The sequence below is a fragment of the Thunnus thynnus genome, chromosome 20, assembly GCF_963924715.1.
Source record: "Thunnus thynnus chromosome 20, fThuThy2.1, whole genome shotgun sequence".
Classification (NCBI taxonomy): Eukaryota; Metazoa; Chordata; class Actinopteri; order Scombriformes; family Scombridae; genus Thunnus; species Thunnus thynnus.
This window is the reverse complement of record NC_089536.1, coordinates 3,100,678-3,228,704: the sequence shown is the minus strand read 5'-3', so window position 1 is coordinate 3,228,704 and position 128,027 is coordinate 3,100,678. Positions and strand designations below refer to the sequence as shown.

Sequence of the window (128,027 nt, the reverse complement as noted above, 5' to 3'; positions counted from 1 at the left end):
CTATTTTATTTATATGATAACAGAAGTTATCTTAGGGCACTTTTCACATAAAGCTGGTCAAGACCTTTATTTTACAGAGACCCAACATTTCCCCTGCATGAGCAAGCACTTGGCGACAGTGGCGAGGAAAAACTCCCCTTTAACGGGAAGAAACCTCAAGCGGAACCGTCTGCTAGGTGGGCGGCCATCTGCCTTAACCGGTTGGGTTGAGAGAGAGAAAGAAGGAGGAAAGAGAGGAGAGAGAAACACAAGAGGGAAGAGAGATAACATGAAGAGACAGAAGCAGCTGTGCAGGTGTACTGAAGAGAACTGCTGCTGTTTTAAAGGCAAAGCTGCAAATTTCATTTATGTTTCTTCTGTTGAATCAAGTTTGTATCAAGTTAACGGATAAATAAAACCTTTGCACAGTACTGTAAAAAAGCATATAAATACAAATATAGGACTGCACATGACACACCTGACATCTGAGACAGTTGTAACACCTTACAAGCAGCTGCAATTGATGAATGAATATGCGATAGATAAATTGTAGCCTTAATTTTGGCACTTTCCCTCTGCCATAGAAATGTCCAGCTTCCTTTTGGCAGCAGAGGAAATGCAAACTTGATCAAACCTGGTGAAGAAAAGAAAAAGACACCAATTCCATCACTATTTGTTGTTCAAAAAACAAGGATCACTATTCATTTCTATGTTCCTAAACACTATTTAATAAACAGGTGAGAATGCTGCCATCTAGTGGATCCATATCCTTCAGTGAGGAGGAGATCTGTAAATGTCCACTTGGTGTTCCTGTTTCCAAATGTTCTCTCCCTCACATATTTCCCTCATTTCAGGCAGTTTTGTCCTGATTTACAGTTGTTGGAAGCCCCCCATTCTTCAGGCCGTTGTCTCATCGGGTGTAGGCTCTCCAAATAAACTCTTCTGAGGCGGTTGTAGGTCATTGTGATTTCTGGATGACGGCTGCGGATGGGAAGTCCCGCAGCAGTCACATCCCACACCTTGAGGAGTTGTGCAAGATGAACATTATCCAGGCCGGGTGTGATTAAGACATTTATCTGAGCTGTTGCACACCAGATTGTGTTCAGTTTCTACATTGTGTTTAGTTTTTGCAGCTTTTACTAAGTTAGTAGGAGGATTTTTGCAGTTTCCTTCATTAATTAATTTTTCTTCAGTGGTTTAACGATGAATCACAATGCACAGAATCACTGCTGAATCACTCCCTGTCAGCTTAAACTGTCAAACATGTTGCATTTTTTTATCCATTTCCCAATAAGTGACCTCAAAGCCTGAACGTTTAGGGTGTAAATCACATGAATGTGGTGGTCTGAGTTCATTCACTGGGTTCGTTGACCTCCTCTGTTCTGATAACCAGGTCAAGTTGTTTTTCCTCCAGTTGAAGATCATCTCTAAAATCAGGTCATTTTCATCTGTTGTTGATCTTCAAAAAATTCTACTTGCTTTTATATATTCTTGGCTTGACTACCTTGTTTTCTAAATAATACAAATGTACATCGTCAGGAATTATAGTTTAAAAGCTGTTCATGATCACATGATTGACAGTAGAGTTGGTTTGTGTGTCTGTAATTTATGAATTTGCCTGCAGTTATACCTGTGTACCACTGTGTGTAGCAGAAGAAGAAATTGATCAATTAGATTCAGAAATGAGCGTACACGCAGTTAAAGCACAAAACTGTCACACGATTTATAGATGAGGCCCCTGGTGAGGAGCAAAATGGGAAAGTTTTGGTCGCGTTAGTTTGTTTGGAAACGGCTCCAAAGACTAATAACAGCGATCATATTTACAGTCTCCGGAGAGTAGTTCTGTGTAAGGCCGACGCTACTGAGCATGTGCAAGAATGCACGTCTGTTTACTTGTTTACTTACTTGCTTGTTGTGCTACATATCACAACCTATTGATATAACACGACATTATACGTTGTAAATAAGTTATGTATTTACAATGTACACTGTTCCAAAAAAGCTGTTTAAAAGAAAAATATAAGTGAGAGAAAGAGTGTCAAATAAAACAATTGATTTAAATGTTATTTATGTTTGTGCATGTGTGTAAGTGTGCCTGCATGCTAGATATAGAAGTTACTTACTGTATGTAAAGCTAAAACTGAATTAAGACGTCATTGTTACAGTAATTTCTCTGCATGTGTGTGTGTAACCAGGATGCATACGTCTAAACACTGCCTTCACCTCCTTACGTAACATCTGTTCTACGCCAGCTGTTACAAAAATGTTTCCAAATCAGGTTCGGTTTACGTTGACTGCTGAGGCCTTGAAGAGAAATCCCCTAAGTGACCCTCTGCGATTTATTTGTGATGGTAACTGACCAAAAATGTAGATAAAGTGACGTCACATCCAGATGTTTCCAGCAGCTACATCAGAGTTTGATATCAGAAAATGTGACATCAGCAGTAAACGTCAGTTCCTCGGGATCAAAGAGTGCTGGCTCCTCTTTAAAGCTGCCATATTGCGCTGAACAATCAAACTGAAGTAAATCTGTTTTAAATTTAATGTAATTCTCCTGAAATTTATTGTTCCTGGAAAAACACAATATTCACTTTTATGTCTAGCAAACATGTAATCTGTTTGTTGGGTCTGTGTGTGTTTGCAGACATAATTTGTTGTAGGATTTGGAAAATTAACAATAACACTTTATTTAACAGATCCTTTCATTTTATACCAATTTCCCAGAAAGTTTCTGTGTAATTTGCCAGTAAGTAATGGTTAATTTTTAGGATATTTTACAGAAAGGAAAAAAAAGGTTTTATGTTGGTTTATTTGATATGTGCTGACTCATTATATTTGGGTTGTTAATTTGCAAAAAAAATCTTAATAAATCAGACTTTTGACAATATTCCTCAACTGTCAGGAAATACTCAGTTTTTAGTGTGTAGTTAAGTTTATGTGTCAAACTAAATATCAGCATATTAGATATAATGAGCACATTTCTCCTTTACTACCAAATTACATAACCTTTTCATGGAAATCAAGAATTTCTGGAAGAAATTTGAGAAATTAAGAACTACATATGAATCCAAAAACAAATTTGTACCAAATTGCACCAAAAAGTTTTGCAATTATCCTGAAAATTGGCCGTTACATACCTCCAAATTATATGGAAATAGTATAAAATTAGGGTACCTGTAAAATAAAACTCCATATTTCCACCTTTCGTTTTGCTGCTGAAATACACAATATCTGCAGTTCAAAATAAGTTGAGTAAATGTAAAAAACACGGTGGAAAGGCAACACCGACATCACATCATCTGACTGACTTCTGCGAATCACTCTTCTGTTTCCACTGTGAGAGCCATATCAACAAATCCTAAGAAAGGAAATGTTTATCTCCCGTTTTATAAGCCAACAGCTGCAGACGAAAGCTCTAAATTTAGCTGAGGACTAACTTTTTCATGCTCTGTAACGATTTAATGCTGTTTTGTGAGGGTGGATGTGACTTTCTCAAATGATGCATAGATGCTTTTAAGACCAAATCTGTTCAAAGGTTAATATGACCGAGGTTCACTTCAGGTCGGCCTCTCCGATCGATCCAAAACCACAGAGCAGCACCGTTAATGGCTCTTTTGGAACAATCAGATGGTTTTTCACCTGTTTCTCCTTTTTAATAAAAGCTCAGAAAGTTTCCCCCCCAAAGATAAAGGTTTTGGATGTGAACTTGTCAGTTTTTGTCAGAGAAAATTTACATGAGCCTGTTTAGCATTTAGATGACTGTGAACACTTACACAGGACGCACGTTATCTGTTGTGATCTTTCATCAGCCAGCAGGACAAGCTGTAAATAAGCTTTTCTTTTATTCTTGGTACATATACATCATTCATTTCTGAACATTTTCTAATTTAACAATAATACGTGTCAAGGTGTTCAGATGTTACAAAAATAAAGGACTACATGAACATAACATGAGCCTATATGGAGCAAACTATAGTTCAAGCTTTTAATAAAGGAACAAGAACAGCATGTCTTTAGCAGAATAAAATGAAGTCAGCTGTGTACTTTTTTTATGTCAATCATTCAGTCAAAACACTGAAACTGCAGTCGCTGCATTTAGTACGTGTGAACTCACAGCCAGACTTCTCACCAGCTGTTATCAGTCATTGTTAAAGGGGACATATGCTTTTTGCGATTTTCCATTATTTTTATACTGTTATGATGTTGGATGTTAAACATAGTCAAAGTTCTGAAACATATGTAAAAGTGCTCAATGAAAAACAAAAGTGAGGGCTTCAACCTGCTCTGAATACTTTGTTTGCAAAGTTACCTCTACTTACTCCTTGTGACGTCATCATGTCATTCTTGCATGCCCATAAACAGCCATCGTTAGCCTTCGTAGCTGAAGTTGTTCCACAAGTTGTTAATGTCCCACTCGCATGATCCAGATCGGATTCGGGCTCTGGGCTCTAAAATGTATAGATGTATTTGAGAAGTTTCCATTTCAAGTAAAGAACGAGAAAAAGAAGAGAAATCCTACAACTACTGTTTGTTTACGTAGCCTCCAGAGCCAGAGGAAGCTTCCTGAAGCTGACCAATCAGAACGGAGTGGGCTCATCAGGAGGCGGGGCCTTAAAGAGACAGGAGCTAAAACGGCCTGTTTCAGACACAAGCTGAACTGAGGGGCTGCATAAAGGACCAGTATAATATAAATAAGGAGTTTTTAACAGGAAATCATACATAGATATTCCAGTAGAGCCCCAGAATATAAATATAGAGCTGGAAAGGTGCAGAATATGTCCACTTTAATGGACTGGTTCGACAGGGAAATCAGCTCTCTTATAGAGAGATAGATGAGAGGATTAATACCACTCTTATATATGCATCTTAATATATGAAGCTATCATCAGCAGCCGGCTAAGTTAGCTTAGCACAAAGACTGGAAACAGCTTACCTGGCTCAGTCCAAAGGAACTACAAGCAACTCTTAAGCTCACTAATTAACATGTTATATCTCATTATGTCATCAAACAGGAATCATTTTTTCTGAACTTCACCTGCAGAACCAGAGGATACATTTAGTCTCTTGGCAGTAGCTCTTAGCTCCCAAAAAAGTTCCCTGCTCTGGGGGTACTACTTCTTTATTTATTTGTTTTCATTGAGATCAAGATCTCTTATACGAGAGAGACCCAAGTACAACAAAGTAAGAAACAAACATAGCCAGACAAACAAACAAAGACAAACCGGAAGACAGCCTAAGAATTGTGATGCAGCTCAAACTAAAGAATTCTGTTTCAGTCAAGACAAATAAAATGTTCATTTATCTACGAGTGACGCTAAACTAAAACACCTTGTCTTGGCAGCACCTGTCTTTCCTTACAGGTTCTATCTCATATGAGTCTTCCAGTCAGGTCGTCCTGAACTCAGTTTTAACCAAACACACTGCTGAAACACAAGAAAGCTACTTTTTCTCCTGTTACATAACCTGCCATCTCCACCCTGTGATTTACATTCAACAGTAGGCTTTATCAGTACTGGACTCAAACGCCTTTCATCAATCTGATGAAGCCACCACCACTCAGTATCTAGCAAGACAAATGGGAGTAAGGAAGGAGCTGGCTCTGAGTTCATATTTTAAATTGGCTCCTGATAATAGACTTCAGAGGAGAGGACCAAGTGTTCCTTTAGAGAGAGAGAGACAGAAACCAACCAGTGCTGCCAGCTGAGGATTTTAAAACGGGCCGTGATGCTGCCAGGAAGAATAACATAAGAACAAAACAAGGGCTCTATTTGCTTTTATCTGCAGTAACAGATCTTCTCAGCGAGAGTTTACTCTGTCTGAAGGATGCAGACCATAGACTTTATATAAAGCTGGATGTAGCGAGGTGTGATGTCACCCGTTGGTTTACATTGGAGCTGGTTTGAAGCCCAGAGTTGCATCTTATGGTTGGCGACATCTTTTCCGTTTGGAGCCAGGACCTTCCAAATAAGGAGTGTGGAGTGTTGCCTTTCACGTTCTGAAAACACGGCCCGCTAAATTATGCTAACACAGCAGGTAGGCCTATTGAAATCAAGTAACATTAAACTTTTTGAAATATTGCATTAAAGACATAATATGTGAGTTTTCTGCATTAAAATGACTAGACCTTTTTTCTATATTTTGTTGAGTTGTGTACTTACATTATGTGAAATGTTTCCATCAACCCAGAGAAATCTGTAATTTTAATCAAAGTAATGGTCCATTTCATTTGGTCGCCTGTCGATGGCGTCATATCCCCTTTACCACCTTTACTGGCTATAACTTTAAGGAAACACAGGAGAGACCAGATGATACATCAGAAAGTGGGGAGGGAACCTGATGAGCTAGCTAACTAGCCAATCTATTGTTTACTGTTGTTTGTATTGCTTACTCATGATTGAGCATAATTATTCATTGCTTCATCGCGAAGCTGTCCCAGTAAAGCAAACATTAGCTAATGTTGCTTGTGGCTATTTCATTAAAGTGAAATGACATAATGTGAATATAACTTTAATAAATTATCTCATCCATGAACATGATTTCGCCTCTCTTCTTTTCTTCTTCTGTCTCAGTCACGCCAGATTGATTTTCATGGACAATTGTGGTTATTTAACAACGAAGACAACAACTCCCATGATCCCACGCTAGTTCACAACATCATAAAAATCTGTCTTTTGTTATTGTTTTGATTGAGAGATCCCTAGCAGCAGAAATTACATATTGTGTGGTCAATAGTCCGACTCAGTGTGTGTCCCGGAGCAGCAGGTGAGCCAACTGTCAATCACAGCTGTCAAACACCCACACGGCAGACATCAAAGCCACCATAGGTCTTCAAATCTTATTAACAGAGCAATAATTTCCAAAATGACCACCAGCACTCATATTAGAGGGCCTGAATTTAGAGATTGAGACCAGAATGACTCGTTGAAAACAATGATTGACTCAGTATTTCTAGAGAGAAGTTGAGGCTTTTTGAGTGGGAGTCAGTTGGAGCATCTAGCGGTCATCAGTGGCACTTCAAGGTACTTCAGCATCAAGACGTGGTAGCTGCTGTTTGTTGCAGGGCTGCTCAAGAGAGAAGCCTGAAAACTTCCTCCACAGAAGGACACCTGGAAAACCTGGAAACGTGTGTACAGCACTGACCTGAATCCGATCGGACCCGAAAACAACTGGACACAAAGCCGAATGAACCCAAAGGTAAAGTGAAGAAAAAGGGGTTAGCACACATTTGACAGCATATGATGTTTGTTTGTAGCTGTGACTATAACTATGCTTTGACTTTTCCAAGACACATCATATGATAAACACACCAACAGCTTTCACAACATTAGGCAAGAGGGATTGGATCAGGAATGTCAATGACCCTGTTGCCCAAAGCAAAGGTGAAATAATGTAGACAGCATATCTTCCTCTTGGGATCCCTCCATGGAATGAAAGAACAAAACTTCATGCTCAATCCTCAATTTTGTTCCCAGATGCTCCACATCTGTCAGATTGGGTCATTTTTGTCTGATATTGTGGATATCAAGAGAAAATTCAATAAACAGCAGTTGCTGCCTCTTGGCCAAAGTTCATTGTTTTGAAAGAAAAATCTGAAAGGCACGACTTCTATTATGATGAGGTCATTAATTAACCAAAATCCCATCTAACATCACAAAACAGGAAAAGACATGAGGGAGATAAAAACTTTCGCTATTTAAAAACAATAACATTCCTCATTTGTTGCTCTCAATTGTTATTCTTAATTTTCAGCAGTTTAATCAGTCAAAAACATGCAACAACCTGACAGAACAGAACCAGCGTTTTTGCTACTGATAACCAACATTTTAGATAAACAGTTTCTTTTGTTAATCGGTTTCAGATTGTAGATCTTATCTTGATTTTATTGTCCAATCTGGAAACATCAGATTCATCATTGTTTGCCTTAATTTTGGCCAACAGGAGGATCAAAGATCTGATGTTGTGATTACTCACTCGCAGCCAATATCTGAATCTACAAACATGATGCAGCGGGAAAATAAATGTTGCCAAGTGACTCTGACATGAGAACTTCACTGGACAGTTTGGACGGATGGGAGGAGGCCTGAGTAATCTGAGAGACAAACACACACATATATACAAACACACTCAGACGTATACACAAGCACACTCAGTACAGGCCTGACAGCTGCACGTTATCATACGCCAACTCTCATTTTGTTGCTTGCCCTCTCTTTTGTCTTTTTAAGCTCTCTCACTCCAACTCACGCATGTGCATAAATCAAATCAATATTGCTGACTGACTCAACATGAGTGGAATTTGATTGATATTTCACACGCATATGCTCTTTGGGTTTCCAGGAAAAGCAGAGCAGAGTGTTTGACTGGGATCCAGCAGTCTTCACATCATAAACAGGAATGATGAGCTGTCCAACTGAGACTGGAGCCGGGGAGAGGCAGGCAGAGGACATATCCACCGGGACTGGAGCTTTTGCTCATTTTTTACATCTTATATCTGTGTAATGTTAATTCTGATGCATTTTACTTGCATGACTCACAATAAACGTTTTGGAAATACCAGATTTAAAGCCAACATTGAAAATCCTTCTGCTAAGAAAGATTGAATGCTTCAGAACAGCTACTACATTGACCTTTACACTGTATGATTATTCTGTCAAATACTGTTTCCAAGGTCAACAATGAACTCAATATCAATTTCAATCCATCAATGTGGATAACACAAGACAGACGTTTACACATTTTGAGACACTGTTTCACAAGAATTTGATTTAAAAATACAAGGACATAAAATGTATTGCAAATGCTGTTAAATAACCGCAAATGATAACATGGGAAACTGGCGAACAAGGCGAAAAGTCATTTTCTTTTTGTTCTATTACTCAGCTCCCTGTGAGACCTGTATAAAAAAACTGATTGTTCTTCACAAATGCTCTTAATTTAGTTAAACAAACTGGAATGGTTTTTGATTCATGCAGCCAGACTTTCTCCAATAAATGTTCTTTACTTTTACACCACAGTACAGTATCATGTGACAGGAAATTAAACATCCAGTGTGTGAGGAGAAGAATCACATCATACTCGTTTCCCCAGTGCATTTATTATTATATAACAGATCTAAATCATGTTTTTTCAGAACATTAGACCACATGCACTCTTGGAAAGGTCTGCACTCGTTAAATTGTTCCTTAAGTTCCGTAAGAGCCTAATTCAGCTCTTCCATGAACACCTCAACACATTTGGTGAACACCTTTTTAGCACTTTGCTCTTGTAGCTTAGGGTATTTCTTATGCACGTGTCTACTTCCTATTATTTCTTACATTAAAAATACAAAATATTTAAAAAAAACCCTTCTGTCTAGCGCTCTCTATCATTGCATTGTACCTGGTCAGTTTGTACCACAGTTCTTTCGGAGTCACTGTCCTCTAACACTTGATTGTCTTGCCTCATTCGTAAGTCGCTTTGGATAAAAGTGTCTTCCAAATGACAAAATGTAAATGTAAATGTTATGTTGCAGGGGATCCCTGGAAACACTTCAGTGATCCATGGGACTCCTTCAAGACCCCTTGAAGTCATTCAAAAGCCAGTCATAGCCCTTCAAGAGTCAGTAGAAGATCTTCAAGGACCCTTGGAACTCCTTAAATGGTCAACTTAACTCCTTCATGGAGTGCTAGAACCCCTTCAAGGACCTCTGTAAAACATTTAAATTACCCATGAAACTCCTCCAAGACCCCTTGAAGTCCTTTTATTACCAGTGAAAGCCCTTCAAGAGACAGTAGATCTTCAAGGAACCCTGCAACTCCTTAAATGGTCAACTGAACTTCTTCAAGGAGTGCTAGAACCCCTTCAAGGACCACTGACCACTGAAAACACTTAAATGATTCATAAAACTCCTCCAGGACCTCTTGAACTCATCAAATTTCAGTCAAAGCCCTTCAAGAGCCAGTAGAACATCTTCAGTGAACCCTAGAACCTCTTATATGGTCATGTGAACTCCTTCAAGGACCACTGAAAACACTTAAATTATCCATAGAACCCCTTCAAGACCTCTTCAGTCACCAGTAACACCCCTTCATGGTCACTGAAATGACCCATTGAGCCCTTTGAGTGTCACTGGACCTCATTCAAGGATCAACAAACTCCTTCAAGAGTCAAGACCATTCAAGAGCCAGTAGGACATCTTCAAGGAAACCACTTGGGATTTACTAGAACACCTTCAAGGGTCTTTGTAACTTCTTCAAAATGCCTTGAACACATGAAAGATCCAATTAAACCCCTTCAGTGAGGATCCATAGAACTTATTCAATGGTGGTGCCCCTTAATAGTCTCCTGGAAGTCCTTCAGTGACCATGAGACCTAATTAAAGATCAGTGGACCTCTCCAAAGACCACTGGAGCCCCTTCAATCCATTTTGAACTGATTCAAAGTTCCTTGGAGCTCATTAAAAGCCCCCCGAAACCCCTTTAAGGTATCCCTTCAAAGGCAACTGAATCATCTTCAAGTATCATTGGAACTATTTCAAGGATCCATGGAGCTCTTTCAAGACCCCTTGAACGCCTTCAAAGACCAGTGGAGCCCCTTCAGGTGCTAACCCCTGCAGGGATCTATGGAAGTACCACTTCCAGGGTGCCTGAAACATCCTGGAAAGTCTTCAGTAAGTAGCAGAACCCCTCAAAGGATCACTTCAACCTCTTCAAAGATCCCTTCAAGACCTCTTCAAGGACCACTGAATCACATTTAAGTCTCATTACGATATTTTCACGGCACTCTATTTGAATCCCTTCAAAGGCCACTTTAAAGAACATTGGAAACTTTTCAAAAACCCTGAGAAGCTACAATGCACATACACATTTTTCCCTTTTTTAGGTCAGCAAGTCCTGAGATCATTGACGCAGTTCGCGCCCCCTCAGATCCTCTCGAGTACATCTCTATGGTGATGGGGGTGGCAAAGGCAAAACACACAAACAGAGAGACAGAAAGATGGATGAAAATCCATTTTGCATCACGTCTTCTCTTGGACTTATGGGATGCAGCGGGGGCCGCTGAGTGGCCCTGAGGGTGCAGTCATCAGATCATCTGACAGTACATTTATAAAACCCGACTGAGGGTCTAAAAGCCTGACAAGTGGCCTCCAGAGGCCAAGCTGCTCCTTACACCAAACTGTACCGAGCAGTACTGACCAGTGTGCTTTAAAGACCAGTGTTCTTTTACTCTATTCTCTTCATTATACTGAAGATAACCAATTTAACCTCCTCCTCACCTGGTAAAGTCAAATTTACAGTTTCATAAGCTGTAAAGTTTATTTGTGGATGGGTGGATTGGAAATGTGAAGATTCTGGCATAAGCATTAAGCTTTAGATGGGGGTTACTCATGTGTTTGACAGTTGTACTGCACTTTATGACATTTTTCTCAATGTCTGTACAATATTTCCTTCGATTTTATTACTTCTGATATATATTTCCATTATTTTCATTTCCTGATTGCTCTCTGTATTGATTCATCCTCTGATATTTTGTATTTTCCTATGTATTCTGACCTTTGGAACTACAGTTATGAACTACATTTCCTATGTGTAGTTGCATGACAAAGCACATGCGAGCTCTACTTTTTTCATTAGAAGCACTGGGATGTCCTGTCATCAAACATTTGTCTTGATGAATATCTTGTGACCGAAACCATTGGAGCATTGGAAATTGTATGATGCGAAAGATAGCATGGCCGTATCCTCATACATCATCACATCACATCAACAAAGTGCATCAAAAGGTTGTTTGATGATCATGTTAAAAAAGTAATTTCTCCCTCTCTCTCTCTCTCTCTCTCAGAGGAAAGCTTTTTCCCCTCAGTAACTTGTAAGTAGTTATAATTTTACTACGATTCATTTCAAATAAGATTCATTAACTGAACTCCTGACACACTGTACAAATTAATTGTGAGTGCCTTTATTATTTTTAATTCTTGTGCTTGATTTTGCTCACTGCTAATGGAAGGAACCACTCAAGTGTCCCATTTCATAAAATCATTGCCTCTGACAAAAAAAAAGTAGAAGAGGCTCTTAAGATGCAAAAGAATTGATTTATTTCATGTCCAAAAAGTGACACAGTAGAAAAATGTGACAAAACATGAACATTTCGTGATGCTGTAAAGTATGCCCAGCCAACTTATCCTGTATAAATAAAGGTTAAATAAATAAAAATGTCTTTACATTGGAAAAGAACACACATATGACAAACATTTTTTGTACTGCAGTAAAAATAGAAACTTTTTAAATGAGTTATAAGTAAATAGTGATGGATTTGACTTTTGTGCAGACACATCAAGTAGTCAAGGTGGCTGATATGTGCAAATCCAGTGAGTGATTATAATAAAACTACTGCTAATCTGGAGCAACAATGCTGGGAAACAGGACGGTGGCATATCTTGACACAGCAATGTAAGAATGCATAAATCTAACGCCACTAGAGTACTTGCATTTTATAGTAACTCTGAAAACCAGTATGTAAAAGCAGAGTAGGGCTTTCTGGCACAGCTTCACCTACTTCCAAAGTGCACTGAGAAGTAATATATAGTATACAGAACAACTTTATTGTAGTATATAGAACAACTTTATTGTCAGAACAACGTGTTTCGGATTGTGGCTTTCATCAGGGTCATCAGAGTTATAGAAATATTCCTCATTCTTTACAAATGAAGAAGTTTTATATCTACATGAGGCAAACTCTTCAATAGTAAGAGTTGTTACAGCCAAGAACTTTACGAGACGTTACCAATTCGGCAAATCTAGTAATGAAATTTAATATATTTTTTCCCCCTTTTCCCAGTTAATAGTTGAGAGATGAGGTGAGAGAGAGCGGTATGAAATGCAACAGAGGCTCCCGGCTGGAATCAAACCAGGGACATTGCGTTATATGGCGCTCATCTTAAGCATTCAGTCATCAGGACAACGTGAAAATTCAGATATTTCTGACACAACATGAACACACAGTCACCTGGAAATTGTCATCTTTAGATGCATGTACAGTAAACACACATGAACACATCCACAGTCATTAAAATTACAACCTCTCTGTTATTGGTTTCAACATTAAAATCCTTCACTTTATCACATTTGCAGGTGAAAATAACGACTTTAACTCTCAGTCTCACTCAGATTTATGTCTCTACTATTTCAGACCCACACTAATGCACACTGGAACACACACACACATCCTTCAGGAATCAGACTGGGTGGTTTTCCTCAGCTTCCTCCTGCATCAATAACCCTTAAAACTCTGCAGCCGTCTGACCCAAACACAACAGCAGCAGATCTGTGGTGAGTCAAGCTGGACGGGAAGGAAATGAGCCCAGCAGAGGCTGAACACATATTACACAGCGAGGAGGAAGAGCTGGTTGTTTGTTAATCGTATGTAAATATTTACCAACAGACTAGAAACAGAGAGCAGAGAAGTCAAGTTTACAGTCAGAGTGAACAGTCTAACAGTGAAGCTGCGTTGCCAAAAGTTTGGAGAACAAAATTTATTAGGAAATAAATGCAAAATTTTATTGAGGACATTAAAAATAACTCTAAATAAATAACCGTTAAAGTGATGAATTGTTTCTAGTTATGACAAATGTGTTTTCCTGTTACAAGATTCTTGTTAAAAAAAAACTAAAAGCTTTTCCACGACAGGGAGACAAATTACTTAAATAATGACAAAATAATCATATGATATCATTAAAATGTGACAAGGGTTCAGAACAATTGATAGTTTCCAAAACAGAGCTTTTGCATCATCCTACTAATGATGTAACTCTGCTTTCCGCTACATTAAGTTTATTGAGGTGACGACTGAGTTTGAGACTCACGGACGATTCGGTCATTTCGAACGATTCACTTCGCTGACGTGAAGTCACTAATTTGCGTGTTTGCGAGTCGTAAACGAGACTGAACATTTAGAGAACTGTGAGCAGAACCAACAATACTTTTTACCTTTTTAATAATCAAAATAATCATTTGATAAAAGGCAAAACGGCTCATTCTGAGGGAAGATAAACGAGATGAATGACGTCTCACCCTGCAGGATGTTTATGCACGTTACATTTCATAAAAAAATTTTCAGCACACAGAGAAAAGATTTGACGGCCACACTTTTTGTGTCACTTTTTGCACGTGAAATAAATTGATTCTTTTGGCATCTTCAGCTTTTTTTTTGTCATATCGCAGGAATCTTTTGACAAGCCCGGATTCAAACTCTGTTAGTTTTGTTTTAACTATTTTAAACTATTCTTTGTTTCATGTTCACAATAACGTGAAAATGAGTTGCATAACTTCCTGGTGTAAGTTTGGTATTCAGATGAAACTGTGAGTTTCATAATGAAATCATGAAATAATTATAGTTAATAAATTTAATTTCAAGATATTGTAGTTGAGTTGAGTTGGTTGAAAACTAGATGGTGCCATCCACTTTAAAGGAAGCAAACAACACAAAGTGAGTTTAACACACACATAAAGAACATAGTCAGTGAACACACTTAAACAATTTATCTTAAGATCTTCTGTTAAAAAAGTTTTTAATTGAAAAACAACTCAGCTTCTACAGACGTGTTCGAAACAGACGAGTCCTAAAAACGAGTTGAACTTTTCGATGACTGTACTGAATTGTTTCTCTCATTGGAAAAATCAATTGTTGTACACCAGCACTGAACGACTGGAGGTCAGCGGGAAAGCACAGCCAGCAGCAGCGCCGAGTATCACGAAACAGTCGGACTGAAGAAGAAACGTGGAAATTACACAGAGAGCCTCGTTAACATCCTAAATGATCAGACCAAACAGAATCAGAAGTAGTAGTGCACCTGAATCTGACCTGTTATTAGGGGTTTTTTTCCAGTGATGAGTCTCCAGTTTGAAGTCAGGTAAAGCGTTCTGAGCTCTGAGGTAGATTTTTCTCATCTTGAAGAAACATAAGGAGCCATAACAACTTTACAGATGTTTTATCAATCTTGTAAATTATCTGAATTAACTAGGTGAAAGAAACAAATGTGACATGGAGAGTAGCCTGGACTCTGACATGTTTCATTTTGAAGTCTCACTGTCGCCTCAAAAATAACGATGTCTGGTGTTTAAATAAGGTATCTCCCTCAATATATGATGTGGTAACAGTTTATATTAAAGATCCTTGTAATAAGCATTAGTTAATAGATAATAAGGCTCTTGTTTACTGTTAATAAGTGTATAATAAAGGATTTATTAACCTTAATAAGTGATTCTTCTCGCTTTAGAACTGCAAAAAAGCATAGTTAACTGTTAATAAATGCATAATAAAGTATGTTTTAATCTTAATAAAGCAACAAAAAAGCTTAGTAAAGGTTTAATAATGACATAATAATGACATAAACTCAATAAATGTGTTTTTAATGCTATTATATACAATTATAAGAAGCTCATAAGGCTTTTATTAAGCAGCATATAAACTGTTTACAGGTAAGTGCTTATAAATGTCTTATAATCTAACAATAAATGTGTTTATAATGCTATTATAAACACGTATATAGTCTTATTAACACATGATTATGTTAATAAACATCTTATACATTAAGTATTAATTAACGCTTATTACAAGGACCTTGATTTAAAGCGTTACCTACAGTATACATATTCATGTTCTCAGAGAAGTTTCATATATGGAAGACAAAAGCGGCAAGATGATAACATTTTAAAACTGATAAATCAGGCTACCTCAAGATTATCTTAGTTATCAAGTCATCTAAACACACCAGTCATGATTATGACTTAAATAGCTCATTATGTTATCATAATATGTTTCTATTCTATCCAATTATAACATCCCAAAACCGAACATATGATGTCAACATGACGAAACTTAAAGAAATTGATCCTAGCAGCTCTTTCAGCTTAGTTAGCCTATAACTTGTTGACACAGATTATACAGCATGTTGTTCTAGTACAAATGTGCAAAAACAACATTTATCTCACTTTTGGTTTTTATTGCTCATTATTTCAACATGTAGGCAACATCTAATGTTGTAGCTTGAGCTAATTTTCACTACTTTTTACTAGTGGATATAATTAATAGACATTGCATCCTGTTTTTAAGTTGATCATATGGTGTCAGAAAAATATCAAATAAGAAAATGTATTTTCTTTTGAAATAAACTTTGACTTTGGAATAAAAGGAACTCAAAACTAGAATAGTCTAAAGGTAAAAGTACCTCAAAATTACATTTAGGTAGCCTACAGTACTTGAGTATTTCCACCAATTCACCATGCACAGTTTTAATCAGTTGCACGCACCTTCACCATCATCCCCTCCTTCCCCGTGACAGACGTCACACACGCCCACCAATCGCCTGTTGTGTTTATCCTGCAGCTTTTATAAACCGGGACAGCCGGAGACAGAAGCTGCAGACTGCATCAGTTTCTCATGCTTTCTCCCACTTTTAAACTTCTGCACTAGAGCATAGTATTTTACTTCAGTTCAACTTAAAGTTCCATCACCCAGTTTCTTCTTGAGTTTCTTTCGCGCTGGTCCATGATGCGTCTCCAGTTCGTCCTGTGCGTAATGAGCCTGCTCGCCTCCTCTTGTCTGGTCACCGAGGCGCGGATAGCTAAACGCTTCGCCATCGGCTGTCCGGAGAAGTGCGACAAGTCTCAGTGCGCGCCGATACCTGCTGACTGCCTGGCCGGTGACGTGCTGGACCGCTGCGACTGCTGCCCGGTGTGCGCGTCCGGCGAGGGCGAGCAGTGCGGCGGCACCGGAGACCGCGAGTGCGCCGAGGGGATGGAGTGCGTGGTGAGCGAAGGCGTGGAGGTGTCCGCAACGGTCAGGCGGAGGGGCAAAGCCGGCGTGTGCGTATGCAAGAGCACCGAGCCAGTGTGCGGCAGCGACGGCGTCTCGTACCGGAACATCTGCGAGCTGAAGCGCGTCAGCAACCGCGCCATGAAGCTGCAGCAGCCGCCGGTGATTTTCATCCAGAGAGGAGCCTGCGGGAAAGGTGAGAGCTGTGTGTATGTGTGTGCGCGTGTGTGCGTGTGTGAAGACAGCAGGACTTTGGGAATAATCTCACACAGCCTGAAGTGTGATAAGACAATAACGCGTGTGCGTGTGTGCGTGCGTGCGTGTATGTGTGTGTGTGTGTGTGTGTGTGTGTCTTTTGGATCTGAACTTAATGACCTCAGCAGCAGTCCACACACACAGACTTAACTTTCTCCTTCTCAAGCCAACTCAAATCTCCCAAAGAATGCATTTTGAAAATATTTTCACATTTTTACATTCATCCAGTAAACCATGAATCTGATTTGTGGTTCTGATCTCTGCAGCGAGCCAAGTAACCAAATCTCCATCCTCATCATCTCGGCATGTAAACCTGTTATTAAATGGTTTGCTAATCAACAGATTCTTTTCCATTGCAGCAGCAACCGACGGTTGGGTTTTGTCACTGATTTGATCGACTAAATGTTGTAGAATAGTATTGAAAAAATGGGCCATATAACTTTAACTGTGTGTTCTTTGGGTTGGCTGCAGTTTGCCCACTTCCAAAGCATTTTATCCGCTTTGCTGGCCACAGAATGTAACACGACCAGCTGCATATTGGAAAAAAAGTTATTTTCACAGTAGGCAAACTGATGTTACAATACAGACTGCTGCAGGAGCTTATTGATGGAGGTGAATTACGAATCACTTCGCTCAATCAAATCGTTTCCGTTGGTTCAACTCAAAGATTCTTTCGCTTTTTTCTAAGCTAAGCGATCACATCAATGTTCAAACGCACTTCAGTTCCTCCATCAGAGATCGAAGGTCTTACCGTTCTTCCTGCCATGTCGTTCAGCTGTCTTCAGTTCGATAGTACAGTTCAGTTTTTTGATAGTTAAAGCTGTTATGTTCAATTCAGTACAAAACTCGACATATACATCAATTTGACAGTGAAGAAGAGGGTCCAAGGCGCCATTAGCCACCCAGTTAACCCTCCTCCCACATTCTTTTTAAGTGGTGAATCAATGTATCCTCACAAATGCCCCAATAGTGCAACACTAGTGCGTTAAAAAGACGTTTTAATCGCTCCCGTCCACTCTAACTTTGGTGGTTGGTGCTCCCAAAGTTCATTTAGGCTGTTGCAAGTTTATTTAGCACTAGTTAGCTGCGTTGTGTTTCCAAACACAACACAGCTAACTAGTGCTTGTGGGATATAAGAGCCCAAAACTGCTACTCAGCTGCACAAGTGTTACTGTCCTTTAAACTCATAGCTTTGGGTAATTGAACAAAAAAAGCTGGTATATCTCACAAGCACTAATTAGCTGCGTTGTGTTTGGAATTATTCCGCCACCCTGTGGTGCAAGCAAGCTATAAATACTCTGCAAAAGTTTAGCGAGTCTCTGCACACACACACACACACACATACACACTTTTTGGCCCCCTCTCGCTTCTGAAATGAATGCGGTGTCCCTGCTCTCAGCCACCAGTGAGGAGCTTCACTGCTGATTCGTTCAGTGACGATGATTCAGTCCAGTTTAAAGCAGCTTTAGTGAAACATGAACCGTCAGAGAATCATCAGTGACTCTGCAGCTCCTCTCGGCTTTACAGAGCTTTACAGGGAGTTTCACCTCATTGTTTATCTGTCCGGCTGCAACTTTACCGTTGTGATTCACTCTCAGAGCTCTCAGAGCTCTCATAGCGTTGTTTTTTGGTCGCAGCAGGCAGCTGTTTCCAGTGAAAAACCTCTAAAAAAGCCACTGTTCACTAGCGGAGCATTTAGCAGCTACAGAGCCAGATATTCCCCCTCAGGAGCTGCTAGAGAGCAAAAACAGAAGTAAAAGAGAGTGAATATTGGATTTATATTCACCAGGTGGACAGAAACATTTATAATTAAATCACTTAATGCAGGTTTAAAGATTCAGGGTTAAAGATTTGTGAACATCTGTAGTTTTGACCAATAAGGAGCCGGTACCAGTTTAAAACCAGCTGGTGGATGATGTCACAGATGATGAAGCTGTGTATTTTTTTTTTTTTTTTTTTTTTACAGTTTATAAGTGTAAATTGCCCTTTGAATAAGTGTAAATTGCAGTTTATGAGGATATTTTAAAGCTTGCACAGTTAAAATGGATTTATATTCATATTATCAGAAGCTTTCTTGTTTCATCTCGACTCATCCTGATGCTCCGTCTTTGTCCGTCTCTCTGGCATCTCTCCATCTGCTGATCAGTCAGATTTGTGTCGGCGCCTTGCACTGCACCAAACTCTAAAAAAGGGGTTGTTTTCCACTCTTACACACACACACACACACACTCTCTCTCTCTCTCTCTCACTCTCACTCTTGCTCTCTCTCTTTATGTTATCTTAACAAGGTCATAATGTCTTGAAATTAAGCCAGGATGTCCTGAGTGCCTGCCCTGTGCTGCAAAAACAAACAGTGTTCCTCTATGAGGGTGTGAGTGTGAGAGAGAGAGTAATGAAAGCATATGAAGGAGCTCACACACACACACACATGCATGCACACACACACACACACACACACGCACACACACACACACACAGTCTGTGAAGCTGCAGCTGTGAACACACCAATCTGCTGAGTGCAGTTTGAGTCAGAAACTTAGTTGAGTTTAACAAGGTCAAAGTCTTTCTTCTTCTTCTACTTCTTTTCTGTGCACCCTTTCGCTCTCCTTTTTCTCATCTCCTCTCATCTTTCTTTACTCTTCCTCCCTAACGCACGGTATATAATCTCTTCATCTCTCCAGGAATGGAATGATGGAGGAAGACGAGTAGAGAGGGAATTTGCGTCTCCTCCGCTCTTATCTTTCCTTATTTTCGTCCCTCATCTCCTCCCATTTTTTTAGTGATTTTCTTGTTTACTCACTCTTTACCTCCTCCTCTTTCCCACGTTCTCCTTCTTCTCCTTCACTCATCTGCTCTTCCTTGCTTCCCCCAGCAGCTTTCTCTTCTCCTCCCATTTCCTTCCCTCCCTTCTTCTCATGCATCCTTTCTCTCCTCCCGTCTATCATCGTTCTCATTCTTCTTGTCTTTGTTCGGCTTCTACTTCTCTCTCTCGATCCTTCCTCTCTCCTCGCCTCTCTTCTTCTTCTCTTCATGTCTTCTCCTCTCTCTCTCTCTCTCTTTCCATCTATTCTTTCTTCCCTCTCTCCACACTTCTGTCACTTTCTATTTCGGTCCATCTTCTCTTCTTTCCCTCCACGTCTTATCCTCCTGCACTTTCCTTCCTAATTTCCTCTCCTCTCCTCCCATCTTTGATCTGCACAACCAACAAGCTTCTCTCAGAGGATTTTTGCTCTTTTTGAGCTGAGGAAAGAAATCTGGAAGATGTCAGTGACCCTCACACACACACACACACACACACACACACACACACACACACACACACACACACACATGCTAAGTCTTTTGTGATGATTCATTTCTTGGAGCTGATTGGCCGATTGTGTAACTTCCTAAACGGACCCAGATCTAGGTCAAACAGTTATTTAACCCCCTTTTTTTGAAGGGATCAAAATGTGTTTTCCTTTTATATATATATATATATATATATATATTTTCTTTTATTTGTTCGGCTTCCTGTACAGACTTGAGAGCTCACTGTGAGATTGACAAGCTTAGATACAGTGTCAACAAAACACAGTTGCACGGTGACTCAACTCTTTCAGGAACCGGAGGAATTTGTCCCAGTTCAGGCTCGTCCAGCTCGGGAGTTCAAATAAAGCGTCACATATTTGATTTTTGAGTTGCATTCAAGAGATGTGTTCAAAAACCCCCAAAATACTTTGCCAAGTTGTAAGTTTGCAACTGATTAAAAAACAGATTTGGTGCAACTACAAATCACGTGTATGTTCCATATAACCATCAGTTTTTTGTTGTTTTCTGTCCTTCCGGGCTTCCGTTGATTCATTGCTGAGAGCTTCAGATTTATAATCACAGTCAACAATTAATCGACTTAACCGTGCACAAATGTATAGTTTCATATTTTAAAAAAAGATCAGTAATTTCCTGATAGCTCGCTGTCGTAGTTTTTAGCAAACATTACTCAAACAGGACGAAATAGTACATTTATTGGGGACTATTTTCAGCGGCGGATTAATCCATGTTTGATGTTTTACTAAGTATTTCTGGGAGCAGTTCTGGGTCAAAATAAACAATATTATATAATATAATGAGATTTTGACGATAAAATAAATATGGACAACTGCCTCATTCATTAAAATTTCATTATCATCTTGTGGTGACGTGAGCAGACAAAACTGTCCTTGTTGGTGCGTTCAAGGACACTCACACATTTATTATTTTAATTCAAATGGACGTTTCGATCCAAGTCGGATCTTTGTCAGGTCAAAAAAAACAAAAAAATCTGACTTGGCTCAAAATGTTTTTTTAATTAAAATTTAACTCGTGGCTTTGGAGAAAGTGTGCGGACGTTACTTTTTTTTTATTGGTGCTGTCTTTTAATAACGCGGCACCTCCAAATTGTGCATATAATTGCACCCCTTCTATGTGCTTAAGGACACTAGCATCTGATTATTTTTTCATACTATTATATTATTTATCATTATTATTTGAAATGTACCTGCTGTCAGTGCAGCATTGCCCTCATTTGACCTCCGTACTTGTGGTGCTGTTACTGACACCTGCAGTGTGTTTGAGGTCAGGATGTTTCTACGTCCGTCTGACTAGCTTCATTCAGCTCACTTCAAAGCTGCAGCAGCTGGCACGCCACTAATCCTTCAGCCAAACACACACCACACACACACATAAACACACACACACACACACACACACACACACACATAAACACACACACACTTAAACACACACACACACACACACATAAACACATCAGTGTCTTCCAGGCAGTCAGCTGCAGTCCAGGCTGAAGTGAACATTCACAACAAACAGCTGCTCAGTCAGAAACTGTACAGCAGTACCGGAGGAGCTCCTCACGAAAAGTCATCACTGTCACATGACCGGAGAATTAGATGACGGCTTAATTTGACAAAATAAAAAGACTCAACTTGACACGAACATTAACAACTGGTGATTTCACTTGGACTTGGAGCCTTATTATTTTAAAAACTGACAGATGACATCCCAAAAATTAAAAAAGCTGCAGTCAGAGTCAGATTACCTCTCTAACATGTTACACTGAATGAGCATCTTGTTTTTGTATTTTTGTCATGGTGGCTGCACTAGGCTCACATTTCATCACGTTTCCTGATCTGACGCCTCTATCAGCTGGACGAGCCAATACATGGGCTTTTGTTTAACAGTACATTAACTTCTCGTCCCATGGGCTGTTTTTTTACGTCACCCTGCTTTAAGAAAACATGTTTTTGACACTAACAGATGGAGGGAAGTGTAACTAACCGGTCCCAGCAGGTCAGAGAGGGAGGGGCCGACTAACAAACGACCAGCAAAATGAGAAAAAAGGATCTGCAGCCGTGACAGATATTGCGGCAAAGTTGGAGTGAAACCAATAGGGGGGGGGGGTTATGTGAGGTGACAGCGACAGTTACGCATTATAATTTTGTAAAAAGACATCTTGACATCTGTCCCCAGCTATCGCTCCGTATCTTTCAAGGCTCTGAGTCATTTCCTTGGTTTTATAAGCATCAGTGGGAGCTGCAGACAGTCTGCAGCTGCTGCTCTCAGACCCTACACTTCATATACCGCAACTCCACATCTGGATTTAGTTTAACACAGCAGCCACAGTTTGGGTCCCATCACACCACCGTGCACCGCTCCCAGTCGTCACACTTCAAATGAAACTGCTTTCATGAGTTAGCAATATTCACACGTTGATGTTTTTGTCCAATCTGGCAACACAAGCCCACAATTTTACACTTCTCTTCTTCAAAGCCTTCCTAAATGCTGCCTGCAGGATCACACATGTGACCTCGTTGGACCTCGTTTTGCCGCCAGCGAGCAAAACCCATCCGATTGTGTGTATGAAGCGGTCAGCCGAGATGGGACTCTTCACTGACACTGTGTTTTCCCTCCTTCAGGTCAGCAGAACCCGAACAGTCTTCGTTACAAGTACAACTTCATCGCCGACGTGGTGGAGAAGATTGCACCTGCTGTCGTTCATATTGAACTGTACCGCAAGTAAGAAAAACTACTTGATCATACACACACATACACACACACACACACATAAGAAACCCTCTTTCTACTTTACTGGGTACAGATGGGAGTCCAGCAGCGCCAAGATCAAAAACTGGCTAACATACCATGTCTGTAAATCTAATACATGCAGGTATGGTGTATGTGTGTTTCCATCCACCTATTTTTATGCACATTTTCAATTTGCACATTAAAAAAACCTGAATGGAAAAAAAGTCACATATAAGTCACAAAAAAGTTTGTGCATCAATCAATTAAGTGCAATGGAAACATGACGTACTTGCAGCGTGTTACTTAAACGACGAAAACATCAGATCTGTGTGGAGCGACGAGGAGACTGTAACTTTCCTCAAATTAATACATGAAACAAACATAAATCCCATATTTCCATCATGGTTTCAATGTGGTTTTCCATCATTTGACTGGTGGTTTTCTAATGACGTCATCTCGTTATGTCCTTTTCTTCTGCAGTGGTTTAATGGCACTGGACTTGTTTTTATCTAGTTCTTACTTCATTTTAATTTATTTTAACCTATTTTTTTTGGTTTTATTACATTTTTTGCATTTGTTCTGTCTCATCATCAGCTTTTCAGTCATCTGTAAAGCGCTTTGAATAACCTGTAGGAACTTTGGAGTATTAGTGTCAACACATGTTTATCTCAGACTCCTACAGTGGATGGAAACACACATTAATTTGCATTTTTCTTTTACCAATTTTATGGAAATTCAGTAAATTTGCACAACATTATAAGTGGAATATGTCAGTAGTTCAATGGCAGCAGACCACTAAGAATCAGCACATGTGACTAAATAAAGAATATAGTTACTTTTTGATCCCTGCGTCATTAATTACAACCCCGACAAGAGGTCACTGTCCCTTTTTTGTCCATGTTTACAACCTTTAAAATTATGACTTGGTACCTCTTAACACACCTGCAGTTAAACCTGGAGCTTAGTGCTGCAACACTGAAGGACTGTTTATTTAGTTTTTTGTTAATGTTAGTTTCTGGGATTGAGTTGGAAGCAGTTAGTGATGTCTTCATATTGTTGTCTTCGTCTTTCTGCTCAGGATGATATTTTCTAAGCGGGAGGTGGCAGTCGCCAGCGGCTCTGGGTTCGTTGTGTCAGAGGACGGACTCATTGTCACCAACGCTCACGTGGTGGCGAATAAGCATCGAGTAAAGGTACGGAAAGCAACACGCGTCATGGGAAACATACTGACAATATCAGTACTTGAATGATGTGTCCAAATCAGGATTTTGTGACTTAAATTGAAAGTGTGATGAATTTCAGAATCAAATGAAACTGCAGTTTATCAGGAGCAAGGATAGCAAGGTAATGTTTTCTCCTCTTCCTCCAGGTGGAGCTGAAGAGCGGAGCCACATTCGACGCCAAGATCAAAGACGTGGACGAGAAGGCCGACATCGCTCTGATCAAGATCGACACACCGGTGAGCAGTGAGAGAGAGAGAGAGAGAGAGAGTGAGAGAGAGAGAGAGAGAGAGATGGTTGTATGAATGAACGGGATCGTTCTTATTTGTGTTTTATCTTCACTTCAAGTTAAAAACCTGCAGAGTAGCATCAGACTTTCGATGTATTGGACTCTGGCTGATCTCTTACCACCCCCCGATGTTTGTTCTTCTTCTTCCAAGTCTGCAGATGTTTTTGTAGTTGCGAATGTGGAGTGTTTGTAGAGAAACAATCAGGTGTTGACTGGGAGTGATTCATGTCCTTGCTTCATCCCAGAATTGGTTTGTTTTTTTGTGATTTGATTTTGTGAAAACGTATCACCAATCTCACCTGCGTACAACATGATTTATTTGCTCATTCATGTGTCGGCCAAAAAATCAGAGAAAACGCTGATTTGATTTTGGCAAAACTTGAGGAAGTGATGCATCTCAATCAAGAGAAAAATGGAGCATAAAACAAGGCAATATTTGTGTTTTTAATCAATTAGCAAGAAACCTGATCTCGCTTTGTGTTTTATCATTTCATACATTCTTTCTTTCTGTTTCTCCATTTCATGTCTGTAAACTGTCTGGTTATATTTTAGGATGCAGCTCACTAGAGACTTCTTTTAAATTCTCCTTCTCTTCTTCCAAAACAAAACTGAAGTATTTATCCCTTTTAGATAATTTACTTGTCCTCAAGGAGGAAATTCTTTTCCACAATACATAACACATAACACAAACAAGCAAGACACACAGATTATACAGAGTTATACAAAATACAGGATTCACAGGGACATTTGATTACAGGGGTCACACAACATAAACAGACATGGATTGACACTCTACACACCACAGACTGGATTTCATGTAACTTAAGAGGAGGTTACTTATTTAAGGCTCGTATGGCTGTACAGTAGGAACAAAGCTCTTGCTAAAACAGGCCTTTCTGCACGTGGGTAGTCTATACTGTCAAGGGAGCAGTAGGAGATAGACCCAATTGTAGGACGCAGGAAGTATGAACTGAGGAATATCTTTATTTAGGCTCCAGTGCAGGCAGAGAAAAAGAGCAGACTGAACGAAGGAACCACCAACACTGAACTGAAAACCAGGACTAAAATACTAACTGAACTAACGGGAAGATGAGGTGCAAGTGGGGAGATGGGTTGTTAGGGGAATGAGGAGATGAAATAGGAGAATGGAAAAGAAGCTTTAGGCTCGGGAAAACACTGGGAAAAGGGCAGGTGTGGAGGGAAAAACAGTCTGGGGACACATGACTAAAAACACACAGCAAACAGAAAACCGAAAACCCAGAAACACCATGAATACAGTCTAACTAATAAAGGCAAATTAAATGTTATCATGCCAGAAGTCTTTAAAGATACATTCAGTCCAGTCCAAAGAAAAAGTCTGAGGGCCTCTGGAGGACCGGTGGAGAATGGCAGCTAGGGACACAGAGAAGAAGAGAAGGGGGGTAAAGTGCTGGAGGATCAGGTGATTGTGAGTGCTTTGTGGATCAGGGATGAGGAGACGCAATTGCAAAAGTTTGGGATGGGAATACCAATGAGTTCGCTGGCTAAATGAGTTATCTTTAAGAGTTTATTCTTATCAGTGACTGTCAGTGTATGGACAAAACAGATGGCACCATAGAGAAGAATTGGCCCAATAATGCTACGGTACCATAGAAGAAGAAGATGGGGTTGGACAGACAGGTGGTTTCGTTTACAGATGGTTGTGAGTCTCTGTTGACAATGCTTGTAAATGTCCATGTTATGCTGATTGAAGCTGAGGTTATTGTCCGATGTGATGCCAATATATCTGAAAGACTCCCACACCTCTACATTCTCTCTTTTAATGGTGAGACTGGGGGGTTGGACCAGTGTTTTGGGAGGGATAAAGAGCAGTTCTTTAGTTTTTGAGATGTTAGGGTATGTGCACCATGTGCTAAAATGGGATATGGAGTGTTGCTAGGCAGAGAGAGACGTAGGGGGTTAATGGTGGATGTAGAAGGTGTAGAGAACTGGACCCTAGTATTGAGAATAATGGTGGGTGACCTTACTGCTTGACGTATTGCCAGTTATGGTGGATTCACGGTGATGGAACTTGTAGGTACTGTAGTTCCTAGATTTACCCGATGGCGCTGGATTGTGCTAAAGGCGGAGCTAAAAAGTTTCGGGGGGGGGGGCAAGCGTTGCAGCAGACGGTGCAGCAGACCGGCCACTGCATCATCTGTTCCTTTCCTTTGCTTGTATGAAAATTGGAGGACATCCAAGAATGGTAAAACCTATGGAGGGATGATGTTTTGGACCAGTTTCTCGAAGCATTTCATTGAGGCCTGTAATGGTTTAACTCTGAAGGGTCTGTTTCTTTAGGAGCAGAGATGGCAAATTTATGTCTTTCATATAACGGGCATCATTGAAGCACAGAGCGGTCTGAGGAAGAGCGAGTGAAGGATGGGTGTTAGTTCAGGAGCCTTATTTGGTTTGCACTTAAAAAGTTGGAGGTAGACATCTTGCCTGGCTAGGAGGGGATTCATAATCCAACTCATGGAAGGGCAAAGAGTTCAAGAGGCTCTCACAGTCTGCTGAGGAATCAAAGGTATCAAATCGGGCGTAGAAATTGTTGAGATTATTGGCAAAGTTGATAGAGTCTGGTGCACAGGTGGTATGCTTGGTAGCTTGTCCAGTGAGAGTCTCGACTCACTGAAAGGCTTGTTCGGTGTTCATGTTTGCACATTCCTGTTCCACTTTATTTTTATAGCTCTTTTTGGCCTGGAGAATTTCATTTTTAAGCCTAAAGGCATGCTTTTTCTTGTTGAGAATATGTTTTATTTGTGGGGGTGATCCAGGGTTTTGAGTTTGGGTATGTTCTGATAGTCCTTACTGGTATCAAAGTACCCAGACGGAGTTCGATATAGTCAGTGAAGACCAGGATCTGGGTTAGGAAAATATGCCATTGGTGAACATTCCCTGTATGAAAAGCCTGGTTTTAATTTTAGCTCACTGGGACCTTTTAAGCCAAATAATATCATGACTCATGAAAGTGGATAGCTATGGAGCAGGTCAAGAGACGCTGGGAAAATTTTCATGTGGGTCAGCACTTTTTACTTTGTTTTGGTCCAGGGATGACTGGACAGCCGAGTTCAGTTGAGTTCAGTAAGGTTTTCCACAAATTTGGCGTAATGGAAAAACACTTTCAACATAAGAAGGTTGGTGTGTCTCTTTTTTTTATATATATACAGACACCCCTGCACGAGGTCAGACAAATAAAGCCGAATGTCCCATTTTCATGAGTAAAATTCATGGAGAAATTTTGATGCCAGCTTCAGTCACCAGAACAAACAGCTCCAATCCAACTGAAGTGTATTTAAATGTGCTTTAAAAGGTTTGAGATCTCATATTCCCCCCAGTTAAACAACCAAAATAAAGAACCAAAGTATTCAAAAGAAGTCTGTTTGTAACTAAACGTACCTTAGAACAGGTTATAAAACGTAGCTACGGAAAATAGGCAGAATAAGGGGAAATGAAGCCCGTCTGCTACTTATGAAAGCAGACAGGATGCATTACACAACTGTGATCTGGACTCTGTTTTTAACGATATTGAAAATACAAGATTTGAGAAGCTTTAATGAGATGTTTTCACACCTTAAAATGTAGATATAGATTCCATCCTCAAGAAATGATTGCCTATTAAAACACTCAATAAACAAGATATAAAAGACGTATACAACAGGGTGTCAATCTAAAGTAAGACAAGTACATTTTATCTCACTTTAAGATTTGTGGAAGGTTTTTCTTTGCCCTCTCCGGTCTGTCAGGAGGGCAGGTTCAGACCTGTTAATGCCATCTACACACAAACATCCTTCCTGCCATCTTGAAATGCCATCAGCATAAAACAAGTTTTTTGGGGTCATGAGGGATAAGACGCTTCCAGACACACAGGCATGATTGTGGTAACTGTGTAATTAGACCATCAGAAACTCTTCACTAAGCAGTTCTCTACTTACAGTGAGTAATTACTGTGGCCGTTTCAAAAATGTCACTTATTGGTGTAACGAGTGCGGTAATGCAAGGTTAGGGTTTTAATTTTGATCCAGGCAGACCTGAATTGTCAGAAACTGGAAGGATAAAGAAATGTCATCTGTTGAAAAGTAACAGCTCTGTTTTTTTGCTGCAAAACTGTACATTTGCCAAATAACAAGCTCTAGTTCAGTTCATATACAGTATATACAGTAAGTGTGTATAATGAGTTTCCCATTAGATCACACATAACTCCACTACTTTACAGATTTGACAGACGCTCAGCGAAGGTTTGTACATTTTCTCCAAACAAACAAGCTTCTGTTGTTGTTGTTTTCAGCAGTTGAGTTTAATTAAACTCAGGTGTGTCTCAGATTTAGAAATTACATTTGTTGTGCAGACTGAGAACAGCCCCAGAAAAATACGTATGGAATAAACCCACTGACACACACACACACTGCAGGATGTGAGTTCATGTTTGTGGCCAGACAGAGATGATCATGGTTTTCTCGGCATGTTTGGGCGGGGCAGCGAGGCATAACTGGAGCTTCAGGAGATTAATTTCTGCAGAAATCCACAAACTGCTCAGCATTTGCGGTTGTGGTTTACATGCACACAAAAACCACGACTTCTGCTCTAATGACTAATAGCTCTCCACCCTCCCACACACCCATCCTGACACAAACACCCATCATAACACACAATCACACACACTATGAAAATCTGTCTGAAAGTTTGTCTCAGCTCTTTGATTTCTGTTCTGCTTGTCTGCTCTGATGAGGTGTCATGAAATAAGCACCTGAAACATGATGTAGTTTCATATTAAAATACTTTTGTATTATCAATCATCATCTGTCACTTTATTCATCATAAATACAACTAGGAAACTTTTCTGAATATGTCCGATGAATCCAACTTGGCACTTCATAAAGTACTTGAAAATGTAGCGAACATGGACGCCTCACATCAGCCACAGTCTATCCTTCATGGTGATTAAACTCTAATTTGAAGGAGGATTTTCTGCATATTTCCAGGTCTTTATTTAAATTCTGGGGCTCTACTGGATTATCTTTGCATGATTTACAGCGAAGAACTCCTTATTTATCTTGTACTGGCCCTTTATGCAGCCCCTCAGTTCAGCCTCTGAAACAGGCCGTTTTAGCTCCTGTCTCTTTCTGTCTCTGGCTCCGGAGGCTACGTAAACAAACTATAGTAGCAGGATTTCACTTCTTTTTCTCCTTCTTTACTCCAAATATAAACTTGTTCAATACATCCATACATGTTGGAGCTGGTTCAGATATGAAATATGCGAGTGGGCAACACATGCAAACACCTTAGCAACCCTTTATGGGCATGCATGAACAATGTGATGTCATCACGAGGAGGAAGTAGAGGTACTTTTTTAAATTTATTTATTTATCTGCATTGTAAAGCACCTTGTAACTCTGGTTTTGAAAGGCCCTTTATAAATAAAGTTTACTTTCTTACTTTGCAGAGCAGACTGAAGCCCTGACTTTTGACTCTCAGGGTGCATTTTTATATATGTTCACCTCAAGTAACATCTGACATCATAACAGTATAAAAATAACAGAAAATCTCAAAAAGCAAAAAGCAGGATATGTCCCCAATATTTTTAACCATCACTCAACCAACCTTTGAGTTGTCTGATGAGTGCTCGCAAGACATAAACATTTTTACCATCAGTCCTAATATGACATGAACGCAGCATAATTTCATAGTTTTGGGCATCATTTCTATCAGTTGGGACGACATTTTACTCAATTACTTAATTGCCGCTAATTGCTGCAGAGAAAAAGTGCACAAGTGTGTGCAAAATTGCAAAGTGCAGATGTTCAATGATGCAGAAAATAATCAAATGCAAATTTGCAAACTAATGGACATTTACTGCATACATATATAGTTGCAGAAAAGTTTTTACATTATCTTTGTTTGGTAAAAGGAAATATTAGTCATTTTTTAAGATGATCTTAGTCTTTATTAGGGATTTATTTCTTTAATGATGGAGACAGTAAGCTACTCATCCATGAATCACCCTGGAATCATCGCCTGAAAGCAGTTTCGAGACGTGTGCGCACAGAGCAGGTCAGTGTTTAACAGCTTTTAGTGTCATTTCAGCAGTTAAGTGTTTGCAGACGGAGCGGTCGGACATGTAGCTGCGTGTTAAGGACAGATAAGCTTCTGCCTCAAAACTATCAGAGGAGGTTTTAGTGAAAGTGGGGCAGAGAAACAGAAAGAGAGGTTTTGTTCACACCACAGCTTTCATGTTGACTTCTGATTATCCACTCAACATTTAGCCCAGTTCTCGTCTGTTTACTTTGAAAAATGATTGTAATCTAACATGACCCAAACTGCCTTCTTGTGATTTTTGGAATAGAAAAAAAAAAAAAAAAAAGAGTCTGACACAGAAAAGTCTCAGTATGTAGGACAGTAGCTTTATATAAATAAGCACTCTTCTCTGCTGACGTAACTGGCAGCGATTGATTGATTTTTTTAAAAAACCAAAAAACTTTATCAAATCAAATGTTTATTGCTATATGCACAGATCTACGGGGGCCAAAGAGGGAAAAAAAGAGCACAAATTACTAAATTGAGAGCACAAATTTCTTATTTTTTCAATTTTAGTTATTACAGTCAGGTGCACTCTACAATTAAATTCTTACTTTGTGCTCCCTTTTGGTGGCCAAAGATAACCAAACAGAGTTGAGAAATATAAAACTATAAAAATTTAAACTATAATCAGAGTATATACAAACTTTACAAGATAGAAAATACAACTACTGGGAGACGGATCAGAGTTACAAACAAGAATATCAAAACCAGAACGTGATTTATTACTGACAGGCAGCTAGAATTATTCTTTGCCGCTGGAATTTACTGACCCGGTTAATCTGACGATTCATAATGCCTCCTTTGAATTGATGATAGCTGGGTTAAATGATATCAAAGGAAAGTTTTACCAGGTCTGGAACCATTTTTTTGAATTATATAAAAGATGGAAATAAGTGCTTATAACATGTAAGAGGAGGAGGATTATTATTTTATTTAACACCCTTCATAGTTGAGGATTTGGATTCTGCACATATTAAAACCAGCTGACAAGATGATTCAGAGCTCTGATACCACTTGGCATCTTTTTTTTTTTTTGCTGTTTTACAATGATCGGAAAAATATCAGAGTGAGATGATGGAGACAACAGAAACTGGAAAATTCCAGCAGCTCTGTGTGGTGAACAGTAAGAGAGAGACAAGAATTTGTATTCTGGCTAAAGCATCTGATTGATGTAACATCTTTTTTTTTTATATCATAACTTGTTATAAAAGGCATCCTCTGAGCATGTGCAGACAGGAGCCGGTAGGTTTTGTTTTGAGTATTGACTCATCCAGCAAAGCCTTTTGGCGATATTCCACCTCGATCCAGGATTGATTATTTTCCATGACACGTGTCTATGAGCAGCTTATGAAATCTGCTCTCAGCTGATCTGATCAGCTCAGAGGACTTAACAGAGCACACAGGGCACAAAATTAGCACCAGCCAACAGCCAAATGCTGGTAAAATATACAAGTAGGTTTGCTTCACTCACCAGCCAGAAAACAATGATTTGAACATTCACTAGCGATTTAGCTGGTGCACAAAAAATTTTGTACCCTGAGGGCCCGTCTGAAGGCCAACAGCAGCATCTGAATCATACAGCTGGTAGCACTGCTGCAGACACTTTCAACTCAGTAATTAAAGTGAATCAAATGATACAGTTATGGCCTTCCAAAGAGTGAGAAAGATCATTTTAGGGGTTCAAATATAGAGATTTGGAGGAAATACATATCTGGTAATTAACACTGCTTGCACAGAGAGTGAATATTCTGGACTTATTTTTCACTTCACAGGTTTTATCCCCTCTGTGAATTCCTCAGAGAGTTGGCAAATCTTCCTGTTTGTGTAACCAGGCGGCTGAAGGCTTTGGTTTCTATGAGAGAGGGAGAAGCAGGAAAGAGAGGAGAATGAGGGAGTCAAAAAAAAGAAAGATCAGGAAAATACAGCATTTCATTTCCTTTGCACATTTTTTGTGTTAAATCAAGAGTCAGAGTGCAGATACTTTGCACCAGGGAGCGAAGTATCTGCAGTATCTCTGATGTTTGATTAACTCAGAATGAACATTTAAAAAAGCACAAGAAGGCATGCAGAAAGACAATAAGTTGCCAAAAATTTAAAAAAAAAAAAAAAAACTAAACAAACTACATACAATGAAAAACAGGCATACTTTAAATAGGAAAAACTTAAACAGTGACACATTATCACCTTGATAAGATCTTGTAAGAGTCGTGTTTCTGGCCACTAGGCAAAAACTAGGCAATTTTGGTATTTTCCTGACCTTAAATTTTGAATTTTTCTTTGCTCATTGGTGTTGTATTCTTCTACACACGGTGCACAGGTGGTAGATTCGCTGAAATGAGGCAGTGCAAAGCTAGTTGTTGCTGTTTTGGTGGAAACGGAGTGTTTTACGTAGTTCTGAAGATCGACGTCTCAGCACCATGTCTGTTTCTGGCGCATCGATAGGAAGTATATAAAGATGGACTTAGTGAGGTGTGACATCACCCGTTGGTTTCATTGGAGCCAGTTTGAAGCCCAGAGTTGCAGCTTCTGGTCGGCACCATCTTTTCTGTTTGGAGACCTTCCAGATCAGGGTCAGTGTTAGGGTTAGGGTCAGTGTTAGGGTTAGGGTCAAGGTTAGGGTTAGTGTTAAGGTTAGTGTTAGGGTTAGGGTTAGGGTCAGGGTTAGGGGTAGGGTTAGGGTTATGGTCAGTGTTAGGGTTAGGGTTAAGGTTAGGGTTAGGGTCAGGGTTAGGGTTAGGGTCAGGGTTAAGGTTAGGGTTAGGGTTAGGGGTAGGGTTAGGGTTATGGTCAGTGTTAGGGTTCGGGTTAAGGTTAGGGTCAGGGTTAGGGTTAGGGGTAGGGTTAGAGTATGGGGTGTTGTCTTTCAGGCTCTGGTAACACGCCTTGCTACCTTGGACCAAAGCTAAAGCTAGCTTACTGGGAACACTGAGTGCTGCACACTTGGGCTAATGTTAGCTACTTTAGCTAAATTGTGCTAACAGGGCAGGTATCGTAATCAAGTCACATTAAACTTAGTGAAATATTGCAACGATTGTCCGACTCAGTGTGAGTCCCGGAGCCGGGGAGAGCAGCAGGTGAGCCAACTGTCAATCACAGCTGTCAATCAACACCCACACGGCAGACGTCAAAGCTACAATAAGTCCTCAAACCTTATTAACAGAGCAATAATTTCCAAAATGAACACCAGCACACTTAGTAGAGGGCCTGAATTTAGAGATTGAGACCATAACAACTTGTTGGAAAACAATGATTGACTCAGTATTTCTAGAGAGAAGTTTTTGAAGCTAAGAGATAATTATATCTGAAATGCTGTTGGAGTGAACCAATCAAAAAATTGGCATCAACAAACTATTTTTCAAAGTTATTTACTTATATCATCATTGTGTAAACTGACTGTAAGACAGAAACAAAAACACAATCTGCTTTTTGGCAGCAGATTTGTGGCTCAAACTGAGAATGAACGTCATGGGAAGTTTGCAAATGTAATTTTTCAGACCTTCAAATGTACCTCCATTGTGCTGTGGTGGCATCAAAACAAGGTCACATAAAAGCAGATCTATCTGCATGGTTACTGACCCTGTAACACGCTGACTGTACTTGAGATTTTCTGCATGATGGGACCCACAGCAGCAACCTCCAGTTCCTGAATTGATTTCATCGTAAAAAAACAAAACAAAACCCTCAAAAACATCTTTTTTTAACTGCGTTCAAGAAATGACAGGCAGGAGGAAGCTGAGAGAGAGAGATAATGAGAAGGAGGCAGAGATGAGAGAGGAAGACAAGAGGCCTCACTGTTATGTTTCTTGTTGTGGTCTTTGTGTTCGGTCGCTTTGTTGCGCTCCGCTGCGTCGCCGTCTCTTAAATTACTACTGACCTCGGCCCCTCTGCTTTGTAATCTCACTCCGGACAAAGTGCTGTCATCCTGGAAACCACCGAGCGGGAAACGTGGTCATTTTCCCGGTGGGTGTGTTCGGCTGGCTTCAGATGGTTGGAGTTCTGTTTGTGGCTCAGAACAGGCGAACAGAGGAGCGTTATGTTTAACTAATGGAGTAAAGCTTTGATTAGAACAGCTGAATGAATCCATTCATAACACGGCTCACGTTGTTTATGTCTGTGTACTGTAAGCTTGATGGTGATTTAGGAGGGAGTTAGCTTGTTTGTGTGTGTGTGTGTGTGCGTGTGTGTTTGTACGGGATGCTGCTGATGCGGGCATTGACCTCACTAACATAAATTAAGTCATTTCCCACCAAATTAAAACTTTGTTTTCTTGTTTCTTGCTTTGTAGGCGAGAAAGTGGTTTATATTTAAATTTATTTTAGTACAAACTGACTGTTTGTACTAAAATAAATCATAATCTTTATTGTATAGTAACCAAAAAAAAAAGGATCTATTGGTCAAAAATAAGTTACTTTTGTGTTTTGTAAGGCTGGGAAACTGAAAAAAAACACAACATCAGTAAGAATATTTATACCAATATCAATATATATCAATGGAAAATCACATGAACAATAATCAAACTGATGTTCAATACAATGAACTGAATTTTGAATAATTTTCCAGACTAAAGTCTTGATGTATGCAAAATAGCAATGTCAATGTTTTTATTATTTTGTTGCTTCTTAATTATGATTGGCTTAGAAACATTGATTTTTACAACATGATGTCATTTATCAATAACATGATATGATCATATCGTCACAGTGGGCGGTTGTGTGTTGGCTGATAGTCCAGCGTAGTTCATACTTTACCTTAGTCATGAGCTTTTTTATCACTAGTGCTACAGACGAGCTGCAAAGATAAGTAATTGATTAGTTGCCAACTATTAAATTAGTCGCCAAATTTTTTGATAATGGATTAACCATTTTGATTTCAAAATTTTTGTCCAAATTCTCTGATTACTGAATATTTTCTGCTTTTTTTCCCGTCCTCTATGACAGTAAACTGAATATCTTTGGGTTGTGGACTGTTGGTCGGATTATCTCGGGCTTTTTGGGAAACACTGATTGACATTTTTCACCGTTTTCTGACATTTGTTCGTATCTTGTACAAACTTCTACAACAACAGTTGGTAGAAATCACGTGCAAAGAAATGTATCAATGTGCCAACAAATGCTGCGGTAGAAGAAGACTGCCAGCTAGTGAATATGAATGTAAACAATGCAGAATTTAAAATACTTCAAAAATAGTTTTTTTCTTATGTTTTACGAGGAAAGAAATGCATTTAACATGTTTGTTTGGGGGACACACACTTTACTTTGGTACCTGAGACACTGAATACAAACATAAATGTATTCAAGAAACAAACTCCACAAAACCTCGTTATTGGTTAGTCTCTAATTAATACACTAAGAGCCCTCGGATATTAATGAATTCATATCATTTTTATGTTTCAAGGGGCTTTAGAACAAAGCAGTATTTCATCAAATTAATGAGCAATTTATGAAAAGTTCTTTTACATGACGTCAAGCAGCATTTATGTGTATATTTCTGCTTTTTGTGCAAACGTGTAAATTATATTTTATTTAGAAACTTTTAATGATCGTCTGAGGGGAAATTATTCATCGGGGCTGCGTTTTACAAACATGATTTTACTTTACTGGTTTGGATGTAGGTGGTGTTCAAACATATGAGAGAGGTACAGTGAAGCTACATATGAACGCAAACTCACCGTCCGCTTGGCTTCTGTTTTAGGACACACACGTAGACCAGGCTGTTGATCGTGTACAGGTGTGCTCAGCATACCTGTGGTTTCAGACCTGCGTGTGAATCAGAAAAGAAACAAATAAACATGAGGGAGAGAAAGGGAAGTGGAGGGAAGTGCATTTTTCCGTGATTGTTGTCTTTATTGGTTGTCTAGAAACGTCTTCATCATTTCACAGATGCCTTAAGATATAAAACAACTGCCTGTTTTTCTCTGTTATCTAAATTTATCTCTTTCTTTGCTTCATCTCATCAACCCTTTATTCCTTGTCCCTCTCCTTCTCCTTCCTTCTCTTTCCTCATGGATAAATACTGTACATATACATACATATATACTGTTTCCACCTCTCCTTCTCTCTCTCCAAAACTTTCAAAACTGGGTCAGAGTCTTCAGGATTGTTACTTAACAGAGGAAATGGGCAACACATGTGTCTGTCATCAGCAGGGAAACAAGATGCACACACGTACACACACACACGCTCGCGCTGACAGACAAACGGACGCTTGTTACGCCTGCTGGAGAGTGGCTTTGATGAAAGCTGAGTGCTAACATCACAGCTGCTTTATGTCTCAGTTTTTCTGCTCTGTGTCACATCTGTGGCTGAAGTAGGTTAGTAGGACAACACGCGGAAAGCCAGCGCACAGTTCACAGAAGGTCAGCCAATCAGAAAACAGCTGTGTTTGATCGCTGGAGTTCCTGAAGATCATAGACATATTGAAAGAATTGATACGGCACCGTGAATCATCCGTTCTGCCAGTTTGGTCCCCCTGCGGACCAGAAAGCATTTTGATGTCTGTACAGCTGTCGGCCACATCCAGCGCTGGGTATCCTTTAGCTGCCTGAAGTAATGGACAGTTGCAGCGTGTCCTCTTGAGGAGAAGATGACATGACCTCGAAGAAGTCCTTGGCCTCGTGAACACAGTGCAGCTGTCCACCCTGAAGTTTCCTCCATGATTTATGAGGTACTTTATCATGTTACTCATATTCCCAGTTGCACTTTATGTATTTTTATCTGACGCCTGTAGTGTAGCCATACTTTCAAACATTTTGGTGCTATCTCGGCACGCTGAACTGTCAACTCTGTCTAATATACCGCGATCGACTTCACCACTACAGACTGTGTGGGTTGTAGTTGCTGCGGTAGTGGGCCAATCACACGTCGCATTAAATCAGAAGGTTTGCGGTGATTGGCTGCGAGCAAAATCATACCAGTAATAATTTTTCCTAGATCTACAAACAAAAAGGATCAAACGCAGGTATCATACTGGGTTATTTCAGTTGATACCTTAAAGGTAGCAAGTACTGATACCAGCACTAGCCACACTAAATCACACTCTTAGTACATCTGCAACTGTTTTTTCAAGAAATGAGAAATTAGTAAGTAAGTGTTCAGTGTCGAGGTTTAGTCTGAAAAGTTGTCTCCAGTGTCTTGACTTCAACGGGGGAGTCCATTCGACCACTATGGACCAGCACGGCCAATCGCTCAGAAGGTTGCACTGGACTGTTGGGTTTGACGTGGCTCGGACATATGAAGAAGCAGTTGCCTTGTTGGATTATTTATCCTGTGACTAGCTGAATAATTATTAGAGCCAAAAAAATAAAATCTTGATTTTTTTCAAGCTTGGGGTTGATTTACATCATCTGTTTGCAAGACCGAAACATCAAAGTGTTTTTTGGACAGTTGTGCAAGAATAATGAAAGAGCTGAACCACCTGCAGGGATGTCATCATTACACATAAATTACAGGTTTTCACACTGTCAGTACCAGATGCTTCAACTAGAGCACAGGCAGTGTAATAATATTATATATAGTAGTACAGAAACATCCGCTCACTAATGGATCTGCTGCTGTTTGTGTTTTTGGAAAAGACTACTGCTAGCTAGTGTTAGCCGCCCTGCAGGTAGAGACAAACTGGTAGAATCTGTTCAGTCGACTCTGGGTGCTTCAACTCTCGTAACAGGGAGCACAGATCAGTGTCAGAGTCATTTTCAGTCTGTATTTCTTGTAGATGCGACCATTAAATTCACTACCAGATAATCAGAGACAGTTTTCCACTAGGAGTCACCACAGTACTGCAACCTACAGCAGGTGAACATGTAGTGAAACTAATCACATCACAGTTTACGGGGTTAGGGTTAGGGTTAGTGAAACACTAGTTCCTTAGCCTTAGCATGTATGACGGTATAAAAATGCACTAATCATCTAGTTGTAATTAGTTATCAATGGTACAAAGATGAACATTAATAGCCACAAAGATATCTTAAGTACAGAGGAGAAAACTTCTGCACAGGCAACAGACGTCATAATGAATCAATTAAGGGCTTAATTAAGGGCCCGACATGCCTTCACTGCCTTCATCACCACAGTATTGTAACTGGTGACGGTTGTGAGGTTGACTGTGTGCACCAAACTCTGAGGAGCTCTTGCCTTATTTTATTTTGTAAAATCAAGGTAAATACAAAAGAAATGTTTAATTTGCAGCATTATTTCTGGCGTGTGTGTGTGTGTGTGTGTGTGTGTGTGTGTGTGTGTGTCTGCTGGCTGAAGGTAATTAGCAGTAGCAGAGAAAAACAGCAGTCTGCAGGCTCAGTGTTTAATGGCTTTAATAAAGTGTACAGAGAGTGAGAGAATGTAAAACATTGGTACAGAAGTACACAGTGCGAGATGGAGAGTAGTAAAATACTATTTAAGTCTATTTTAACAGATTATTACTTATAAAAGTCTTAACTGGGCTGTTCACGTTCAGTGGCAACATAAACTTGTGTGTGTGTGTGTGTGTTTGCACTAGCGGTAAGTCATATTCAGCTTTTATATGGCAGCATTGGAAAGTGCGATGGCAGGGATGGAAAAGCGAATATTTACAAGCCAGTTAGTCAAAGATGCAGACGGAGCTGCGACCTGCAGCTACACAAACTCCAGCAGGAATAGAAATCTGTTGGATTTTCACAAACGTATCCAGCTGGACTTGTTCTGCACTTCTCTTCCCGTCTTAGCAACTTTTAGTTTGGACCACGAAATCACAATCACACTCATGCTGTAATGACACGTGGGTGCGATTATTTCCTTTGGCAACGTGTTTTAACTCCAGTTTTGTAGATTTCACATGTAGACAGAGGGGCACGGAGGGAGCAGGAAAGTGCTGAAGAAACCGCCAAGGCAGCATTAAACTGGAGAGAACTGCCAACTGACCACATGTTGGTGAGAATCGATCGATATCAAGGGGAAAAAATGAAAAAAATTACAGTTGGGGTAGAAGATGGATAGCATCCTTCTGTTATTATAAGATCTTACTCATAAGATGTGCATTTGATCCTATTTTTACCCTATTTTTGATACTAACGGCCTGCATTTTTCAACAATAGCCATTCCATTTATTTGTAGCCTCTCTGTATTATAGATTATATTGTTACTGGCAGAGATACAAAGCTTTTATTAGACAGATTTCACTGGTTTTCAGTTACTAAACCTAGAAGAAGTTTTAGTGGGTGACTGGAGGTGTAAACCTTTAAAATTTAACATCCTATTAATGGCTCACATGAGTATAACGAGTGTTTTTGTGAAAATACTTGTAATGAACTGAGTGAACCAGTGTGTGTGAGTGTGATTTTGGATGAGGACACACACACACACACTCACACTGATGAACTGAGTGGCAGGTTGGACTCATCTCACAGAATAAAAACTTGATGCGAAACAGAATTAGACAAAAAAAAAAGATGAATTCAGTAGAGTTTTTGAGTCCAACAAACACAGAGCAGCAAGCCTGACTGACACGTTGGTGAGTCGTCGCGGGAACAACGCTGCGGGGCTGAAATGAGCCGTCGTCGATGGTGATTTACAGTTTACAGTTCGGTAACTGGGTTGTGAATGAAGAGAGGCTTCGTCCAGACTGCGAGCTGACTCAGCGCTACACAGGAAATCCACGTCTGTCTCCCAAAGCTTAAAGAGAATAAACTGCTGTTTACCTCTGCGTGGTTCAGAGTGTGTGTGTGTGTGTTTCCTGTCAACCGCGCAACGTTTGTACACCTTTGAGTCCATCTAATTCAGATTAAAAACACTTTCATTTTCAACATTTTTATATTGATTATTAAAGTCCACCTCCGGACGTTCTTCTCCTCTCTGTGCAGGATGATGTACGATGTTTAAACTGTGCAGGATTTGTGACATCACAACTAGTTTGGAGCCAATCGTGGTCCAGTATTCAATTTACACAAGTGTGATGTGGAGACTTGAAGCCTCCAGTGCACAAACACTGAGAATGAACTTAGATTCAGGATTTTTTTTAAATGAGGCAGAAGATGTAATTTTAAAAATTACAAGGTAATTTATACTTTTTTTGTGGAAAAATTCAAGTTATTATTTAAAGCATTTAGAGTATTTACTATGTGTCTTAAAACATGTTGGGAGGGGAACTTTAACTATTTAATGTAAAACCATTAATATGCTGCCTTAATTACAACACTAGCAATAATTAACAATCAAATGTCACTATTTGATAATTATCACAGTATTCCACCTTTTTACTCTATTTAAAATAATAAAAACTGGACCAGTGCAAATACAGTATATATTTAATTTATTTATTTTTATTTTTGATAAAACATAAAATGTTTTTAATTATGATTTTTTTTAAATTAATCTATTTTGTTTTTTCCCCTAATTTTATTTGTGTTGTTTGCTTCATTTTAGAAATTACGCAACGCAGAGACATTTTGTTTACACACCCGCTCTTCATAGCTGAAACATCTGTGCATTTTTTCCCATGTGCTCATGTTTGACAGATTAAACTAAATCAAAGGAACAATTAAACTGATTTGGATGTTTTCACTATGACTTTGGCTGCACAAACCTCGGTCCCCCTTTTTGTTTGTGGTGGAGCACAATGTTCTTTAATTTCGACTTTATAGAGTAAAAAGCTTGACAGCTAAAAGTTACAAGTAACAAAGAACAATTGAAACTCTGTCGATAAAATGTCCAATAATAACAGATAATACAGTCTATTAACTTTTTATCGTCAGCTGCGCTTGAAGACAAACTAAACAAAATGTTCCGCACTTTGTGGTGAATGTGTTTTAAACTGCATCCTGTCTTTAACCATATGTGTCTCTCTGTCTCCCTTCTCTGTGTGTTTGGAGCAGATGAAGCTGCCGGTGCTGCTGCTCGGCCGGTCGGCGGACCTGCGGCCCGGCGAGTTCGTGGTCGCCATCGGCAGCCCGTTCTCCCTGCAGAACACCGTCACCACCGGCATCGTCAGCACCACCCAGAGAGGAGGCAAAGAGCTGGGTCTCCGAAACTCCGACATGGACTACATCCAGACTGACGCTATCATCAACGTGAGTGAAGAGATAGAAAAATACCGTGGGAAGAACAAAAAAACACTATGTGGCTTTTCGTGAGGTTCAGCAAAAAGTCTCCAAATTCTGCAAAACTGAGCATGACATGACCCAAATTGTTTGCATGGTTATGTTATGATAACCATGTGTGTGTTTGACTTTGTATAAATGGATGTTTGATGCCTGTTTCTTGAGCCAATTCAGTGTTGATTCCAGTGTTCCTTAATCAGCCAAAGATCCTCTGCATTGATCTGTTGATTGGCTGGATATTGAAAATGACAGAGAGAGAATCTGAAACAGAAATAGTTTATCAAATGTGTCTCGCTCCAGGAATCTGTCTAAATCAAACTAACTGTGATGAAGATTTTTCTTTGTTTTTACATTCTGTGTGTTTTCTTGCAGTACGGCAACTCAGGAGGACCACTAGTCAATCTGGTAAGTGAAGGAAACCCTGCAGGAGGAGAAACGATCCTCATATTCTCACATTCTTTCCATACTATACTAAATATATAACATATTAAACACTCTTTAAACTGCTTTAATCTTGCATTTCTACATAACATTTATTTATTTTACTGGCTACTAGCTTTACTTTTCTATTTAACTTTATCCTATTTTTCTTTTTACTGTCATTTTACTATCTGCTTCTCTAAATTTTTATTTATTACAGTTACAATTGTAATTATACAATTACAATTATTAAATTTGAATGATTTATTACATCTTTTAGCATGTTAAGCACTCAGATTTTAGTAAATTACCTTGTTAGACACCACGTGTAATAATGCTTACTAACATGTTCTACTGTTTTGGCATAAACAACATGTTAAGTATAAAAGGGGATTGATAATAAAAGATTATTTTTATGTATTTTTCCTTCTTTCTTGGGGAGCTGAAATTTAATGTTTTTGGGGAAAATCAATGTAATATACTGTTTGTCTCACCCTGATATTAAAGTTAATTTAGTTGTTACTTTATATGTCTATCTGCGGAACAAAAATAGAAACAGAACTTCTTATTACTGGGAGGGATCCAGGTTGTGAAACAGAGATATACGTAACCTCATATAAACAAACACCAAGGCCAGTAAAGTCCTTATTAGGAAAGGTAAATAAAGAGTTAAGGTAATGCTTGGCAAACAGTCCCAGCTCACAGCTGACTCTGATTACTTTGTTTTCAGCCGTGATGCCAAACGATGAACAATGTGGCGTCAGAAATGCTGTTTAACAAGCTTCGTGTGGAAATTTGACTTTTACTGTGGGACATTTTAGGAATGATGGGAAATGAATGTGTGTTTTGTGTTATTGCGTGCAGGATGGGGAAGTGATCGGCATCAACACCCTGAAGGTCACAGCAGGAATCTCCTTCGCCATCCCCTCAGACAAGATCAGACAGTTCCTGGCAGAGTCACATGACAGACAAGCCAAAGGTTCGCAACAGTTTCACACTTTAGTTTCTGCAGTTTTTTCACTTATCAGTTCATATCAGAGACTGGACCAACAGGACAGGAGAACAACATACTGATGAAGGTCTTGAATGACATTAACCACAATTTATAACATTCGTAAACAGATTGAACTTTATGTTTTACCTCAACAGTCTAATACAGGTTTGTTTTCTATTGTTCTTTATTAAGAGAACTAAAATACTTTGTTTATTAGGATAAAAACTTTTTATATAATATATGTTTTGGAGTATTTTTGCCTTTATTGGACATTTGTGTTGTTTTTGAAGATACTGACAACTTGTTGTAAGTAGAAAAACTGAAAATGTAAAGGACCAAGAACAGAACCCTGAGGAACCCCACAACTAATTATTGATACAATCAGTGGGATGATCATGTAGCTCTGTGTGTCTGTTGATATACAGTTCTTCTGCCCTCTAGTGGAGAAAGAAAATGTCACTGCCATCAATGCTGTAAATACTCACCAGAGCACCACATGTGGATTGATCCACCACTGAAAATGGTTCCCAACAAATGCACTACTTCCTCCTGTTTGTTTCCAAAAAAACTACTACAAAAAAACACTTTAGGAAATTACTGAGCCTTTTTTAAACATGAAACTATATATTTGTGAAGTGTGAAGTAGGAAGCATGGGTGATGCACAAAGACTGAGATGGCTTTTCTTATATGAAATATTTAAGTTAGCCAGTTAGCCTGTAGAAAGCCTTGGAGATGAGGAATGAGCCCTTAAATGTACCATTTATTTCCTTTCTCCTGCTATTTGATGTGCAGCCTGTTTCAAGTTTTAGAAATTAACATTATAAGATGTTTTATTAACAGTATGTCTGATGTTTGATATTAGACCTGAGACTAAGGAGTATTTCAATTATCGATTAAACTAACGATTATTTTCTCAATTAATCGATTTTGTCTATAAAATGTCTGAAAGAAGTGAAAAATTCCTGTTACGACCAAAAAATATATCAATTTACTATCATGTATAGCAAAGGAAACCATCAAATCTTCACATTTGAGGAACTAGAACCAAACAAAGCTTTTTTGCTCAAACAATTATCAAAATACTTCCTGATTCATTTTCTGCTGACGAACTAATTGATTCTTTGCTCTTCCTGACATACAGCGGTGTCTTGTAAACCCCATATGGGATGGACCAAATAATCAGCATGATGCAGAAATAGGAAATAACCAATGTTAAAGTTAACAGTAAGACAGAGACGTGTTACTGAAGCAGTGAACTGTTGCCTGCTTCAGCAGCCTGTAAAAAGGTCCATTTATAACCAGAGTATTAAATCAAATGTCATCTACTTAGCCAACATTATATTAAAAACATGTGTGTTTTATTGATGTCTATTTCCTCTCAACCATTACACACAGTCTAGAGGTTTCTACCTGTAAGCTCTTGTGTATGTCACTGTCTCAATCTCAAAGCAGTTTCCGAATATTACAAATATTGTCTTGTTTTCAGGAGGAAGAATGTCTCAAGTTGTGTTTTGTAACGTTTTTCAGCACTTTACCAAAGACTCGTGTTTGTCTGGTTTATAAAAATATAAGTACAGTAAAAGACGAAGAAGATAAACATTACATGAACATACCAGGTAACGATTTTCAAAGTCAACTATTTGTGTTTCCTTTTGTTTTCCAGGTAAAGCATACTCGAAGAAGAAGTACATCGGCGTCAGAATGATGACTCTCACTCCAACGTAAGTTCTTGTCTCTGACGACGTCATACTTCAGACGTTAAATTTACACGTTCACACAAGTGAAAATGGACAGTGAAAATTTATTGAATTACAATGAAACTGCTGCAACACTAGTTTTCCTCAGTTTTTTGGGGTTGAGTTTAGCGATTTTGGGTAATATTTTAGAAAAACAGGCTTGTATATGTCTAGCATGGTGTTGGTCAGGTTTCAGTTATTTTACTGTAATAAAACACTGACTAAACCCAAACGCTCCTCATTTTATATGCATGTTGTGATAATAAAATGGAATAAATACTAGAATTTCTGTGAGAAAATACTGTTCTGAGGTGTAAAAAATGCCAATTAAATCTGAGAACTTCTGCAGTGACAGGAGGCAGACTGATGTTTTTCAATCTTGATCATCACATGTAACAAGGGCGGTGATCTTAACGAAAAATGTGACCTCAGCTTTAGATGCGTGCTGCCAAATGATGCCTTTAAACAGGAATGTCAGTCAGCTCAATCCACGCCCACCGCCTACGGGTCAGAATGACGCCCAGTCTGCCTCTCCAGAGTGGGTCACAGTAGGAAACGCTCCAAAACATCAAAACAAGCTTAATTTTATAGAAGCTCATAAACTTGAACCATTGCAGCCCATTAATGCCCATATATTACATTACTAATGACTATTTTTCCAAATCATACCATCCATTTCAGTCAATTTACTGCTGCATTTAAGGACTTTCCGACACTTAAGAACGAGCTGCTGAACAGCAACCTTTTTAATTTTAAAAAAGCCAAATTTTACTTGATTTCTACATTTGCTTGTATTTGTTTGTCTTCAGGATTTCATTTTTTGACACCTTAGCTCTTGAATGCAGCGCTTCTTGCCCGCTGACTCTCAATTTTTTGATGTCAAAGGCTCCTTTAATGCAGCAACAAGGAGGCTTTTTATGAGTCAAGTCAGTTTTTATTTGTCTTCTGGATTTGACTGACAACAAAACTCAGCAATGTAACGCTTTCTCGCATCTAAATCTCAAAGTTTGGGGTGTTAGAGCTTCCTTAAACATACCAACAAAGATTGAAAGACGATAAAAAGACAACATCACATAAAAGCATGTCTGTAGAAATGAGTTTTTAAGAACTGCTCTAAAAGAAGTTACTGATTCTGCGAGCCTGATCTCCTCAGGCAGGTCGTTCCAGAAGCATGTAACTAAACCTACCTAGCTGATTTTCATAGTAAATTGAAATAGACTGAAACCAAAGTTTGCCTGGAAGGTGGAAATTCAATTCAAAAACTGTTATTGTGCTTTTAAAAACGGCCAGAAATAATGTAACACAAGAGATGTTAAACACAGGCTGATCTACAGGTTGGATGTGGTCAGTAGTTTTAGAAAATGCATCATATTGTCTAATTTCAGCTTCCTGTGTGCATGATGAGGATGTCAGCCAGTGTTGAGAAGAATCTGATTAAATAAGTAAATACAGTGATTGAACACTGCAGAAGCCTGATGCATGACAATCAGATCTGTGTTGTTGAAGTTGCAGCTTTTCAAAGTTTGAAATCTGCAGTTTTTTTCCAGAGCAAAGTGTTGGAATTCAAAATGAGTCACGATTTATCATCCCTTCATGTTTAATTAAATTCAGACTGGTGTGTCGGGTACAGTTAGTACGAATGTTGATGTTTTGGCTGTTTTCCCTTCTTTTCCCACCTCAGGCTGGCTAAGGAGCTAAAGGAGAGGCAGTCAGACTTCCCAGATGTCACTTCGGGGGCGTACGTCATCGAGGTCATCAACCGGACTCCAGCTGAGTCGTGAGTTTCTCTCTCAGTGTTACTTTTTATTCCCACAGTTATCTGGTGTTCACTGCCCAATGTGTCAAATCAACAAGTCGTATTTTCACGAGCAGGTAAAAAGATTTTCGGATATGTAATTATGCGTTAATTTTCTGTAGCGAGTTTTACTTTCATATGTTAAAATAGATTAAAAAAAAAAAAAAAGCGTATGCTGATTTGTTCCAGACGCACTCCTGCAGAATATATTTTGTCTCTGGAAAGTTTTTTTTTTTTGCATCCACATGAAAAGCTTGTTAAAAGCAAACCGCGGCGTCTCACCTGAGAAAATAGCAGGTAGAGTTTGTTTTCTTGTTGTCTGGTGGGTTTATGTGGAACACAGACAGGAGTCAGGATGAGGATCTGATCTTGCTGAAAGGACATTCATAAGAGTTGAACTCTCTGTGCATGAAGACTGCAGGATATAGAGAGTTCACCTCTGGTTTTTTAAAGCTGCTGTTTTGTTTTTGGAAGCAGGCTGAAAGCTGGCAACGAAGGCAGAATCATGAATGTTTCCCACCCAGACTGTCCAACTACCGCTGGCAGGGAGGACAAACTGTTTCAGTTATAGCTCAACAGATTCAGATTTCTCTTTGGCATCGTTTCCATCAGTTCTGGAAGTGGATCCTCAAGATTTAAAGGGGACATAACATGCTTTCTGTGATTTTCTGTCAGTTTTATACAGTTGTAATGTTGGATGTCTATGTTAAACATGGTCAAAGTTCCAAAACGTGAGGTGAACTTACGTAAAAAGGGCTCCTTCAAAGACTTAAAGTCAGGGCTTCAGCCTGCTCTGAACGCTCTGTTTGCAAAGTTACCTCTACTTCCTCCTTGTGATGACGACCATCGTGTAGAATTTGTTGCTAAGGTTGTTCCACGGGTTGTTTGTGTTGTCCACTCTCATATTTCAAATCTGATTTTGGCTCAAAAATGCACAGATATATTTGAGAAGTTTACATTTCAAGTAAAGAAAAAGAAGCCAAATCCATCTGCTATAGTTTGTTACAGTAGCCTCCGGAACTGGCAGAAGTCTGCCGAGGGGCAGCTTGAGAAAACAGGTTTTAAGGACCTTTAATGTCAAAGTTGAACAAAGTGCTGAACATATTTTCAAGGAAAGGATATAAAATCTGAAAAGCTTATAAAATCAGAGATATAACTTCATATCTTGTTAACTAACAGGCAAAACTGGACATAAAAATAATTGATGAAGGTGATATTATGTCACAATATCAGTTTCTTGATCCACTTACTATAAAGTGGTTTTAAGAATAAATCACCTTCTTTGAACTTGCTGGATTCTGCAGCAAAATTGGGAAGTGTACCTTTAAGTTACAATAAAGTGTTTCTATAATTCATAACCTTTATCTACACCTCGTGGCAACGAGTAATAAAACTGATTTTCGACAAACATCTGACATGTCACCCCTCCACCCATCTCCAACTACCATTGTCAGCAGTAATCAATAACCTTATCAACCTACCAAACTACCATATATTAAGGTAACTTTAAAAAAATTAAACTTAGCCTCCCTTTAATGCAACGTCATGGAAATCTACTACAAAATGCCAACAACTAATATGTTTTTTGTACGTTCGCTCTCCTTTCTTCATGACAGAGCTGGCCTGAAGGAGAGCGATGTCATCATCAGCATCAACGGAGAGCGAGTTACCTCAGCCAGCGACGTCAGCTCCGCCATCAAGCGGGACGAGACGTTGCGAACGGTGGTGAGGCGAGGCAACGAGGACGTCATCATCACCATCACCCCGGAGGAGATTGACCCTTGACCTCTCGGCTGACTGAGCAAACTGTCAACTCAACAACATAACCAGTCAACCAATCCCGAGCTGGCTCTCAAGTGTTTTTCAACCAATCATGAACGCTTTTGAAAAACCAAGCAACCAATAGGGGTGCGTGTGTGTCTGGGGCCACACCTACTGCGTTTAAGAACTTGTAATTATTAGTACTACTTCTACTCTTCCATGATATTATGCTCACACACACCTTCAAAGTCCAACTTCTTTACCCTGGGAACCGAAGCTTCAACCCTGTCATCACACTTCTAGTAGTTTTAGTTTTTCTTCTAGTCCCCATTAACTTTCCATCATCACAGATGTTTTATATTCTACTAACTCCATCTGTCCCTACAAAGCGGTTACTTAAGGTTACCATAGTTCTGTTTCATTGTTTATGTCCTTGATGGAATATTTTTTTAATTGTATTTTTGTCTCTATGAGTTTGATGACAATTTTTCAAAAAAGGGAATAAAATTATTTTTAAAAGTGTTGTTTTTATTTAACGTGTTGATGTAATAACTGGCGGTTTGAGCTCAAACAGCCAAAAGGAACTAACAATAAGCACACGGTTGTACTAGTTGTACTGTTACACAAGGTAAAGTAATAGTGATACTGCTGGAAAATGGGTAAAATTCTCTACAGCAAAGACAAAAACAGTAAAGTTTGTTAAACAACCAGCTGTATTTCTTAATTCTTTCAGCTCTGTTTAGTTTGGATCGATCAGATTGGAGCAAAATGTACAAATGTTTTCAATGATGAAAAACAAACTAAACACTTGTAGCATCTCCCTCCAAAATATGACATTCGTTATGAATATTCATGCAAAGAAGACATCAAATGTATCAGATTTTGAAAACCACATTTTAAGATCCTTTCAGTATTACTTTACAATTCATGTATCATAGTTATACTAACAGAATTTTCCGTTAAATCCTTTAATGTGTGGATCTGTTGTCCAGCAAAGAAATATCAGATATTAAAGAGGACAAACAAAAAAAATACAACAAATGTCATTTTTAACAAACATTGGCAAACATTGGATAGTGTGGACTATAAGATAATGTATTGGCTAGCGCATTGTCATTAGCTCAGTAGCAGAAGTGCTAGCTCGGCTACCCATATCAGTCATGTGATCTTCTCCTTGCAGGTCATTGTTGTCTGTCAAGAGTTTCCCACAAGTGCTAGCTTAAAATATTTGACACAACTATTCTTTTCCATTTCCATAGTAACATTTTTTGGTGAGCCAATATTTAAGAAAATTGCTTATTTGTTATCTTGCTGGAAGTTAGAAGAAGATGGATACCAGGTTCATGTCTGTGCAGAGTACAGAGATGGTTAGCCTAGCTTAGCATCAAATTTGGAGCAGGGTAAAACAGCTCGCTGACTCTCCAAAGTAAAAAAAAAAAAATCACCTACTACACCTTGTATCTCATTTTTTGTAATCCCATTTGTTTTTAACACAAGGAAACTGTGAATCTCTCGTTGAGGTTGGGTTCAGCTAAGATACGTATCTGCTTTCCTCTCCAAAGTTCATCTTTCAACCAACAGCTAATGTTTTCAGTGGTGCACTTAGGCTTCGCTCCCTGTCAACGACAACAGGCAAGCCAATGAACAACCCAAAACAGACTTTTTTTTACAGCTGGTGCTGTACGTGAAACTGAAATTAAAGCACCACAAGGTCTAACTTGAATGTATCACACAAACTTCCTCAGTGGGTGGAGTTGCCCACTTGTCATGGAATTGTAGAAGTTAGAATATCCATTTTTCTGAGCACTACAAATTTTCAGTTGACAATAGTTACACATATCCCCTATTTTTACATTAATTTGTTGAATTACCGTTAGTTTTCCGTCTACTTAGATGGAGAACTTGTTTCCATACAGCCAATTAAATCACTTTATTTTAAATCATATATTCTATCATAGGCAGAGCAGACGGTCACACTGAGCCTGATAGCATCCTGCTACACAACGCAAGAGCCACACAACCCACATTAGCTTTCCTGCTAAAGTGTCCTTCTTATGTAACTTACAAACATGAACACATGTCTTGTCCTGCAAATTAGCTTGTTGAACGAGCCACTGAACAAACATTCACTGGGGAAAAGTGCACCGCTAACATCAACTTGCAGCTTGATTAGCTGGTAAGCTGCAGCACATTAAACAGCATGTAAATTTACCTGCAAATATCACTTCAGTCAGTTTAAATGCTGGTGTGGTTCTTACTTTTCAGTCACACTGCTGACAACACAATGTCTGCCTGTGGCCTGTAAGATACAGCGCAGATTTATTTACTAATTCTTCCAGGTCAACCTGACACCTGTATGTCTCTCCTGTCACTGAGAGAAAAAGAAGCATTCATGACATTTATTTAGACCTTCTTTTTCTTCCTTTTAATAATAAAAAACAACTGATAATAAGAAAAAAAAAAAAGATATAACTTTGAACTGCAAAAAGTTATTATTATTACTCCTGGGGGGGGGGGGGGGGGGGGGGCATGAATGTTTGAGCCATATTTAATGATTACACATCCAACAGTTGTTCAAATATTTCACTCAAAACCTTAAATGTCAACCTCATGGTGGAGCTTGAGGATGCATGGTGTGGGAACCATAAATGTCTGTACAGAATTGTGTCCGATATTTGTTGAGATTTGAGATATTTCAGTCTGGAAACCATTGTAGTGGACCATCCCTAAAAATGTCACCACAGACAAATAACCTTCATGAAAGATTTGTGATCACATACAGTATGTGTATGAAAATAAATAGAGAGGAAATTTAACTCCAGCACAACCCCGGCAGCCAAACTCTGTTCACAAGGAGACCGAGAAAACAAGTTGAGAAAGAACTCCCATCATCATCCCTCAAACATCTTGTTCTCTGCTCTGTAACTATGGCGTGTCCTCCCTCTGTGCCATGTTCCACAGCAACATATGCAACACACATACAACATGACAAGCATGACACAATTTGCTGGACTCTATGTGTGTGTGTGTTTGTGTGTGTGGGCCAAGAGGAGTGAGGGCGTTATGCAACACTTGACACAGTTAACACAGTAAAATTAGTGATGCGTGCTCGGCGCAGGTTCATTCAGGAGGTCAGATGATGTAAGCCAAAGTCATGAGATAAATGTGTTTCTATTACTGCACTGGGTATTAAGATTTCAGCATGTCAAAGATAAAACAGCTATCAATTTTTTTTAGCATTCAAAAATGACAGTTCCAGAGTGTTTTACAGTGTGCTGGTTGACTCAGGGGAAATGTAGTTGAACACTAACAAAGTTTTTCTTGGTGACAAATGACAACTTGCCCTGAACGTATTTCTAGTTCAGCAGTTGTGTGTCCATATTCCAAGCTAAATGTTATTTCTGCTGTTGGTATGCATTAAATGATAGCTGGAGATTTTCTGTATTTTTCTTCTTGCCAAGAAACCAAACCAGCAGTAAAGTGAGTATTGTGTGTGTATCCGGAGCCCGATAGATCTTATTCCTCTGTGCTGTAGACCTGCATTGTTGTCCAAAAACTATTAAAAAGACATCAGTCACACAGCTGCTCTGGGTGACAAGTTACTTTGTTATGAAGAATTTGGTCACGTTAGTTTGTTTAGAAACAGCTGCAAAGACTTCAGTTCTCCAGAGAGTAGTTCTGTGTAAGCAGAAGACCATGTGTGGTTCTGTTGACAGCTTCGCTAGCTTGTTGTGCTACATATCACAATCTCTTGAGTTTGTGCTAAAGTTCTTTGAGAAATTTACAATGTAGTACAAGTCAAGAGGTCGTGATATGCAGCACAACAAGCTAGCGAGGCTGTAAATGCAACCGCATTCACGCACATGCTCACACAGAACTACTCTCCTGAGACTGAAAACATGGTCGCTGTTATTGGTCTTTGGAGCCGTTTCTAAACAAACTAACATGACAGAGCTCTTCATAATGAGGAACATGTCACCCAGTGCAGTAGCGTGGCTCACTGATGTGTTTTTAATAGGAATAAGATATATCAGGCTTTGTATAAACACACGATACTTGTTAGTAGATCAGTTCATTGTCGGTTTGGCTCCAAACAACAATGCAGTCCAAAACAACATCGCCATTTCCCATAGCAGGCCCTCAAATGACTCATTTTTACACTCGGTTCAGTAACTCGCACAGTCTGACTGACTCAAATCAATTATTTTCATTTTATTTGTAGATTGTTTTGTCAACTGCAAGAAAGAACTTCCAGTGTCAACTTTTACACCAGCATGGTCGAAAAGTCCTTGGCCAACTCCCATCTGCTGAGGAAGATCGGGTGATACAACTGAAAGCTCCAGAACAGACAGTGAGTGGACGTTCTAGTGGGATTAACAATTATTTTTACCCTTGAATTAATCTGTTCCCTTAAATCATTGTGTCCCCAAGATTTAGATTTAGAAGGTCGAGTTGGTTCATTATTTAAACATGAATTGCAGCTTTACATCACTAAATACCTCCCTGAATGCAGACAGATTGACCAGCAGAGAGTTTTCCTTTCATTTCGACTCCAGTGGGACCAGTTGTGAAAGGAAGCAGTGAGTTTGTCCTGATTATTGGAGCAGATTTTCTCCCAGAACTCTCCTCTGCTGACTCAGTGTCTGTCCACCACATGCCTAACAAAACATCCGCACATCGTTTTATAATTTGGTGTCCTCCCTGCATAGCCTCTGACCCATTTCATTTCTGATGACTCGGCTCACAGCTGTTAGTTGGTTCGGCGTTCAGCGCATTGGCATCCGCTGTCCCCTCTGCTTCATTGTATGTCTTTAGGAAATAGGCCATTGATACAGCAGGATTCACTTTACATGTCTCCTGTACTGGACGAACTGCCGAGGTTGATTTTCGGTGACCTTGATGGTCCATTTCTGACCCATTTATGAGTCAGTGTTACTGGAAGACCTGGCAGGAAACATTGTCCAAGTTGATTGTACCTTTCGGGAAAATTTTGAGCAACATTTTCCTCTAACTGCCGTTTTTGTCCACATTAAGTATCCATAAATCAGCATTGTCAGCTCTTAAAAGTATTTTCTGACTCATATGTTTTGACTGCAGAGCCTGAGCCCAACCAAAGATACCAACCCCAACGCCAAACCGTTCTGCTCACGACAGATGCCAAATTTGCTCACAGTATTTCCGTTAAATGCTTTTAAAACATTGAAAAAGACTTTTTGCATAACATTTGTGTTTTTCTTTGCAATCCCACATCGTCCATTTGTCTGTCCCTCAACCTCTAATGCGCCTCGCTGTCCAACAGCTTCCTAATTTGGGAATTGAGCCTCCGATTCTTCCACTTAGTGCCTTACTCAACATAGAGCTCATACAATGGTTCATTAACCCTCTAACCTCCTCCCATCTCCCCCCCAAAAAAGGAAAACATTCATCTGTATAAATATATTTTAATTTCTGTCATTACAGTTATTAAAACCATCAACATCACAGGCCAAAACAAGTCATTTTAACAGTTTACATTGGCAGATAAGCTTTATGTTACAGACATGTACATTATTTAAACATTACAGTGCCATATTAAAAACACATTTTCAATCAGTTTCTCCTTGTATTTCACACTCCTGGAACACAAGTGAGTGTGTTCATTCTGACATTTTGAGCCACACAGTTGAGGCCCGATTAACCGAAACACCAGATCAGTGCAGTTACAGAACTTAGTGTGAATAAAACTAACTGTTAGTCAAGATACAACTGCAGGATCATCTGGATGTGGAGACCCGGGAGTGTTTTACAGTTTCTATGTAATGTGGAATACATGAGTGTTCTTCTGGTGTTGCATTTAATGATTATTATTATTATTATTATTATTATTAAGTTAAAACATGCTAATAACCAGGATAAGATCACATAACAATAATCATTTAAAGCTCTTTTTTTATATGTTTCTCAGTGCCTCGGCTGTAATTGAGTGCTCCTGTTAAACCTGTTTTTAAAAACAGTGCGGTTTTAAATGGCCTTTTTCCTGTTTCTGGGTACTTTTAATGTGGCCCATCTTTTTCTCAGAATGCAGTTCAGCCACAGGACATGTTGTCTTTTTATATAAGAGAAATAAAAAAAAAATCTGATTTGTGGTCTTGGATTTCTCTCATAGTTTCTTTCGGTGAAACTATTACAGCGTGTTCTCGAGTTGACGATACAGAGGCCCTACATCCATGTGACGTTCGCTTCAGCTGTCACAACAAATGCCACATTCGCTCGCTGTTTTCCCAGAGATAAAAAAAAAACAGAAACCGTTAACAGAGGCTGAATCTTTGACAGATGGGAGAACTCAGCGTTGGTGATGGTTTGAGACACTTATAAATTTAAAACTATTTAATGTTTTAGCAGATGTCCACATCTCCCGTATTTTTTCCCCTTTCCTTGTGTTTCTGTTAGTGTCTGCGTCCTGTTCAGCATCCACCCCGACACTGAGGTCTAGTTTGAGGAGGATCAGGAGCAGTAAAGCCTTCAGGTTACATTAATGGTTTAGAGGTTCTGCTGAACTCAGTGCGTAGCCGGCGTCGTCGCGGCCTGCTCCGCCAGCCCGGTGGGTGCAGATCCTCCTGCTGAGCTGCTCACGGCTCCCTGGTTGAGGGCGACCAGCGGCAGGGCGCTCAGCAGGGCCTTCTCCAACTTCTGCTCCAGAGCGTCCAGGCGACGGTCTACGTGCTCCTTCAGCCTCTTCTCCATCTCCTCCAGACGGCGTTCCATGGCTGCGTCCAACTCCCTGAAAGAGTAAAGCGGAGGATAATAATCGTTTTGAAGAGTGACTGACTTTTCTGTCTAAAAAACAGCCACACGGAGAAAAAAAGACTTTCTATTCAGTCTTTTCTCTGCGTGCATGACCTCAGTGGGAACTTAACCCCCAAATCCCTGCAGTGTTAGCTCTTTGTTTTGCCAGCTGAGGTAAAAGTACAAAGTCAGACATCAAAGATCTTTCTAGAAAGCTTCTGTAAAAGGACGGGCCGACTCTCTCACTCTCTCACCTTTATGTAATGATATATTACAGTTTCAAATATCAAAACGGCAGAAATCACAAATTCAAATACATAGAAATCAGGTTGAAATAAACATTAAAAAAGTGTGAGAAAAAAGCTTTCTTATCCCCGCTTTTTTTTTTTTTTTATTATCATTTCATGTGAAGACTGACTGTGTTTTTATCACAGTTGGCCTTCTCACAGGTACTGGGATTAAAGATTTTTCCTTTTGTAACACCAGCAGCTACAAAGCATTTATAGTGTTTCCCTCTTGGACATTAAATTTAAAGACTCAACCTGTCATCGCTGTTTCTTCCTCTTAAGCATCACCAGCACACTAACATTACAGCCGCTAATAAAAAAAAATGACCCGATCAAGCGAAAACCTTTACATGATCTACATGAATCAGTTTGATACTCGCAGTAAAACTGAACTGGAATATTTGTTGCTGCGTGTCGTGAGCAGGACGTGTTGATACTAGTTGAGACTTAAATGTAATAATAAGAGTATTATGTGAACTGAAAGGCCTATTTAGATCTTAGGGAAGAAGGATGAAAGCAAGCTGTGACTCGATTCTTGAACATGAAGCCACATCAGACGACAAAAACCTCAAAAATAAACACCGACACTAAATCTAAACAGAGTCAGAGTCCACCATCGTCTTCTTCCCGACCTCAAAATCCCGCTGCGTCCATCTGACTCAAACACACATTTCCTTCTGTGTGAAACTTTTGGTTCGTTTCATCCGAACCACATGTAGGAAAATTACAAAACCGAGATACTTTACACAACATTTCCTCTTTTTTTTCCAGCTGTGTCTCTGAATTTCGGGGGTTTTTTTCTCAGCAGATTCCAACAGCGTTAATGTTTACCCTCAAGGATCTTGAAGCATCTTCAAACCACCTTTTCTGTTGTTTCTCCCCGAGCCGATCCTACTGAGCTGGCAACTCCGGTAAAAGCATAAAAGTGGAAATCACCCTGTTATTAAAACAGCAGTTGGCGTTCTACCTTGGATGTCTTTTTTTTTTTCTATTTTGTTGTTATGCAACTTGTCAGGATTTGGTAAAATGTCAGATTTTTAGTATCAGAGCCTCATGAAAAGTTCAGGAGAAATCTATTGTAGAAACACACATGCACAGGAGCAGAATATCACAATGCAGTGCAGCTGCCCTAATACCCCAGAATGCAATGCATGTACAATAGATATAAACATAGGGACCGCAGTGGGCGCTGCTAGTTGTTGTATCCATGTGTCAACATGGCCGCCATATTGGAACGGACAGTACCAGTATGTTCTGGGAGGAGGTCTGTCGGCTCTTACAGCTGTCATAACTCACTGAATTATCAATCAATTTTTCAGCAGTTTGGGTTCATAAAATGCTAAACATTGATTAAAAATGATGGTTTTCATACAAAAATACTTACATTTAATACAAAGTAGCTAAGTTGATATCACTGCAATAAATCAAAGTTCCTTTTTTTTTCCATTTTCTTATTGCATCATCATACAACTACTATTTAACATACAGATTAAAGAGACTCAATATGGTTTTTTTGTTTTTTTTTTAAAAATTGTATATTTGACAGTCCTCTTTTTTATATTCATATTTTCACACACTCACACTCTCTACTGACGTTCCTCTCACTCTTTACAAAGCTGATGTGTAAAGTGTAAAATGAAGATGATGCATGTTTGTGTGAGAGACAGATGAAGAGCTTTCTCTGCATTTCTCTCGGTAGCAAATCAAAACATTAAAGTCTGACATTTTCTACTGTGCGAAGCGGACAGATCCCCGCTCCAACATGGCGGCATATTGTACAGCATTCGAAAAGCATTCTGGGAGTTGTAGGATACGAGACGGTAAAAAGAGGTAGGTTGCAGTTCACAAGAAAAAACAACTAAAAAGTATAACTCTAAACATAAAACACTCCAGTAACAACTCTTTAACACCAGTTTAAAGATACTTTTTCTCTGTTTTCTAGAATGTAATTCAGAGTTTTTCACTTTAAAGTTAAATATTTTATCTTGTGGTAAAAGAAGTGACGTGTGGTGGTGCAGACGTACCGCTGAGCTGCCGTCCTCTCCTCGATGTGGAGTCAGACTCAGCTGACGTTCCCTCTGTGCATCTCTCCTCTTGACAAAGAGCCTCATTTATAGAAACGGCGGTTTTGGCGCCGACTCACAAAGACATTTTTCAATCGCGGAGAGAGACAAATGTCAGCTGCAGATTAAGTCAGCTGATACCGTCTCTCTGCATCGGTGTCGGCCGGAAGATTAAATTTATCAAAATGATCGCTTTTGGTGGAGTTTGCCAACGTTTTAATGATTCACACAAGTGAACAGCGATGTTGATGAATGAACTCTCTTGTCTCCGTTCCAGCCTCCTCGCTGGACTGTTAACAACCAAAACCCCATAATCCTTCTATAGCTGAGTGAATACTGTACCATGAAGCAGTAGGAAGTGTTTGGGGCGTCCGCAGACTTTCAGTAGAAATGTCTCTTGCTGCAACATCAGACAACCACAACTATTGTTCTATCAAATCAATGAGTCTCTGTTTCATCCACGCGCTCTGTTCCTCAACAATGTGACCCTGAGACAATAATGTGGCAGCAAAAACAATGTTTAAAAATGCTCACTGTTTCTACTGCAGTGCTTTATATTTAATTAGGACTTAACGAGCCCAAATATTCAGTTTAACCATGTATGCAGGGACATTAAATCTACACAGTAAGTATTTTTTTTGAAGGAAAGACATCAGACAGTGTTTATCAGGAGAGTTTGTTGCTCTTGCATCAAGTTCATTCAGTACTAGTATTAATTAAATATACTTTAGCATAGAAGTAATAGTATTTGTATACATGATTTAAATCTTCCATGTTTCAGTTTAGAGTTTGTCTGCAGTAGCGTCTTTCTGACACAAGGTGGAGCCACTGATAACAAATAAACAGCATGAAGCTACTTGTTGATGTAGAGTCAGATGTTAAACACGCATACGAGCGGTCGGAGTGATTTCATCCACCAGAAGAATCGACTGAATCCGGGTTATAATTTCTCCGAGCAGCTGGTGGCGAGTCGTTATCGAAAAAAAAAAAACCTTCATCACTAACACACACTGAACTCCACTCACCATGAGCCATTTCTCAGCGTTTTCTCCTTCTCTGCTGCCGCTGCGGCGTCATCCAGCCTCAGCTGCGTCACCTGACCGCAGACGCTCTGGAGCATGGGCAGAAGCTCGGGGCCGTGTGTGCTCAACGCCTGGCCGTGTCCCTGCCCGTTAAGGAAGTGTGACATCATCTCCGCCAGCTGGGCGTGGCTCACCGGGCCTCCGCTCTCACCGCCCGCTAAAGATGGGAGACATTTGGTATTATTCTGGTTATTTGTTACCCTGGAGGACAACGAAGATTTGAACTTTCTATGGTGCATGACTCATCTTTTTATTCTAATGGCGAAATATCAGATTTATAAATGCCAGTTTTGGAAAAGTAAGCGAGTGTAACTGGTCAGCAGATGAGATTTGTGAATATCAAAAGTTTAAAAAGTAGTCTCCTCAAATGACCTTCATATGACAGCGAGATGGATAATAACAGTCTGCAGGAGACACTTGTGGTTCAGATAAAATCTGTTTTCAAAATTCAGGTCAGTCACAAAAAATTTAGACTCAGAGTTGCCTAAAAAAAGACAACTTGGACATTTTTTTCTGATTAAATATCCGAAATACTGACACACGATTATCACAAATTGCAAGTTCTCTTATTACATAATGTTAAAGACATTTCTTCTCCGTGTTGGGATTTTTAATGCGTCAGCGCAAATTCCTGGTTAAGTATTTTTTCCTGAATCTGCACCAATTTCTATTCACATTTGAGAGAGATTACGATCCTTACTTGTGTTCCTGGCGTTGACGCTGGACATAGACATGTCTGAGGGGGAGGAAGACGAGGTAGAGCCGTTGGACGTCGCTCCGTTTTGAGCCGGTGAAACTGGAGGCTGCTGACACAGAAACACAAATCTCTCAAACGTTGTTGGCCTTTGTCAGTCTGCTTAATTGCTGTTAACTTTTATCATGTTAAAGGTAAAATGATCTGTCAGTGATTGTAACTGTGGATTGAAAGCATTTTTCGGTCCATAGGATTCACAGTAAACCCTCAGAACCTACTGGTAAAATCAAAAGTGGATGATGCTAAAGTAAAAAAACAGCCCAGATAATACTGCTACCCTGGAGTCTGCAGGCTGGGGCTCGTTCCTGAGAGCTGCTGGGGAGACGTTGGCTCCTCGAGCCAGGGCGGAAAAAGCTCCACTGCCCATCAGGAGAGGCAGGAGGCCGTCCAGAGAGCCCGTCTGGTTCTGAATAAGAAAGAGAAACACACGCCGATAGATGACATTTCTTATGCAGCTTCCTGTTAAGGTTCATCTCTGTTGTCGAGGTCAAACAACAAGAATTTTTTCTAATAACATCAAGATTAGATTTGAAGATTCAATTTTAAAATTCATTTTGTTTTCATATTCCAGGATACTCCAGATGCCAAAAATCATGACATTTGTTATAAAAATGATGATTACACTGTGTATGAGTGTTATTATTTTATCTAGATTGTGATGAATTGTTCCTGTCTTGTACTGCAACATCAGCAGATTCATCAGCGGAGGTTAAAGGAAGTTCAGCAGTATATTTGTAAAGAGGAAGATGTAGAAATTAAAATTCGTTGGAGACGGGATGAGACATGTCATCATTTTGTATTTCAGGATACTCTAGATGCCAAAAAACATTAATGAAGACAAACACTGAGTAAACATGCTCATGGTTGTTCCTCTTATCCTAAAAGGTTGCTGTTCAGCAGGCAGCTCCCACATCTCAAATGTATGCATGAATATTTTAAGACAGTTTTAAAACAGTCCGTGTTTCAAGTACTGAGAGTTAATTTTCAAAATGAACTGAAATGCCTAAAGATGGATGAGCAATCTAAAACTTGATGGCACACTTTGGAAAACTAATCAAATACAAGGAAGTAGCAGTTTGTGGCATGTCATTGTTGTTGTAGATACCCCCCATCACCTGCAGGGGGTGATAAAGCTCATAATGTGCAGCTCCTTTACTCCCTACCTTCTGCTGGAAGTGCACCATCTCCATGAGGTTCTGGGCTCCGGGTGAGAGGCTCGTCCCCATCTCATCGACCAGACTCTGCACCTGCTGCATGTTGATGCCGGGGCAGCGTGCCGCGCAGGGCTGCAGCGGCTGAAGGCCCGCGAGTATTCGACACACCAAAACACTGCTTCTACCGGCCAGGGAGAGCAGCTGGGAGACGGAAGACAGAAGCAGCTGATTAAACTAAATGTAACTCTGATAGATGTCAAAAGCTAAGATATATGACAACAATACAACAGCTTTGTGCGAGGACTGAACCTGAATGCAGCTCACCTTCACTTCACAGGCTGAGGATGGATCCTCGAGGATCAGCTGTTTCCTGTAGAAAGGTCCTCTGTCTGCACTGTGAGCAAAAAAGATATGATATGAGAACAAAGATCCACGTCTTTATTCAAACTCAGGATGTTGCCAAACTCTACCCCTGGTTTGAGGTTTATACTCTCTTCTGGGGGCGGCGTGGTGGTGCGGTTTCTATGTGGAGTTTGCATGTTGACCCGCTGCCTGCAGTGGGTTTCCTCCCACAGATCAAAAACAAGCAGGTTAGGTTAACCGGTGACTCTAAAATGTGTGTGAATGTGAGTGTGACTGGTCTTTATATGTCAGCCTTATGATTGACTGGCAACCCGATGTCAGCTGGGATTGGCTCCAGCTAGTGGGCGGACGCTCTTTTGTTCAGTAGATACTTGAAATTTTCAAAAAGCTGCATTATCAGCTCCTTTCCTGTCCCCATGAACGCCACAGTAGCTTCTTTTTGCGGTATTTTCTTCTGTTAATTGTTTGAAATGTGTAATCATTGCACATATGTCAACCTGTATAATCCTAACTGGAGACGTCACAAGCTAATTTAGTGAAACCAGTCTAAGCTTAAGTGCCAAGTCGTGTCTAAAAAAGCAAGAATGCCATCACTAAGTCCTGCTAAACTTCACAAAACAAATGAAGTAAAAGCTTGCAGAACATGCAGCCCAAGTGACGATGAGTGTTTGTGCGTATGTACCTGTCTGGCTGGATGCTGTTGTCCTTCTCCCCTCGTACCGTTCCACAGTATTCTCCGGTCTGGTTGTACACTTCCATGGTTCGAGCCTCGCTGACGACCAGCAGGCGGCGGATGGCTGCGGGGGAGCCGGGTCTGCAGTGGAGCATCAGGACACAGGGAGACCCTTCCTCCGTCTGCTCCAACAGCACTGGGTCTCCTCTGAGAGAGAGAGAGAGAGAGAGATTAGTGTTAAAGGTGTCGGTCACTAAGAGTAGATCTGTGATCAGCGCTTCCATGTAAAGCTTTACAAAAACTATCAACATACAGATTTGTCTCGTCTCCCTCTGGCTGACTGAGTTCCTCTTCATCATCGTCTTTGTTGCTGATGTTAACAGGGAGCAGAACGTCAGCCAGGTGACGTCCCGGAGAGTGACAGACCCAAGCAGCTCCGCTTTTCACAGAAATGTCCACCATGATGCTGCTGAGGGACTGTAACCTACAAGTTAGGACACAAGGTAGGAAACTATTTAGGAGAATGAATGAGAACAAGTTAGAAGAGAGATGAGGGCAGAAGACCAGGCTGAATGAAGATAAACAAAAGATAAGTTGAGGAAAATCCTACTACAGTAAAAGTACATAAGTATTATGAGCTTGATGTAGTTAAAGTATTGCAGTAAAAGTACATAAGTATTATGAGCTTGATGTAGTGAAAGTATTGCAGTAAAAGTAGTGGTTTGGTCCCTCTGACTGATATATTATATATATGACATCATTAAATTATTAATAGTGAAGCATCAGTGTTAGAGCAGCATGTTACTGTTGTAGCTGCTGGAGGTGGAGCTAGTTTACACTACTTTATATACAGTTAGCTAGTTTAGTCCAGTGGTTCCCAACCTAGGGGTCGGGCCCCTCCAAAGGGTCAGCAGATAAATCTGAGGGGTGGTGAGATGATTAATGGGAGAGGAAAGAAGAAAAAACAAAGTTCTGATACACAAATCTGTTTTCAGTTTTTGGACTTTTTCTCTAATCTTTGATTTTTGCTGAAATATTGGATCATTTGAACATTTATTGAAATGAAAGCATGTGAGAAGTTTAGAGGGAAAAATCACTATTTGGTGGAGCTGTTAACAACTCATAGACATGTGAAATGTGACCCCGACTACACACTGCTTTTTGTAAGACGTCAAAAGACAAAAAGGTTGGAAACCACTGGTTTCATAGAAAGTACAATATTTCCCTCTGAAATGTAGTGGAGTGGAAGTATAAAGTAGCATCAAATGGAAGTACTCAAGTAAAGCACAAGTACCTCAAAACTGTAACGTTACTTAATTACTTTCCAACACTCATGTATAGTGAATGAAGGAAAGCATTTGACAGCTGTGTGACATGGGGATGTTTTGACTAGTATTTCTTTATTTAGAGATGGATGAAGAATATTATATTTATCGTTAGACGTAAAACAACATGTATTTGCTACAACAGCAGTAACTGCAGCTTGCTAACATAACGCTGCTGTTCAGATTTAAATTACCTTCAAATCCCTTCGGCTGAAACCGTTATTTAGCTCGTCTTCCTCGGGTTTCTGAATTTCCGTCTTCGCATTTCTTCGGGCGTGTTTAATAAAACGATGTCTGAACTTGATTCGCGGCTATAAATGAAAATAAAACTGAATTTCTGACTCGATTTAGCCGCAGCATCGAACTAGAGCTGCCATGACGTCATCAACGGCAGCAGCACGCGACACGGGTGTTTGTGGTGGTTTGACGTCAATAAACAGCGCCTGTTAAGACTTGACACCATTTGGGTAAATAAGCATTTTATTTGAGTTAAACAACAAAAAAGCAGACTTTTTTTAAAATAATAATTGTATTCCGTATTACGTAAAAGTACTTGACATTTTCTACATCACGGTGTGACTTGCTACGTCGTCCGTGAGCAGCGTTAGTTATGTTTTGATGTTTCTGTTAATCAGTCAACATACAAAATACAGTTAAAAGACTTCACACCATGACCACCTTGGATGTTTATTCACTGAACATTGGTCTGTATGTTGCAGCTTTGTTGGACTCTGCATAACAAATAACATCAAAACCAGTTTAAACTAAAGCAGACTGTTCAACGTTGAAGACAGTTGACTGGAGATCTCTTTAAACGCAGCTCAGTGTTAGTGTCTCCTAGATTTATATTTTGAAAATTCATGAATCTTTCCTAATGAAATTGATTTCTGGAGTACAAGAACGTTGAAGTGTGTGTTATCTGCTGGGTGTTAGCCGTTAGATTCATTTATAAAAGGACAGAGAAATTTGGAAACACGCACAGAACATAACGACAGTTATACTGGGTTCCTGTAAGTTAGCCACACTTCAGGGGTTGATGGCTAATGTTGACAGGAGACAGGAGCCTGGTCCTCCGTGCTGTGGTCATTCTGTCTCTGTTTGACCAGTTTAAAGTGCCTTCCTACTGCTAATGAAGGCAGAAGCACAGCTCTGTGTTCACTGTGTCCCTTGAAAACTGTGTATAAACCTCTACAACTTGGTAGACAAATACTGGCATAATTCAAGGCTCTAACTCTTTTTTTTCTGCAGGAGGAAATGGACTTTACAGAGTGCTACGGGGACACTGTCTCCAGTGTTGCTGCCGCAGCTCGTTCAGGCTGTAGGAAGAGGGTGAGGAGGCTGATGAAGAGAGGCTTCAGTGCAGACTGTCGAGACAACCGCGGCTGGAACGCCCTGCATGAGGCGGCAGCCGCTGGCAGTCAGGGTTGTGTGCAGGAAATTCTCTCAGCTGTAGGTAAGAAAGTGTCTCATACAACTCAGAGTTGTAGTTTGGCTTGTTTACTCTTTATAAATGAAAAAAATGAAAATAAATTTATGAATGATTATATTCTTGATTCTTTCCAAAGCTCAAGGTGACGTATTCAAGTGTTTTGTTTCGTCCCAACAGTCCACAACCCAAAGATATTCAGTTTACAATCATAGAAGACTAAAGAAACCAGAAAATATTCACATTTGAGAAGCTGGAATCAGAGAACTTTGACTTTTTTTTTCTTTAAAAACAACTCAAAACGATTAATTCATTTTCAAAATAGTTGCTAATATCTAATAAATATCTAATAGTAGATTAATATTCTGTTGATTGACTAATCGATAAATTGACTAATCATTGCATTGATCTCAGAGTCTTAAGTTTATCACAGGGGTGCAACAAATAATTGTTTTCATTACCATCTAATGTGATTGTTTGATTATTTTTTAATTGATTATTTAGTCTTTAAGGTGTCAGATAATAGTGACAAAGTCCAAGCTGACATCTTCAAAATTAATGGTTGTTTCTTTATTGATTAATCTTTCAGTATATAAAATGAAAAGACAGAAGTGATAAATCCTCACATTCTCCTACAGGAAATGATGACTTATTAAATTGCTTGTGTTGTCCGACCAACTGTACAAAACCCAAATATATTCAATTAAAAAATTATGTATTTGTATTTTCCGAAATACATAAAAACATAAACAATTAATTGTCTGCCAATCAACTAATTTATTCATTAACTAGATTCAGCTCTAGATTGGACCAACAGTCCAAAATACATCCAAACATTTACAATTTTTCTTGATGAATGATTTTAAAAAATGATAAAATAGTTGCTGATTAGTTTCCTAATGATCGACTAATCAGTTAATCAACTAATCATTTCATCAGTAGAAGTTAACCAAGTTTTCTTTTCCATCAAATATGAGATTCAGCTATTCTAAACATAACCATTACTGTTCTTTTATCATCCTGACTGTTAGCAGCAGGTTCCTCCTCTGGCTGCCGAGCGTATGTGAACTCTTTGACACATGAGGGGGAGTCTGCCTGTTACCTGGCAGCACAGCGTGGAAACCTGGCAGTAGTCCGTCTCCTCCTGAAAGCACATGCCAACATCAACCAGCTAACCAACGATCTGTCCTGTCCTCTCTATGCAGGTATAACACACACACACACACACACAAAACACAACACTCAACAGTTCTGTCTGCAATATTTATCAGCTACTTATTGTTTTCCAACAGCTGTAGACGGCGGGCACAAAGAGGTTGTAGAGCTGCTGGTCAGTAAAGGTGCAGAGGTCAACGGAACACACACTGCATCCTGCTGGACCTGCCTTCATCAAGCTGCTTATAAGGTCATCATTGAAACTCACAAACACACACACACATACACTAGGGGTGCGCCTGAATACAAATACATTATTCGGCAAAGCACAGTATTTGTTTCATACATATATTTCAAAAATGATTTGTTTTCAGGAAGAAAAATAAAACATGTCAAATGCAGGTCGGTTACATCACTATCTCAGTGTCTCTCCTCTGCTCCGCTGTGACGTCTATCAGCAGGTCTCATTGAGGGGAGTCACATCCACCTGCTACATGACGCACATTTCCTAATTTGGACGTCACTCCCGGAGTTGGGAGTGTTCCCCAGAGATAAAGCTGAACTACTGACACACGCTTCATTATTGTAACACTTTAATTTTCTAAAATTAAAAGTGTAATAAAAACAAAAACAGGATTTTTAAACCTCTGTCCACTTTTATTCGAATACAAATGATTTTGCTGCCTCAACAAATACAGATACAAATACAAATACTGGGCCCATCCCTAACATACACGACTCTGTGAGCTGTATCCAAACCAGTAACGAACACAGTCTTTTACTCCCTAAGGGTCACAGTGAAATCGTGCGTACGCTGGTTAATGTGTGCAACCTGGAGGCAGTTGACGACCACAAGATCTCCCCTCTGTTTGTGGCTTCACAGTATGGACAGCAGGAATGTCTGGAGATCCTTGTTCATGCTGGTAAATAGCTTTTTTTTTTTTTACCCGTCTCGGTTGATATCCCATACATTGATCACACACCTCTCTTAAACCACTAATCAAGTCACACAACGAGCGTAATGAGATGTTTTTGACTTTAGGAGCCGACGTGAACACTCAGGCAGCTGACCTGGCCACACCGCTGCTGATTGCGTCTCAGGAAGGCCACCAGGCTTGTGTGGATTTTCTGTTGGATCATGGCGCAGATCCCAACATAGCCTGTAGCCACGACTGGCCCCAGCTGCCCATCCATGCAGCTGCTGAGTTCGGCCATAGCGGGTACTGACTCCTAACTCGTCTTTATTGATGTATTTGTAAAGGCTGTTACTCTTAAAGAAGAGGAAATATCTACTTGTAGAGCTGCAACAATTCAATTGTTGCAGTTCTAATCATTTTTCAAGCAAAAACGGCTAATATGTTCTGGTTTCGGCCTCTCAAACGTGATGATTTGCTGTTTTTCTTTATTATAATTGATAGTGAATTGAATATCTGAAGCAAACTGAAGAAATCACCTTCTCCTCTAAGAAATTGTAAATACAGTATTTTCACTATTTGTTGAACATTTCATAGACTAAACGATTCATCAAGACAATAATCGTTAGTCGCAGACTTGTCTACTTACGACCCTTCATCACACGTTGCAGTGATTCATGAACTGTTGAGAAGAGTGTTTGTACTTTCTCAGATTGTTAAATTGAAGTAATTGAAGACATAAAATACCATCTCCAGGAACAAGAAAAAGAAAGATTAGAGGTACAGTCGTCTGACAAAATATACAATTCTGTATATAAAATGTTTTTTGTCTTTTCTTTCTCATTTTTCTTTTCTAATCTAAAAGAAAGATGTTCAAAACAGAGAAAATAAGCAAATCCTCACATCAGAGAAGCTACAGAATGTTTTGCATCTAAATGACTGAAATGAATCGATTACAAGAACTGTCCATTCATTTTCTCTTTATCCACTAATCCATTAATCATCATAATCTGATTACAAATACATTGTACCATTATTTTACCTTCACCCTCTGTGATCGTGTCAACCCAGTGTCCTGAGGAGGCTGATAGCCGTTACAGATCGTGTGTGTGACCGCGGTGACGGCAGGGTGAGTCCGCTATACGTCGCCGTCCACGGCCATCAGAGCGACAGCGTGGAGCTGCTCTTAAAGGAAGGTTTCAGCCCGGACGCCCAGGATTGCACACACATCTTGGGCCTCCGATCACCGCTCTCCTTCGCCTTGTGCCGTTCATCCAACAAACCGTACTGGTATGTAAGAAAGCTGATTTAAGCACCTCACGCGCTCCGAGATCACACACAAAATAAAACAGAAATGTTTGTTTCTAAATATGATTAAAATCTCTTCTAGCGAATCAGCGAGGTTGCTGATAGCTGCGGGAGCGAGTTTGATGGAGGAGGACTGGATTCACGCCTTGGCCATTGACAAAACAGACCTGCTGCAGCTGATACTCGAGCACAGATGGGTCCCTCGACAGGAGCGTTTAATCGGGGACTCTTCTCTACCGAGTCATGAAGGGAAAACGGCTTTAAAGCTGCAGGAACTGAGAGAGCTGCTCAGTGTGGCACTAAACCAGGCGCATTTTGCCGCCTGCTGGCTTCCTCTGCTGCTAAAGGCCGGACTGGAACCATCTTTACTGCTTCAGCCCATCATGTACGTCGCTTCTCTCACTTTTTCACGCTTTAGTCAAAGATCAGATGACTTTAGTGTGACGGTTTGACTTCCTGGGTTTTAAAAAGATTTTGCTAGGGGTGCCGGCCAGGTGTCTCCCCTCGAATTTAAGATTTTGTCTGTCAGGTTTTTGGGGGGTTTTTTGTATATTTTAAATGGTTCAGTCAACCCTCACAAAGGATGCAAGATAAGCAACACTACTTAAAAGTAAAACCCTACACACTGATTGAACACACGAACCCAGCAAGAACAACACAAACACAAAATCTTAGTGCTAATATATTAGCATATAATTGAACATGTTTTCACAACCCCCCAAAATCCCACAGTCCACAAAACCAAGAAATACTCCAGTTCAATTACTTTTTCCTAAATAAAAAAAAAAATTAAGTTCAGTTCAAATCGTAAAGGTTAATAAAAGTTCAGTTCAGTTCGTTTTCAGAAAAAGGCTTTCAAATAACAATAAATTGATCCATTTCTTTCTGTTCTCGATGCTTTCTAGGTTGGAACAAGCAGACAGTGAAGTGTTGAATTATCTGCTGGAGTTCGTAAACTGGGCGACTCTTTCTGCCCCTTTGAAACAAATTCTGTGTCGTAGACGGGCGGAGAAAACCTGGAAACCATGTCCGCATTTTGGTAAAACGACACAAACTATACACTTTAGATACGATTCTATTTATCTGCAGTAAACTTTGAATAATGATTGTTTTTCTTTCCCCCCCTCTAGACTCCGTTCCAAGTCTGTCCCACATCTGTCGGCTGCAGGTCAGGACAGTGTTGGGACCAGATCTAATGACGAGGACGGATGTGGTCCAGCAGCTCCCTGTGCCCTCACCACTTCATGGCTTCATCCAATTCAGAGACATCCAGGAAGTTTCCTTCACACACTCGCTGCCATCACCGCGTTTGAGATGAATACAGGAATAAAACACAGACATGTTGTATGACTCCTCAACATCCAGTTTTCCCCTTTATGTTGCTTATGTGCTTAAAATCATCTTGAATCACACAGTTTCACATATTTATTCTGTATCAGCTTGTTTCAGCACCTCGGGAAGTTTTATGATGTTTACATTGAGTTTATGACTGCACCATTCCATCAAATGGGAATATATTTTTACTTTTTTTTTTTACAGATCTCATCAAAATTCTGCATATTTTGTACCATTGAAAACTTTTGGATCACTAGAATTTAAAATGAGGTTCAAAAAGATTAACAGGCACTTTAAAAAACGACCAAACGACACTCCACCCTTTTGCTTTCCAAATATCATTTCCCTTATTTATATGTTGTAATAAACTCCTGCTGCAAGTATTCACATTTGTCACTGGGCTGTTTTCTTCTTGTTACTTCAGTTGGATGTTAGAGCGTCACCGTGCATACGTCATGATGTATGTGAAGAGTTTAATAATAAAAAAAAATAACAATACGTTTAATTTGTGCTGCAGTTTTCATTCATAGTGAAACTCAGAGTGCTACAATATTAATAACATAGAGCACAGAACATAAAGAAAACAGTCACAAGAGTTAAGATGAAAAGCTTTACTGAATAAAGGCCTTTTTTTAAGAGAGACCAGGGTCTGTGCTGCCCTCAGATGGTTATAAAGGCTGTTCTATAAGTGTGCTGCAGCAGAGCAGAAGGCTCGATCCCCCGTGGTGCGGAGCTTAGTACTGGAGGAGCAAACTGTTGGCAGATCTGAGGGTGTGGGTGGAGGTTTGTGGTGTGTAGGTAGGGAGACGCATGTCAGTTGATTGATTTGTATGTGAGAAGCACAACTTTGTAGTCGAACCTGAAGGAGACAAGAAGCCAGTGCGATGAAAACAGAACCGGTGTTATATGTTGGTGTTTTCGCAGTCTCAGCAGGATCCTGGCAGCGCTGATATGAATGTACTGGAGCTTCTGGATGCTCTTGCCAGGGATCCCTGTGAAGAGCGCATTGCAGTAGAACAGTCTTGAGGAGATAAAGGCACGGAGGAGTTTCTCTGCATCTGACAGTGTTACAGAGAGGCAGAGTTTAGAGATGTTTTTGAGAGGTTTTGCATAGATGTTTTATATGGTCATCAAAACTCAGCTGAGAGTCAAACCTAACACCCAGATTTGTGCCTGAGGACGAAAAGGGGGAGGTCCTGGCTGTCAAAGGTGAGATGAGGTATGGAAGATGACTGGATCTCTTGTGGAGAGCCAATACGAAGAGTTTCAGTTTTGCTGCTGTTTAACTGGAGGAAATTTGTGCTCATCCAGGCTTTTATCTCCTAAAGACAGGTGCTGAGGCCTGACTGGTTGCAGAAGGGTTTGGGGTGGTTTTGAAAGGTATCATCAGCTTAGCAATGAAAAGATATCTCACGTCTGCTGATGACAAGTTCAAGGGGGAGCGTTTAGAAGGTAAACAGGATGGGGCCGAGAACGGATCCTTGCGAAACACCACAGGTGACAGGGAGCAATCTAGACCCGCATCCTCCCAGTGAAAGATATTCAGTCCTACTGGAAAGGTAGAACTGAGACTAGAAGACTGTTTTCACATTCATCTGCTGAAGGAGGAAAGTTTCTCTGAGCTCACTTTAAATCTGAGTGTAAGGAGCAGGATTTGTGACATAAATTGGAAGCTGATCCTGGTCCAGTATGTAACTTACACAAGTGTGACGTGGAAACTTGAAGCCTCCATTGCACAAACACTGAATGGACTTTTCAGTGAAAGAGGAGGCACCTTGTGTCCGGCAGCTGAACTTTTGAAAATGCAAATATTTACATATTCATAGATTCTGGATTTTTAATGAGTTTGACGGAGTATATGCAATTTTAAGAATTTCTAATTAGGTACTAGTTTGTGGAGAAAAAACATCAGACACAAATTATTATTCAAAGCAGCGTATTTTAATGTGTCTTAAAACATGTCTGGAGGGGATCTTTAAATTTAATTTTATAATTTAAGTTAAATCATCCAGAAAGTGGCGTGTGTTCAGTTTATGCTGCATGTTGATATTCTCTGTTTGTAATAGGTCAATAAAAGCTATTCGGGGGCTCTCTGATTGGTTCAAACCGTTGTCATTAACACGTGGGCCAGATCTGATTGGTCGACGTCACATTTTTGTGGGACATGCATTTGACAGGAGGAAGTAGCGACGTTCTAGGAAACAAGGGAGCTCCTTTCTCGGGAGGTTTACTGACATAAAATAACATCTGTAATGTAAGGCCGCTAATTCACAATTTGTGGAAAGATATGCCTTAATGTATTTCATACGTGAGTATGTTAAAGGAATGCTTTTTTCAATGCATGTGTGTTTTTTCCCTCAGAGATATCGGCTGTGTTGCTGCAGCTTGCTAGCTTGACTCGCACTGGCGGTTAGCGTCTTATTTCAGGCGGATACACTTTCCAGTCTCCTCTTTTTTATATGTAAATAGCTACATTTTTCTCTAATTTCCAGTAAGTGTCAGACTACGCTTTTCGCATTAAAACCAACAATTTTGTTAATCTTGCCAACATACCAGGTTCGCGTTATTACGGAGGCTAAGGTCAGCTAGCTGTTTGATAACTGGTTAAATGCTGATGTGACAGGTAGGTTTTTGTTTGTGGTACATTTGACTAAAAGCCGCTTTACGGTTATGGTGATAATGCAGCCAGGTGTCAACACTGCAGCCGGTGAAGCGCAGCCTCGCTCCGGTGTGAGCTGCTCTGAAGCAGCCGATGACTCACTGAGAAGATGAGAAAAACCAAACCATGCTGCCTCTCTAACTGAGGTAGTTTTAAATCATCATTTTCCACCTTGTTAGACATGCATAGAAACGAAAGACCTTATAAGTTAAGTGCAAGTGGTGGAAGAAGTATTCAGCTCCTTTATTTAAGTAAAAATACCAATACAGCAGTGTAAAAATACGTGAAAGACCTGCATGAAAAATCCCACTACAGTAAAAGTACATAAGTATTATGAGCTTGATGTAGTTAAAGTATTGCAGTAAAAGTAGTGGTTTGATCCCTCTGACTGATATATTATTATATATGACATCATTAGATTATTAATAGTGAAGCATCAGTGTTAGAGCAGCATGTTACTGTTGTAGCTGCTGGAGGTGGAGCTAGTTTACACTACTTTATATACAGTTAGCTAGTTTACTTTATATTATATATGATAGAGTAATTTGTCACTCCGTCTATGATTCATGATCACATTTCTGTTGAAATTTCTATCAAAATAAGGGTAATACTATTTTAATTTGTTGCTTATTTTCTTGATTAGTCGTTTAGTCTGTGAAATGTCAGACATGTCAACAGTCCACGACCCAAAGACATTCAGTTTATTATCACAGAAGACCAAAGAAACCAGAAAATATTCACATTTAAGAAGCTGGAACCAGAGAATTTTAGTATTTATTTACTTTAATAAATGACTAAACGATTACTCAGTTATAGAAATGGTTTTTCTGACAATCTGTTAATAATCGCAGCTTCACTAAGTAATGTCCAGGTTGGAAGTGTCTTATCTCCTCTGGCTTGTCTTTGACCTGCAGCTGAGGCCAGCATAAGGGAGACGACTTCTCGTCCGTACATCATCCAGATGAGGCATGCTGGAAGTATGCAGCCCGTGTACAGAAGAGATGCTGGAGTCTGGCACCAAACAAGAAGTCTTCTTTACAAGAATCTGCTGATCAAATGGAGGACCAAGCAACAGAGTTTGCAGGTGATTAACTTTCAGCAGTGAATCTCTTCAGGGTGCAAGATAGTTGTACTGTGTTTGACAATTTGTCCTTTCAATTCCTCAAATTATCATGCAGCCAAGTCAATAATTAGTTTGAAATATGGAACAATAACACACCTTTTGCACAGTGCAAGTGTGCAACTTAATGTAGATAATTTATAGATGATGAGTTAAACATCTGCACACTCTACTGGTTATATTTCAACAACTGACAACTGAATCAGTGTCTATTTATAAAGTTTTATTTTGCACACATGCATATTTCTTCTCAAGACCGTCATGGTCTATGCTCTGTGTGTTTCTGAGAGCGTTCTCTGTGGTTGCTGCAGAGTTTCAGCTGCAGTGAATAAGTCTTCTAATGTGGTCGTGTTGTCACGCCTGTGTGCTGTGAGTCAGTAAACCTGAAGCTGCTCCGGTGCAACCAAAAAAAACAAACAACACCAAACCTTTTGTCCTTGGCGAAGTAATCTTTAATTCACATGCGGCGTAAAAAATTTGATTTTTTAGGGATTAAACAAACAAGATAGCTCGCACCGTGTCCCCCTTTTCCATTTCTTCTTTGTCGGACCATGCATTTTTTATTTGGCTTTAAGTTGCACCGATGCATTTTTAATGGCTCTGTGTATCAACTTTTCGTCGGAAGGGTAGCTCTGGGGGACTTCCTGCAGCTTTCTTACCAGCAGTAAGGAAAGTTCAGGGTTTCCCTGAGCTGCAGTGTGAATAATACAGCTTGTTTACTTCATACCAGAGATGCCAACTGGTTGCTTAAGCCCAGGATAACCATTCCCCCCCATTTACTAGGAATCAAATGAATCCTTTTATTCAGTGTGCTGGAGGACCTGGAAAGAATACCATTTTAATGAAAACCAAATCATTTGTTTGAGCGACAAATTAGATTTTAGTTCTGTTGTTAAGGCAGATCATCTAAATCTCTGTAGGCGTAGATCTAGTCCCTGATCAAGTTTTCCTGGTGCAACTGTGTCAAACACAAGTCCTGACATATTTCTTGCTCTGAAGCTGTTTTTAAAGACAGATCGGCTCTGAGATTAGCTCCTGACATGGCATTGGCTCCCAATTTATGGTTTCAATTTACCGTGTTGCTCAAGGTCAAGCTCAGTAACATGTTTATAGGAGCGAAGGGAGAAGGAATGGTTGCTGTGGTTTGTCCTGAGGTTTGACGGTACTGAAAGTTTATCAGTAGGAAGGAAAATAAGAGATGATTCATGATCTGCCACAAGCTTAGATTAGATACCAAAAGTATCCAAACAGGATTAAGCGAATGGAAAAAGATGAATGGAAAAGTAGCAGTAATAGTTTTTATTAACTGTGTTTTGTGGGAATAACCTAGAGTAAGATTTGAGCTGTGGTAGATCATGTTTGTTTGTGTTTTCTTACAAGCTTTTCCTTCTATTTGTTTGTGTGTGTGTACAGGAACTGATCTTACCTCTGCTGCTGCTGGGTCTCCTGATACTCATCAGCACCCTGAACCCTCACGTTTATTATGGAGGCATCAGCACCATGGAGCTGGAGCGGGACGACCACTTCTTCAAGGGCCTGGGATACACACCAATCACTAACATCACCAACCACATCATGGAGGAGGTGGCCCAAGAGATGCGTAAGTGTAAATTCACACCTACAGCACAAGACATCCCTGTTGTTGATCTGTGAGAAATGGTTATTTATAGCACTTTTATCCTCCTCCTCATGTTTTCAGACATGCAGGATCATCTGGAGATGTTTGCCAGCGAGGAGGACCTGGAGAACGCCAGCCTGTACGAGCCGTCCAGCTACGTCGGCGTTGTGTTCATGGACAGCTCCGCCACGTCTTATAGACTGCGCTTCCCGTACAACCAGCTGCCCCTTCCCAGCGATTACACAGAGTCCATCGGTGATTTATTTAATTTATGGATACTAATATTTTCCATATTTTTTAAGATTAAATGGTTTTGGGGGTTTTTTGCTACCAGCGAAACCACATGTGCTACATACTTCCTTTTTGAAAGTAGTTTAGTGCTAGATTGAAAATAGTCTGTAAAAACACAGTTAAGACATTTCACACGCATTTAATGATGGATTCATGAATCACTGTTTCTACCAAATCAGGAAGTCCAGTTAGTCTTTGTTATTGTGGAAAAGAAAAAGGTTTATAATCGCTGAGACTGGAGCCGGCCTTCCGTATTGTCCTCAGTAAGCAGTCGACAAGAGCCTTTTTCACGTAGACCACCAGGATCTATAAATAAAGATAAAGCCTTCTGTGCACAATGCTATCAGACCTTTTGATAGAGAGGTTAGTAATCGCTCCTGACGAAGTAGGTACACAACCATGACAATGCTGGAGAGGCTCCAAGACAAGTCTGTTAATGTTCTTAAGTAGCTAATCTAAAAAACTGGACTGGAAACTCGTTGTTCCTGTAAATTTGTGGAATCATATGATATCCCGGAGGTTGCATTTTATTCATGCTGATATTTCTTAAGAGGATCTTCTAAGGAATAAATCAGTCTGAATCAGGTGTTAGTGAGTTTGGGTTAAGTTGTACCGTACTTTTATTTTAGATGTAAATGGATTCACCGACTAGAGCTGACATGTGAAGTGTTTCTCATCTTGTCGTCGTGCTGCTTGTTCTCTTCCAGCCAACTGCTTCGCCAGCTCGGTGAACTGCAGAGCGGCTAATTACTGGTACTCCGGCTTCATCCGCCTCCAGTCTCTGATCGATGCCGCCATCATCCAGGTGAGAAAAGCCAGAGATGTGAAGGGTTTTCGACACGATGTACTGAGTGTGTTGTTCAGGATCACTTATTATATAAGTGTTAAGTGTTATAAAAAATGGCTGATAAATGAATCTGATGGTCCATCCGTCGCGTGCAGATGCAGACGAAGCGCTCGGTGTGGAGCGAGATGGACCTGAAGGTGGTGATGATGGGTCAGCCGGGCTCCGTGGAGGTGCAGAAATTCCCGCACGCCCTCATCTCCATCTACCTGGTTCTGGCTTTCACACCCTTCGTCACCTTCCTCATCGTCAACGTGGCGGCTGAGAAGGAACACCGCCTCAAAGACACCATGACCATGATGGGGCTCTACGACACCTCCTTCTGGTGAGGAAGGATTCAAAGATGACAGTTTCAGACACTTGTTAATGTTTCGTTTGTATGAAAATAAGCTGTGAAATTCTGCTTTCTGTGTTTTATCCAACAGGTTGTCGTGGGGCCTCCTGTATGCCGCTCTGGTGACCACCATGTCCATCCTGATGTCCATCATTGCTACGTACACGGCTCTGTTCCCTAACAGCGACTTCTTTGTCATCTTTTTCCTCATCTTCCTCTATGGAATATCATCTGTGAGTAGATCTGCTGCAGAGGGGAAATAAACAGTCGTATGTAGTCATGCAGATATCGATACAACGGAGACGAATATGATTTTGTTTGTGACGCTCAAAATGACTATTTTATAATTTCAACATCAACATGTATTTCCAGAAACAATATATCTGTTATTCTGGATAATCCTCAGACCTCACTGTGAACAGTGTTTTTTCATTTAAGCTGCTTTCTACTGAATAAACGTTTGTGTTCTCGTAAGGCGATTTTAAAAAGCAGGAAAAGCTTTGCTCTACGCTGCATCATTCATAATTCCTGTGCCACATGGGAATACATTAGCTTCCTGGTGATTGCCATGGAAACAGCAAAAAAAAAAAGACCAGTTGCAAAATAATAGGGCAGCAGTTGTTGGTGATTTCTTCCCCGATACAATCTTTAAACTAGTGATATTTTAACACCATTGTTGAGTCAAAATCCTGTCTTTCTCTCTGCCTTCTTTCCATCTTTGCTTCCCAGATCTTTTTCTCCTTCATGCTGACTCCGTTATTTAAGAAGCCCAAGTTTGCCAGCACGGTGGGCTCCATGCTGACGGTGGTGTTCGGCTGCCTGTCGCTGTTCACCGTGCTGATGAAGGACTTCCCGCAGCCACTGGTCTGGCTCCTCTGTCTCCTCTCCCCCAGCGCCTTCTCAATCGGGATTGCGCAGGTAACAAACACACAAATACATTTTTTTTTTTTTTTTATATTAACAAAGAATCAAATGACTACATGTACGTGAAAGGGGTCTAGTCGGTTTTATTTATATAGCGCCAAATCACAACAACAGTTATCTCATGACACTTATCATGTAGAGCAGGTCAAGACCATAATCCTTAATTATAGAGACCCAGCGTTCCCCCCCCATGAGCAAGCATATGGTGACGGCGGCAAGGAAAAACTCCCCCCATTAACGGGAAGAAAGCTTGAGCAGAACCGGGCTCTAGGTGGGCGGCCATCTGCCTGGACCGGTTGGGGGGGGGGGAAGGAGTGAGAGAGAAAGACGGAGAGAAAGAGAGAAGCCAAGTTAGTAACATGTATTAATGGGACTTGAATGTGTACAGATGGAGAGGGAGAGGAGGACCAGCATAACTAGGGGGCTGGTCCAAGGCAAGCCTGAGCTGGCCCCTAACTATAAGCTTTACCCAAAAGCAAAGCTTAAAGCCTACTATTAAAATGGAAGATGGTTCCCACAGGAGAGGAGCCTGATAGCTAAAGGTTCTACTTTAGGGAACTCTAGAAACCTGAAGTAAGCCTGCCTTCTGGGAGTGCAGTGTTTTAGTGGGATAATACGGTACTATGAGCTCTTTAAGATATGATGGTGCCTGACCATTAAGGGCTTTGTAGGTGAGGAGAAGGATTTTAAATTCTATTCTGGATTTTACAGGAAGCCAGTTCAGAGAAGCAAAAATGAGTTTTTCTTAGTACAAGTGCAGCTTTATTCTGGACCAGCTGGAGAGTCTTTAGAGACTTGTCAGGGCAGCCTGATAATAAGGAATTGCAATAATCCATCCTAGAAGAAACAAATGCGTGAACTAGGTTTTCTGCATCTTTTAGGGACAGGATGTGCCTGATTTTTGCAATATTAAGTAAGTGAATAAAGGCAGTCCTTGAGATTTGTTTTATGTGTGAGTTAAAGGACATATCCTGATCAAAGATAACTCCCAGATGCCTTATGGTGGAGCTGGAGGCCAGGGTGATGCCATCCAGAGTAGATATATCATTAGATAATGTGTTTCTAAGGTGTTTAGGGCCAAACACAATAACTTCAGTTTTGTCTGAGTTTAGTAGCAGTAAATTGCAGGTTATCCAGGTCTTTATGTCCTTCAGGCATGCTTGGAGTTTAGTTAATTGATTGGCTTCATTGATTAAATATAATTGGGTATCGTCTGCATAGCAATGAAAATTGGAACTCTGTGTCTAACTTTTGCCTTCATGGAGGATTCATCATTAACGTGTACAAACTGAGATCGATCTAGTAAATAGGATTGAAACCAGCTTAATGCACTTCCTTTAATGCTAATTAAATGTTCCGGTCTCTGTAAAAGGATGTGGTGTCTAACGAGACGAGCACAGAGAGAGAAGTCCTCCGGGAGGCAGACGCGGTTTCCATGTGGTTTTAGGTGGATAACTGCTCTGATGGAAGTGAAGAGAAGTGCGTAGGTGTGCAGCTCTGCCTCCTGGCCGTCATGATTTTGGTTTAATAAACTCAGCCATATATTCCTAGATGTGAGAGCTGCATCATCCAACTAATCCACCGAACAGGTTTTCCCCAGAAAGTCGACAAAGCCCAAGTCTGGGTCTTTGCTGGGTCGTCGTTCCTTTTTTTATTTATTAATTTATAAAGACACCGCAATGAACATTTCTGTAAATGTGCCAGCTGGCTTTCAGCTGCAGTCCTTTAGCTAGATGTTGTGAAAACCAATGAAGTTAAAAATTCATGTCACTGTTTTGTTTTTTTTTGTTTTTTTTTTTTACGGCCCACTAGTGTACTCTTTTGGTTTCAGTCTCACTGCTTTCATACTAGTTTCCTGATGCAGCAGGCAGCTGTTTTCTGCTCTAATAAACTCACTGTACATCACCTGCCCAGCAGCTGACAGGCAGAATTAGCCACCAGCTGGTGAAGAAACATCAAGCTGCTTTTTCCTTCACATGTTTGTGAAGACCGGAGCTACAACTCCAAATTAATCCTAATGTTGCTCTCCGTCTATATGTGTGTAAATAAACAACGAACACGTTACATCAGCTTTATAAGGTGATGGGAAATAAATAACTGCAGGTTTAAAAATAATAAGCTAATATTGATCTATTAGGAGCCATGCAGTTACCAGATAATAACAGAGAGAGTGGAGGTTTATAACCGCGGCTGTAAATGTGTGTTCATACATATTTCAGGTGGTTTACCTGGAGGCTCAGGGAGACGGTGCTGTGTTCTCCTCTCTGGCCAACGGCCCTCATCCTCTCTATGTGCCTCTGCTCATGCTGGTTGTGGACTGCATCCTCTACCTTCTGTTGGCTGTCTACCTGGACCAGGTGCTGCCAGGTATGTACACACACACACACACACACACACACACACAGTATAGCTGAATATAATTGAAAGCTGCGATGATTTGTCAATTAATCAATCAGTCGGTTGACAGGAAATTAATTTGCAAGTATTTTTATTTGTTTTGAGTAATTTTATTAAGAAAAAATGTCTATTTTATAAACCAAATGACAAAATAATCAACAGATTAATCGATCATTTCTGCAGCAGTTTCCCTTTAATTTTAACTTATTATTATTATTATCATTACTATTATTATGCCTAATGCCGATTCCATTTTGTCTGACCTGCAGGTGAGTTTGGAATGAGGAGGTCCTTGTTGTACTTCCTGAAGCCGTCCTATTGGTCCAAACGCAGAAAGCGCTACGTTGAAGTGAGCTCGGTGTACGACACGGAGGTGAACGGCACGCCCGGCGGGGACGAGTCCGTCGAGCCCGTCTCACCCGAGTTCAGAGGGAAAGAGGCCATCCGGTAAAAGTCTGAGCATCACTCAGGGTGTTCAATTCACATTTTAATGCAGTTTTAGCTTAAATGATCTAAATCTAACATATGCATTCAGAGGACGAGCCCTTTGATTGAGGAAATCAGTGTCAGACTCGGTTAGAAACGTAGCCTGGATCCAGTCCTGGTTTGCTGCCGAACACCGCTGGCTGATTGGTCGAGGCGAGCCTTTGGGATCAGGCTATAACCTGAGAGCTGCTTCTGTGTTTACACCTCTCTCATTTCTGTTTTTTATTTATCCATCTCTGGCAGCATCAACAACATCTGCAAAGTGTACAAAGAGAAGGACAACGTGGTGGAGGCTCTGAGAGGTGAGTCATCAAACACTTGATCATTTCAGGTCAGAGGTGTCTCTAAAAGCTGTGATGTGTTCAAGTTGTCACAGTGTCAACCTGCTGCTCTTCAGTGTGTCCAGTGACTGAAGTAGAGCTGAAAAAATAACACTTCACACAAGTTCTGCTTTAATAACATCAGTTCACATGTGCAGCTTTTAACATCTGTTGCTCCGTTTATTCAGGCAAAGAAACATAATACAAATGTAATATAATCAGACTGCAGCATGTTAGTTATAAGAGAAAATAGACTGTTCATTAAACATTTAAATGGTTTCTATAGAAACCTATGGCAGGTGGTAATTTGCACATGTCTACATTAGCATGTCATTGCTGAAACAATATGTTCTTCAGGCCGACTGTGTCTGTTTTCTAATGTTAATCCTCATTTTCTGAGTAACAGATAAATAATCTGTGTGAGGTATCATGATACATAGAGCTGCAGCAACTATTTTGATCATCGTTTTGAGTCATTTGTTAAGAAAAAACGCTCAACTCCAGCTCAACTGGTTCCAGCTTCTTAAAAAACATCTTAATTAATCGGAAACTATTTTGTTTATTGTTTAATCTTTTTTCAAGTAAAAATGCCAAATATCTGATGGTTCCAGGTCCTCAATCTGTGAAGATTTGCTTGTTATTCCTTTTCATGTATTTAATATTTTAACATTTTAGACTGTTAGTCAGTCAAAACGTTGCAATTTTCATTATTTTTTTTAACATTTCATAGTCATTTGTCATAGCTGTAGTACATTTTCGGTTGCATCTTGGGTTTTAGGAAACAGCGTTCGACATTTTTCACTATTTTCTGGCATTTTATATTATTATTTTATATTACAGATTAATCAATAATGGAAATAATTGTCAGTTGAAGCCAGAATGATCTGCACTGTAACGCTGTGATCCTCAGATTTGCTCTTCATGATGTTGTCCCTCATCTGTCTCTACCTCCCCTCTTCCAGGTTTGACGTTTGACATCTACGAGGGTCAGATCACGGCTCTGCTGGGACACAGCGGGGCGGGAAAGTCCACTCTCATGAACATCCTGTGCGGCATCTGCCCGCCCACCAACGGCTCGGCCACCATCTACGGCTCCCCCGTGGCAGAGATCGCAGACGGGTCGGAGATGAAACAGCTGGTGGGAATTTGCCCCCAGTTCAACATCATCTTTGATGTGCTCACCGTGGAGGAGCACCTGAAGATATTTGCCGCCATCAAAGGGATCCCGCCGGCAGACATCGATGCTGAGGTAATGTGACGGCGGCGCTGCTCTAAACGCCTGCAAAAGAGCGTCTGGTGGGATTCGTCCGGGAGGATTTGTGTCTAATATGAAGTTTTTTTTTTTTCACTTTCACATAATGTTAGAAACATTCAGTGTGTTTACATGCACTTATGTAACCAGGTTACTCAGGGAAACCGGGTTATGTGGGTGATGGGGGAACGTGTTTACATGCACTTATGTAACCAGGGGCCTCATTTGAAACTGTTGCTATGCACAAAACAAGGTTTGAAAGATATATACATCAGGTCACGCCTGTACCGAAGCTCTGACCCGTGCGTATGAACCTTTGGGGGACAGGAAAATGGCGACGCAGACGGTGAGGTGGTGAATTGAAGCCAGATTGTATAAAAATCCTCTCACACATTTAATTTCACTTAATTTCAAACATTAATTATAGATCCACTTTATCATAAACATTCAAGTCAGCAGTTTTACGTGTGCTTGAGTTTGTAGTGAACCTTTTCAATTTTAAAAAGATATAAGCCGACTCACATCTTAACTTATTACATCTGTGATGTATAATTGAACAATTAATTAAATATTGAGTGCAATGCACCGTCACATCCCCCCCAACTCCCGGAGCGTAGAGTAGAGGACCGGGCTGTGTGGTCCTCACATGGTCTCATGATCGGTTGTGGAGCAGCACAGTGATGCTGAAATGACAGGATGAGGTCAAAATGATGTCAGGATGATGTCAGGATGATGTCAGGATGATGTCAGGATGATGTCAGGATGGTGTCAGGATGATGTCAGGATGATGTCAGGATGCGGCAGATGGAGGGATTCTGTAAAGTCTGGCTCGTCTTTCCCCAATTTTCCGTGTGAATACACTGATTCCTTTTCACCTGAACCACGTTAACTAACTGATGAAATGATCAGTTGTAGAAATCCACGATGACATCAGATAACTGATGAATTGCAGAACAGAGCGCTAACATATTTTAATTGTGCACGTGTGTAGCGACGCGTTTCTTGGCATCTTTCTCCATGTGTCATTGTTTCATTTGTTACACCGACTGCATCAACAGCTGCTGCAGCTGTGAGCCTCTCAGACGCTGCTGTTCTCCACAGGAACGACATGTATGACATCAGTATTGATGAGGCCTTTTTTATTGATCATTTAAGGTTAACTGTGGGAGCGTAGGAGGTGGGATATGAGGTTCGTCCATGTTTACACATTTTCAAGTTGCTTGTGATTTATAAAGTGAAAAATCCATGCATGCATGTGTTATTAGATTATCTCCTGGTGACACTATTTTTGGCTTTTTGTTCACACATATACTTTCAGTTTGGATCCTACACACGGTTTTATAAATGAGGCCCTTTGATACTGTAAATCTGCGTATACATGCAGCAGATCAGTAACCAGATGTCTCTCCTACCGCCATCTTTATTTTGTAAGTGTGCCAACTGATTTTAACTGTATTAGTTACAGAGCAGAGCATGAAAGTGTGTGAATTAAACAAATAGTCAATGTTCACTGGTGGAAGCAGATTTGTTTAAACTTCTAGATGCTGCTTTGTGTGTAGTTTTGGTTTCAGTCGAACTTTCAGAGGATTTATTTATCATCCAGCTGCTCTGCTGTGCTTTCTCAGTCTGCAGTCGACTGTTATGCACCTGTGCACTCATAAAAAACCAATTAGAAACCCGGTTACACGTATACATGGCAGAGAAATCTACCTGATCCTCTAACCCGATTACGGAAACCAGGTTTCTCGTTGACTTTCTGGAGAAATGGATGTAAAAGCAACTGGTTAATTACAAGTTCAAAGCAGTGAATACAACTTTATATGATCAGATAAGGTGTCTTCTTGAGTCGTCAGTCTGACATTTGACTCTCTGATAGGTTTCCAAAGTGCTGAAGGATCTGGACTTGGAGAAGATCATGACTGCTCAGGCCAAGAATCTGAGCGGAGGCCAGAAGAGGAAGCTGTCCGTGGGCATCGCCATTCTAGGAGACCCCAAGGTACCTGCAGCTTCTGACAGACCAGTTCTCATATAGTTTGTGTGGGTATACCGGGTCACATGTTGGTGGTTGTTGTGTTAGATCCTGCTCTTGGACGAGCCCACGGCAGGCATGGACCCCTGCTCCAGACATCAGGTCTGGTCGCTGCTGAAGAACCGCAGAGCCGGCAGGGTCACCGTGCTCAGCACACACTACATGGACGAAGCCGACATCCTCGCTGGTACCAACTCTTCCTCTTACATAACACGCACAGACCCACAGGCACCAAAACCATTAGACACATATCATCCCAGTTTGGAAATTAAGAGTCAAATTTAGCTTTTAGTCTCTCACTTTTAATCCCTTTTTTAAAAGACAGAATTAATTAAACTTAAATTAGACGTAAATATTTTAAAAAACAAGTCTCAGAGATGCAAGTTTCACTAAAGTCCTCAACTTTTATATTCTGCTGTTTGCCGCATGTGAGCATCTGAGGAAGATTTGACTTTTGACGACTTATAGTGTCACCATGAAGATTTATTTTTAGCTGCAGTTAGAGATTCTGTGCTGGATCTGTTGTTCCGGTTAAACACAGATAAAGTCGTATTTTATCTCCTTATCTCCAGATCGCAAAGCTGTGATCTCTCAAGGACAGCTGAAATGTGTCGGCTCCTCCTTGTATCTCAAGATCAAGTGTGGCGTCGGATACCATCTCAGGCCAGTAGATTCTGCTTTTCTGCTGCATTTTATTGCTGCAACCTTCGTGGCCCCCTAGTGGATCGTTTTTTTATAGATATAGATAGTCTGATGTATGATAGCTGCCTGCATCCTCACAACCTGTGTCTTAACCACATAAAGCTCTTAATTTAATTGATGTTAGATTGTTTTATTTCCTCCCTCACAGAATGTCTATCAATGAGGAATGTGAAGCTGAGCAGATCACGTCACTGGTTGAGAGGCACGTTCCCAAAGCGAAGTTGGCTCGGCAACACGAGGCAGAGTTGACCTTCACTCTGCCCTTTGAGAGCATGGACACTTTTTCAGGTCAGATCACAGAGAATATTTCCCGTCTCATTTTTGCTTTTATTGTTCTACACAGACAACTGCCCAGGAAAAAAAGATTCATTTGCATAGTTTCCTCTGATTTCCGTCCTTGTTACCGTCTGTATCGTCCCCACATAGTGAAGCAAATCCAGACAAATGCTAAAATAATTACTGCAAGTCATTTCTGACTCAGCTTTGGCTGCAACAGCAGTGGAACAGCAGCAGGTAATGACTAATTTTCCTTTCCTAGGCTTGTTCTCTGAGCTCGACTGTCAACCTAATCTGGGAATTATCAACTATGGGGTTTCCATGACGACACTGGAGGATGTTTTCCTCCGTTTGGAAGCAGAAGCTGAAGTGGACCAAGCTGGTGAGAGCAGCAATTAATGCTAATTGTTACATTTCTTTCATTGCATTCGTCTAAACGAGTATTGTCTGTGTTCGTCTCATGTCTGCAGACTACAGCGTGTTCAATCGGGAGCAGGCGGAGGACGAATCCGACAACTTCTCTCTGGACGACACGGACCAGCGGCTGCTGACGTTCTCGGACAGCAAGTCGGATGTGGTGTCGGGTCACGCTCTGTGGCGACAGCAGTTCAGCGCCGTGGCCTGGCTGCACATGCTCAACATGCGCAGGGAGAGGAAGGCCTTCATTTATACGTGAGTGTTCAGAGGAGGGGAAAAAAAAAAGAGGCAGTCCCCGCTACGGTTCATCCTCTACACCAACGATTGCAGGAGTCAGTACAAGGACAGATGACGCAGTTGTTGTCAGCCTGCCTCATAGAAATGAGTCATCACATCGGCCTGATGATGTCTTTCTCAGATTGAACATTCCCAAAAACCAACGTTAGGTCACTGATTCCTGGAAAACAGCATTTCCACCTCCCCAAACTACTGTTAGAGGACAAGACGTAGAGATTGTAGAGAGCAAGAGTATCTCGGCACTTACATTGATAAGAGAATAGCTTTCATGTAAACAGTGAGGCGATATGCAAGACTGGAAAACAAAGGCTATGTCTTTAATGTGGACAAATCCCTGATTCAGTCTCTCACTGATCTGTTAGTGCGGGAATTGAAATGTATGAAACAAGAATCAATTAGGAAACATTGTCAGCAGCCTTCAACGTCACACATTTATAACAGACAAATCATACAGAAAGCTAAATCCATCCTGTCAAATCCAGAACATCCTCTCTTTAAGGAATTTGACATCCCGTCCTCTGCTGAGAGATCCGGGTTTAGGCTGCGTTCACACCAAATCAGGCGGCGTTCAGCAGCAGGGTCGAGCGGAGGTGTGGTGGGGCGGGGTGTGGGCGTGTTTATTTGTGCTCTACAATGTAACCGCTGTGAAACAATCAGAAAATAATGTTTTATTGATCTGATTCACCGGTTTTCTCGCTCCCTCTCTTCATTCACTCTCTAGCTCGCTCGACCACAGCTGCTCTCTCTCTCTTTTTCTCTCGTCTTTTTTTAAAATGAGTCGGGAAGCCGACAGCAAAGTCTAACTTTACCAACGTTATCAAACGAAGAGAAACGTCCTCCCCTCGTCCTGGTGTAACGTCTTTGTCCTCCCTCACGGCGGAGTTTACGACTCTTGTCAGTCTGATCTCCCGCTGTGATTGGCCGCCACAGTGACGTCAGGTTGCGTTTCTCCAAAAGTTGACTCTGGCTCAACTTTACGGCCGCAGCCGAGCTGCACTACCCCCCATTCAAATGAAGGGGGATGACTGGCGTTTTCACCGCATCGTCTGATTTGGTGTGAATGCAGCTTTGCTTTTAACACACATCCTTATTACTTTTAATGTCTTTTATTGTCTTGCTGTGTTTCTATTATGTTCACGGTTTTGTTTTTTTAAATAATTTCCTCTTGTGGGACGATAAAGATCTGAACTGAACATCCCATCACCTTCTCTCGCAGTCTGGCCTTGTTCCTGGTGTTTGTCGCCGCCGTGCTCGTCCTGTCTCTGGCAACGGGAAACATCCAGATTCACTCTCCGGACCGTCAGTTCCTGCCAATTTACCTCCTCAAAAGGAACCAGGCACCCCGGAGATACGCCACCAGCCTCCTGGTCCAGAACTCGTCAGGTGAGTCCACGGGAGATTTTCTAAAGTGTACGATTTCATGACTGGGGGAGGAAACGAGCTGATATTTTACATCCGGATGTTGGCAGCAAAACAGAAACATAGACGTTGTATTAAATGATGTAGCAGGTTGTTCTCTCGGCGAGACCTCAGATTACCTCTCCGTCAGGAAGTGCTGCATGCTGCAAATATTGTGACTGCTGCACAACTTGTAAATTACAACAAAGTGTCCCACGGGTGAAACTCTAACCCTCCTCCTCTTCCTCAATGATTTATCCTCTGAATGTTCTCCTTTCTCCCGACAGGCTCTGATATTTCTGACTTCATCCACAACCTGGAGTCTCAGGACATCAAGGTGGAAATGATGAAACACGGCGACTACATGGCCGCAGCTCCTCACAGCGCCGCCATCAACGTAACGGGATCCAGCAAGGTCATTTTTCATATCGGGACAGATTGAATTTTAACTTTTTTTGATATCAGGTATTTTGATGATGAGCATCAGATGTGGGCATCACCTCCTCCTACTGTTGCAGATGAAGAGCTCTTTGTTTGAGGGCTGCTGAGTCCTCTTAACTGAGAGCTTTTTTTTTTTTTTTTTTAATTTCGATGGAGTGGAGTTCATCTTTCTGTCTCGTTAACAGGGTTTCAGATACAGCGTTGCGTTCAACAGCACCACAGTCCACTCTTTACCCATGGCTGTCAACATACTAAGCAACGCTCTTCTAAGAGGTCTGAACGGTTCCGGACACATCCGAACGTGGACCAAACCCTTTGATTATGTGAGTGTTTGACAGAGTTAGAAGTCACAGATCTTATTTATCCCGTTTCCTTCCTGCCATTTAAAGATATTAAACGTCTCCACTGTGATAATCCCTCAGCAAATCCCGGACGCTACGTCGTACGCGCTGGTCTACATAGAGGCCATCATACTGGGGATGCTGGCAGCTGGGATGCCGGCCTATTTCGCCATGGACCACACCCGGGACAGAGAGGTAACCACTTCTGATTATGATTTGAGTGATTATTTCATCTGTCCAGCAAAGCATTTATCTCACTAATAGAAGTAAAATTACAGGATGGACACAAACAGTCATAAATATGTAAGTAAAGGAGAGAGATTTGATTGTAAATTCAATGGAAATAAGTGTAATTTAAAATATGAAAAACTAGGAGTGATATTGCTGTTTGTGTTCACTATTTCTGGGATTTTTTAAACTGAATATTTCATTCATTGGTTGTTTGGTTGTGATCCAGTGTCCTGATGGTGTCAGTAGTTGTAATTCTAATAATAGATGTCAGATATATGTTGACTTGTATTTTTGCCTGTTTTTGTTTTTCTTTCTCTCTTCAGATCAAGTGTCGCTCTACGCTGCGTATCTCTGGTCTGGTACCGTCGGCGTACTGGTGCGGCCAGGCGGCGGTGGACATCCCCTTTTACTACCTCATCCTGTCCTGTATGAACATCATCCTCTTCTCCTTCCACACCGGAAACCTGCTCAACTCCAGTAACCTCACTGCTGTGGTCCGTACCGCTGCTTTATTATATTTAATGCTTTACAAACACACACAAAGGTAGATAGAACTGAAATAAGACAAAGAATATAGCCGTCATATATTGGACATTAAAGCTTTTAAAACTTTACACAACATACATGCAACAGACACGATATTATAAAGTCTAGCCTAGGTATTCCTATACTGTGATTTCCTTCTCACAGCATTAATGAATTCACCGTTAACTATTAACCTGAACAGTTTATGATGTTGCACATGGTTTCATTGTAATCCTTGGCCATCAAAACATAGGGGTAGGCATCACTTTTTCTGTGTTATCATGTTTGGTTCAGGAGATATGATATACAATATACATAATTAGGTTATGGCGGAAAGTAAATTGGTCGCCATGGCCACCACGAGGCGTTTTTGCGACGGGCTCCATTTCTGAAAATGTTCACAAAGCGTGCCAAGTTTCATGCTTTTATGAAAAAGTGAAGATAGTTTTCACACATCACCTGGACTATAACGCATTGTAAACCTCTTCCTCTCTCAGGTGCTGTGTACTGTTGGTTTCGGTCCAGCTATGATCCTCTTCACTTACGTGTTCTCTTTCGGCTTCGCTCGAGTCCAGAGCAACAGGGATTTCTTCTCTGTCATCTCCATGATGGTGAGACAGGACGCTATGATCACGATATCTAAAAGAAAATACATTTTTTAACTGTAATTATATGTATCTAATGTTATACGTGTGCACATGTGATCCTGAAAGAGCTCCAGCTGCTCGTTATCAGAGCCTCATTAAATGGTTTTGACTCATATCTCAGGTGTGTGTGGTGTCGGCGTCGGTGGTCCAGCTGTCGTTTGTGAACGACAACCCCGGACTGACCAGAAACCTGCACAACGCCTTGTGTTTCTTCAACCCTCTGTATCCTCTCATGGGCTGCCTCAACTGCATCACCAAGGTAGGAGCTCAACCGGGGGGGGGGGGTTCACCTTTTCATCCTTAAACCTGCAGGATAGACGCTCTGCAGGACGGGTACAGTACAGATTAGAATGAAGCTGTGAAATATTGAAATATTTCTGAGTAAAATGATGCTTAAATTCCACATCTGTGGTGTTTTTTGTATGAATTTATCTTCAGCTAAAAAGTATTTAAACTTTAGTTAAGTGTATATAATCTGGAACCAGAAAATATTTGGTGTTTTTGCTTAAAAAATGACTAAAATGATTATTTGATTATCAAAATAGTTGACGTGGTTCTCCGGTCCAGCCTCGTTACTCAAAGGTCACTACTCATTTTAATGATTTTTCCTTCACTTTAAAGCTGCAACTAACATTTTTATTTACATTTTAATTGTCTGAACAACAATACAAACCTAAAATATCCTTCTCACTATGTCATAAGGAAAATAATTATTGCAGTTGAGAAGCAGGAAACGGGGAGTTTTCTGTATTTTTATTTTTAACCCCAAATTTCTACCAGATCAGTTGTTATTTCATGTGCAGTTTGAGGTCTCAGACAATCAGCTCTGTTTCTGGCATGATGTTTTCTTTGGACTCTTCAGGTAAATTTTGGAAGACAAGAAGTAGGAATAACCTCACTTTTCTATTTGTTCTTTGTTCCAGGCGACGTTTCTCCCGTCTCTGTACGAGGAGAACTTCTTGTGGAAGAACCTGCTCATTGCAGTCGTAGCTGTATGTATCTGATTTTAAAATAAAGTGTCTAAAACATTGAAACTTACAGAATACAGAGACCTGTAGAAGTGTGTGTTCAGTTCTAATATATATATATATATATATATATGTATGTGTGTGTTTCTGTGCTCAGCCTTATCTCCAGTGCATCGTGCTGCTCTTCCTGCTCCGCTGGCTGGAGATCCGTTACGGAGGGAGGACGATGAAAAACGATCAGTTCTGCAGGTGATAAGGTTTATTGCTTGTGTTTCACATGAACAGTGCAGCTTCTGAGTTCTTAACTGACAGGAAACAGAGTGTTCTAGTTAATGGCAGTATGTCAGATCCACTGGCTTCAAACATAGGTTCAACCCAGGGTTGCGTTCTGTCACCTCCTTCTCTTCATCCTGTACGCAGATAGCTGCAGGTCTCATAGAGAAGGAAGCTATCTGGTGAAAGGCTCAGAGTCTGACCGCGGTGGTAGTGCCCTCCCTCACTTTGTCAGCTGGTGCAATGAAAAGACCTTAATGTGTTGAAAACAAAAGAATGTTACCACTGAGAGTATTGTGAAGCGAGGCCAACAGAGGATTCACCTTCTTAAGAAGTTAAATTCTTTTAATGTTTGTAAGGGCATCTTATGTATTTTCTATCAGTCTTTTATTGAAAGTATCTTAATCTCTCTGTCAAAGACAAGAACTGCCTCTACAGTATTGTGAAGGTCTGTTCTAAGATAATTGGTATCCGGCAAAGAGACTTGTGTTCTCTGTGGGAGAGGCAGGTGGTCAAGTTTCCCAACCCGACCACATCCCGTCCTCCGACTTCATTTTAACGCCCTCAGGCCGTCGTTTTACGGCGCCGCTTTCATTCCTTCTGCCGTCCTGCTGTTAAACCTTGATATCAGTATGTGGAATGAATAATATTTCCATACTCGTGGAGTTTTATTGTTTTAACTAATCATTCTGGGGCTTGTTATTGCTGGGACTAGGAGAAGTTATAATTGCTGACAAACACTTAAAATGTCCTCATATCAGCTTATAACTACATTATAGTGTGTTATAAACATTTATCAGTCATTTAAACTGCTTATAAATGTGAAATAAGGAGACTAAAAGTCAAATGTTACAGATGGGAGCCAACCTCGATGTTTTCTTTTTAAACCTTCACAGGATCTCATCCAAGTCGAAGCCTAAAGTGGAGAGGAACCCAGAGGAAGGACTGAACGAGGATGAGGATGTACAGATGGAGAAGGCCAGAGTGAAGGAGGCTCTCAGCTGCCAGTCCTGTGAGGAGGTCAGTGATGTTTCAGCGGAGGACTCCGTCTGTGATCCACATATGAGGCGATTTACCACTGAAAACTGTTTTATTTAAAGTGTTGATGTTTTTATATCTTCTTCATGTTACTTGTTCTTTTAGAAGCCGATGGTGGTCGTGAGTAACCTGAGGAAACAGTACAAAGGCAGAAGAGAAGGTTTTTCTCTCAACAAGACGAGGAAAGTGGCCACAAAGAACATCTCTTTCTGTGTTCGCAAAGGTTTGTTTTTGTTTTTTGGTCAAGTAATTCTCATTAAATGATAATTAATTAATGATAATGTTAAATATGTTTGAACTGAGAACTCAATAGTTTTTAGTAAAAACTCAGCTGTTGTTTCTTCAGGTGAGGTTCTCGGACTGTTGGGGCCCAACGGAGCAGGAAAGAGCACCATCATGCACATGCTGTCAGGTGACACCGACCCCACTGCAGGACAGGTACAGTACTGATCAGAATGAAGCTGTGAAATATTGATCCTCTATCAGCACTTTCACTCATTTAACTTTGAGGATGAATTTATCTTCAGCTAAAAAGTATTTAAACTTTAGTTAAGTGTTTATATTTTATTACTTATTACACTGATATTTCAGGTTTTACTAGCAGAGAGAATCAACTGAAAGATCAATGATTCTGCTTTGAACTGATGTAATAGAGAAACCAGATGCCTTATTATATCCTATATATTTATATAGAGGTGCAACTAACGATCATTTCATAATAGATTAATCTCTGAATCGTAAAATATAAAATGTGAGAAAATAGTGAAAAATGCTGCTATAAAATGTTATAATTTCAGTCTTCAGATTTCTTGTTTTGGTCCAAAACCTTCAGATATTCAATTCACTGTCATATATGATGAAGAAAAACAGCAGATCGTCATATTTGAGAAGCTGGAACCAGAAAATATTTCCCGTTTTTGCTTAAAAAATGACTAAAATGATTATTTTATTATCAAAACAGTTGGCAGTTTTTCTGTTTGACTAATCGTTGCAGCTTTATATTTAGGATTATTCTCTGGTCCAGCCTCGTTACTCAAAGGTCACTACTTATTTTAATGATTTTTCCTTCACTTTAAAGCTGCAACTAACAATTTTATTTACATTTTAATTGTCTGAACAACAATACAAACCTAAAATATCCTTCTCACTATGTCATAAGGAAAATAATTATTGCAGTTGAGAAGCTGAAAAAGTTTTTGGTATTTTTGTGAGAAAAAACACTTGATAAAAGTCCTGTCTCCTGTTTTTGATCGTTAACTGTAAAAGTCAAAGTTCAACCTATTATCTATACATTGTAGAAATAACCAGTAACATTGATGAATGGGGAACATAACTTTGTCATCACTGTAGTTGACTGATCAGCTGTTTTTCTCTGTCCAGGTGCTGATGGGAGATTACAGCACAGAGTTTCGATCGACAGACAACCCGCTGGAGCATGTTGGTTACTGTCCGCAGGTGAACCCTCTGTGGCCCCGGATCACTCTGCAGGAACACCTGGAGATCTACGCCGCCATCAAGGGCCTGAGAGGACAGGACGTACCGGGTATCATCAAACGGTACGTCTGAGTCACACACCGTTCACCCGTCAGACGAGCCAGATTACTGGAGAGTCACAGTTTCTTCACATATATGAAGTAAAATGTGACGTCCAGTGGAGGTAAAATATTCAGCGTGTGATTGGATGAAAGCAGGAACGTGAACAGACGTGAAAGTTGTTAAAACTCAATAACAGTAACTTAATTCACAGTATTTTATTGTTTGTGTTGTTGAAGGTGTCATGTGACAAATTATTATATTATATTTAGGGCTGAACAATTAATCGAAATTTTATTGAAATCACAATATGGCCTGATGTAATATTTGTCGAAGGTGAAATGTGTTAAAATACCTTTTTAAAATGAAATATTGTCTCTTCTACAGATTCCTGCACAAATTACAGCAGAGTCATTTTAACGTTTTTCAATAAAAATGAGAATAATGTAAAAATATCACAAATCATGTCACAATTGCAATGTCAGTCAAATTAATCACAATTAGATATTTTTCCAGAATCATTCAGTCCTAATTATGTTTTACCTTCATACAACCTCTTTAAAATATAACAGGATATCTTTCCTAAAGATGGAGGACTTACAAGAATACTTTTTATATAAACAGTTATTTTTTTTAATGATTATTTATTAGAGTAAAATGCTTCATGTAACAGCTGCTGACATGTTTTTATCATCAGTGTGGTGAACGCTCTGGAGCTGAAGGATCATCTGAACAAACAAGCAAAGAGTCTGTCAGCAGGACTGAAGAGGAAGGTGAGAACATGTTTACTCTTTTTTTTAATTGTATGTAAACCTTTTATTCACTCACACATCTGCTGTATATGTCTAAAAAGTCAGAATTTTCGTTTATAACTCTCCAATTTTAAGTGCAGTAGACTTCTGTAGTAAAACAGAACCCCAACGGACCAAATATCCTGATATATCCGCCCACTAACAACGGCCTAATTGGAGTGCAGTTTTGGACAATATGATGTAAAGCAGTGGTCCCCCCAACCCCCGGGCCGCAGACCGGTACAGAAAGAATAAATAACTTACATTATTTCCATTTTATTTATTATCTAAATCTGAACAATGTTTTATTTTGAAAAATGACCGGATGGATTAAAGTCACAACAGCACTGAAAACCCTGTTGCCATTTCCAACATCCTATCTGTGTGAAGCCGGGTTTTCTGCAGTGACGGCAACCAAAACAAAATTACGGAGTAGACAGGACATAAGCAACACACTTCGGGTGTCATTGTCTCCCGTTACCCCTCGATGGGGACCGTCTCGTTGCCGAGAAACAAGCTCAGGGCTCCCGCTGGTTCAGTGTTATGTCGAGTTGTATAGTTCATGCACTTTATATTTGTTTTTGTGGTGTATCTTATTTTGAAGGCGTGTTTAAACGTTACCATAGTGACCAGAGAGTGTTAGGGGGGCAGAGAGGATGTTACTCATGTTATGTTGTTGGCACAATGTTACGAGGACGCTGCTAATAAAGTTGCATACGAGTACACAGTGGATTCAGGTTTATTATTATATATTAAACCTGAATATTATTAAAATACCACAGTTTTTATGCCGGTCGTATCATTTTAGTTTGTTGTATTTATCCGCCGCACCTCAAAGGTCGGTCCGTGAAAATATTGTCTGACATTAAACCGGTCCGTGGCCGTGAGACCTCTGCTGTAAAGGATAAAGCCTCAGATTCTTAAACATGTCTACATGGAGTCTTTTCAGATGACTTTGTTGAAATAAAACAAAAAGTTGAATCTGATCTCAAGTTTTTTCCCATGAAAACACATTTAAATCCTCTTTTGTCTGTTGTTCCATGATTCTTTCTACCTTGTTATATGTTTTTATATATGGTTATATATGGTTTGACATCACTGTTGTTGTTGTTGTTGTTGTTGTTTCTTTACAGTTGTGTTTTGCGTTGAGTATGATCGGGAATCCTCAGATCGTTCTACTGGATGAGCCGTCATCAGGGATGGACCCCAAATCTAAACAACGCATGTGGTGAGATTAAATTTATATGACACCTTTTTATATTTTTAGATTCTAATGTGTTTTAACGTGTGAATTAAACTGTTATGCTCAAACAAAAGCTTTGTGTTTTTTTCCTTCTAACCACATTCATCAAACAATTAAGATAAAATGTCGTTATTGTTCTGAAATGGATAATAAACTTTATTTCATCAGCTCTTTCTCTCCTTCTCTCCTCTGCAGGAGAGCCATACGCGCCGCCTTCAAGAACCGTCAGCGGGGCGCCGTCCTCACCACGCACTACATGGAGGAGGCCGAGGCCGTGTGCGACCGCGTCGCTATCATGGTGTCCGGCCAGCTGAGGTTTGTGCTCACAGCTGTGAGCTTTTATTCTGAAAGAACAGACGTCTGTTAATAGCGTTAATCATCCGTCTGTTTCCTCCGTCAGATGTATCGGATCCATCCAGCATTTAAAAGGGAAATACGGTCGAGGTTACAGTTTGGAGGTGAAGCTCAGGGAGGAGTTGACGGGGCTCCAGCAGGTGGCGCTGCTGCATAAAGAGATCCTCCGAATCTTCCCTCACGCCGCCCGACAGGAGAGGTGAGACAGTATCACACCGCCTGACACTGTTGCAGCTGTTTTACAGCATCAGGATGACTTCTCTTGTTAGTAAGAGTTGTTGTAACTTCCAGGCAAACGTCCAGAAGGAAAATAGGAAGAAAGAGATGATAAAACAAACTCTAACATTACAAAAAGATTAATGAATTTCTCTTAATATAAACAAGAAATATGTTCCTTCTGAAAAATATTACAAGAAAACTCTTGAATAAGCATTCAGGCTGTCAACCAGTTAAAAAACCAACTAATTAATCACACAGTTTGCTGTGATTCATTGCGATGAATTATTATTATTATTGTTATTATTCATTGCATCTAATTCTGTTTTCTGTTCACTTTCTGTGCAGTTTTGCTACTCTGATGGTTTATAAGATTCCCATGGAGGATGTCAAATCACTGGCCAAGTCTTTCTCCCAGTTAGAAAGTGGTGAGTCACACACACACACTTATATACACATCTGGAACATATTTACTGAGTCATTCAATAAATTCTTCTTGCAATTTATCTTCTTTTGTTTATTTTCAGCCAAGCAAACCTTCAACTTTGAGGAGTACAACTTCTCCCAGTCGACGTTAGAGCAGGTATGACGGTTAGAAGACGCTCCACACGTTCAAACAGATGTTATTCTCATTATAATTAAGTAAAGTTAACAAGTACTGAAGTAAAATGTAGTTAAAATTAGTGTTGAAACTATCAAGTTAATGAAAAAATGTAAATAATCATTTCTAAGCAAAAACACAATGATCCAGTGATCCAGTGCAAACAGGAGCTGCTAATCGCTGACTCAGCATACTTTTAATGGCGCCAGTTTGCCAAAATGTGAACAAATATAAGTATATAGTACTTTAATAGTATATATAAGTATATAGTATATATAAATATAAAGTGAAGGTAGATAAAATAAATAAATAAATAAATAATAAAAAGTAAATGTAAAGTGGTTAAATTCAACCTTTTTTTTCTCCTGGACTTCATTAAAAACAGGTCATTTAAAAATGATCAATAATTATCACTATAGACTGAATGAAACATTTTATTGTGATAAGTTTTTCTGTTGCCCAGCTCTATTTATCACTATTTTAAATAAACTTCAAGCTTGTCAGACTTTGAAACGAGTCATTGATTAATTGGAAAATCAATCTGCAGAATGAATAATATCGTAAATTTTACTTTTTGTTCCTTTAACTGATTTTTTTTTTTTTTTTTTTGATTAAAGGCCTTTACACACTGGACGTGATTTGATTCGCAGGTCAATATATTTTTTCGAACAGTTTGTGTCATGAGAACTGTCACACAGAACACAAATATTACGAAGCAAAAAAGCGACGTGATTTTTTTTTCACACAGCGAATAAAAGCATCAACCAATCACAAAGCTAATCTGCACAGACAGCTGTTTCTTGCGACGGCCCACGTGGGGTGTTGAGTATCCTGCTGTGTGTGTTTTGAACTTATTGACCGTATCTATATTGATTGATCAGCTCCAGGTCTGTCTGTGAGCGCTGCAGGCAGACAGGTAGGTTCACTCGCTACAGTGGGCGGAGAAATAAAGCCGATGAATCAATACATTGATTTATCATCATGTATCATACGCATCATCGCATCATCACCATGTATTTATAAATACAAACACTGTGGATTTCTTCCCGTGGAGCCGACATGCAAACTGTTTAGGTTCAGTAACTTCCTGCTGTCAGTCGGCCAGGTGAAGGCAGTTTGTCCTCTCAGGAGCTGCAGCTGACAGGCGGCTGAACACAGGTCGGAGATCATCATCATCATCATCACTGGAGGATGATGTCAACATCCTCCAGTGATGATGATGATCTTGTTCTTCTCCTCACTGGACAAAAGAAGAGGAGAGCGTTATATCCGCTCAATCCACAACGGCTCCGTCCTGCGTTCAGTGTCTCTGTCCACAGAAGCAGCTGCAGGACAAACTGTCCTCACCAGGCTGACTGACGGCAGGACGAGCTGTCGCAGATTCATAACGCTGTCGGTGTGAATAGTTTTGATGCAAACTATTCACAGGCGATTATTTCGCAATTTCGTGTCGTTCATTCGCGTCGCCCCCGGTGTGTAAAGGCCTGAAGATGATGCAGCATTTGAACCTTTTTTAAATATAATGATGTTATATAAACGTCCATCATCTCCTCCTCCTCTGCGTCTTCATCCTCCAGGTGTTCATGGAGTTTGCGAAGGAGCAGGAGAACGAGGAGGACGAGCTGGGCTCCCTCAGCACGACGTTCCAGTGGCAGCGGCTGCGTCAGGACGGCGGCGCCGTTTCAGTCAACCACACAGACAGCATCGTGCACCAGCTTTAAGTTTCCCACCTGAGAAGGGAGCAGGCCTTTGGGGGGGGGGGGCGGGGACTGACCAGGACTTGACCAATCCCCCCGCCCTGCCTGCCTGCCGGACCTCGGCGCCTGAGGGGCTCACACCAAGCACTCGCCCCCTGCTCCACGCCAACAACGCCCGCCACCTTTAAATGAACGGGACAGACCCGAGTGGGGTGGGGGGGGGCCTCCACATACACTGGGATTGTGTGTGTGTGTTTGTGTGTGTGTGTGTGTGTGTTTAGGCTCCGTGGGGGGTGGGGGGCTGTTTACGTCCCCTCCCTGTGGCTCCGAGGCGTGCATGTGTGTGTGTGTGACCCTCGTCCACTGGTGCTCCGTGTTTTTCTGAATCGCACTGACCGAGGGGGCCTGCAGTCTTTTTGTTTTTCTCCTCTCGACACACTGACGCGACACCTTCTCCTCTTTCTAACGGTGTTTTTTTTTTTTTAATCTTCACAGAGAGTCAGAAAATACACAAAAAAAAATCTATATAATATATAATATTTATGCTTTGTAAACCTTTCCATCTGTCCTCCTCTGTGAGAGGCGTTACTGTAAGCGTGTTTGCTCGTCTCTCCAGATGTTGTGTTTGTGGAAGTGTGTTTTTTTTTTTTTAAACACTACCAGAACTGGGATCCATCCACGATCGTACCAAAGCAGCACATCTCTGAACCACACACACACCTCCTCACACATCGACACTGACAAGTACTTCTTTTTTTTTTTTTTTTTTAAAGTGTCAGTAGCATGTGCATAAATAGTTTGCATAATAGTTCTATTATTGATGTGGGTCAATGGAATAAGGTCATAACGCCTACTTTACTAACACTGGAGAAGAGAGATGCTACACAAGATGCTACAAGCCTCCTACTTACTTTTTTTATTTTCTGCGAGGTTGAAGAAGAGGAAGAAGAGGAAGAGTCCCCTTCTCCTCGTTTTACACCAGCACACGCATGCACATCTTCTAACATCCAGACCCCACGTTTATAACTCTTCCATGGACTGAGTGTTTTTCAGCATGCACGCTCACGAAGAGGCTTTGTTTTATTTTGAAATGTGGCGCGCGGATGTTCGGGATGAGGGTTTTTTTTTTTTTTTTTTTTCCAGATCTTTTTCCCCTGTGGCCTTCCTCTCTACAGGTTAAGCTTTTGAACTAGAGCCCATAGCTTTGGGAATGTAGTGTAGAATATGCACACCAGTACATGTAGCACACCGCCCTCGTCACACGTCATTAACCGGAGGATGAGGAGGAGGGAGGATGAGGATGAGGAGGAGGCGACAACCTCAAAACACAGGAAAGAGGTGTTTAAAAGCTTGAGGTTGCGTTCAGCGTTCTCTCAGCTGAGGTTTCATGGAGATTTTTTTTTTTTTTGATATTTTTCTGAATGTACCTCCAGTGAGAGGAGGGCTCGTAAACGGCTCCTGTCGTCACTTTTTTTTCACTTTGGTGCCACTTTTACACACAAACCGTGTCTCTGTTAACACTATCTAGCCTGTTTGGGTTTTTTTGGTGTGTGTGTGTTGTTTGTTTGTTTTTGTGGTGTTGTGTAAAATGTGTGTAGCTGCATAATCTAGTATTTGTACAAGCAGGTATGTCGCTGGTGCAGATACACGTCAGCGAATCGATAAATTGTAATTTTTTTCATGACATTCAGGTGAGAAGACGACCTGGTTAAAGGGAATTTTAAGACACTTTGTTGAACAGACTTGAGGAAAAAAAAAAAAGTGATTTGTCGGGTTTTTTTATATTGTTGCTGATGATAAATAGACGTGGGAGGGAGATGTTTACCTACAGACTGAGCAGCTTCCTTTACTTTCAAGAATGAGCCTCAGGGCTGCCGGCTTGAGGGGGGGGTGGACAGAATAATAGGAACAGTCTGATGTGACTCAGTGCAACCGCAACATGAACTCTGGCCTCAAAACTCATCATAAGCTTCATAGAGGAAGTGAATCATGCTGTCAGGTGTGTTTGTTTTATCCACCTCCGTAGGACAGAATGAACTTGGGGAGTTTTCATCTAGAAGCTTGAAAGTCCCCATTTTTAAAGACAACCAAGTAAAGGTTTTTTTTGATATGAACGATGAAGATTTGAATAAAAAAATATCCATCCTGAAAACATTTTCTGTCCCCACGAACTCCGTCATGTGTCCGACTGACAGATTCAGACGTCTCACACAAGGTGTCTGTTACTTTCATGTGTTCACGCAGAAGCTTCATTTCATCTTTAACAGAGTTTATTTGCTGAATCATGTTTTGAAAGATTATAAAGATATAAAACTGCAAACATTCGTCTATTTTACAGAAACTTAAAGCTTCAAATGACTTGAGGAAGTGAGTGAGAGTTCATGCTATGTTGTGTCATATGAAAACTATTTAAACCTTGTCTGCATTTTTTTTTTTTTTTTTTTTTTTTTTTTTTTTTGCACACATGTAGCCTTGTTTCCTCTCAGATCGGGGGACAAATGAAAAACACTGGCTCTGCGTTAAGGTGAACATGTGTGAAAAGCATGGATGGGTTTCTTGATGTCATATATATATATATATATAAATATATATAAATCTATATTTCTTTTTATATTTGTTTTCCCAAGTGCAATGAAGGGTTTGTGTTCACAAAAACAAACTTACACCAACGTTCATGTGTTCAGCCGTCAGTTTCGGTAACATGTAGCTCAAATAACATCAGCTTTTTTTGGGGTTTTTTTTTGCACTTCTCTTTACTCCTGCTTCCAAAACACAAAACGTCACATCCAGTTTGAATTATTTCACATAAAGAAAACCAAAATATTGGAATTCTCTGTGGAAAGAAAAGCATTTAATTGTTATTAACAGCGGAGCAGGTTTTTGTTTAGTTGGGGTTTTTTTTGTTCCTGGTGGTGGTAAAATTGCACTATTTCTGGGAAGTTTTATAACATTTCTTTATATTATGCAATCTTTGTAAGATTATCTGTGCACTGATTTTACTTTTTAAAGACTGTGGTTTAGCTGTGTGATGTATTTCCTCCTGTATCGCCTCCTCATGTCTGGATGGACACTTTGTGGTCTCTACACCACCTTTTCATGAATAAATGTTAATACAAATTATTCATTTGCCATTTTTTTTTACTTTAAATAGTTTGAATTACATTTCTGATTAACAGACCAGAGAACAGAAACTGATCCTGTTCAGTTTTTACATCCTGATCCTGAAACAACAATATTTCATGTCACTATTTTAGACATTTAAAAACAAATGTTGACCAAAGTGTTTTACAGAAGTGATCACAGTCAAGGTTTGACACACAAGCAGAGTAGTTTTACTAGAGGCCTGGTTAAAAATTTCAAAATAAAACTGTTACAAAGGAGAATATTTATAGATGCTCAGTGTTAATTCATAAATACTAAAACTGATTCTGATGAGCACTCTGAAAACAATAAATTGAAATAGATGTAGTTACACATTGTGACCACTGGAGGGCACAGGAAGCTTATTTATTTGTTTATTTGTAAATTTTAAAAAAAATATTTGAGATTTAAAGATTTGATACTTGAAAAACATTGTAATATAGACAGAAAACACACTTTAACCTGCATATACTCAGCTATAAGGAGACAGGAAGCTAAAAGCTTCTACAAAAAACCCCTAAAAACTTTAAAGATTTATATTTTTATCACAAGTATTTATCACCCATCACTTATGTGCAGTATAATGTATATTTGTATATATTTGTCTCTCTTATTTTCCTCTTCTCCTTTTTGAAACATTTTTTTATATAATTGTAAATATTTTAATTTATACTCTAATTGATTTCACTGCCTTCAGTGTTACTGTCTGATGTGTTGCTGTGTGCAAGTGACAATAAAACCTTTTGAAATGTCTTGAAAATCTTGAAAACAAGATAAACAAAATAACATTAAATTAAAAAATCATGATGGACACGAGCATGAAAGACGATATACTTCTGGTGAAGGCCTTTAAAATAAAAATGTCACATAATGCAGCAGAGTAAATATGAAAATAAGAACATTATGCTCGGAGCAAACGTAACAAGGCGTTATGGGCTCATAATTGAATACTAAATAAATAATATAATAATAATAAAAACGTGAAAGGCCCTCTCTCTAGATCCAGTGGTTTGTCCATTCTGGGCTACTGTAGAAACATGGCGGTGCAACATGGCGGCCTCCGTGGAAGAGGACCTGCTTATTCTAAGGTAACGAAAACACAATGATTCTTATTTTCAGGTGATTATATAAATATTATATTCTATTCCTGTCCAGTCCGTTCTGCTCGATGCCGCTAAATTCCACAAACTGCACCTTTAATGTTGGACGTCAGTCGGCTGAGTCAGTGATTTCTTTTAAAGTCTCTTGTTATAAAATGCTTTTTATCAGAGAGCGTTTCCCGATTTTACTTGAGTTTTTATTTTCTTTGGTCTGTCTTTTATTTCTGTTTTTATTAATTTTAAAATTTCTCTTGTTTTAAACATTAAATTGTTTTTTTATGTTGTTTCTTTTTAAACCTAATGATTTAATGATTTGTCTGTTTTATTTGTGAAGCACCTTGTGACGTGGATTTTGAAACGTGATCTATAATAAAGATTATTATTATTATTATTATTATTTAATGTGATCTCGTTCCTGCAGTTTTTGGGTCGTGTTTATATGGTAAGGTTAAGGTCTAGTTATGTTTAGTCACAAAAAACACTTTAGAGTTGGGGAAAGATCATGTTTTGGGTTAAAATCTCTCACTCTCGCGAGATTTTCCGCAAATCTAGGGTTATCATTCGGACCTTTTTGTCCGTAACCGCTCTCCGTCCTTCCTGCTTGTGGGTGTGGACACAAATAATGGAGGAGAAGCTCCACTAGGCTGTTGCTTACAAGTTAGAAAACCAGTTTAAAATCGGATTCCAGTCCCACACTCAGACCCGTTCCTGGTTGCGGACTGTAGCTGGGATGCTTTGTCAGGATGGGAAATATTTTTGGAAAGAAGAAACAGACGCGAGTGACAGAACAAGACAAAGCGATTTTGGTGAGAGTCACGGCGAGCTAACGTTAGCTTCGTCACGCCAGACCGCTTGAAAAAATGTCTTAATTTAACAACAGCGCGTGTCAGTGATAATAATAACCTTATTAATACAATATAATGTTAATAGATTAGTTATCTGTAGGAGAAACTCTTCAATTCGGCTTTAATGTATCTAAAAATATATAAACTTTAAGATGTTTGTGTGTTGATTAACTTCAGCTGCCTTTAAAATGCACGTAGCAAATACCATAAATCACATTTTAAAAGGTCAGAATTTAACTAATTTTACAAAGTGGTTCTTTAACTACATGTATGCAGAAGTGTTCCGAGGAGCCTAACGTAGGTTTTGCCTTACTGGTGTACTACTGGTGTATTACTGGTGTGTTACTGGGTGTGTGTTTGACTGTAAATATTCAGATTATAGCTGCTGTTTTTTAACAGAGCAGCAAACTCTGCTGGTGATGATAATAATAACATCATAATAATAAACTTTATTTATATGGCACTTCTCAAAACACAAAGTGCTTTTTACAAGTAAAAACAGAAACACATTATGAGACACAAAGAGATTAAAATGGTTAAAATACTATAAACCAGTGGTTCTCTAAGTGAGGTCCGGGGACCCCCAGGGGTCGTTGATGGGGCTCCAGTGGGTCCCCAGTAACAAGGGGTGTAATTAGGGCTGGGTATCGTTTTAAAAAATGACAACACCAGTACCAATACCAGTAACCGTAAAGTGATACTTCAAAAATCTCATCAGATGGGGGTCCGTGGTCTAAACTGTGTCACTTTAGGCGTCCTTTATGTGAAAAAAGTTTGAGAACCACTGTCATAAAATACTGTTAAAACACAAAGAGATTAAAACAAACTAAAATGATATAAAATATAAATGAATTCACCTAAATGTAAGCAGCTGTATGTTATTAAAGAAGCAGTTTGAAGTGTAATGAGTGTATCTTCTCACTTAGAATATATTTTACATGTTTTTTTTATTGTAAATTTCATTTTTTATACTATTTACAGTTACATAATCCTGTGCATATTTTGACTGTTTTGAACCACAACATTAAAGCTAATTCCTCGTACGTGCTGCTTAAACCTGCTTGTGTTTCCGTCACCGCAGCAACTGAAACAGCAAAGAGATAAACTGCGACAGTATCAGAAGAGGATCAACCTGCAGCTGGAGAAGGAGAGACTTTTAGCCAAACAGCTGCTGAAAGATGGCAAAAAAGAGTGAGAATGAAAAATATTCCAACGATAAAAAACATCCTTTCAGCTTCTTATTCATACTAGAAATGTTTTGTAAATATCCAGATTATATATTTAGTACAAAATATGTTTATTTTAAACTTTTTCTTTGAGAATTTCAGCAGCAGAACAAGAAGAGGATTTTTTTTTAATAAAACTTTATTATTAGATTGTTTTGATGGGAGATTGTAGGTTGATTTATTTTTTCTTGGGAATGTTTTATCCAGAAATCTTTTTTTTTTTTTATTGTATTTTAATAGTTCTTTCATGCAGAGAGATTTTAACTGAACTCTTGTTTGGATTCAAACAGGAAAGCTCTCCTCTTGCTGAAGAAGAAGCGCTACCAGGACCAACTTCTAGACAAGACGGAGAACCAGATCAGCAACCTGGAGCGCATGGTGAGTGATGGCAGTGATGGGAGTGATGGTGAGTGATGGTGAGTGATGGGAGTGATGGGAGTGATGGTGAGTGATGGTGAGTGATGGGAGTGATGGGAGTGATGGGAGTGATGGGAGTGATGGGAGGACTGGACTGACGCTCAGCAGCAGCTAAAGTGAAACTGACAGTTCATCTATTTCCTGCTCGTTTCAGGTTCAAGACCTGGAGTTTGTCCAGATTGAGAGGAAAGTCATCGAAGGGTTGAAAGTCGGAAACGATTGTCTGAAGAAAATGCACGAGGTAAACGGCGTGAAGCGTCCCGGAAACGTCCTTCAGAAACGATGTCGTCTCGTGTCTGATGATTCTTTACTCTCTTTTCACGCTGCAGGTGATGTCTATTGAAGAAGTGGAACGGATTATGGATGAAACTCAAGACGCCATCGAGTACCAGAGAGTAAGTCTCCTATTAATGTCAGAAATACAGAACGACGAAGCTCTAAACCCTCCGTTTATTCTCCGGCAGGCAAACTTTTCCTTCTTATAGACGACGTGACATCTTTTTATATGACTCTTCATAAATCTGCAGTAAATCCCCCAAAATATGGTGTTATAACATCTTATAAACTCACAATATGCTCAACATAAAGATGCAACATGGACCAACTGACCAGAACATGTTTGCTGTTTGTTGAGTGTCAACTACGTCTCTAGTCTGGTAAAAAGAAGTTCCTGTTTATGTTTATGTAGTAAACATGAGCTGCTGTCAGCCTTCACTAACTAATGTGAGTTATTATCTGCAGATAAAACCCTGAAACTGCTTAATAAACCAAATTTATTCTTGAATGAATTAAAAGAACAAACCTGCTTCTGTCAGTCGTCAGTCAGCTGGTCCTGATGTAGATCTGATCCCAACATTCAATTAACGTTTGACTCTCAGTAGATTGAATTGACGGTTGTTATTTAAATTATTATAACACCTTTGCTTACGTAGTTGTTCATGTTTGGTAAATACTGACAGATGAATTTCAATAAGGAAGCGAGTGTTTCTGCATATTTGAAGTTTATGCTGGTTTTTAATCTCTGATCTTCAAAATAAAACATATAAAAATATTTTTAAACATAGACCAATAATCCGTTTAGCTCGGCTTTAAAAAGTCACTTTAACTGTTTTATTGTAATCTATTTATTTTGTGTAGTGTTTTATAATTTTATACTTTTATTTTGATAGTCTTCTATTACTCTGTAACCGTTCTCTCATCATTTACTTCTTTTATTGTCGTCAATTCATTCTTTTAAAGTAGCTTTTATTAAATCCTTTTCTTTCTAATCTATTGTTATGTATTATTATTTATTTTAATTTTAATATTTTTCTTGTATCTTGTTGTGCATTAATCTCTCGATCTGTATTTACCTTCCTGTGTGTTCATCAGTCACATGTGCAGCAGTTTGGATTCCACTTCGTCTGAAAGGTTTTTTGTCTGAAGAAAGTTTGATTGAATAGAAATCTGACAGTTTTGTGTTTCTGGCAGCAAATCGACGACATGTTGGCCGGATCTTTATCACAGGAAGATGAAGACGCTGTTCTGGCTGAGCTGGAGGCCATAACTCAGGTTAGTTCCATCACTGTCACTGTGTTTATGTTTAAAACTCAGATCTGATCAGATCACACATCCGTAATAATCCATAACCCGAAGCAACGCTCGTATCTTTCTGCTGACGGCGTGTCGTCTCTGATCTGTAATAAACTGTCTCAGGGAGACGTCGAGCTTCCTGAAGTTCCCTCAGACGAGCTGCCAGACGTCCCCGAAGCCACAGAGGAGAAGAAGCCGGGTTTGTTTCTCTCTTTATCTTTTTTCCCTTCATGCGTCCTGAACTTTGTCCTTCTTTATAATATGTGATGTCACTGATCTGTAACGTCTGGAGCAGCTCAGACGGGACCGCTCTAGTTTCATGTATTAATCCTGGTTGTTGTGAAACGATGATTCTGAGAAGAGAAAAGATTAGCCGCCATAAACATTTGTAGTAAATTAGATAAAAACGCTGCGGTCTGGAGGAGTTACGTAACAGTAGTTCAGCAGGTCACAAACGTGTGAATCAGTCAGAAGAAGAGCTGCAGAAACATGGTTTATCTCAGCAGCTCACAGCTGTTTGTCAAGTCTGTACAAAATCTATACGAAAGGCAAGACAAGTGTTTTATAACAGCTCATAACATAAACAAGCAAGTCAAAGAAAAACAACATAAAAACATTCAAATGCCAATTAAAATGATAGAGAACTGATTTCTGAATAGATATGAAAAGTTTTCCCACATGCAACACAGGAAATAAAGTGAAGAAGAGACATCAATTAATGAAGTACTAATGAAGTCCTGCAGCTCCAAGCGTGTGTGTGTTTCATGTCGTCTGTCAGGTCGTGTGTTCCAGTTACAGCCTTGTATGAACTTTAAGAATGAAGCTGATGTGTGAAAGTGTCGTAGAGATTTTATATTTGTGTGAAGGAAGCAGCGGTGGTCGACGTCTGATAAACCTGTTTTTGTTTCAGAGAGGGAACGTCCGAGGAAGAAGGCAGAGCCGGAGCTGCTGGCCGCGTAGGAACACTGACTTGACCTCTTGACCTCCTTCAGCTGACCTGCAGGCTGCTGGACTTTTTTTTTTCTCCACCACAAACACACACACACACACACACACACATTCACACACACATTTTGCTGCAGAACTCTTCTGTCCTTCAGAGGCCTGTGACGACAGCAGCAGCAGCAGCAGACGCTCTCAGTCAGATTCTGGGCTTCCTTCATCACATCCGGCTGCTGTTTTCGTCGTGGAGGACCGGTTCACCGCAGCGGAAAGAATAAAAAAAAAAATGCTGATTTGAACCATGAAGACCTGTGAGATCAGATAACTGTGCCTAACATTTGTTTCATTAGTGTTATTTCTCTACTGTGTTCACTACTAAATCATTTTTAATTAAACTGAAATGCACGTATGTATTTACTCAACGTAACATCTTCTTCTCCTGATGGATATGATTTCTATCTTCAAGTTTTTAAAGGGTCATTTTTACTCAAATCACAGAAAGATATATTTAACCTCTTACATCTAGTTTTATCTTGTTGCTTAGTCAACTGACAGAAAACTGTCGACTATTTTGACGACTGATGAATCATTTTGAGTCTTTTTGTTTTTTTAAGAGAAAATGCTAAAATTGTAGCTTAAAGTTGAACATTTCCTGGTTTATTTGGTGTTTATGACAGGAAACTGAACATCTTTGGGTTGTAAACTGTAAGTCGGGACAAAACAAGACATTACAGGTTGTAACTTTGGCTTCTAGATAGAAGGATTACAACTATTCACCGTTTTCTGACATTTAATAGATCGAACGACTAACCGACTAATCGAGGAAATAATTGACAGATTGTTGCATCTTTATCTGAGACTTCTGCCTCCACGTCAGTTACATTTATAAAACTCTGATTCATCCGCAGACCTCGTTATCAACAGTTTTCATCGGGAATACTGAAGAAATATTCCCTCTGAAAACAGTAAGAGATCCAAAATAAGTATCGCTGCCACCGTGAAAAAAACAAATCAAAGATTGGCTCAGTTTCTTGTTTTAACGATCCTTAGAAGATGTTAGGTGTTACTATCCCGCTTTATCTCGTTATATGGCAGAACTTATCTCGTTAAAACAAGGTGTTGAGCTGTTAAACTCGTTAAAAGGAGAAACGGATCCAGTCACTGGAGCTACATCGGTAATTTGCTGCTGTAGCAGAAAGCAAAAAGATTGAATGTTTTTCTTGTATTTTGGGTGCACTGACCCTTTAAGGCGTGTGTGTGTGTGTGTGTGTTATAATCTGCTCACAGTGCGGGCCTTGTCTGCGAGTTATTTGACCCGCCCTGGAACTTTTCTCTAAAGCGCGAAAAACATTTGCATAAGAGTCCGTTTCACACACACACACACCATATTCTCTCAGTCTGACCTCTTTCCAAGCAGCTTAACTAATCTAATTCTCTGGTCTCCTTGTGGATTAGTTCAGTGTCATTGGAGAAAGGGCTAATCATATCGTCAGAGGCCCCTCCCACCTCCTCCCTCCCTCCCTTCACCCCCCTCGGACAACAGTTGTTAATCTCTTCAAGCTAATAATAACCTGACAGAAGTTGGATCTTTACCCGCTGAGTGATATCCTGTTAATTATTTTACTGTTCATATCACGTTCAGGTTCACTCGTGTAGAAACGACGGCCTGCGCTCGTCGAGCTTTAAGCTGGCGTATCTGTTGAAGATCCATCTGACTGTAATCAGTTCATCTGGCAGACATGAAAACACTTGATGACCGATAGCGTCAGCAGGCTGCTCCTTTCATCGAACGCGTCGTCTTGAAATTGATTTGGAAGTTGTTCCTCTCTGTGTACATTCTTTTTACAATAAAAAGTGTTTTTTTTATTGTCATATCTCTTCTGTTGTCTTCCTTTTATGTTTACAGTTTATTGAGGTTATTTTTCCATGATTGAACACAAGGTGGCAGCAAGAGACAAACTTCTGTCTTCTGTTTTTCATGGTTTGGAGTCTTCTTAGCTGCTATGAAGGGGGAATATTAAAGGTGCAATATGTAAGAATTTTAGTTTAAAACATTCAGAAATGAACTACATTTATCAACAGATTATGAAGAGATAATGTTTTTCATGTGATGTCAGAGACGTTTTATGTTTAGAGTCCAACACGAGAGGATGAAGAGGTTGCATTTCTTCTTCTAGGTTAGATTTATTCAAGCAAATGTTAGCTTAGCATTAGCACTGGATTGATGTTGCTATCATACTTAAGTAAACTCCTACAGACACCTCAACTTCCTGGTGAAGTGCTGCCCCCAACTGGTCTGGAGTGTAGAACAGTTCTTACATAGTCCACCTTTAAAGCTTTTGCAGCTGCACAAAAAAATAACACGTCAATTAATTAATCAATCTCAAACTTTATTTATAAAGCACTTTTCACACTAGTCAAGTGCAAATTAAAAGTGCTTAACGAGCGATCGACAAACAAACAGAATAGTAAATATGGATCAGGAGATTAATGCAAAAAATAACAAATAGTAAAATTAATAGATTACAAGAAGAATTAAAACAAAACAGGAGACAGACGGTTAAAGATGCTGCAGAGTTGGTGTGAATGGGAGGAAATCTCTGCTGCCCAGTTCCAACACCAGTAGGTGAAACCAGTAGAGTAGATGCTGTTAAACCAGCAGATTAATAACTATGGTTTAATTAATTAATAGTGTATATGTTATGTATAGATTTAATCTGCAAATGAAGATACTGGAAGGTTGAAACACACAATCTCTTTACTATATTATATATTATTTAAGAAATAATACAAATCTACATTTCTACAGACATTAAACAGCTGTTTTATGTTATTTATATATTTTGTGTTATTTTATTTGTCATTTTGTGTTTGACTGTCTTCTGTACTTTCTTTTATTTGTCCTTGCTGGTGAAGCACTTTGTTGTTTGTGCTATATGGTGCTATATAAATAAAGTTATTATCATTATATTGTTATTAAATGTTCCAGTGTACACTGTGGCCTTGGACTAACCTCTTCAAACAAAGCCTTTATATGGATGATTCATCGCTTGGGTATACTGCGAGCCTGAAATAGCTTCAATTTGACATTGTTGACTTACAGAAATCCACTTCACAGCGATGTTCTCTTCTTGAATGAACTGGAGCTGCAGCAGCGCATTACAGGTGCTGTGTGTGTGTGTGTGTGTGTGTGTGTGTGTGTGTGTGTGGGAGTGGGAGTAGGCGACGCACAGACAAGAAACCTGAATGTCAGAGCGCTGATGAATCACAGACGTGGATCTGAAGCCTGAGAGGACGATGGTGAGTGGGACGGACGTGAAGAGGAGCTGCTGAATGGACGCTTCAGGTGTAGGTGTGTGTGTGTGTGTGTGTGTGTGTGTGTGTGTGTGTGTGTGTGTGCTGCCCACCTGAGTTCTGCCTACCTGACTACACCTCCACTGCTGTCATGTTTAAAGTTCCCTCAAGACAACACATTTTAAGATGTACATACAGAACTTTACTTTGAATAATAATTTGTGTTTGATATGTTTTTTTTTCAACCCCAAAAAGTTCAATTATCTTGTTAAAAATCCTTAAAATGACATCTACTCCCTCTCCCTCATTAAAAATCCTGAATCTGTGTAAATACAGCTCATTTCAGAAGTTGAACCGCTGTGTCAAGACGTCTCCTGCTTCACTGTAAAGTCTGTTTTCAGTGATTGTGAACTGGAGGCTTCAAATTTCCAATACTGGATCGGGATTTTCTTCCAAACCAGTTGTGATGTCACAAAATCTTTTCTAGCTTTTGTCTCTTTTGTCTCATTCGAGAGGACGTACGTCTCAGATTCTAATTCATTTCTGTGAAGAAAACAACCAAATCAATCATGTAATAAGGATAAAGGACGCAGGGTAGATGTGATGATGTATTTACGGAGCCTTAAATAGAGGCTCATCTTAAAGGATAAGTTCCTCCTGTTCATACTGGATATTAAAAGATCCTTCAAATGTGCTTTCAATGGAAGTGATGGAGGCCAAAATCCACAGTGTGTCCACACAGTCATTTACAAGTAGATGTGAAGCTTATATGAGGCTTCAGCAGTCTGAGTTAGTCATATCAAGTGGATATCTGACACATTTAGCATCAAATTCCCTCGGACAGTGTTTCCCTGTTGAGCTGCGGTGGAAGTATAGTAACAAAAAGAGGAACTTTGTCACTAAAAAGACTGTAACGTTGAAAGATATCTACTTGATTTGACTCTTTTGAAGCTTCTTATTAGCTTCAGATAAACTTTTAAGTACATTTTTTTTTTCACAGAAGGAGGATTTTGTGGATTTTGTCCCTCATCACTTCCATTGTAAGTGCATTATGAAGGGTCAGTCTCAAGTCTTCATCAGTAAATTGCAGTTCATTTGACAGTCTGACACGTCTCTGACTGCTGAAAATGACACAGCGTTTCATCTTTTTTTAAAAATTTTAAACTGTATTTAATTGTGTATTTTTTTTTACATTACTGAGACATTTCATCACAAAGACCTAATAGCTACATACAGTATTCATTGTGTGTATAATTAGGCTATAAGATGGATTTGAATTCAACAGACATAATGGAAGCCTGCATTCAATTATAGGCAATAATAGCAGGGACTGAATAGTCTCAGAGGAGTAAATCAATAGCCCGCTGACACTGTGAATGTTAGTGTTTGCTCCAGCAAAGATCAAACATGCCTGATTGATTTTCATTAAATGTCAGCAGTTTGGAGTCTTGGGGACGTGCTTTAATCAGATGTGACAATCAACACAGCTTATTTTCCACTTTATTATCCGATCTGCCAGCAGCCATGAAATATCCTGTCTATTTTATCCACTGGTGGAAAGTAACTGAGTACATTTACTCTGTACTTAAGTACAATTTTGAGGTACTTGTACTTTACTTGAGTATTTCCATGTGATGCTACTTTATACTTTCTACTCCACTACATTTATTTGACAGCTTTAGTTACTTTTCAGATGAAGATTTGACACAATGGATAATATAACAAGCTTTTAAAATACAACACATTGTTAAAGATGAAACCAAAAGTCCAAAAACTGAAAACAGATTTGTGTATCAGAACTTTGTTTTTTCTTCTTTCCTCTCCCATTAATCATCTCACCACCCCTCAGATTTATCTGCTGACCCTTTGGAGGGGCCCGACCCCTAGGTTAGGAACCACCGGACTAAACTAGCTAACTGTATATAAAGCTGCATTGCTGTATTATTACTTTTACTTAAATAAAGGATCTGAGTACGTCTTCCACCTCTGATTTAATCTCTCTCTCTCTGTTTCTTTCTTCTGCTCGCTTCGTCTCTTTCTCATAAATTCTCATTCAGAGGCCTTCAGATCGTGACGTGCAGAAATGTGTAGGATTCCCCAACCCACCTTACAAGGCTTAGAAATCCAAGAAAATGTGGCTGCATCCCACTCAGAAACACCAGAGCCCACTCAGCCAAAAGGAGTGGAGCCACACAAATATAGAGCAGAGTAAACAGATTTTCTCCGGTTTATTGAATGATGCATCGTCGAAAAACCAAAAAAACACTTCAATAGGGGTTTAAAATGTCAGATACAGTATCATATTATGTAAAAAAAAATAAAAATTATAGGATACAACAGAGACATTGTATAAGAGCTTATATGAATATTATGGGAATATCATACAAATATTAAAGTGTTATTATATATATATATATAAGTGTGTTGTATAAATGGGTTGAAACTGGCCCAGTTTCTGTATGGAGATGCTCAGTCAGGTCTTCTCAATGGGTGTAGCAGAGGCGGCGCGCGGCGGCGTGGGCAGCGCGTGACACAGCGGAGGAGGCGTGGCTTGTTTAAATGCTATGCTGCATTCATAGACTCACTGTGAAGCTCGTAGATACCAGTGTCACACCTGCTTTTGGTTAAAACTAAAAACTAGTGAAGCAGTGGACCAGAGGGGGAAAAAAAATCAGAAACCAAAAAGGAGAAATTGATATTTTATATTATTTTATTTCTTGATTGTGCGCCCTAGTATTAGAATATTCTGATTAAAGGAGATATATCATACACATTTAGAGGTCTATATTTTCAATCTGGGGCTCCACTGGAATATCTTTGCATGATTTCCAGTTAAAAACTCTTTATTTATCTTATACTGGCTCTTTATGTAGCCCCTCAGTTCAACCTCTGTCAACAAACCATTAAAACAAACTATAGTAGTTCGATTTCACTACTTTTTCTTGTTCTTTATTTTAAATGTCACCTTCTGAAATACATCCATACATGTTCGAACCGAAATCTGATCTGAAACATGAAAGGACAACGTGGACAACCCAAGCAACAACCTTAGCAACAAAAGCTATGGAACTGACGGCCATTTAGCCAACAAGCCAACGTCAAGTGATAACATGTCGTTCTATCATAAGCAGAGCAGATGGTCACACTGAGCCTGATTGCATCCTGCAACACGACACAAGAGCCACAGACTCTGAACAACAACGCATATTAGTTTTCCTGCTAAAGTCTCCTTCTCATCTAACTTACAAACATGAACACACGTCTTGTCCTGCAGCTTAGCTTATTAAACGTGCCACCAAACAAACATTCGTGGGGAAAAGTGCACCGCTAACGTCAACTTCTCAGCTGTAGCACATTTAACAGCATGTAAACATACCTGCAAATGTCACTTCGGACCTGTTAGATGCTGACTTGTACACTTGAGTATGTGACAGGTGTGTCAGAGAGCACAGCTTGAATAAAAATAAAGAAAAAAATATCCAAGACACTGTTTTACTGCTGATATATATGTTTATTTACCAGGTTTCAGTCAGATACCATGTGAAGGTGGAGCAGAACTAAACATCGTAAATAACCTAAATAAATATCCATGTAGTGAGTTGTTTCAAAATTTGATCAAGTAAAAATGTCCAATTAAAATTTCTATTATTTATCTAAAGTTCGTATTATCAATGTTTTACCACGTTAGGGGTGTCAAATCACTTGTCATGGAAAGTGAAGAGTCTGCAGGTCTTCCTATCAATCAAAGACTTTTCCTTGAAGGGATGTACCCGTCAATGATTTCACCTGCTGAGGTGATCAGTTGGAAACAGAGAGACGTTTGGGTTTCTGTGGTCAAGGCTATTTACTGTAAGTAAAGCACCCCAGATATCCAGCCTCACCAAGCTCCAGTCCTACTGTATGTCAACATGTTTGTGCTAATTTAATTGAGAAGTTGTTTGGAAATATGCACCACTAAAGCACAATATCAACTGACATAACAGGGACCTTATATTGCATTCTTCTTCACCTGATCTTGAAGAGGATCTCTGTGTCAAATTCCATATTTCAACATCAAGATATACTTTACTTTTCTTTTACTTGCAGTTCTGTTTGATTTTTGATATTATCATAACCAGTTTGGAAGCCAATCCTGGTCCAATATTCAATTGATATTCAATATCAAGTGTGACGTGGAAACTTGAAGCATCCATTGCACAAACACTGAGAATCGACTATATATATATGTTATAATATAAGGTAATGCAGGACTTTCACTTGTAATTGAGTACTTCTTGCTTTATTATTGCAACTTCTACTTAAGTAAAAGATTGCAATATTGAGTAATACTAGAATATTCAATAGGCCTACAGAGGATGAATTGCACATTATTGAAAAGCAACAGAGAAATTAAATGTTTTAAGACCATCATTTGTAATAGAAATGAGAGCCTGAGAGGCATCTATGAAAAAGCCATGTTCACTGTATAAAACATTTAAAATTTCTAGCATCATGTTCTGCGGTTTAGTTTCCCACCGCCCCTGAATGCAGCACCGCCCCTCTTGGAGTGAGTCCGCCTCTGCGCTCCAACCGAGAGGCACCGACGGCCTGACTGGCTGCGTGGGGAGCCGGTGTGGGCGCAGCGGAGGACTTTCCTATAAAAGCAGGGATCCCACCGCCAGACGAGCTCGTCTACCGGCAGACAGGAGCCACGATTCCCCGCGAACAGCTGCGATTTATTTTTTCTCGCAACACACAGTTCGGAAAGGAAAATCATCTCAACCTCATCCAAAAGGAAATCTTAGTCTATGGTTATTACTGACGTGCCAACAAGGATGTCCCGGACCGACGAGGTGCACCGTATAACGGAGAATGTCTACAAGGTAAGACAGGCAGCTGTTTGGTAGTTTTTTTTTCTGTTTCTCCGCCGCTGACCGCGCGTCCTGCTGCCGCTGACCGCGCGTCCTGCTGCCGCTGACCGCGCGTCCTGCTGCCGCTGACCGCGCGTCCTGCTGCCGCTGACCGCGCGTCTTGATGCCGCGGAGAGACACCTGCTGCACCGGGGGACGGCTGGTAGATTAAAGGACGGTGATAGAGGACAGATCTCCAAGGTGTCTCATGTCTGCCAACTTTGGTAACACACCTGCCTGTTTCTTTATGAGGTCATTTAATGATTAAAAAAAAAAAAAAAAGAAATGATCTCCAGTCACCTCCAGACATCGGGAATGCGTTTATTCGCGTTTTTTATCCTCGAAAAAATGCTGGATAACTTATGATTGTAGTCAAATGCAGCTGATTATTTTCTCTAAAGGCAAAACTATTGATCATCTTAGTCTTTAAAATATCAAAAAATGATTAAAAAAAAACAAAACGTGTCACAAGTTGTCAAATATCCATCAAACCATCACATTACATCTCTAAGAAATGGAGAAGTAGCGCATGTGATGAATTAACTGAGCTATAATAAGGTCGATTGGTTGTTTATGCACCAACTGATCACCTCCATCACCTGCTTACAATCTTGTATTGACAATAACGATGTGAGTCAGTCACTCCATGTTGACAGTTTGGCTTCAGGGGCTTCAGTTCAGCTCAAGCTGCTCAACACACACTGCAAAGGAGAAACTGACACCATCAGAAGGGGAAATCCTGCTGGAAGCAGATTTTATAGGAGGTTGTGTCCCAAAATGTGCTAAAATTGGACCCAGCAACCTTCATTTAGGGTCTTTTTTTTTTTAGCTGTCTGTGTTGATTTATTGATACCTTGAGCAGGAAATGAACAACTTCTAATCTAAATAGTTTAGAGCTGCAACCATTAGTCAGTTAGTTGCCAACTACTGCCAACAATTTAGATAATTGATTAATTGTTTGGAGTCTCTTTTTTTTTAAGGAAAAAAAATTCTGTTTCCAGCTTCTCAAATGTGAATATTTTCTGGTTTCTATGACGGTAAGCTGAATATTTTCTGAGTTGTGGACCAAACAAGACATTTGAGGACGTCACCTGGGGCTTTTGGAAACAGTGATCGACATGTTGAACCATTTTCTGACATTTTATAGACCAAACAAATGGATTGCTGCCGACACCGATCTGAGATACAGTCGCAGGCGGATACAGCAGGAGCTCAGGTGAGGGGCAGGTATTCTAGGGAAGTCTCGATTGCACTCGTTGAAACATGAGCAGCAAAAAGGTGACAAACGCCAGGGTCCTCCATTGTTATTCTCATAACAAAGCTCCTCTTCAGGGCCGGGGGGGGGGGGGGGGGGACGATGGTGGTGGTGGTGGAGTTTCACTGCACTCAGGATAGATTTCAGCAGCAGAGACACGACAAGGGTTTTCCTTTTTATGTGAGGAGACTTGTCACAGTTCCACACGCCTCCGCTGAAACACTCAGAGAAAGAAAGAGAGAGAGAGAGAGAGAGAGCCTAAAAGCGAACAGGGGAGGTGCTGGTGGGTGCAGGTGTTGGAGGAGAAGCGTTTGTTTGGCAGGATGGTGTGTAACACGTCATGAGAGTTAAGGGTTAACAAGGACACGACGTGGTTTCCTGCTGACCTGAAGCTACATGAAAAAAAAAAAAACCAACGCTCCCTCGCTCCCTGCAGAGTCTCTAATGAGGGATCAATGGTGCACCGGCAGCAGGCGCCTGATGTTGTGGGAGGTTTCTGGGGATGGTTAATAGATTCCACTAAGGAGGAGGAGGAGGAGGAGGCGGAGGAGAGGAAGATGACATGGATAATGGATAAGGAGGCAGTTTTGTAGTGATTAGTTGATTGACAGTATTGATTTTCCAGCCTCTCAAATGTGAAGATGTGCTGCTTTTCTCAGTTTTATATCTTTATAAATGGAATATCTTTGTATTTTTGGGCTGTTCATGGATGGATTTTTCATCATTTTCTGATATATTATAGACTGAACAGTTGATAAAATTATTCTTTAGTTGCAGCCCTAGGTTGATCATTTGGTCAATAAAACATCTGTCAAGGGTGAAAAAATGCCCCTCACATCATCCTGGCGCCCACGGTGATGCCTGAAAGTGTCTTATTTTGTCCCACTGACGGCCTGAAACCCCAAAATATTACATTTACAGTAATACAAAACCAAGAGAAGCAACAAATCCTCACATCTGAGAGCCATGAAGGAGCGAATGTTCTGCATTTTTACTCAAAATGTGTCAGAATAGTCGCTAAATCATTTTCTGTCGACTAATCATTGCCGCTCTCCACTTTCCTGACATTTCATAGACTCTAAACTCTCCCTGTTAAGAGGGGTGAAGGCGAGCGGTTGAGAAGGTGTCGGTCGTGCTAAAGGGTCGAGAATGAAAAGGCCGTCGTGCAGAAAAGCAGCAGCAGCAGCGGCGGCGGCGCTGGTGGGGGGGTTTCTTCCTCTCATCAGCAAGGCTGCATCATCACAGAGTCAGCAGGAGGGAGGAGAAGCAGAGCGCCGCTGCCAGTTTGACCCGCCGCTGGGTGCTGATTGTAGGAGACTTGACGCTGGCTGGTGTGGCTGCAGCTGTGGGGCCCGGAGGTGTTTTGAGGACCAGTGAGAGTGTAGAGCTTTGTGTTGGGATGTGTTTAGAGAAACTAAACAAGTCTTTATTAATTCATTAAAGGTGTGGAAGATGAAGAGGCCCAGAGGTGCCAGCTTCCATTACATAACACCTCAGGTCTGTTTCTGCACTGAGGACGCAAAGGTAGAGACGGGAAATGTCAGTGATTTAAAAACATGCAGCGAGATGAAGATCAGGAAGCTCAGAGACAGAATATAATATCACTGTCAAAGAGCTCAGACCTCCACCAAGTCTGCTCAGTCCTTTAATTTTGATATTTTTTATGCTAGAAAAAGATTCTACTTTTATGCTCTAATGCATTAAATGTTGTAATCTGCATCTATTGTAGGTCAAAAAATCTAAATGAAGGCTGCAGCTAATTGTCTTGATTAATTGATTAGTAGTTTGGTTCATAAAATGTCAGAAAATGATGAAACATATCAATCATATCAAATGTTTTGACCAACAGTTCATAACCCAAAGATGTTCAGTTTATTGTCATAAAAGACTAAAAAAACCCAGAAAATATTCACATTTGAGGAGCTGGAAGCTGGAACTAATTGATTAACTGACTAATCGTTGCAGCTCTAAATCTTTCATGATTCATTTCATAATTGCAGGATCAGAACTGTTGTGTGGATGTGTCGTATCACTTTGGTCGAAATTTCAAAATAGATTTAAGAGTAATGACAGTAAAATATGTGTCACACCCAGATGAACATGGCCACCGATTATTGAAAAGTGGTGATCTATCAAAAAAAAAAAAAAAGCAAATTAACATTTTTTTTGGGCTCCTTGAATTATCTTATGTATTAAATCTGGTAAAAAAAAATTTGATTTGAAATTTGTTTTTGAAAAGCTGAAAGCAGCCGGTTTAACCTTCAACACGTCTCTGTGGGACGTCGTCATAAATGTGCTTTGTTGTACCTGTAACCACGCCCAGCAGTGATGTCACAGCGTCCTGGAGTTCATAATTGGCCGCATGGTGGCGCGTTTCTCAGCTCTTCCTGGGAGCGTTTTCAGACAAACAAACAGGACATATAACTGTGCTACAACTGCAACTAACGATTCTTTTATAATTATCAACGTCTATAAAATGTTTCACAAAAAAAAAAAAATCAAAAGAAATTCATATCACACACAGAAAACCTTTAAAATTCTCACATTCGAGAAGCTGCGACCTGCAAATTTTTTTTGCTTTTTTTACTTAAACAAATAATTTATCAGAATAGTCGGCGATTAATTTTCCTCCGTCGATCGACTAATCGTCGTGCCGCCAGTGGAGACGGCGAGTCTGCAGCGTTTACAGGTTGTGATTGACATGGAGGTTGAATAAGCGTCTTTCTCGAGCAGCTGCTATGAATAAACGTGGTTCTAACTATACAAACTGAACACGATGACCCCTTTCCCTGGATAAACAGTCTCTGGCTTGTTTTCCAGCAGCTCCGTATGCTGTTTGTTTTTCTTTTGTTTGTTAGACGATTCGCTGCCAGAAAATAAAATGACTCAACCAGTGAAGGACCGAAGCCTTCACCTCACCGCTCTGCTGCTGAAACCAGAGATGCTGAACGTGATGTTGTGTATGACTCATAGTGTGTGTGTGTGTGTGTGTGGGCAGTGTTTCACGACTGTATGTGTGTGTGTACTGTACTGTAGAATGGCTGGCACTGTATCTGCCTCTGTAGTGATATGAAATCTCACATCATAAAATGCAAATTAAGGCGGGAAAGAAGGTCAGAGGTGGACAGAAACATGAAGTTAAGTTAGTTTTTTTGTTTTTTTTTGAGGGTTGAGATGCTGCTCGGAGTTGTTGTTGTTTGTTTGTTTGTTACCCTCCAATGACAATGTAGGCAAACTGTGTTTCCTCAGGTTGTTGTGGTTGTTGAGCAAACACCATCTGTATGTTTGTTCAGGAGTGGATTCAGCCAGGCGTCGTAATCCCCGCAGCGCTGCCGGCGTGTGTGTGGAGTGAAGCTGGAGTGGTGTAGAGGCGAAGCTGGTTGGAGATTGTTTGATATGTTTGGATGGCAGCAGTGGATTATAGAGAGATCAGCTTGTCAATTGATTGACTTTTTTTTGTCTTTCTTTGTACTGTGTATGTTGTTGTGTGTTTGTGTACACACACACATAAACACACGCGTGCACACTTTCAGCCATTTTATGCCGCTCATGTATCCAAGTCTTCTCCTCAGTCGAGTCCTCCAGCTCCTCATGGAGGATCTCGAGATGCTCCGAGGTCTGATGGGAACAGGTGTGGGTCATATTAATGAAACTGTCTATCAATATATGTCACAATAGCGTTACATATATATATATATATATATATATATATATATATATATATATATAGTACATTTTCTGAAAATTCAATTGTGAAACTACAAATAAAATCACCAGAGGGGGATTGTGTGTTTTTGGTTAATTGAGTGAATTAAATACTGGAAACACAGACAGGTGGCATCAAATCACTGCAAAAATCCATATAAATATAAATCCAACATTGTCATCAAACAGTCCCTCTCATTGATGTGCAACGTTGACTTTTAATATGATTGGTCTAGAGCTGCAATGATTGATCGATTAGTCAGCAACTATTGTGAAAAGATTCACTGGTTCCAACTTCTGAAATGTGAATATTTTCTGGTTTTCATCCTCCTCTATGATGATAAACCAATTATCTTTGGGTTTTGGATCGTGGTTGGACCCGAGAACGTGGAATGGACATTTTTCACACTTAACTTTTCATTGATAATAAATCGTTCGGTCCATCAGCAGAAATTGGAAGAAGTGTTGGTATTTGTTGGTTACAGCGTCTCAAATGTGATTTTTTTCTGTTGTTCTCGGTTGAACATCTTTGGGTTTCAGATTGTTGGTTGAAGAAAACAAGAAATGTGAGCAGGTCACCTTGGTAGACTAAAGAATCAGTGAGTAACTGAAGAAAACAGTTGTTAGTTACAGCCCTACATACAATCAATATAAACATTTCCTCTTTATGTTATGCTTTATGTTAAATAAAACATTTAACAATGCAGATTAGGTTAATTTTGAGGAGACGTGGTTGGAAGGTAGACTCTGCTGGTTCTCTGGATGGAAGTTATTCTGTGTTCCTGATGGACATTCAGTCGGTGAAAGAAACTAATCCGTCAATCTGTCGACTGTTTTCTTGATTAATTGATCAGTCATCCGGTCTGTAAAATGTCAAGATATGAAAAACGTCCATCACTGTTTCCCAAAATGTCTTGTTTTGTCTGACCTGAAGGTCCAAAAACCCAAAGATACTCAGTTTACTACCACAGAAGACTAGAAGTAGCCAGAACAAGAGAATTTAGTCATTTTTCTTGACCCTAAATGATTAATCAATCGAAATATTTGCAGATATCTGTTGATATACTAATCAGTTATTAGTCCTAATCATTGCAGCTCTAATAGAAACCATCTGAATCACTTCCCCTTGTTGTTGGGAGACTTATAGACTGAAGCTGTTACTCTAAGTGTCTCTGCAGCTTTATTAAAGGTGTATCAATCCCGTCTTAACAGGACAGCAGTGCTGTGTTTAGTATTTGTGTTGCCTGACTGTCACCAGAGAGTCCTCTAATGATCGGACCCGCCGCTAATCCCTCCGCAAATAAATATTGTCATATTTTCAAGTCCAAACTCTGCAAGCTACGCGGACGGCATCGCTCTCATGAAGCCAAAACTATTTGTTGTCGAGGGAGAGATTCTAGTCTAACGTGTGTGTGTGTGTGTGTGTGTGTGTGTGTGTGTGTGTGTGTGTGTGTGCTACCGAACACTTTATCCCCACACAGTCGCACGAGTACAATCTGTTCACCCTCTAGAGCCTTTTCATTTCTTAGCTCAGTGGACAAAAAAAACCCTGTGACTGTCTGTCAGCAGGAGTAGTTTTCCAGCTGTTTCCTCAAACATACCACAACAGTATTTAACCGGTGACTGGTTTATGTAGCTTGAACCACGGCTACAGCTAGTTGTTTCATTAGATTTCATTAAACTGTGATCTGTCTTTTGTGCCTGTTGGTTGAGCTCTCTCCACACAGCTGTTGCTGCAGGCAGAGCACCGCAGGTGAGAGGCAGGGCGTCTGCTGGGAGGAGATAAAGTGCAGCAGTGGATGGACTGAGGATGAGAGTTTTTTTTTTTAAGCACCGTCAGTATATTTTCCTTCCTCCTCCTCCTCCTCCTCCTCCTCCTCCTGAAACGATGCCTCGGTGTCACGTCCGACCTCGGTACCCATCAGGCAGATTGAGCCGCTCCGCTTCGCTCTCCTTTGTTCATGTTCGAGGTCGTTTGAGGTGAAACCGAGCCTCCAGCCTCTGTGCTCATGTGGAAAGAAACATATTGAATCCAAATGCTCCACTAAGTCCAGATTCCTCCACAGTGTGATTGTTTCAAACCAGTGATTTTCTTCTTCTCTGATTAGGCTCAGCCGCTCTCACACCAATCACCACAGTTGTCGTCTCTGTTCGGAGCGTCTTCATCGCCGGCTTTGTGCTTCGGTCCCAGCAGAATACCGCTCCTCCTCCTCGTCCTCGTCCTCCTTCCAGCTGCAGGCCTCGTTCTAGCTTTGTGTCTCGTTACTGATCTTTGGGCGGCAGCAGTGTTTGTGATGATTATGATTGTTATATAAGAGGGGCACAGTTACAGCTGCAACCGTTAGTCGACTATTAAATGAATCGGCTACTATTCCAGCTTCTCAAATTTGAATATTTTCTGGTTTCTTTAGTCCTTTATGGCAGGAAACTGAATGTCTTTGGGAACTTGTGGACCAAACCAGACATTTGAGGACGTCATCTTGGGTTTTTAGACACAGTGATCGACATTTTTCACCATTTTCCTTCCATTAGTTGCAGCCCTTGGTATTGTAACGTAGCTAAACCTGCAATAAGTATTCTCTGCAGTCATATATGACAAAGAAAACCAGCAAATCATCACATTTGAGAAGCTGGAAACAGTAAATGTTTGGCATTTTATCAATTTTATCATATTAATTGCAGATTACTTTTCTCTTGATACATACTAACTGATTAACCTACTAAAAAACAGGCTCAAATAAGCCGACTGTACGCTACGTCCGCATGAAACGACGGCGTGACAAAGTTGGTTTTGGTGCCATTAAACCGTTTCAGGAGCGAGCGGCAACGGTGGAAAAATAAACGTAGAAAACACGACATTTCTGTGTGTTTCGTGTATTAATTTCAGGAACGTTAGTCTCCTCGTCGCTCACAAGCTTCATGTACGTCATCATTTAATCATTAAATCTGTTCCGTCGCACATTTTTTATCAATACACAAATCTCTCCAACTCAACCGAGTTGATGCAAATAAAAACAGGTGGATGGAAACGCACCAGCTGTTGTTTAGGCCCTTTTCTTAAACACTCACCAGACTCCAAACTGCATCATAGAAATACATCTGCGTCTAGAGTTATCATCCTCTATAGTTTCCCTCTTTACATATGAAATGAATATTTGTCTTTGAGCGCAGACATCTGGACCCGAGATCAGCATCCGAGGAGGCATCAGCTCGGTGCAGGTGCAGGAAGTGTGTACGCAGCTTTTCTTTCTTTTTTTTTTTTTTTTTTAGGATTTACCAACTGCTCTGTTACAACTCAACTCTCATAGCTGTCATACAACATAACCGTTGACATCTGCTGCGTGTGTGCGTGTGTGTGTGTGTGTGTGTGTGTGTGTGTGCAGCACGTCAGCAGACTTTAGCACATCGGTAAGTTATCTAACCGGAGCTGGAGGGAGATCGAGGAGAGGAGAGAGGAGAGGAGGAGGAGGAGGCTGCCAGGGAGCAAAAGGAGGTTGGCAGAGGATGAAAGGAAAGTTACTGGGACGGATCTCTAAAGAGAGAGAGAGAGAGAGATAGAAGGGGAATAAATGGAAGAGTGTGGATCCACTGTTGTTTTCCGAGTCTAATTAGACTGAAATAAAGACAAATAAGCCAGAAAAAAAAGCAGGAATTTTATTGCTGCTGTTCAACTGGAGACTCCAGAGTGTCTTTTAATCTGTAATCTGAAGGGGAGGAAGGTGAAAAGGAGGGATGACGAAGGTGTGTGTTCAGCTGAAACACAGTTATCTCCTTTCTGTACACACACACACACACACACACGCGCAGATGCTCCTTCGTACACGGCGCCATCACACAGGAAATGTTAAATTAATCTCTTTCCGTCATTTTCATTTTAAAAATCTGCCTGTGATATTTGTGAAAACGCTTGTGAACATTTTTGTAGGAGTGTATGGTATGTTCACTCACGTGTAAGTGTGTAAAAAAAATGGGTTGTGTGTGTGTGTGTGTGTGTGTGTGTGTGTGTGGATCGAATCTGATGCGTCACTGTGAGACGATGACGATCCCTCCATCCTTCCTCCCCGTCACCTCCTCGCTCTAAACACCCCTTCAGCGTTCCTGTGGTATGAGCCGAACGTGAGGTGAATAAAGATGGGTTGTCCTGTTACGGGGGGGAATTCCAGCACTTCCATACATGGTAGCGGAAGTGCTTCCTCTTCCTCCTCCTCCTCCTCCTCCCTCCTCCTTCTCCTTCTTCTTCTTCTTCTTTTTTTAAAAAAAAGCTGCAGCTGTGGAATAGGGGGCGCTGACTCTGTCTCTGCTCGCCCGTACGCAGATAAGAGCTCATCTGAAAGGGAAATTGGCTGAGTTCACACACACACACACACACACACACACACACACACACACACACACATATAGACACTCGCACAAAGAGAGAGACGGCAGATAGACGCTGAATTTCCATCTCCTGAGGGCGGTGAAGCAGTGCAGCTTTAGCGCGGTGATTGTCACACTGGCTGAGCAGAGGCAAATAAAGTCCATTTTTTTTCCGGGAAACAGAATAATGAGCGACAGCAGCAAAGCACTAATGGACATAATGTATACACACCGGCTTATCAATCCCACATACAGAATATAATGCAGCGTGGATCTGTAATGGCCTCCTTCACATTAGCATTAGCTGCTTATTTTAATGCAGAATGCAGCTATGCATGTGTGTGTGTGTGTGTGTGTGTGTCTTCTGGTCCATTTGTCTTAAGGAACATACTGTTGTGGAAAATACTACTTATGTTCTGGTTCTAGCCTGTAAAACGTTGGGATTTGACCGTTAGCTTGAGCTCTCTGAACATTTGATGGGTGATTTTTCTTTAAAGGTATAATATGTGATTATTCCACAATAAAATGTCTAAAAACAACTAGACCTATGTTATATATGTTGTTGAGTTGTGTACTTACATTATCCCAAATGTTTCCAACAATTTTCATCATCAAAGTAACGGACCGTTTCATTTGGTCGCCTGTCGATGGCGTCATACCTCCTCTACCAAAGAGAAAACACGCACCAGATGCATACGGCGGCGCTGTGTTTGTCCGCTACAATGGCGTCTACCAAAGAGTAACTTACACACATACAAGATAATACATCGGCGTTGTGGTTGTTCCACATTTTCATGATAAATTTAGGTGGTTTTTAACTATATCTTTTAGCTAGAAGAAGGATTTTAGTCGTTGGACGTCTGGATCTTAAGTTATCAGAGAAATAAACTGGACAAACGTTAGCAGCAGCTCGGCTAACAGCCCCTCCAGGAAGTCCGGTGGTCACCAAACATCGTCAGAGAAATATTGATTTTTTTTTTTTTTAGGTGAAACAGCTTTAATTAGTATTTTTAACGATTTTAATCTGCATGAACACTGGAGTAATCCTATCCCGATGAAGCTGGTTATTTAACAACAAAGACAACAACTCCCATGATCCCTTGCTACTTCACACCGTCATCACACTCCATCTTTTGTTATTGTTTGATTGAGACGCCTAGCGGCTGAAATCACATATTATGTGTTTTAAATTTGCATTTATTCATTTGGCACTTTTGTCCCAAAGCGATAGATTCATTAAGCTCTTTATTGCAGCTCTTATTTCTCCTGTTTTTAACGTGAAAACATTCTGTTCTTCTATCCAGAAACCCTCGATTCCTTATTCAGATCATCAAGGATGTTGTTTACTGTACAGATTGTGAAGCCTCACTGAGGTAAATTTATCATATTTAGCTCTATGAATAAAAATGGACTCTGACGCTTGTTAGAATAAGAAGCAGCAGATTATATGAGCTGAAAGGTTCGTCTGTTCTCTGGTTAACCTGCAGCTGCTGTATTTTTATAACACCAATGAATCAGCTGATCACGTCATGTCACTTAGTGTTAAACTTTGATTCATATCCAACATATTGATTAGTTCTGAATTTAACATATGATGCATCTCTCATTCTCATTAAGTTGTTTTTTTAAAAATTTTTTTAATTACAAACTTTTTTTTGACCACACAGCTAAACCGGTGGAATAATTTAAAGGTAAACATTCGACTCAATAAGGGATTTAAAAGGATTCAAACTCAATAAATTCCTATTGATCGTCATCCCTCTCTGCAGCCTCCTCGTTGCAATAAATGAGAGCAAACGTTTCAGCTTGTCCTCCAAACTACACTTCAAATTTATGTATAAAATTCATGGTTTTAGTGATCGCACCTCCTGGAGGAGACGTCTGCGGGTTCCTGTCCGCGCTCGTGCCGCAGGGCCGCCTGCAGGGCATCCGTAAGCTGTGAGCGAGCAGGTAGAGCAGAGAGAAAAACCTCAACATGTGTTTTTTATTTGAATCTATTTGAACATTCATCTGATGTTGTAATATTGACAGTATGTGCTTTCGTTTCGCCTGACTGGCTCATTCAGAGGATTTTTAACTTTTAATTTGGAGTTTGTTTTGGCTACATGATTAAATATACATAAATCCATAAAGGTGAAAACAGTCAACAACATCCACTCTTAATCCGTTTGTACTGTTTGGAAAGTTTCCGAGAAGTCCGTGAGAATAAAAACAACTTCTCTGTTTTATCAGTAGACGTTTGTGATAAAGCACACAGTAGAAAAAACACAGAAGGACGTGTGGAATGTGGCTTCAACTACCATTCAATAAAACAACAAAGCACACACACACACACAGGAGCCCACACGTACGCCTTTATTTCTAATTATATTTATTAATAATAAAACACTATGCAGGATGTTTTTTTAAAAATCTGAATATTAAACTGTAAGAAGATAAATGAGCTTTTTCAGCTCTGCTTTTGATTAAAAATCAATCACATCTTTGATAGAGTTCATTAATATATATGATAGATAATTGAATAGTCATTTCTGAAAGAAAAAACACCATTATTCACTGATTCCAGCTTCTTAAATGTGAGTATTTTCTGGTTTCTTTACTCTTCTGTGATAATAAACTGAAGCATGGCTGCAACTAACGATTATTTTCATAACTGGTTAATCTGACGCTTATTTTCTCTAATAATCGATTAGTAGTAGTCGTTGAAAAATGTCAATCAGTGTTTCCCCAAAGCCCAAGATGACGTCCTCAAATGTCTCGTTTTGTCCACAACTCAAAGATATTCAGTTTATTGTCATAAACGACTAAAGAAACCAGAAAATATTCTCATTTGAGAAGTTTTTTGAGAGAATTTGGAGGGTTTTTTTCTCTTAAAAAATGTCTCAAAATGATCAATTAATTATCAAAATAGTTGGCAGTAAATTTAATAGTCGGCAATTAATCAATTAATCAACTTATCATTGCAGCTCTAAACTAAATTTTAGACAGTTAGTCGGACAAAACGACCTTTTTACTGACATTTTATTGACTAAACAACCAGTCGATGAACTGAGTTAACTAGTTTATAACAGGTGACGTCGTGACTGAATCACTGCGTTATAATCAGTGTTTGTGTTTGTTCAGTCGGAGCCGTTTGATTGATAACTTCACGCTGCGACGGTGAGCGGCTGCTGTTGTGTGTGTCAGCGTGTGAGTGATGAGTGTTTATACAACATGTAACACTTGTACACGGTGAGAAATGGAAGCGTGTTGGCAGGTTACGGAGAGAGGCGATGTCATATGTTCACACACACACACACACGCTGTAATATTGGATGACAACGGGTCACCTTGACTAGTGACCGGTAGCCAAACACACCTCAGCGCTGCGAGAGCCGTCCTCGTTTCCAGGGCGACCACTTAGACCAAATGACCTTCCCCATTTGTTTCCTGTGTGTGTGTGTGTGTGTGTGTGTGTGTGTGTGTGTAATCTGGTTAACCTTCATATCACGACCAGTTCACACACAGGAGAACAAAAGGTGAACTTTACTTATCAGTGCTGATGTTGACACGGCGATGATTCTCTTTACTTTTTTTTTTTTTTTCCCCAGTTTCCTCTTGAAAGAGACGGTTAATATGTGAGTGATTGAACTTCACATGTTGTCACCTCCTGTAGTGCCAAGGTTGGATGCTCGATGATGAGGAGGAGGAGGAGGAGGAGGAGGAGGAAGAGGAGACCTTAAGTTTTAGTCATTTAGACAGGAAACAAAAGCAGAGAGCTCAGTTTGGGTCTGTGTTAGAGGAGGAGAAGGAGGAGGAGGAGGAACGGTGTGGTGGTGATTTTAATATTACCTGCACTGACCGTTGATTTGACCCCCACCCCCCCCCCCCCCCCACCCCCTCCCCGCCACCTCCCACCACCTTTCCCAGTAAACTCACTGCTCTTCCTGTAATTTAAGTCCCATCCGGAGTGA

The 128,027-nt window shown here is 40.0% G+C and overlaps 5 protein-coding genes and 1 long non-coding RNA gene across 8 annotated transcripts; 4 read left to right on the top strand and 2 right to left on the bottom strand.

Moving 5' to 3' along the window:
• The first annotated feature begins 16,352 nt into the window (after window positions 1–16,352).
• htra1b (HtrA serine peptidase 1b) lies at window positions 16,353–48,947 on the top strand. The gene is made up of 10 exons (XM_067576247.1): window positions 16,353–16,966; window positions 22,977–23,076; window positions 24,164–24,278; window positions 24,455–24,544; window positions 41,531–41,725; window positions 42,128–42,160; window positions 43,040–43,154; window positions 44,834–44,891; window positions 46,588–46,683; window positions 48,318–48,947. Exons 1-10 carry the CDS (start codon window positions 16,504–16,506, stop codon window positions 48,484–48,486), a joined length of 1,434 nt encoding a protein of 477 aa, XP_067432348.1. The 5' UTR covers window positions 16,353–16,503; the 3' UTR covers window positions 48,487–48,947.
• Window positions 48,948–53,887: 4,940 nt separating this feature from the next.
• c20h10orf88 (chromosome 20 C10orf88 homolog) lies at window positions 53,888–63,309 on the bottom strand. 2 transcript variants are annotated; one of them, XM_067576730.1, is made up of 9 exons: window positions 63,123–63,309; window positions 61,917–62,087; window positions 61,613–61,810; window positions 60,892–60,961; window positions 60,577–60,768; window positions 59,691–59,819; window positions 59,360–59,465; window positions 58,603–58,816; window positions 53,888–55,222 (listed from the first exon to the last, which is right to left on the bottom strand). In XM_067576730.1, exons 2-9 carry the CDS (start codon window positions 62,063–62,065, stop codon window positions 55,000–55,002), a joined length of 1,281 nt encoding a protein of 426 aa, XP_067432831.1. In that variant the 5' UTR covers window positions 62,066–62,087; window positions 63,123–63,309; the 3' UTR covers window positions 53,888–54,999. The 2 variants fall into 2 exon arrangements, with proteins under 2 accessions (XP_067432831.1, XP_067432832.1); XM_067576731.1 differs by having other exon boundaries at window positions 59,360–59,462.
• A 1-nt stretch (window position 63,310) lies between these two features.
• On the top strand, window positions 63,311–69,480 carry asb3 (ankyrin repeat and SOCS box containing 3). Of its 2 annotated transcripts, none has more exons than XM_067576729.1 (10): window positions 63,311–63,395; window positions 64,177–64,381; window positions 65,389–65,559; window positions 65,647–65,759; window positions 66,300–66,432; window positions 66,552–66,729; window positions 67,495–67,713; window positions 67,814–68,116; window positions 68,637–68,770; window positions 68,862–69,480. In XM_067576729.1, exons 2-10 carry the CDS (start codon window positions 64,183–64,185, stop codon window positions 69,047–69,049), a joined length of 1,638 nt encoding a protein of 545 aa, XP_067432830.1. In that variant the 5' UTR covers window positions 63,311–63,395; window positions 64,177–64,182; the 3' UTR covers window positions 69,050–69,480. The 2 variants fall into 2 exon arrangements, with proteins under 2 accessions (XP_067432830.1, XP_067432829.1); XM_067576728.1 differs by having other exon boundaries at window positions 63,312–63,395; window positions 65,386–65,559; window positions 68,862–69,479.
• Window positions 69,481–70,634: 1,154 nt separating this feature from the next.
• Window positions 70,635–100,449, top strand: abca5 (ATP-binding cassette, sub-family A (ABC1), member 5). The gene is made up of 38 exons (XM_067576732.1): window positions 70,635–71,374; window positions 72,640–72,809; window positions 74,259–74,445; window positions 74,545–74,718; window positions 75,462–75,559; window positions 75,697–75,923; window positions 76,024–76,165; window positions 76,662–76,850; window positions 79,076–79,223; window positions 79,523–79,700; window positions 79,983–80,041; window positions 81,022–81,308; window positions 83,188–83,307; window positions 83,389–83,527; window positions 83,913–84,003; window positions 84,191–84,330; window positions 84,581–84,700; window positions 84,789–84,990; window positions 86,249–86,415; window positions 86,718–86,845; window positions 87,057–87,194; window positions 87,294–87,407; window positions 87,767–87,937; window positions 88,466–88,579; window positions 88,737–88,874; window positions 89,539–89,607; window positions 89,741–89,832; window positions 90,753–90,876; window positions 91,000–91,117; window positions 91,241–91,332; window positions 92,275–92,450; window positions 93,125–93,200; window positions 94,352–94,446; window positions 94,657–94,776; window positions 94,862–95,014; window positions 95,380–95,459; window positions 95,559–95,614; window positions 97,210–100,449. Exons 1-38 carry the CDS (start codon window positions 71,362–71,364, stop codon window positions 97,351–97,353), a joined length of 5,049 nt encoding a protein of 1,682 aa, XP_067432833.1. The 5' UTR covers window positions 70,635–71,361; the 3' UTR covers window positions 97,354–100,449.
• On the bottom strand, window positions 76,877–88,610 carry LOC137172348 (uncharacterized). The gene is made up of 4 exons (XR_010924950.1): window positions 88,514–88,610; window positions 79,085–79,216; window positions 76,969–77,143; window positions 76,877–76,929 (listed from the first exon to the last, which is right to left on the bottom strand). It is a non-coding gene; the product is annotated as an uncharacterized lncRNA (long non-coding RNA).
• Window positions 100,450–102,155: 1,706 nt separating the features above from the next.
• On the top strand, window positions 102,156–108,444 carry chmp6b (charged multivesicular body protein 6b). Its single transcript, XM_067576114.1, has 8 exons — window positions 102,156–102,376; window positions 103,497–103,606; window positions 103,932–104,019; window positions 104,213–104,299; window positions 104,388–104,453; window positions 105,529–105,609; window positions 105,754–105,829; window positions 106,541–108,444. Exons 1-8 carry the CDS (start codon window positions 102,314–102,316, stop codon window positions 106,588–106,590), a joined length of 621 nt encoding a protein of 206 aa, XP_067432215.1. The 5' UTR covers window positions 102,156–102,313; the 3' UTR covers window positions 106,591–108,444.
• Window positions 108,445–128,027: the final 19,583 nt, after the last annotated feature.

Coding starts and splice junctions, on each gene's coding strand:
- htra1b (XM_067576247.1), top strand. CDS start 16,504: ATGATGCGTCTCCAGTTCGTCCTGTGCGTAATGAGCCTGCTCGCCTCC. Junction 16,967..22,976: donor GAGAGGAGCCTGCGGGAAAG/GTGAGAGCTGTG, acceptor TCCCTCCTTCAG/GTCAGCAGAACCCGAACAGT. Junction 41,726..42,127: donor AGACTGACGCTATCATCAAC/GTGAGTGAAGAG, acceptor GTTTTCTTGCAG/TACGGCAACTCAGGAGGACC.
- c20h10orf88 (XM_067576730.1), bottom strand. CDS start 62,065: ATGGTGGACATTTCTGTGAAAAGCGGAGCTGCTTGGGTCTGTCACTCT. Junction 60,769..60,891: donor CCTCAGCCTGTGAAGTGAAG/GTGAGCTGCATT, acceptor TCCGTCTCCCAG/CTGCTCTCCCTGGCCGGTAG. Junction 59,466..59,690: donor CCCAGCCTGCAGACTCCAGG/GTAGCAGTATTA, acceptor TTTCTGTGTCAG/CAGCCTCCAGTTTCACCGGC.
- asb3 (XM_067576728.1), top strand. CDS start 64,183: ATGGACTTTACAGAGTGCTACGGGGACACTGTCTCCAGTGTTGCTGCC. Junction 64,382..65,385: donor GGAAATTCTCTCAGCTGTAG/GTAAGAAAGTGT, acceptor CCTGACTGTTAG/CAGCAGGTTCCTCCTCTGGC. Junction 65,760..66,299: donor TTCATCAAGCTGCTTATAAG/GTCATCATTGAA, acceptor TTACTCCCTAAG/GGTCACAGTGAAATCGTGCG.
- abca5 (XM_067576732.1), top strand. Junction 86,846..87,056: donor ACGTAACGGGATCCAGCAAG/GTCATTTTTCAT, acceptor TCTCGTTAACAG/GGTTTCAGATACAGCGTTGC. Junction 94,777..94,861: donor ATGGTGTCCGGCCAGCTGAG/GTTTGTGCTCAC, acceptor TTCCTCCGTCAG/ATGTATCGGATCCATCCAGC.
- chmp6b (XM_067576114.1), top strand. CDS start 102,314: ATGGGAAATATTTTTGGAAAGAAGAAACAGACGCGAGTGACAGAACAA. Junction 104,454..105,528: donor ACGCCATCGAGTACCAGAGA/GTAAGTCTCCTA, acceptor TGTTTCTGGCAG/CAAATCGACGACATGTTGGC. Junction 105,830..106,540: donor CACAGAGGAGAAGAAGCCGG/GTTTGTTTCTCT, acceptor TTTTTGTTTCAG/AGAGGGAACGTCCGAGGAAG.